General features: G+C 43.3%; 1 protein-coding gene across 4 annotated transcripts; it reads left to right on the top strand.

The window, feature by feature from the left end:
• Positions 1-48,646: 48,646 nt before the first annotated feature.
• Positions 48,647-117,534, top strand: BAHD1 (bromo adjacent homology domain containing 1). 4 transcript variants are annotated; one of them, XR_012159465.1, is made up of 8 exons: positions 48,647-49,043; positions 96,623-98,266; positions 103,485-103,846; positions 106,177-106,336; positions 107,366-107,442; positions 110,085-110,176; positions 113,199-113,331; positions 113,692-113,776. XR_012159465.1 is itself a non-coding variant. In XM_073348777.1 (7 exons), the coding sequence occupies exons 2-7, from the start codon at positions 96,640-96,642 to the stop codon at positions 113,879-113,881; spliced, it is 2,508 nt and encodes an 835-aa protein (XP_073204878.1). In that variant the 5' UTR covers positions 48,647-49,043; positions 96,623-96,639; the 3' UTR covers positions 113,882-117,534. The 4 variants fall into 4 exon arrangements, 3 of the variants coding, with proteins under 3 accessions (XP_073204878.1, XP_073204881.1, XP_073204880.1); XM_073348777.1 differs by lacking the exon at positions 113,199-113,331 and having other exon boundaries at positions 113,692-117,534; XM_073348780.1 differs by having other exon boundaries at positions 113,199-113,783.
• Positions 117,535-144,179: the final 26,645 nt, after the last annotated feature.

Here is a 144,179-nt window from a genome sequence, read left to right as displayed (position 1 = left end):
ATAAGTAAACACATATTTCAAGGGACCATTCAAGTTGAAGTGACCCGTTAACACCCCTCTAGTCATAGGGAAGAAAGGAAGAGGGGGGAGAAGCTGGAGGGGATTGTTCGTGGGTTATAGATTGTTGTAATAAGCCATAAATCCAGTGTGTCTGTTCAGTCCATGATTTTTAGTGTCTAGAAAAGTTATGAATTTAAGCTCCCAGGCCTGTCTTTTGAAAGTGCTGTGCAAATTTCCTGTGAGGATGAAGACTGAGAGGTCAGATATGGAGTAGTCACTTTGTAAAAGGTGATCGGGTCTTTTATCATTTTCTTATGTGAGTTCTTTGGAGAGCACAGTGATTGTCTGGTTTCACCCACATCGTTGTTGCTGGTTAGCACCTATGTGTGGCATTCACCTGTGACAGATGGGGAAATAGAAATGGAAACACAGGGGCCTTGTCTACAATAGTCTATTTTTTTCTGAAAAATGTCCTGCCATTGCTAATACCTGCACAGCTCCCCCAGTGGCAGCTGTAGGTAGACAAAGTGCTAGTAGCCACCAACCATTGGGTCGACCTGCTCTGAGCAGGATGAGATGACATGGTGGTTATAACACGACGGCAGGGTCTATCCTAATGCTCTTACCATTGCGAGAGCTGCACTTGGTTCAGCACTGTTGAGGAGTCTTTCAGAAAAGAGGCTGGTAGAGACTCAGCCAGAGACATTAAGTATATGCTCAAGGCCACAAAATGAGTCAGTGGCGGAGGTGGGATTAGTTCTCCACAGGAGGAAGCACTTGGCTCTTATTCATGGGCTGATTTAGCCACAATACCTCTTGTGTGTGTGAGGAGCAGATGTCTCACAGAGGAAGGGGAGCATGCATGGGATGTCTCTTGGGGGGGTGATCAGATCTCACAGGAGAGTGTACACCATGTGGCTGTCTTGGGCAGAAGCACACCCAAGGGGACAGGTGCATCCCAAACATGTTGGGAGCAACACAAAGAAAAAGGAAAGTGGCTCTCCAGCCACCTCCACCAAAACCCAGCTGTCTCCAGAGTGGCAGAGGGAATCAAACCTACAAATCTAAGGTGCCACAAGTACTCCTGTTCTTTTTGCGGATACAGACTCACACGGCTGCTACTCTGAAACCTACAGCAGAGGCTCGTAGCACAATTCCCGCAGGTGTAGTTTGTTCCCCTCTGTGTACTCCACCCATAACAAGTAGGGCTAACCGTGTGTCTCCCCAACAGGCTGAGCCGGAGCCCATCTGCACAAGCAAACTGACCATAGCAGGAGCTCATGTTATGGTCAATTTTCCTTGTTAACAGGCCCTAAGGCTTAGCTGAGAGATGGGTCTGAGCCCTCAATTTCTAATCCAGATCTCCCCCAGATTCAGGGGGGTTTGGTTCAGGCCTATCTCTAGATCAGACTGAGGAGACATTTGGTCTGATTCTCAGTTCTGCCCAAATTCTTGTTGACTTGGGAAATGGGTGGGGAGGAAAAAAGCATATTCTGGGGCCACTGACTGGGCTGTTCTGTCTCGAACACAGCTCCTCCTAACCTCATGGGGTGCAGCTGCACTCTGGCCATGCCCTCTGGCTTTTGATCATACTCCCTATACCACAATTACACTATACAGGATATAAACCCTCTTGCTTCAGTGCCTAAATACTTGGGGTTTTCAAGAACCTTCCCCCAGAGGGCAGGTTATTCCATAATTATCCATTACAAGGCTTCTTGCACCTTCTTGAAGCATCTTGAAGCCGCTGTTGAAGAAAGGATGTTGGACTAACTGAGCCACCGGTCTGATGGGCTATGGGAACTTTCTTTGATCCAATGTTGAGGCTTCCTCTGGGCTTCCAACTTCATCCCATAGTCTCTATTTGTTTACTAGAAAGTAAAGTCTTTAGGGGAGGGGTTGTCTTCAATTAGTGCTTTATACAGCAACAACCTCATTTAGTGACTAACAAATGAATTACAGTTTACCTGGTCATGGGGCACTTGAAAGTTATACGCAGTTTTGTACTGTGAATTCTCACTCCAGCATAGATCTGCTGGCTGGCTGGTGAGACTCCCGCAGCCTGGAATTGTTGCACTGCAAAATGTAAATGACTGACTTTGAAAGTCCTTGCCGAGCTGATGAGGAAAAGGCCTGACACAATGCGCGGATAATTATTTTCTTTTAAAATAACAGAGAAGCACAGCTCCTGCTGCTCCTTTTGACACCCGCCAGCTCTCACTTTCCCTGTAGAGTAACAATCACATTTAGAATGTGTCTATTACAAGCAAAGTTTACATGTGTTTAAAACTAATGAATAGTACATTGAAAGGAAAATATTTAGTTTAGAAATTCCTCTTTAATCTCCTATAACCATTTTATTCCATACTAAGCACGTCCCGTGCCAGTGAAGTCCAGTGTATTGCGGTCTTCAAGTTGCTGAATGCAGTGAGGGAGAGAGGAGAGGGTTGCCTGGACACGTGCAACCAGATCACTTGAAAGTTTCTTCTAGCTACTGCTCCTCTCTATGTCCCTCCCTGCTCTTTCTTCACAGCTAAGGAACTAACTTAGGTTTTGATGTTATCAAATGAGAGTGAGGAACTGAGGCCTGGTCTACACTACAGCATTAGAGTGACATATGCTGCGTTAGGTCGAATTTATAATGTGTGTGTCTACACTACTGAGCCCTTTCTGATGACCTAAAGGGCTTGTAAAATTGACGCCTGTACTCCACCTCTGTGAGAGGCGTAGCACTAGAGTCGACCTTCCCGGGTCGAATTAGGCGTAGTGTAGACACAACGCTGTGTAATTTGATGGGATTGGCCTCCAGGAGGTGTCCCAGAGTACTCCGATGTGACTGCTATGGACAGCACTTTCAACTCCACTGCACTTCAGTTCAGGCATGCAGTCACTCTGGTTCTGAGCCCACAGACATGCCGCTTCTATGAGCAGCTGCATGAGATTCTAGGCGGGGGCCCCACCAATACCCCAACACTCTCCATGGATACCTCCCAGGGGCCCCAGGCAGCCTCGGGGAACAACGAGGAGGACATTGTTGATGAGGAAGAGGAGGAGGAGGAGAATGTGCAGCAGGCAAATGGAGGATCCATTCTCCCCGACAGCCAGGACCTTTTCCTAATGCAGGAGCCAGTCCCCTCCCAGAACCTACAGTTGCGGGACTGTGATGGTGGGGAACGCACCTCTGGTGAGTGCACACTTGTAATCACACTATAGGGGTTAAATGCATTCGTGGTTAATGTTTAATCTGAGGTAAACAATTGGGATACAGTGGCAGCCAGTCCAGCTACGCAAAGGGTGCTCCCTGGAAAAGCCTGTTTATGTGCCAAGAGTTCCCTACCAAAAAATGTCCCTAGGTGTGCCCTGACACCTCCTTCCCTTTCTTGTGTGCTTACCATGACTGCCTGCAAACCGAAATCTGCTGCTCCATGCTCTGCCATGTGTTGTACCTTACTGGTAGGCTCTTCTTTTAAAAGACAAAATATGGCCGTGTACCTCAGGGAATGTATTTACTGCTGTGAAGTGTTTCATTCGTTGCAAGAGTTAACCTTCTGTTTTCAACAATGTATGTTCTGTAAGGCTACCCTTGTGGGGTTTTTTCCCTTACAGCTGCAACCTTGTCTGTGGGTGCTTCCTCCACACCAGCACAAAGGCTGTCCCAGATTAGAAGGCGAAAAAAGTGGACAAGGGAAGACATGTTCTGTGATTTGATGCATTCCTCCGAGACTGACAGGGCCCAGCTGAATGCATGGAAGCGTACACTGTTGGAGAGCATACGCACAAGAGCATATGCGGGGAACAGGAAGAGGGCAGGAAAGCATGAGGGGAACAAGAGCATAACACACAAAAGGAGATATTGCGGCTTATGGGGGAACAAACAGATATGTTGTGGTGTCTGGTTGAGATGCAGGAAAGGCAGCTAGACCTTAGAGTCCCACTGCACCCAATGATGAACCAGCTGCCCTCCTCACCAAGTTCCATATCCTCCTCTTCCAGACATTTTAGAATCCAGGGTGTGGGGGGCAAGGGGGAAGCTCCGTTATCCCTTGAACTCAACTCAAGGGGATGGTTCATGTAGCAGAAGGCTCTCATTTCCACAGCTTTGATTGCTAGACAGTGCAGTTGTAATAAGCTACATGTCCTTGCCCCTCCTTCCCTGTGTTATCAGGACCTTAGACCTGGGTTATATTTGCTATTCATTGCTGTCTTTGTTCAGTGTTTGTTAGCATAATAAAAATGTGTGGATTGAGGACAAGAGGCTCTTTATTCATTGTGCACACTGTGATTGGTGGGGGTTTAGTTTACAGGGAAGTACATGCGAAAAAGGGGGCAGCTTGGTAAGGAATAACACACAGAACTGTCACATCAGTGTTGAGTCATTCATGAAACTGGTTTTCAAAGCCTCTCAGAGATGCAGTGCGCCTCGATGTGCTCTTCTTATTGCCCTGGTATCTGGCTGCTCATAATTGGCAGCTAGGCAATCTGCCTCAACCCCCAACCCCACCAGAAACTTTCTCCCCTTACTTTCACAGATATTATGGAGCACACAGCAAGCAGCAACAATGGGAATATTGCTTTTGCTGAGGTCTAACCTAGTGAGTAAACTGCGCCAACACCCCTTTAAATGTCCAAAGGCACATTTTACCACCATTCTGCACTTGCTCAGCCTATCGTTGAAATGCTCCTTACTGCTGTCCAGGCTGCTTTTATACAGCTACCTGAACCATGGGAGCAAGGGGTAGGCTGGGTCTCCAAGGATAACTATTGGCATTTCAACGTCACCAATGGTAATTTTCCGGTCTGGGAAGAAAGTTCCTTCTTGCAACTTTCTAAAGAGACCGGAGTTCCTAAGGATGCACACGTCATGTATCTTTCCCGACTATCCTATGTGGATGTCAGTGAAACAGCCCTTGTGATCCACCAGTGCTTGCAACACCATTGAGAAGTAGCCCTTGTGGTTTATATACTGGTTGGCAAGGTGGTCTGGTGCAAAGATAGGGATGTGCATTCCGTCTATTGCCCCATCGCAGTTAGGGAACCCCATTGCAGGAAAGCCATCCACTATGTCCTGCACATTTCCCAGAGTCACTACCCTTCTTAGCAGAAGTGAATTGATTGCCCTGGCTACTTGGGTCACAGCAGCCCCCATGGTAGATTTACACGCTCCAAACTGATTCCCGACTGACCGGTAGCAGTTTGGCGTTGCAAGCTTCCATGGAGCTATCCTCACTCGCTTCTCAACTGTCAGAGCTGGTCTCATTTGGGTATTTCTGTGCTTCAGGGCTGGGGAAAGCAATTTGCAAAGTTCCATGAAAGTTGCCGTATATATTTGAAAGTTCTGCAGCCACTGCCCCTCATCCCAGACCTGCATCACGACGTGATCCCACCAGTCTGTACTTGTTTCTTGGGCCCAGAAGTGGCATTCCACCTTGTCAACAAACCCAGCTGCCACTGCCAGCATGTGTGAATTGCTCCATTCCGTGGCTTCCAGCATGGCTATTTGCGTGGCATCACATTCTTCCAATGCGCAGTGTTGGCAACGCTCACAACAACAGTGCACAGCTGAGCAGGGTCCATGCTTGCTGTGCTATTGCATCTGCACAAGTAACCCAGGCTTAGGCGCGAAAATGATTGTTTGCCATTGCTTTTAGGGAAGGAGGAGGCAAGTGCATCCTGGGAGGCGGACGACGTGTACCCAAAACAACCTGTGAAAATGTTTTTGTCCCATCAGGCATTGGGAGCCTAACCCAGAATTCCAATCGGCAGCAGGAACTGTGGGATAGCTGCCCATAGTGCATCGCTCCGTGAGTCGATGCTAGTCATGGTAGTGAGGAAGTGCTCCGCCAACGGAATGTGCACACTGGGGATATGCAGCATCAACTTTGTAAAATCGGAGACTAAATGTCAAATTAATTAAATTCAACCTAATTTCGTAGTGTAGACATACCCTGAGACTCTGCTTTGGTTTCTGCCACCTAAAAGATTGCAATGAGAGAGTAAATTCCTTCCCCTTTAATGAAAAGGCAATCTATTTTTATCCTCTCAGTCTCAGGGTATGTCTACACTATGAAATTAGGTTGAATTTAATTAATTTGACATTTAGTCTCTGATTTTACAAAGTCACTGACCACCCCTATAAAGGTAGCCAGTGTGGGGGGTGGGGGTCAATGGAGTCTGATGCCTGCTGTATGACAGGGGTATAGGCCAAGATTTTCAAAGGCGTCTAAGTGAGTTAGGCACCCAAATCCTGTTGGAATTCAATGGGAATTGGGCATCCTGTGAAAATCACAGCCAGTAACCTTGCGTTACCCTGACTGATGTTAAGTTACAGGGGCCCAGAGAATAAAGACCAGTCGCTTAGCTGAGTGTCACATCTTTATTACACCCTCACCCTCTTCTGCATGTGTGCAGAGCCCTGATACAGCAGGATTATTCTGGTTCTAGAGTTCCAGGGTGGGATAACATGCCAGGAGTCCACACGGAGAGGCCTTGAAGATTAGTTCCACGTGGCTTCCAGGCATATCGTGCATGCTGGCATGAGGCACCGTGACTGACATCCTGTGCAGTTGGGCCAAGGATATTTTTAACTAGGTGCAAAGCTCTGTTATAAGGGCTTTGTTACATTTCCCAGGACTTGACCCTTAATTTCCTTCTTTAAAAACAAAACAGAAGACAAGGAAAGGGAGGAAAAGAGATTTAGACGTGAATGGTTAATCTCTGTTAATTTTCAGCATACTTCCACAGATGGCTGCAGATCTAAAACTCTGCAATGAAACAGCAGCACAAACACGCATTCATATAAATATCAAACAATGCTGGTACGCACTTAAAAACCAGCTTTGTTCTGCTGCTATTCACTAGGTGGTATTTGTTGTTCACAACTCCCAAAATTTTAAAAATGTTTAGCACAAATAATTTTGTCTGAATATTTGTACTGGTAGCACATCATGTGCATTATTTGAAGGTCATTATTCTCCTGTTTTAAAAAGTTTCACTCCTCCAATCAGGAAGCAGAAACAAAATCATGTGCCCCCTCCTCCCGCCCTGAGACCAATCACACATCAAAAATAGTGTGTTTTCAAAGTGAACAGTTGATAAACACCACTTTGGCTGAAAATTGTTTGTCTAAACTATTCTGGAAATATTTAATAATGAAAAAAACATTTGGAGAAATTGGGATTGATTTGTTTTTACTGTGCTCCACAGTCAGATAAGCTACACTATAATAATTCTACAGGAGTAATTCTACAATTCTGAGGAGGAATTTCATAGTGCAAAACTAGTTCTTCTTCGAGTGCTTGTTCATGTCCATTCCAATCAGATGTGTGCCCGCTCATGTGCACAGTAGCTGGAAGATTTTTCCCATAACAGCCTCTGTCGGGTTGGTCTGGCGCCCCCTGGAGTCGCGCCTTCATGGCGCTCAATATAGAGCCCTGCCGACCCACTACCCCTCAGTTCCTTCTTACCGTCAGTGACAGTTAGCTGAAACGTCCCATAGCCCTTGTTTAGCAAGTGCCTTTATCTCCGTTTTTTATATATATAGTTCTCTCTAGTTAGCGTATAGTAGTTAGTTAGTTAGTTAGTTAGTTGGGGGTTCTTCCCCCCCTTTCAACTCCCCGGAACTGGGATATGCCGCGGTCCCCGGGTTTCAAAACCTGTGAGGTCTGCGCTAAGCACATGCCAAAGACTGACTTGTCTAAGGTGCCTAGGTGAAGGTCACCAAAAGGACCAGTGTAGGATCTGCTGTGCGTTCCGTCCCAGAACTATTAAAGAAAGAGAACAGCGGCTTAAGGTTCTCCTCATGGAGGCAGCTCTTTGCCCCCACTCAGACCCTTGGTCGGGGGACCCCACATCCAGCACGTCCTTGTCAGTGTGGAGTGCCCCGGCACTGTCATCCTGGGAATCGGTGCTGAAAAAGGACTCCTCCCGAGATGGTTGGCACCTGCATGGCTCCTCCATTGTGGATACGTTCCTCCTCCCATGGGGAGGCCATCTCCAATATACATTTCCGCCCATCCCTCTAATTCACAAGCTGCTCCTCAAGGTATGGAGGGAACAAGCTTCGGTGACAGTGATAGCTCCATTCTGGCCCCACCAGCACTGGTTCACATCACTCCGGGAAATGTCAGTGGAAGCTCCAGTCACCTTGCCACTCTTCCCCGGATTTACTAACTCAGGATCATGGCCATCTCCAACACCCGAACCTTGAGTTGCTACACCTCACGGCATGGAAGCTCCATGGCTGAACCCGATGGAGCTTTCTTGCTCAGATCAGGTTAGACAAGTTCTCCTTGGCAGTAGGAAACCCTCCACAAGAGCCACCTACCTTGCCAAGTGGAAGAGATTTTCAATCTGGTTGGCGCAGCACTGTTCGTCCCCAATGCTCACCTCAGTCTAATATAAATGGAACAATCTTCTCCATCTCAAGCAGCAGGGGCCATTCACGTCATCAATAAGCATTCACTTGGCCACGATCTCTGCCTTCCACCTAGGCACAGAGGGCTGCTCAGTCTTTTCTAACCCTATGGTCAGCCGCTTCCCTAAAGGTCTCAACAGGCTATACCCACATGTCCAATAGTCTGTCCCAGCTTCAGACCTCAATCTGGTCCTTGCCAGACTTTGAACCTTTGACAACATGCTCCCTGCTCTCTCTCTCATACAAGTTGGAGTTTCTGGTAGCAATAACCTCAGCCAGGAAAGTGTCTGAGCTCAAGGCCTTGACATCAGAGGCCCCTTACACGGTGTTCTATGAGGACAAGGTTCAGCTCACACCCCACCTGGCTTTCCTCCCAAAGGTTGTCTCCCAGTTTCACATCAACCAGGACATCTTCCTCCCAGTGTTTTTTCCTAAGCCACACTCCAGCGGCAAGGAGCAGAGGCTTCACTCATTGGATGTCCGCAGAGCGCTAGCCTTCGACATCGAGAGAACGAAGCCGTTCTGAAAGTCTGTCCAGTTATTTGTGGCAGTGGTGGACAGAATGAAAGGTCTTCCTGTCTCCTCTCAACGTATCTCGTCATGGATCACGTCCTGCATCCGTGAGTGCTACAACCTGGCGAAGGTGCCCGCATCTCCAATCACTGCGCACTTCACCAGGGCCCAGGCCTCTTCAACAGCATTCCTGGCGCAGGTTCCCACCCAGGAAATCTGCAGAGCAGCGACGTGGTTCTCCATACACCCTTTCACCACCCACTATGCGATTACCCAGCAGGTCAGAGACGATGAGGCCTTTGGAAAGGCAGTGCTCCAATCAGTGGACGATTCCGATCCCACCTCCTGAACTTGGGCTTGTGAATCACCTGATTGGAATGGACAAGAACAAGCATGTGAAGAAGAAAAATCGGTTACTCACCTTCTTGTAACTGTTGTTCTTCGAGATGTGTTGCTCATGTCCATTCCAATACCCACCCTCCTACCCCTCTGTTGCAGTAGCCGGCAAGAAGGAACTAAGGTGGTGGCTGGTTGGCGGGGCTCTATATTAAGTGCCACGAAAGCGCGACTCCACGGGGCACCCAGGCCGACCCGATGGAGGCTGCTTGGGGAAAAAACTTCCAGCTACCGTGCACGTGTGCGCACGCACACCTGATTGGAATGGACATGAACAACACATCTCAAAGAACAACAGTTACGAGAAGGTGAGTAACCGTTTTTTTTCTCAGTCTCTCATAACTTCACTTATTGCCATCAGTTTTATTCCCCAAATTTAAACGGGCTTATTCCAGGGTGAGGATTAGCTATATAATAAATTTCAACTTTTAAAATTCAGCCTGCTATGAATTCTCATGTACAAAAATGTGTCTTAAGTTGTTAATTTTTTTAAGTATTTCCACAAATTCAAAAAGATCAAGGTTGCTCTGCCTACAAAATCTGGGTTAGCAGAACATAACTGCCAGAATATGGAGCAAGTGGTTGGTCAGTTTTGTTGGTTCCTTCATCTGATTGGCAGCTCCTCCGCTAGTAATCAAATCCCCTAGTTTTCTGCGAAGTTGTAGCTCCAGACTCAGTCATTAATAATAATGTGAATTACAGATTTGGAAACAAAAACTGGGTTTTCAATGTTCCGATCATTAGCCAGTGTTTGTTGGTTTATAACGTAATAGATTCAACTCTGAAGCATGAGTGTTTAATCTCACTTGTCAGTCTGACCAAACTGCATCATCATTTATTTTAAAAGGGTTTCTACACGGACGACAATTATCCAATAGATCCGAATGAAACATAAATTCCATCCTGTTGCCTGTGTGATTCGTAACTTCCCTGGCTAATTGTCAAAGAGCATTGTGATCAAACAAGGGCTCTCTCCCCACTCTAAGCCATCTTCTCCTACCTGCTCTTACAGTGGAACTGTAATGCTTAATCTGTGATATTACAATCATTCCCATAGCAACAGACTGTGATGTTGCAAAGTGACAATTATGACTTCACTACAGGTTCTGGCACAAGCAGAACCTGGGTTATATATATCCCAGCTCAAACAGCCAGGGTAACACTGAAGGGAATAATGAATAGTACTAGTAACGATGGCAGGAATAGTGAATAGTACTAGTAATGGTGATGGGAATAATGAATAGTACTAGCAGAATAAATGGCTTTGGATAAATGTCTCTGGCCAAACAGCGTTAATAACCACCTTGTTTAGACCTGGCAGATACTAACATGGTTTCTAGGACATGTGTGAACAAAGTGTTGTTGTTGTTTTAAAGCATTGTGCTAGCCAAACTGTGCTCCCTCTGAGGTTAGTCTATGACATGATTTAGCTAGCACTGTTTTTAGAAAACAATCCCTTGCCATAATGGTCAAGAAAACTGTGCCAACAGCAATTGTATTTAGACCATGGTGTGAGGCCAGGGCCAAAATTTTTGCATGCATGTTTCCATCAGTGTAGGAAACGCTTTTTCAATACTGTATAACTAATGTTATTCGGTAACAAGTGAGGGCCCCATCAAAGAGGTAACCCCACTTCTGGAGGACAGGACCTCCTAGGGGACACATGCAAAATAATATGGGGGTGAGGGACTGGGAATAGAAAAGAGAGCCTTTCATCTCTAGGTTGTCCATTCAAATCTCCTCCAAATTGGTAGAGACTGAAAGCTATGGTATGATGACCATGTGAAATAAGTCGGTGGTTCAGTCTAGTTTTTGCTGGACAGATAACAAAACCCAGAATTGCATCTGGAACTAACTGGCACCTTTGTTGGCACTCAGAAGAGATCCAAAGAGCTGAACCAGCACAGAGAAACTGAACGATTCTTTCATCAAGAGTGATGGTTCCTCCTGTTCAGGCCCAGAGATGGGGTGGGATCTAAGCCTGCATGTGCTGTCCCAGTTCCTATAGAGAGGACTAATTCATAGAGCTTAAGACCACAATTCCACTGCTTTCTACATTCGATTCTGAAAAACAGTATTCATTTGGCATCAGAGTTAGGGTGCTTGTGTTATGATGAAATGTGCATTACTTTAAACTTGATAAGAATAATTTGTTTAGGTGGGCAGTGATGTCCTCAACTATTCATTTCTTGGCTTTTAAATCCTTGGGTTTTGCCAGTGATGTAATAGGTATGTATGTTATTGTCAGTCAGCAACTTTACATGTCTTGTTAAATGCAGTTTTCTGTTTTTAAAATATCTATACTACAATCCCTTCACCCCTCCATAGAATGCAGCCACCTCTAGAGAGGAACAGTGTTGTTTTACCGCACATAGCACACCAAATAGAAATTTAGGAAAGATGAATAGATTCATAATTTTTTTTTAAGGCCCAAAAGGACCATTATGATCTAGTCTGACCTGCTGCATCACACAGGCCATGTAATTCCTGCATCAAGCCCATAACTTGTGGCTGAACGAGAGCATATTTTTTAGAAAGACATCCAATCTTGATATAAAGACTTCAAGTAATGAGAAATCCACTGCATAATTTGGTAAATTGTTCCAATACTTAATTACCCTAACTGTTGAAAATGTGTACCTTTTCTCTACCCTACATTTAATCTAGCTTCAGCTTCCAGCCATTGGATCTCATTTTACCTTTGTCTGATAAGATTAAACAATTTTCTGCTCATATATGAAAAACCGGATCATTGTATCCAGCTGAAATTGCAGAAGTATTTTAGGCTGGCAGAATATATTTATCTGGGACACTAGGGTTAACGCCTCTACTTTTGCAAGAAGAACCATAGCCAAAACACTGATTTCAAGACTCTCCTGAAAGACAGTCACTCTATCAACAGTGTCCTTTAACCCCACTCCGGGGAACTGGCTCAGAATACATTCAAAAGGAAGAGTGCCACGTACTGCATCACCACTCCCTGGAGTATCCTGCGTTTTCTTAGGGCTAGTCTACATTACGAGTGACACAGCTGTGCTACCGTAGCACGTCTGGTGAAAACATTCTGTGACGAATGGAGAGAGTTCTCTCGTCAGCATAATAAAACCACCTCCGTGAGCGGCAGTAGCTACATTGGTGAGAGAAGCATGGGTTGGTGTGGTTCAGGATCCTGAACTGGGTTGGTCAAGACATTCTGGATGCTGAAAGACTGATGTTAGTAATACTAATTGGGAAGAATTATGGCTCTTCCTTTGCCTGAAACAGCTTCTCTACAGCAGGAGTTCTCACACTGTTTTAGAGTATAGATCACAGGTGAGTAGAGGGATTATCTCATGGATCACCTGCCCTTGTCGCTGTGATTGCCTGGGTCTCTCCCCCTCCCATTGGTAGTCCTATACCACCTCTCTGACATGTCTCTCTCACCAATAGAAGTTGGTCCAATAATAGATAATACCTTACCCACTTTGTATCTCTAGCAATTGCTTACTGGGAAAATTTAATGCATTTTTAATCCAATTTATTATGTGAAAATTAGAAGGATGGCTAGCACCATGCAGCTGTCATGCTCCCTGCAGACCCACCCATGGTCCACAGACCACAGCCTGAGAACTGCTGCTCTTTCCGAAGAACTTAAAGGAGCTGACAAACAAATCCCTTATCTCCCTTGAAATTTCTTTTGCACATCTGTGCCGTGTTAGGGTCTCACGAACCCCTCATGAGAGTTAATCTAACATTTATTCCACTCACTGTTACAGTTCCTCAGATTATTTTAAATCAGGAGCTGAGTGTCACCTGTGGTTATGTCCAAGCTTATCATATTTTTGATTAAAAGAAGGGCCTGCTGAACAAGCTGCTTCCCGGCATCTGCTGTTTACCAAGTTACTGAGTGACGTTTGTTGTGAAGTACTATTAGAGTACAAACTCACAAAAAGAAAAAGGGAACTGAGGAGCACAGTTGAATCATAAAGACGACAGGAAGCTGTTCATTCAGGTATTGGTATGACTTACTGCAGTGCCAGGGTACTATCTGGGCACCAGAAGAGAGCATAGAGAGCTGAGGAACACAGATGACTTAAAGCAAAAATTCATGCACCAGGCAGGCCTCCCTATCTAAGGATTGTGCTAACTTCACAGAAGCTAAAAGATTAGCTCTGCTTGTCAACATACGTTAGTTCCAAAACAGAAAAGATTGTTTTTTTATTTCTTTTCCCAAGGGTTTTGACTGATCAAAAATTATACTTACACTGACATAAATTTCAAACAATATTTGAATTGTGGCTTTTTGTTTTAACAAAAGTGTAATGTAGAAAGTAAAAGGAAAAGAAACTTTTTAAAAAGTTCCTATCTAAATGACAAGTGTTCAAACTGAAAGCTGAATTCCTGGTGAGATACAGAGGCAGATTAGTTGTGTACACATACCGAAACTTACACTGGCTCGTTTAAACTGGCAGAATCAAATGAAATGGAAATGTAAGGCTGAAATCTAGCCCCTTGTAAACTCCTCTTATTCGGCTTTGGTCACTGATGATGAGTCTTTCTGGTCATGAGGGTCAAAAATGGAATGTTTATAGTGTCAGATACGAAATTTTGTGGCTTTCTGATGATATTTTCTTCCCTTCAATGTCCCCATGTTCGGCCCCATTTTTTCCCCTTCTCTTCTGAATCCTTCTCTCTTTATTTCCTTCCTCTCTGTTCTGTCCCCTTCACTCTAGGGCCCCTTTCTCTCTTTCCACTCTCCTTCCCCATGTTCTGCTCCCCTTTCCCTTTCAATCCCTTTTCTACTTTGTCTTTCTCTTTCAGCCACTTCTCTTTGCTGCATCAATTGCTGATTATAGGTGTCAATGTCAATGCTGGCGGGCCCCACCCTTCCCCATTTGACCCCAACTGGTATGTATTGCATCATACACTTGGGCGTGTCAGTTGCCCTAGCTACTGCACTGCCTTCCTTGAGATCTGGGACACATACTAATGGAACTAGTGCCGGCACCGACTTACCTAACGGGGCCCCGTCATTGCCAAGTCTCCAAGCAATGGCTGATTTACATTTCATATGAGTTACAGTACGTGGGCCTGACCTTGTTTACGGGTGGAGTTTCAATCCTAACTGATTTTCCTGGCATTTGATGCTTTAAGTCAGATCCTTAAAGGTTCATTGTCTGTACAAAATGCAAGGATTTAGTCACACAGTTGATGTTAATGCTAATAGGATTTTCACAGCAAACATTCAAACATCACAGTACAGCTTACTGCCCTATTATCAGGTTTCAGAGGAACAGCCGTGTTAGTCTGTATTCGCAAAAAGAAAAGGAGTACTTGTGGCACCTTAGAGACTAACCAATTTATTTGAGCATGAGCTTTCGTGAGCTACAGCTCACTTCATCAGATGTTTACCGTGGAAACTGCAGCAGACTTTATATACACACAGAAATCATGAAACAATACCTCCTCCCACCCCACTGTCCTGCTGGTAATAGCTTATCTAAAGTGATCAACAGGTGGGCCATTTCCAGCACAAATCCAGGTTTTCTCACCCTCCACCCCCCCACACAAATTCACTCTCCTGCTGGTGCTAGCCCATCCAAAGTGACAACTCTTAACATAATCAAGTCGGGCTATTTCCTGCATAGATCAAGGTTTTCTCACATCCCCCCCGCCCCCATACACACACAAACTCACTCTCCTGCTGGTAATAGCTCATCTAAACTGACCATTCTCCAGGTTTAAATCCAAGTTAAACCAGAGCATCGGGGGGGGGGGTAGGAAAAAACAAGAGGAAACAGGCTACCTTGCATAATGACTTAGCCACTCCCAGTCTCTATTTAAGCCTAAATTAATAGTATCCAATTTGCAAATGAATTCCAATTCAGCAGTTTCTCGCTGGAGTCTGGATTTGAAGTTTTTTTGTTTTAAGATAGCGACCTTCATGTCTGTGATTGCGTGACCAGAGAGATTGAAGTGTTCTCCGACTGGTTTATGAATGTTATAATTCTTGACATCTGATTTGTGTCCATTTATTCTTTTACGTAGAGACTGTCCAGTTTGACCAATGTACATGGCAGAGGGGCATTGCTGGCACATGATGGCATAGATCACATTGGTGGATGTGCAGGTGAACGAGCCTCTGATAGTGTGGCTGATGTTATTAGGTCCTGTGATGGTGTCCCCTGAATAGATATGTGGGCACAATTGGCAACGGGCTTTGTTGCAAGGATAAGTTCCTGGGTTAGTGGTTCTGTTGTGTATGTGGTTGTTGGTGAGTATTTGCTTCAGGTTGCGGGGCTGTCTGTAGGCAAGGACTGGCCTGTCTCCCAAGACTTGTGAGAGTGTTGGGCATTCTTTTTGCCCTATTATCTTAACTCTTTTGCTGATCTGCAGGTATTCAACATACAGCCATCAAAATGGCATGTGCACGGCCCAATTGTTCATATCCTCTCAGAGATCATATGACCTTCAAAGTTGTTTAGTGTGCTTCACACGAATTCACAGCCCATGAGTGACAATCAGCAGCATGCATGGGATTAAATATGTAATATTATGTATATTGTATGTGTATATATATCTCCTTCAGTCTCTTAACACTGCAATCCTGAGCAGTCTCAGACCTTCTCACTCAAAAGTCACATCACTTTTGTCTATCATCCCTTAATCCATGGTAAGTGTAATTTCTGGCCTGATTTTGTACCAGTGATATCAATGAGAGCAAGCCCAGGCCCTTAGACTGTCAGCATCTCAGGGCAAGGACCTGGATTGTCTGTAAAATGCCATGCAGCTCTGGAGCACCGTTTGGATGATACACAAACATGATAGGTGTGCGTGACTCTGTATTTCATGTTTTTATGTTAGTTACTAAAGGAAAGAAAAATACAATGGTTAAAGATTGTAATGATTACATAACCTAGCCTTTTGGATTTGGAGATCTACATTCAAATTTATTTTAGATCACAGGCGAAATGAGTTTGACGGTCTCAGACTAGTCTCCAGTGGACATCTGTCTACATCACACAACCTAGCAGCCAGTCTGGCGTAATTTGATATCACTAATGTTCTTTGCTGTGAGAGGACCTGGCTTGGAATAGCTGTAATGCAGTAGGCCACTATGGAGGTGCACTAGGAAAGCATTATGGGAATTAACAATTGGAACTGCATGGCATTTCAGGTATTTTGTCATAGTTTTGTAATGATCCAGAAGCTGCTTCAGGTCAGGACTGAGAAAAACTGGCAGAGCCATGTGGAAGAAATTTTCCCAATGTCTGCTTGCAAAATATCTGTTACAAAAGGTCTTTCTCCACACATGCAGTCTAATGGAATTGGAAAGTGATGGCTCAGTGAAACACTTTGTAAAACTCTTATTATTTGTCCAGTGGAGAGCAATTTCCTTTGGAACTTAGATGTCTCATAAGGGAAACATGAATTTATGCAATTTATGAATAAATAAATGTGAATTTTGATCTGATGGGGGTGAAAAGCACACTAGACCCTTTGACGCCATTGCACGGACTTTTGACAGGAACACCTTATGACTATTCCTAACAAATTGTTAGATTGGCATTATTACACATAAGCATATTACAATGTTATAAGTTACTGGGCACGGACAATGAAAATACCAACGACTTTGCTTGTTACTTTCAAAGACAAACAAACACGTCTCAGCTGCATAATGGAAAAGTTCACTTTAAAAGCACTGCCAGGTTTCCGATACACACAAACATGTTCCAAACCTACTACATTTCAATTCTTTAAAGCTGTATAAACTAAAAGCAGACAGATTTTTAGCAATTTGTTTTTTAAAAAATTAAAAAGCACTGTCAGTCTGTACTGCCACACAGTTTCACCAGCAGCATATTCTAATTAATTTACGGTCCAATTTATAAATGCTTAAAAACCGGGCCAACATTTTCAAACTCAGGTTCCAGATGTCAAAATGAGCCGCTGGTGTTCTGGACCTCTGAAAATCAAATCAGTTCTATTTAAATGCCTAAATATGGATCAAGGTGCCCAAATTTGAAAATTTTGGCCAGGAGACAAATGGATGGTCATATCTCCTGCTGTCAATGGATGATGGCCAGACTTCCATTCTCATCCTCCTTGACCTCTCTGCAACATTTGACACTGTCAACCATGGGCTACAGCTGTCCTGCCTAAAACAGGTGGCAGCGGTACAGGGAACTGCACTAAAATGTTTTAAGTCCTTCCTGGAGGGACACATCCAATGAATAGTGATGGGAAACTGCACCTCCACCACTCAAGTTGTGGAGTTCCACAAGGACCAATTCTCTCTCAACATGCAGGCACTAGGTGAACCAGTCAGCTGATATGGACTTATGTAGCAGCAATATGCAGATGACATAATGCTCTACCTATCCTTCACCACTTTCCACCATACCATTACCACCAAGATGGGACAGTGCCTGGGCAAGATCAGCTCGTGGAAGAAGAATAGCTGGCTGACACTCAATCCAAGCAAGACAGAGGTGATGCTGGTGGGCAGAGACAAGTGCTTTGCAGAGTTTGCAGTCCTGGTGCAGTCTCCTTTGGTTGAAGGCACATCTCTACAATTGGTCAATTCAGTCTGTAGTTTAGGATTGTTCCTGGATTCCTCACTGATGCTAAACTCTCACGCAGCAGCACCTTTAGTATTGCTTTCCCCATTGCTGGTAGGCTAGGAGACTCCATTCCCCATCATGGTGGAGGATGACCTGGCCTCAGTTATTCACACCTTCATCGCCTCTCAGATGGACTACAGCCATACGATATACCCCTTCAGTACTTAGGAAGCTCCAACTAGTACAAAATGCCGTGTCTCCTCAGCCATACAGGCTACAGCGAGCACAATAAATCTGTCCTCCATTCTCTACACTGGCTTCCTACAGAAAGTCAAGTCAAGTTCAAGGTTTCAATCCTTAAGGTGTTTAACGGCCCAGGACCCAGCATATCTAAAAGGTCCCTAAAGCTCTAGAAAGAAGACCATGGTTAACAACACTGCTTCTCAGGCTCAATGGAACTTTCTGTCATAATGGAAAAGTTCATCAGTGCAGGGGACAAAGCTTTCTCAGGGGCTAGTCCGAGACGGGGAAACAAATGCTCACAGGAACTAAGGATCATTACAAACCTCGCCACTTTCTGCTGCAAGTGCAAACTACATTGCTTTGACCTGCCTTCTCTAACAAAAACAGAGCAGCATATACACTTAAAAAGCCCCCAGTCATACCCAAAATAAAACCCCAGTGAAACAAAAGACTATTGTATGCACAATTCTCCCCCTGCAAAGAGGACAAGAGACAGAACCACATGTAAAAGATGTTAGTCTGGGAGATGCCTGATGTGAAGGTACTAAGATACTACTGAGATGAGGGCGGTATAAGATCCTATACAGAATAGAATGGGAATTTAAAATAAAATTTCTGACCAGACCTTTTAACTATTGCAGCAGAGCGAGCCTCAGCATCTAAAACCAAAAAATTCTCCTCGGACAACTGGAAACCTTGCAGGAACTTAATGGGTGTGGAGGACACTCAGCACCTTGCTAGGTCAGGTCTTTGACAGCTATTCCTGTTTTCTTCCCAGGACCATTGTGCACTCTCTTGGGTCATAAGCTAAAGAGTGGCAGGCTCAAGGGGGAAACTTTTTGCGTTCAAGTGCCCAATTCATCAAAAATCTGATTGGGTCTGGATGGCTCCAAGTGCCAGTCTCACACACTATCTCCTTACCTCTGTCCCCCTCCCTACGATGGTGCCAATTAAGTGGGTTGGAGGGTGTGTGCGAATGCTTCCCCCAAGTTTTTTGCACTTGCTCAAAGTTCCATAGGCTGCTGAGCCAGGGTGGGGAGCAGGGCCGGGCCCCCTTTAAGCTGTGCTCCTGTACTAAATCAGTATGGAGGCTGCTGGAGCGGGCCAGAGCATGGCCACCCGGCACTTGGGCAATCTGTTGCTGTATCGCACAGCACTGGGCACTAGCCAACATTCTGACTCCTGGGGCACCAGCTCATACACTGTGTGTGGGTAAGAGAGAGGTGCCTGAGGGAGACCCAAGGTCCTTGCCAGGGGAAGGGGAAGAGACAAGTGGGGTGGGGGGCTGGAACTGGGTCCTGCTAGGGGCAAAGAGCAGGGACTGGAATTGGCTCCCCAGGGCCTAGGACCAGGGCCAGTGCAATGACAAGTGGGGGTGCAGCCACACAGCCGGGCTAGGCAGGGCAGGGGCAGCCCAGCTAGGGTTAAAACCTGACCCTCTCCCAGCCCCGGCCCCTTGCAACCCCAAACCTCCCCGCCGCCTCCAGCCGCAGGGGGCGCCCTGGCTCTGACATTATACCCCGCCCCCACATCTGCCCTCTGCTCGTTCCCCAACCCCCCCCCCAGTTTCCGCCGCTTCCCCTCTCCATCCCCTTCCCCTCTCTGGCGTGGCCAGCCAAGCCCCGCCCGGGGCGCAGGGATCTGAGCTGCGCTCCGCGCCAGGGACCCCGCCCCCAGCCTCAGCGGGCCACGAGCCCGGAGCAGCTGGTTTGGGGGCACGAGGCAGCGCCGCCCGCAGGCGTAGTGAGCGCGGAGGGGCTCGGCGGCTGGCCGCGCTCGCAGCAGGGAACGGGCTGTAAGGCTGCCTCGTTGTGCAGAGCGCTTCCCCGCTGCCGGCTGCAGCCCACGCGGTCCCGCGGCAGATGTGCGAGGCGGCCGCTGGTGCTAACGGGGCAGCCGCCGCAGCCCTCTCTCTGGGCGGCTAATGCACTGGCGGAGCAGAGCACTTTGGCTAATGAGCCTCCTGCTGCTTCCCGTGCTCGGTTTCCGGCTTGTTAGTGAACTGGCAGCTCCCGCTCGCTTCCCCCAGCCCCTTAGGAGAGGATTGAGGTGGATTCAGAGAGAAATCCTCCTGGAGGAGGCACGAGATCAGAGATCGTTTACAAAAAAACCCAAAACAACTTCCCCCCCCCCCAAGCATTTGGCCTCGGGTTTTAGTTTGCCGGCAGAGCGACCTTTCGCTTATGCTCAAATAAATTTGTTAGTCTCTAAGGTGCCACAAGTCCTCCTTTACTCTTTCCCACAAGGAAGCTCTCGCAGCTTTACATAGGCTATGTTCCATGTCCACCAGAAAAATCACTAGCAAGATGTGTATCAGCAGATGGGCTTTGCTTCTCAAAGCATAGTGCAGCTTTTTCCTTTCCTGGGTATGTGAGTGTAGCTCCCTCTCCTATACCTGTGTCAAGTGTGTGTGTGTGTGTGAGAGATGCAGTAGAAAAAAACGGTATCTGGACTTTGGAGCTTTACATTAGGCTACTGTAAGCTCCTCCTCACTCCCCCCTGCCCTTTGTTTTGCAAATATGCCTCCGCTTTGATCTACATTTGCACTGCAGGCTCTCTCCCTGTTGATGGAACTGAAATGAGCTGGAGTCAAGGAAGGTGTTAAAATGAGACAACTGATAGGAGAGTGCAGAAAAGGTGTCCATGAAAAACAGGACTGGGAACTTGATTTTAGAGAAATAGATGGTGTAGCGGGTGAGCAGTGAGCAAGGATGTCTATAAGTGTGTTTCCAAGAGCAAAAGGGGCAATATTTTCCATTACCATAGTCCTGGCTCCTATAGTTCATGAGACATAAAACAATGAAATCTGAAATCTATTAGGCCATTTGTTTGCTGCCACTGCTACCTTTACTTCCATGGCTACCTTTACTTCCATGGCTAACCTCTAAAATGTCTTTTCTACAAATTGGAGTGTCACCCGTTGCTGACAAAAGTGATTAGAAAGAAACCATTTCTCCCTGATGATCACCCATTAACATGTGCTTGAAATTGTTTGTTTGCTAGATCGAACAAAACTAATTTCATTACAGAAAGTTTGATTAAGACCTTATGGAACATTGTTATTCCATCTAAACTAGCTAAGCCATTTCCAAAACTAAATGAGGGAGAGGAGGAACCGGGGGAGGACTCACTTCTGACAGCTACTATCATTTTCTTAATTGTTCACTGTTCTGTACTCCCTTTTCTGCTCTGTGTGTGTGTAAGGTCCACTCTGGTGAATATAGGACATCGCTGAGGCTGGTTGGGTCCAGTGGCATCAATCAAGGTATCGGAATCTATATTTTATATAGATGTGTGTGTGCGAGCTCTGTGCATTAAAGCTGGACTCCAATTCTAATTTCCTTTTTCAGCTGCTCATAACTGTCCTCAGTCAAATTATTTTGGGGTTGAAATGTTTCTACTTTGCTTTCAGCCAGCGGTGATTTAAAGATTGACCAAAGTCAATTCAAATTGTTTTGAGTAATTTAAGTATGAAAACTAATATTTTCCCCATATGTTATGATCAGAAATGTTACAATGGAGAACTCCAGAAACATTTGCAATTAGATGCTCAAAACTAGGCCCCAGTTCTCTCTATTGTTATAAGGGTGAAGCTCCAGATTATATAAATGAAAACTGCACAACATACGTAACTGACGGCAGAATTGGGCCTTTATGTTGTTTTTGTAGCTTTTATTAAGTCTAAAAATGCCAGGTTAAAAAAAGTTTAAGGATGCTGTAAGGGTCTGTGGTTGTTCCCCCCACCCCATCTTTCTCAGTGGGGAGCCATGCCCCCTCCCTACAGATGCCTTACTAAAGCTAACTACGCCTGTAAACTCTGCAGGGCAAATAGTGACATATCAGGGAACTTACAAGAGCAGTTAATGATGGCTTCGCGAGAGCTGCAGGGTTGTGGAGTTTGTAATGCCTTTAGAAGTTGACAGAAGTTATAAATTCTGTAAGCAAATAGTTCCTTATTTTTTCCCTTTAAAGAAACAGGGATGGTAAATTTTAATAACCTTGTTGTGTTACTGCAATGTTAAGAATGAAAAATAAAGAACATAGAAATCTAGATCCTTCAAAAGATAAGATATTGTTCTGCTCTGAAAAGTGACTTGGTTAGAATACAGTTGTATGGTTCCATCTTTATGGTCTCTCAGTGATTCCCTGATCAAACCTGATCAGTTTACAAGTAAAAATCTGTTGTTTTTTTTCTAAATGCCAGCCCTGCAAAGTCAACCCAGAATCTGAAAGTCAAACTGGGTTCGCATACCATCAACTATAAGGGTACTGCAACTAGAACTTAGCGAATATTGTGTTGATGGTGCACGAGCCAGAACAGAATCCAACTCTTTCTGCCATAAGTGTGTTGATTTGTTGTGCTAACAGGAGTAAAAAATAGTAAAAATGTATTTTAGGCACTAAAGTCAGCAGATATGCCTCTGAATATATACAGAGAGCAGATCTATTGAGTAAGAGGGTGCAGTTCTTAAGGTCACTTTTCAGAGTAGAATATCACTTCAAAATTGTTCCCACAGTGCTAAACAACACATACATATTGTACAGCACTTGCCAGTATCGGGTCCTGGTCAATGATTGGCCTCCTAGGTGCTACGGTAATGCAAATAATAATAATATTACATCCATGTAGTATTTGTTATTCCTACCTTCCTTGTTAAATGTCAGCTTTAAAGGGGATCTGAAAAGGGGGAAAGAATGGGTTTGTGCCATTTTGCGGGTCTCCTTTACTGTACTACTGCGTGTTATTAACAACAAGGAGTCAGGTGGCACCTTAAAGACTAACAGATTTATTTGAGCATAAGCTTTCATGGGTAAAATCCCCACTTCTTCAGATGCATGGAGTGAAAATTACAGATGCAGGCATAAATATACTGGGACATGAAGAGAAGGGAGTTACCTCACAAGTGGAGAACCAGTGTTGACAGGGCCAATTCGATCTGGGTGGATGTAGTCCACTCCCAATAATAGATGAGGAGGTGTCAATTCCAGGAGAGGCAAAGCTGCTTTTGTAATGAGCCAGCCACTCCCAGTCCGTATTCAAACCCAAATTAATGGTGTTAAATTTGCAAATGAAATTTTAGTTCTGCTGTTTCTCTTTGAAGTCTGTTTCTGAAGTTTTTTTGTTCAAGTATAGCTACTTTCAAATCTGTCATAGAATGTCCAGGATGATTGAAGTGTTCTCCTACTGGCTTTTGTGTGTTACCATTCCTGATGTGCGATGTTATTAATGTGTACTGTAAATGATACAAGGTGCGCAGTGTGGCAGAGTTAGCATCATGGGAGTTTCCCTAACTTAAGTGAGCATGATGGCTCAGCCTTAATATTGCATTAACGTTAGTTTTTAAAGAAAAAATAAAAGAAACAAATGGGGGATAAAAGAAGTGAAGGTGACCTGAAGCTCTCATAGGGTATGTCTACACTACGGAATAAGGTCGAATTTATAGAAGTCGGTTTTTTAGAAATCGGTTTTATATATTCGAGTGTGTGTGTCCCCACAGAAAATGCTCTAAGTGCATTAAGTGCATTAACTTGGCGGAGCGCTTCCACAGTACCGAGGCTAGAGTCGACTTCCGGAGCGTTGCACTGTGGGTAGCTATCTCACAGTTCCCGCAGTCTCCGCTGCCCATTGGAATTCTGGGTTGAGATCCCAATGCCTGATGGGGCTAAAACATTGTCGCGGGTGGTTCTGGGTACATATCGTCAGGCCCCCGTTCCCTCCCTCCCTCCATGAAAGCAAGGGCAGACAATCATTTCGCGCCTTTTTTCCTGAGTTACCTGTGCAGACGCCATACCACGGCAAGCATGGAGCCCGCTCAGGTAACCGTCACCCTATGTCTCCTGGGAGCTGGCAGACGCGGTACGGCATTGCTACACAGTAGCAGCAACCCCTTGCCTTGTGGTAGCAGACGGTACAGTACGACTGGTAGCCGTCATCGTCATGTCCGAGGTGCTCCTGGCCACGTCGGCTGGGAGCGCCTGGGCAGACATGGGCGCAGGGACTAAATTTGGAGTGACTTGAGCAGGTCATTCTCTTTAGTCCTGCAGTCAGTCCTATTGAACCATCTTATGGTGAGCGGGCAGGCGATACGGACTGCTAGCAGTCGTACTGTACCATCTTCTGCCGAGCAGCCATGAGATGTGGATGGCATGCAGTCCTTCTGCACCGTCTGCTGCCAGCCAAAGATGTAAAAGATAGATGGAGTGGATCAAAACAAGAAATAGACCAGATTTGTTTTGTACTCATTTGCTTCCCCCCCTCCCCTGTCTAGGGGACTCATTCCTCTAGGTCACACTGCAGTCACTCACAGAGAAGGTGCAGCGAGGTAAATCTAGCCATGTATCAATCAGAGGCCAGGCTAACCTTCTAGTTCCAATAAGAACGATAACTTAGGTGCACCATTTCTTATTGGAACCCTCCGTGAAGTCCTGCCTGAAATACTCCTTGATGTAAAGACACCCCCTTTGTTGATTTTAGCTCCCTGAAGCCAACCCTGTAAGCCGTGTCCTCAGTCGCCCCTCCCGGCGTCAGAGCAACGGCAAACAATCGGGCATCTGAGAGTGCTGTCCAGAGCAGTCACAATGGAGCACTCTGATGGGGCTAAAACATTGTCGCGGGTGGTTCTGGGTATGTATCGTCAGGCCCCCGTTCCCTCCCTCCCTCCCTCCGTGAAAGCAAGGGCAGACAATCATTTCGTGCCTTTTTTCCTGAGTTACCTGTGCAGACGCCATACCACGGCAAGCATGGAGCCCGCTCAGGTAACCGTCACCCTATGTCTCCTGGGTGCTGGCAGACGCGGTACGGCTTTGCTACACAGTGCAGCAACCCGTTGCCTTCTGTCAGCAGACGGTGCAATACGACTGGTAGTCGTCCTCATCATGTCCGAGGTGCTCCTGGCCACGTCGGCTGGGAGCACCTGGGCAGACATGGGCGCAGGGACTAAATTTGGAGTGACTTGAGCAGGTCATTCTCTTTAGTCCTGCAGTCAGTCCTATTGAACCATCTTATGGTGAGCGGGCAGGCGATATGGACTGCTAGCAGTCGTACTGTACCATCTTCTGCCAGGCAGGCAAGAGATGAGGATGGCTAGCAGTCGTACTGTGCCATCTTCTGCCGAGCAGCCATGAGATGTGGATGGCATGCAGTCCTTCTGCACCGTCTGCTGCCAGCCAAAGATGTAAAAGATAGATGGAGTGGATCAAAACAAGAAATAGACCAGATTTGTTTTGTACTCATTTGCTTCCCCCCCTCCCCTGTCTAGGGGACTCATTCCTCTAGGTCACACTGCAGTCACTCACAGAGAAGGTGCAGCGAGGTAAATCTAGCCATGTATCAATCAGAGGCCAGGCTAACCTCCTTGTTCTAATAAGAACGATAACTTAGGTGCACCATTTCTTATTGGAACCCTCCGTGAAGTCCTGCCTGAAATACTCCTTGATGTAAAGACACCCCCTTTGTTGATTTTAGCTCCCTGAAGCCAACCCTGTAAGCCGTGTCGTCAGTCGCCCCTCCCTCCGTCAGAGCAACGGCAGACAATCGTTCCGCGCCTTTTTTCTGTGCGGACGCCATACCAAGGCAAGCATGGAGGCCGCTCAGCTCACTTTGGCAATTAGGAGCACATTAAACACCACACGCATTATCCAGCAGTATATGCAGCACCAGAACCTGGCAAAGCGATACCGGGCGAGGAGGCCACGTCAGCGCGGTCACGTGAGTGATCAGGACATGGACACAGATTTCTCTGAAAGCATGGGCCCTGCCAATGCATGCATCATGGTGCTAATGGGGCAGGTTCATGCTGTGGAACGCCGATTCTGGGCTCGGGAAACAAGCACAGAGTGGTGGGACCGCATAGTGTTGCAGGTCTGGGACGATTCCCAGTGGCTGCGAAACTTTCGCATGCGTAAGGGCACTTTCATGGAACTTTGTGACTTGCTTTCCCCTGCCCTGAGGCGCATGAATACCAAGATGAGAGCAGCCCTCACAGTTGAGAAGCGAGTGGCAATAGCCCTGTGGAAGCTTGCAACGCCAGACAGCTACCGGTCAGTTGGGAATCAATTTGGAGTGGGCAAATCTACTGTGGGGGCTGCTGTGATGCAAGTAGCCCACGCAATCAAAGATCTGCTGATATCAAGGGTAGTGACCCTGGGAAATGTGCAGGTCATAGTGGATGGCTTTGCTGCAATGGGATTCCCTAACTGTGGTGGGGCTATAGACGGAACCCATATCCCTATCTTGGCACCGGAGCACCAAGCCGCCGAGTACATAAACCGCAAGGGGTACTTTTCGATAGTGCTGCAAGCTCTGGTGGATCACAAGGGACGTTTCACCAACATCAGCGTGGGATGGCCGGGAAAGGTGCATGACGCTCGCATCTTCAGGAACTCTGGTCTGTTTCAAAAGCTGCAGGAAGGGAATTTATTCCCAGACCAGAAAATAACTGTTGGGGATGTTGAAATGCCTATATGTATCCTTGGGGACCCAGCCTACCCCTTAATGCCAAGGCTCATGAAGCCGTACACAGGCAGCCTGGACAGTAGTCAGGAGCTGTTCAACTACAGGCTGAGCAAGTGCAGAATGGTGGTAGAATGTGCATTTGGACGTTTAAAGGCGCGCTGGCGCAGTTTACTGACTCGCTTAGCCCTCAGCGAAACCAATATTCCCACTGTTATTACTGCTTGCTGTGTGCTCCACAATATCTGTGAGAGTAAGGGGGAGACGTTTATGGCGGGGTGGGAGGTTGAGGCAAATCGCCTGGCTGCTGGTTACGCGCAGCCAGACACCAGGGCGGTTAGAAGAGCACAGGAGGGCGCGGTACGCATCAGAGAAGCTTTGAAAACCAGTTTCATGACTGGCCAGGCTACGGTGTGAAAGTTCTGTTTGTTTCTCCTTGATGAAACCCCCCGCCCCTTGGTTCACTCTACTTCCCTGTAAGCTAACCACCCGCCCCTCCTCCCTTCAATCACCGCTTGCAGAGGCAATAAAGTCATTGTTGCTTCACATTCATGCATTCTTTATTCATTCATCACACAAATAGGGGGATGACTACCAAGGTAGCCCAGGATGGGTGGGGGAGGAGGGAAGGAAAATGCCACACAGCACTTTAAGCACAGCACTTTAAAAGTTTACAACTTTAAAATTTATTGAATGACAGCCTTCTTTTTTTTGGGCAATCCTCTGTGGTGGAGTGGCTGGTTGGCCGGAGGCCCCCCCACCGCGTTCTTGGGCATCTGGGTGTGGAGGCTATGGAACTTGGGGAGGAGGGCGGTTGGTTACAGAGGGGCTGCAGTGGCAGTCTGTGCTCCAGCTGCCTTTGCTGCAGCTCAACCATACACTGGAGCATACTGGTTTGGTCCTCCAGCAGCCTCAGCATTGAATCCTGCCTCCTCTCATCACACTGCCGCCACATTTGAGCTTCAGCCCTGTCTTCAGCCCGCCACCTCTCCTCCCGGTCATTTTGTGCTTTCCTGCACTCTGACATTATTTGCCTCCACGCATTCGTCTGTGCTCTGTCAGTGTGGGAGGACAGCATGAGCTCGGAGAACATTTCATCGCGAGTGCGTTTTTTTTTCTTTCTAAGCTTCACTAGCCTCTGGGAAGGAGAAGATCCTGTGATCATTGAAACACATGCAGCTGGTGGAGAGAAAAAAAGGGACAGCAGTATTTAAAAAGACACATTTTATAAAACAGTGGCTACACTCTTTCAGGGTAAACCTTGCTGTTAACATTACATACATAGCACATGTGCTTTCGTTACAAGGTCACATTTTGCCTCCCCCCACCGCGTGACTACCCCCTCAACCTTCCCCCCTCCCTGTGGCTAACAGCGGGGAACATTTCTGTTTAGCCACAGGCAAACAGCCCAGCAGGAATGGGCTCCTCTGAGTGTCCCCTGAAGAAAAGCACTCTATTTCAACCAGGTGACCATGAATTATATCTCACTCTCCTGAGGATAACACAGAGAGATAAAGAACGGATGTTGTTTGAATGCCAGCAAACATACACTGCAATGCTTTGTTGTACAATGATTCCCGAGTACGTGTTACTGTCCTGGAGTGGTAAAGTGTCCTACCATGAAGGACGCAATAAGGCTGCCCTCCCCAGAAACCTTTTGCAAAGGCTTTAGGACTACATCTAGGAGAACCGCAAATGCCAGGGCAAAGTAATCCTTTCACATGCTTGCTTTTAAACCATGTATAGTATTTTAAAAGGTACACTCACCAGAGGTCCCTTCTCCGCCTGCTGGGTCCAGGAGGCAGCCTTGGGTGGGTTCGGGGGGTACTGGCTCCAGGTCTAGGGTGAGAAACAGTTCCTGGCTGTCGGGAAAACCGGTTTCTCCGCTTGCTTGCTGTGAGCTATCTACAACCTCCTCCTCATCATCATCTTCTTTGTCCCCAAAACCTGCTTCCGTATTGCCTCCATCTCCATTGAAGGAGTCAAACAACACGGCTGGGGTAGTGGTGGCTGAACCCCCTAAAATGGCATGCAGCTCATCATAGAAGCGGCATGTTTGGGGCTCTGACCCAGAGCGGCTGTTCACCTCTCTGGTTTTCTGGTAGGCTTGCCTCAGCTCCTTCAGTTTCACGCGGCACTGCTTCGGGTCCCTGTTATGGCCTCTGTCCTTCATGCCCTGGGAGATTTTGACAAAGGTTTTGGCATTTCGAAAACTGGAACGGAGTTCTGATAGCACGGATTCCTCTCCCCAAACAGCGATCAGATCCCATACCTCCCGTTCGGTCCATGCTGGAGCTCTTTTGCGATTCTGGGACTCCATCATGGTCACCTGTGCTGATGAGCTCTGCATGGTCACCTGCAGCTTGCCACGTTGGCCAAACAGGAAATGAGATTCAAAAGTTCGCGGTTTTTTTCCTGTCTACCTGGCCAGTGCATCTGAGTTGAGAGTGCTGTCCAGAGCGGTCATAATGGAGCACTCTGGGATAGCTCCCGGAGGCCAATACCATCGAATTGTGTCCACAGTACCCCAAATTCGAGCCGGCAACGTCGATTTAAGCGCTAATCCACTTGTCAGGGGTGGAGTAAGGAAATCGATTTTAAGAGCCCTTTAAGTTGAAATAAAGGGCTTCATTGTGTGGACCGGTGCAGGTTTACATCGATTTAACGCTGCTAAATTCGACCTAAAGTCCTAGTGTAGACCAGGGCTTAAGGTCCATCTGCACCATAGAAGTGTTCCATTTCAGGGGGAAATGATGTGGCTAACCATTGCCAGACCCATCTGTCCCTGCAATGGTTCATTGTGCCTACACTAACGGCCTTTTTTTGTTCATTTGTTTGTTTTGTTTTTTGTTTTTTTTTTCAAGTGGATGCAGTATGTTCACGTACAGCACTTGGCCCGGTTGTTATTATTGTACCTTGTACTTTGTGGTGCCTGCCCCACAGCTCCCTGGAGCAGGTGTGTGGCATAGTGGCAACTGCATACTTGTAGTATATTACTTGCATCTGTTAATTTTAAGTAGAGTTTGATTTCTAAAGTGAAGAATCAGATCTGTGTTTCACTTTCTGTTTCTGTGAGGATATATGTACAGTTCTTTAAATGTGTAGCAGGAAGCCAGGCCTGGGAAAAGTTCTAAGCAGAAGTTTTGTCATGAAGCAGAAAGACATGGAAGGCCAGATTTGTACAGTTACTTAGATCCTAAAGGTGCAGCTATGTGCCTAATGGTCTTTTCAAAAGCATCTAGCTGCATCTTTAGGAGGTACATGGGAATTAGGCACCTAGACACATTTTAAAACCCCCTGAGGCATGTCACTGTATCTTTAGGCACCTAAATACGTTTACAGCTCTGGTCTCGAGAAACAGAATATCTTCAGAGCTGATATTATTTTTCTTATTTTAATAAGACCCTTGTTCAGTGTTAGAAGAAAATGATGCTTTCTCTGACTCTTTACTCTTGGCACATTATTAGTTTCCACATACCCACACAAGTATATGGATGCCATGGTTAAATCTTGGCAGGGTGTTCCCTTGCCAATATTGCCTACCAAACATTGTGACAGGCAGCAGGCTTACAGAATATTATGATGAGCACCCCCACCTTCGGGTAATGATTCTCCATGGGTAGGGATTTGATTTGATTCTTTTAAAATTAGTTAAAATATAAAGTTTCATACTTTGTATGAATTTCCTTGTGAGCCCAATCCTGCAGCCTGCTTTCTGTTTGGAGGCCCTGTTTGTTGCTGAACTGAGTTTTGTTTTAGAACATGAGAACAGCCATAAATGGTCAGACCAAAGGTCCATCCAGCCCAGTATCCTGTCTTCCGACAGTGGCCAATGCCAGGCGCTGCAGAGGGAATGAACAGAACAGGTAATTACCAAGTGATCCATCCCATCACCCATTCCCAGCTTTTGGCAAACAGAGCTAGGGGACACCATCCCTGTCCATCCTAGCTAACAGCCATTGATGGACCTATCTTCCAGCGGGGCCAGCAGCTCAGGGGGTGGGGGCAGCAGCTTGGCCCAACGTGGCTGGGACTGGACTGATGTTCAGGGGCTGGGGGAGGGGCCGGCTTGGCTGGGGTGGGCAGGTTGCGGGGCTCCTCCAGTTGGGGGGGCCCTTAGGCTCCTCCTGTTACTTGAGGGGTTTGGGGCTCTGGTGTGGGGGGAGGGGCCCTCAGGCAGAAGGGGCACAGCCACCAGCTAGCCTCTCCAAAGCGGGGGTTCACCCGCCACCCATGGTCTTGGCCTTCACAACATCCTCTGGCAAAGAGTTCCACAGACTGACTGTGCATTGTGTGAAAAAATACTACCTTTTGTTTGTTTTAAACCTGCTGCCTATTAATTTCATTTGGTGACCCCTAGTTCTTGTGTTAGGAGAGGGAATAAATAACACTTCTTTATTTACTTTCTCCACACCAGTCATGATTTTATAGACCTCAATTATACCACCCGTTAATCATCTCTTTTCCAAGCTGAAAAGTCCCAGTCTTATTAATCTCTCCTCATATGGAAGCTGTTCCATACCCCTAATCATTTTTGTTGCCCTTTTCTGAACCTTTTCTAATTCCAATATATCTTTTCTGAGATAGGGCAGTGACATCTGCATGCAGTATTCAAGTGTGGGCATACCATGGATCTATATAGAGGCAATATGATATTTTCTGTCTTATTTTCTATCCCTTTCTTAATGACTCCAACATTCTGTTCGCTTTTTTGACCGCCACTGCACATTGAGTGGATGTTTTCAGAGAACTATCCACAATGACTCTAAGATCTTTCTTGAGTGGTAACAGCTAATTTAGACCCCATCATTTTATACGTATAATTGGGATTATGTTTTCCAGTGTGTATTACTTTGCATTTATCAACATTGAATTTCATCTGCCACTTTGTTGCCCAGTCACCCAGTTTTGAGAGGTCATTTTGTAGCACTGATACACTGTGGAAAGGTAAGTAGAGGGCTAGGATTTATTTGGAGGTTGGCAGTAGCCTTGCATAGTGACTGTGGATCTGTCATTTCAATGACTTTTCACTATGTCCCTTTTCTCCGGTTATTATTTTCAAATACCTGGCCCCTGGATTGTAAAACTGATGCAGCTCCCAAATTATAACTCAAATGCTGGCCACCATTAAATTAAGTTCATTTTTTATTGATGCTGTTCAGTTCTATAGTATTATTTAATGGATGTGCAGTGTGTGTTTGTGGTCTGTGCTCACAAACCTCTCCTCCTTTCACGTTTTACAGGAGTAAATGAAGTGAGAACTGCTTTGATTATTATTTTTATTGTTCGTTATGTGTAAATGTCACAGTTACAACTTTATATAAATAACAATGATTATGTGTGCTATTTGATATCTCTGGAGAGAACAGAGAAGAGACCGGCATCACCTGGGCTGCTCTTGAATCTTCCTGGAACAGAGAGCAGGAGAACAATCATTGGTAGGGGTGGCAGAGCACTGTAGATCCAAGCCAAAAGGACAAGCAACTTTGGTGTGGCTGCAAAGCCTGTGGTTTACATTTGCATTGGTGTTATGCTGCTGTGCAATGAACGGTTCAGGAAGTGGTATTGTTAACACTTGCTTCGAGAAAGTACACTCACAGTGGTACTGGTGAGGTCAGAAGCGCTTATCTGTGTGGACAGAACCTATTTCCAAGATTTGTGGATGCCAGAAACAACGGCTTTTCTCTTTAGTGTAGAGGTACCTTAAAGAGTCAGGTCCCTTTAAGCATGCCTTTAACTTTAAAGCTTTAGAGCCAACAGCACCAGTAAGTGCTTAAGAGCATCATTAGAGGTAAAATGCTTAAGGCAGCTCAGCAGTGAAGGCACTGAAGAGTCTGCTCTGAAAAAGGACTTTAAAAATGGTATCATGGGGTTTCATGTTTAGTATGTCTCAGTGACTTCAAATCAGATTTGCTCAGTTTACCTATAAAAGACACTTTTTTCCTAATTACCAGACTGAAACTGGGTTATGAATGTCATGCTGCGTTCTTTCTTTCCTGCCTATCCGTCATCACCAGTAATATAGATTGCAGGCCAAATCTTACCTGCAGTTAAACTTGTGCTACTCCATTGTTTAGAGAAGGGTTGTGCTGATTTCACTCAGAGCAAATTTGGCCATGCAAGTTCTGTTGACAATATATGAAAAGAAATAGAATTCAGTGGACTCCCTCTTAGCACAGCAGAGCCAGCACATCTAGCAGGAGTAACAAGTAGTACAAACTTATTTTACTCAGTGAAGTAAACAGATGTATTTCTGAATACACACAGCTGCTGATTCACTATTGTCCTTCACTTCATATAGTAACTTAGGGTGGGATCCGTGAAGCTACTTAAGTGCCTAAATCCCACATTTGGGTGCCTAAGTTCCAATTTTGGCTCCACTGTGATCCACAAAACTTCCACTGACTCCTGTAGGTGCCTAACTCACACGACGCCTAAGTTATTCAGGGTAAAAGTTCCCTAGGCACCTATGTTTCTGCCTCTGGGCATGTGCGCTCCTACCTCCCTCTAGGTGTACGGATGCATATCTCCCACCTAGGCCCTAGAATGATCCATGAGCTGGGGGAAGGCAGGTGTTTGGCCACCTAAATCATGTGCAGGGCCCAATCTGGTAGGCGGCCTCTGAGGATGCCTACTTGATCAAGTACCACTCAAAAATGAGGAGGAGAAGATGTCCTTACAACTTTTTGCCCAGTGGCCTGTGCATTTTCTTGGGATGTGGGAGAGCTATGTTCAATTCCCCGCTCTCTGCCAGAGTGGGAGAAAGATTGGAACAGGTGTCTCCCATCTCTCAGGAGAGTACCCTACCTACCTAACTATGGGATATTCTGTGGTGGGGGTATCCTTCAGTCTCTCCTGTTGAAGCTGCTGCACTCTGGATAAATAATGAAAGAGTGACTGGAGCAAGAGGAGTGGTCCTAGGGTGTCCCACCTACTAGCAGGCTGCCCTAACCACTTGATTACAGTCATTCCCAGTCCCTTGCTCTCTGGTCCAGTGACTGTTCCACTGTGGATAGACACCTAAATAATCGTTGGGTCAGAGAGGGAAAGGGAATGAGAATGACTCTGTAATCCAGTGGTTAGGGCACCCACCCTGAAGTGGGAGATCCGTGATTCTATCCCGCTTCTCCAGCCCTGCTTTTTGTTAGTTATCCAGAGTGTAACAGCTCCAACAGGAGAGAATGAGGGAACCCCAATTCAGTATATTCCATAGCTCCGTGAGTGCAGCTCTCTCCTGATAGGTGGGAAACCCCTGTTCAGATTCTTTCTCCCCTTCTGGCAGAGAGGGGGGAACTCAACCTGGGTCTCCTACATCCCAGGCAAGAGCGCTAACCATTGGGCTAAAAATGATATGATGGGCTGCTCCATTTTGTGTAGAGTGAGACAGGCATCTAATCCGTTCCAGCAACAAAATGCATCTAACCCTGATTCCAGGCAGCAGGTTCCTATTCAGGGATCTCTGAGCAGAGAAATGACTCCACAAGGTGAAAGGCCATGGCAAATCAGGCCTCCAGGATGAAGATCTGTTTAGTAAGAAAGTACAATTTTTACTGACAGTTTTCAGAGTAGAATTACATTGTAAGGCCTGAGCCAGCTTTAATGCTAAGGTCTGAAGAATTAGTAGTGGCTAAGTGTGATCTGATGATAAATGGATTCCATGCATGCCTAATGTTCTAAAGTTCTTTAAAGTAAGGGATCTATGGAAAAAACCTCACAAAACTTTCAGAACAATTCACTTTTGGGGTGAGACTAAGCACAGAAAATTTCAACACAAAGGGAATCTGTCTGAGATAGTTATCAGCAACTATTGGGAATAGAATGACAGCTATAAATCAGTCTTAGTTACAGTAGAATCTCATAATCCATTCTCCACTAAACTGTACACTTTATTATAATCTGCACAAATTAATGGCAGCCTCTCTCCATCTCTCTGCAAAGATTAAATGGAGTGAGGTCTTGTGTAAGATTTCATTATTTTCACAATATATACCACAGACACTATTATGAAGTGTTATCATAAATCAAACTAACTACAATTCATAGAATATCAGGGTTGGAAGGGACCTCAGAAGGTCATCAAGTCCAACCCCCTGCTCAAGGCAGGACCAATACCCAATTTTTGCCCCATATCCCTACATGGCCCCCTCAAGGATTGAACTCACAACCCTGTGTTTAGCAGGCCAAAGCTCAAACCACTGAGCTATCCTTCATCCCCAATTGACCAAGTAAAAGAACAAAGTTCATTTTGAGACACCATAGCCTGCTTTTTTTTTGTTCTGTTTTGTTCATTTAGTCACTAATTTAGAAAATTCGGTTGTTTGCAATGGGTCTCCCTGAAAATTAGTGAGGTTCTATACTATAGCATGTATTGGTGTACCTATACCAGTCTATCCGTGTACATCATAATAGCAAAAGGGTTTCCTGGAAGAAGCTGTAGGAATCCTGGACAGTTTGTCAGATTGTGTGTTACTTTCAGAGGAATAAATTTTGATCTCAGTAACACTGGTGTAAATTTGGAGAAACTCTAACAAAGTCAATGCAGTTAAGTCAGATTTACACTGGTGTAACTGAGAGCAGAATTAGGGACTGAGACTGTGTGATTTGCCACACTGGGTCAGGCTACTGATCTGTCAAATCAGGTGTCTTGCCTCAGCATTGGCCATCATCTGATGTTTCAATTGGGAAGGCAAAAATGTTTCCCAATGCACCTATATTCATGCAGTGGTGTACATGGAGTGCAAGGGAGCAGTTTCTCGGAGCGTACATTTCTGTGTCTTATCCTGAGAGAATCCTGGAATTCCTCCACACTCAGGATACCAAAGGGTAATGTAAACATAGGCTTCATCTATAGTAGGAACTTTATATTGGTATAACTAACTATGTCAATTAGGGATGTGGAAAATCCCATCCCTGAGCAGTGTAGTTACACCATTCTAACCCCTGGTGTAGACAGCACAACGTCGATGGGACGGCTTCTCCTGCCAACATGGCTACTGCCTCTCAGGGCGGTAGAGTACCACACTGATGGGAGAAGCTTTCCCATTGGTGTAGGTAGAGTCTTCACTAAGCGCTACAGCAGCACAGCTGCACCGGTGCTGCTGCAGCTCTGTAGTGTAGACAAGGCCACAGACATTACCAATAGAGGCTAAAGTATCTTTGGGGGATCCTGACTGAGCCACTTTCTTCCTCACATCCATGGACAGTTGAGTGGTAGTTACATTTGTGTCAGTGGATATATCTAGTAACTGTGAATGGGGTGGGTCTGGTATTTCATTTCAGCTTATGGCATGATTCTCATTTATACTAAGGCTAGGGTGACTAGATAGCAACTGTGAAAAAACGGGACGGGGGTGGGAGGTAATAGGCACCTATATAAGAAAAAGTCCCAAAAACCAGGACTGTCCCTATAAAAATGGGACATCTGGTCTCCCTAACTAAGGCCCCTTTACCTCCCTCTGTCTATCTATGGTAATATAATTACCATCGGCCTCACAGTCTTGAATGTAGTTATCCTCACAACATCGCGGAGAAAGAAGGAAGTGCGATTATCCCCATTTTACAGATGGGACACTGAGGCCCAAATCCTCAAAGGTAGTTAGGGCCCTAACTTCCATTGATTTCAGCATTCCAGTGATTTCAGTGGAAGCTGGAAGCCTAAATAGCTTTGTGGATATAGGCTAGAGGAACTAAGTGACTTACCCAAGGTCAAAAAGGAAGTCTCTGGTGGAGAATTGAATCCCAGGTCTTCTGAGTCTGAGGCTAGCACCTACCCACTGGACCATCCTTCCACTCTGGCAGCATAAAGGGACCTGGAAGTGGCTGTAAATGTAATTGAAATGTGCACATTCCGGACTGACACCCTTTGTACTCGGCAAATGAAGACAGGAAAGAGATGTAGCTTTCTTGGTGTTGCATCTGCTTCCTCTCTGCATACATGTGTTGCACTGAGCCCTGGCACCCATGCACCTTTTACGTAATTTCAGAGGATACATGTACACTGCAGTGTAAGCCTAGGGTTAGTGGAAATTGAGTCAGCAGGCCTGGGTTAGAGAACCTAGGGCTTGAGTATCTACACTGATTGTCAACCCTATGTTAGGAATTTTCTAACCTGTGCCTGAACCTGGGGCTCAGCACACTGACCTCAGTCCACCAACCATCTCAGACTTTCTAGAGCTCCGCTGAAATGTGGCCACTCTAGCCATTTATTCATGGTGTAGTGTGGGAAAACCTGACTGTTCACTAAACTTGACTGTCCAGAGAGGACAATGAAAGTCAGCCCAAAGGATTCTGGAATACTTTTGGTGGACTCCCAGAGCATGAGTCCAGTGGGGCTGTGTCTACACTGCAAAGCAATAGGGCTTGAATCCTGGGCCCCACTTGACTCAGGCTTGGACCTTACATCCCATGGGGGTCTGGGACCCTGAGTCAGACCCCTGGATTAATGCAATATGTGTGTAGATGGAAGGGGGGTTAGGTGTGGGCCTGAGTTCAAACTCTCGGCTTATATTGCAGTGTAGACATACCCTTTGTGTCTTTGAATCTACTAACTTATCTGAGCCAATTGTATCCAGTGTGTCACCGGCACTCATCAACAAGTGACAGGGGTCTGGCTTTTACTGAGTGTAACTTTATAATACAGAGCCCTCACCTATGCTCTGGGAACAACTGCATCAGCATTCCAAGCCCACTACAAATCTATCTTTTCAGATTCCATTTTGCAGATCATTTAAATGCTGTTTGTTTTATGTACTATATTGTCTGCTTGGGACATGTGTTTCATGTTCATATTACTACAGCCTTACTACAGTTTTTTGTGAATCACACTTCATAAAATAATTGTTATCTAGGGATGGTTAATCATCTGATAGTGCATATGAATTTTCACTAATGGTAGCAACATCCAGTTCAAAGCTTAAGTCCATCGCTATTCAGGATAGCACTTAGGTATGTGTTTAACTTTTAAGCATGTACTTAAGCGTGTTTTCCAAATCCATGTCCTTATTCCCAGCTGTTCTGTTTACTCACTGTGAAATTTCACTTCTCTGTGCCTCAGTTTCCCCCCCTGTAAAACATAACTAATGAAGCTTACATACACCTTTGTGAAGTGCTTTGAGACCTTTGGGTGAAAAGCACAATAACTGTACTAAAAATCTTCTTATTTTATATAAAGTCTGGAGTTCCAATTATCTAGTAATCACACATTTGCCATTTTTCCAGGTAAATAAAATATCTCAGATTTATATGGCACCTTCATGCTGGCTGACAGATCTCCTACACTGATCCTGTTTCTAATATATCCTCATCAGGGCAGAGACTACATTACGTTTCATGGGAAAGGAGAAAAAAATCACTATGAAAAGAATATAGAAAAGTTGATGTTTAAGTAGAGGTCTCAAAGGAAACACTATCTGTAACTAAAGGTGTTATATTGTGTAGCTAAACACTGATGTCCAAATTCACCTTCAGTGTAATGTCATTCCAAGTAAGTGAATAGAGTTCTATCAGAAATTAGTTTGGCCTGCAGTATTTACTCGCTGTTCCTCCATGAAAAAGGAATGGAAACTGTCTCTTTAAGCAGTAGACTGTGCAGTGTGAGCACCTTTTATGCTGAGGCTGCTCTGCATCAGGTAGGGCAGGGCTGACTCAGCTGATTTGGATATGTGTATGCTCACTGGTTTAGAGTCTGGTCATTTAAAGATATCCCTGCAAGGGGTGAGGAGGGAGAACTTTACAAGGGAGGGGTCCTGGGTAAATTGAACCTGGTACAAAAGCCTGACCGAGCAACTGTGTCTCATTTTAATCCCAGGAAGCGCAGAGGAGCTTCTAATAGAAAATAAAGGTGCCTACAGCATGTGTATAACGGTGATGTTCCCTCACAGGATATGGAAAACTCTAATTTAAAAGCACCTCAGTCCAGGCTGGGAAAGCTAGTAATTTCTTTGTATTTGGCTGGGATGAGGGAGTGGGGTTGGTTGTTACTTTCAGTAAATGAAACTGAAAGTTTTCTATCAAATTAATCTGTGTGTAGTATGTTTAAATACCTATCAGTGTATAAAATTGCTCTGCTAAGGGGCTGATAGTTACTTACATCTCAGTCCCTAAGGAATAGGACTCTATATCCCTCCATGCATGTGGGACTATGCTACTGTGTTTTTCTATAGGTTTCAAACAGAAGTTTCTTGGGAGTGTAGTTTTTATATTTTATTGTATGGGTCCTAATTCTACTGAATGCTGCCTCCTTTCAGTTCCATTCCCCCTGCCCTAACCTGTACATGGAGTTTCTGGTTTGTTTTTTTGATGTTTGCTGAAGGATCTGGTTCTCTCTGACATGCAGTGTTGTTTGAACCCCCAGTCTTTTGGAGAGATGAGTGATGTGCTGCCAGATTCTTCTGGCTTAGAGCGAACAGGTCGACTTTTAAAAACTGCAAGTCTATGCAGAAATCCAGGCTAAATGAGGATGTTGGATTTTGCGAACATCTAACACAGCAGTAGATTGCAATAGAAATCTTTGTGACTTTTCTGAGGGGGATTACTGAAGCTGTAAAATAAGAAGAATCCCTTTAATACAGCAAATTGATGCACTGAAATTTAAGTCTGGCAACGATATAATTTCAGATATTATTATCAGAAGGGATTGACTTAACTCAAGTTTTTTGTGATCCCAGCAACTGCTTGGTGTGTAGTGGTTTGAGGAAGAAATCTTGTCAGGATCCTACCTGCTCCCCAAAAGCACCATATTATGACTTCCAGCCAAGGAAGGCTGGATAAGGCTTTCCCTGAAACCCATTAAAGCTGATCTAGGAAAGGATTAAAGTAGGGGTTCTCAAGAATACTGTATGCAGCTGCTTCTAGTATATTGCTATCAACAGTTTTAAGCTTGTTGTCCTACTTCATATAGATCTTTATTTATTGCAAGCAGCAAGTGTAATGGGAATTCTCCATTAGTGGTCCTGGTCAGGATTCAGGTGAGATCTCCTGCTCTTGGAGGAAGAGACACTTCTTCCTGCCTCTCACACACCGTGTGGTCAGGGTGATGTTCCTGAGTGCTATAGGTCTGTCCAAGAGGTCAGTTTGCAGTGGTTGGCTAGTTCTGAGGCTAATAGCATAAAGAGGGATGTTGTCATACACTGCTTTAGGGCCACAGAAGCAACTGCTGCATATGGAAGCCCACAGTTTTGGCCAAGTGAAGCCAGTTGTCTGAAATGTGGTAACTTTGTAATGCCTTATCTGATCAATTCCAAAATTTCAGGGAATGTTCTAGGCAGCAGAGGGCACAAGCCTAGTGGTTTTGGTGCAAATTTGAACACTGATTCACAGGAAACCCATGCCCCCAGATAGCCTGGTGTTGCAGGCAGAGGATTCTGATGCCTACACATCAGAGATGGCAGCTTAATTTTTTGGGGAGCACATTGTTGTCTGCACTCTAACAGAAATAAGACAGTCTTACAGGGAGACTGGTATGGAAGGAAGAGTGGTTATGGAGGGAATAGGGACCCAGAGGGAGAGGAGGAAATAGCCATGGTAGGAGGAAGTAGCAGGGACCAGACAGATGGGCTGTTGGTGATTTTTTTCGGGGGGGGGGGGCGGGACCAGGGACCTGGAGAGGGTGTGGGCCAGTGGTGATGGAGAAGCAGAGACTAAGAGAGAACTGGGGGCTGGTGGGGGAGGGGAAGGAGGCGGAGTGGGTGTGAGGACAAAGCAGAGACCTACAAGGGAATGGCGGGAGGGGAGTGGTGGTGGTGGTAAGGGAAGCAGGGACTCGGGGTGGAAGACCGAATAGATGAGCATAGAAGCAGGGACCTGGAGTGAAGACAGGGAGGGAAAAGCAGGGCGGGGAAGAAACAGTGTCGTGGAGATGGGATAAGGAAATAGGGAGCTGGAGCGCACACGTGGGAGCCCCTGCCATGAGGGGAATGGAGAAAGGGGTAAAATAGTATCGGGGGGAGAGGCCGTGGCAGATACACCAAGCCCCTGGCATGAGGGAGGGATATGGGATTGCAGGGACTGGGAGTCCCTGAAATAGAGGGGAAGGAGAAGGTAGCACACAAGAAGACAAGCTCCCTCTCTGCTGTAGTGTTTGGAGCATAGTGTTTGAAGGACTCTCCGGCCACACTTAGTTGATCCATTTGTTATATTCTCAATGTCTGTTTCTTTTTATCCAGTTAAAGTCATTAACTGAATGATTGTTTGGGTAATTAGGAATAAAGAAACATAACTCCCTTCTCTTTCTCCCTCTTTTCCAAAGCCATTCTCTTCCTTTATGTCATTCCGTTTTCTTTCCTTTTTCAGTGTTGTCTTTTTCCCCACTGCCTTTCTTTCCTTTTGCTGCCCCATCCCAGTCTCCATCCCTTCTCATTGATACCTGTCCCTTTTGTACAGGCGTAAATGACTGCGTAAGCTGCACAGCTGTGGTGAATCAAACCTTCAGTTTCTCTCACTTCCTGGGTCATGCTGTAACTTCCTTGGAGCCATCCTGCTACTGGGAGGCCACAGGAAACTATGACCAGGCCTTCACTGTCTATGGAGGTGAATGTGACAGCAGGTTAGTAAACACTGCTACTGCCTATACCAGCACATTTCAAATGGTGAGTCAACAAACAGGGATATTTATTCTCCTCTGCTGCTATTCAGACAACAAGCAGAATGTTTTGGATGTTGTTCCCTTTACATGAATCAGAATGTTCTGTGACAGTTGGGCATTGGCACCTCATTCTTCATGGTTAATGAGAAAAACCACTCTCATGGGGTTCCTGTGATAGCCAGTTATCTTGTATTGTAACCAAAGATTACATTATTTCCTCTACTCCTGCCCCCCCCCCTTCTTTGGGAGTGTAATTGATGGCTGTGGAAGGGACAAGAAAAGAAGTTTAAATAGTTTAATGTCCCAAAGGAAAAAGTGGCTATATAAAGCGTGTCAGAGAGAGAACTCTGGTGATGCAGGGGCTAAGTCTGCTTTCTATGTCAATTCCAGTTCTTGTACTTCTCCATCGGATACAAGTGTATGTGTGTGTTGGCCTGGTCTCCAGATGTTCTGATATCCTGCATCCTTGAAAGAGGTAAGTTACCTGTCCTGCACCTTGAATGAGGAGGTGACAATTGTAAATGGGATAGCATGGTCGTTGACAAGTTTCTCTTCGGCAACAATTAGACTGAAAAATTTGAACTCTAAATGCTGGAAAGTGCATGTATTGCTGTTTGAGTGAGAAACAAGTGTCTAACAATGTGCTTATTTGTTATAGAGGTAGTTTGGTTTAATAGTGTAACTGGAAAAACTTCTGATTAACAATTACTGCTCAGTTATTAAGAGAGAGAGAGATAATTTAGCTAATTTAATTCCAGATTTGCCTAGATGTAGATTATAAAGCAACTGTTAGGAAATCTAACGTCTTCATTTGTGTCCTTTGGCCTCCCTCATTCCAAAACGTACTATGTCACTGTGTGGGAGGTGAGATTAATTTACATATGCACCTCTAGCCCACAGAAACTATTGCCCAAGAGGGTGTCTTAAAATGATAGCAGCAGGACACTGTTAGTGAGAGAGGGATCCTACCATGCTTCATGTATTCTAAATCCAGAGATCTTTCATCGTTGAAAGGCAGTCACACCTGGGATAGAATGGATGGCAGCTACTGGGTACAGGGGTGTGTGTGTGTGCGCACACGCTACAATGTATCAAAAAGGGTGTGTGTGATATGTGTTGGTGGGGAGAAGGGTTATATGTGTTAGGAACAGAAGAATAACTTCTCCAGCTGAAACTGAAGGGGGAATTTAAGAAGTTGCAGTATAATTACCCGAGTTAGACTTTGATCAAGGTACCCTTGTTCACATCCATTCTTTGTGTCTTGATCTTCACTGAGCAAAAGCAGTCAGGAACTCAGTTTTCTGTCTCATTTGAAAGATGGAATGTCCAGCAGCACAGTGACCCCTAACATCATGTTGGGGTATTGGTTCAGTACTGACTCAAAGGGAAGAGTGCCATCTACTGAATCATAAGCACCAATTCCTGCTAACACCTGTTTCTTTGGAAGTTTCTGTCATGGTTACAGGGTTAGCTGCACCTCTGTCCCCTGTCTGGTCTCTCAGAGAGCACCCTCACAGTTGACATGCCTCATGTCTTTACCTCTCCTGGGGTGTCATTCTACAATTTGCACACTTTGACTGGGCCCTGGGCTACAGCACTCTGTATTAACCGTGCTTACCCAGCAGATTGGACTGAGTTCTGGCACCTGTGGCTCTTCCCATCAGGAGCTCTGTGGCCAGTGGTGAATATAGTTGCTAAACAGCCTTCCTAAAACCAAAGCATTGTTTGTTTTAACAGTAGGAACAAAGCTTTAGAGAAAAGGGATTTTAAAGCCGTCTTTCTGCATGTCTCTTTTACCGAAAGGTTGTCCTCGCCTGGTGGTAAGCTAGACAGGGCTAATTTGTTCATACCCCCTACTGGGTGCCTGTGTCTCATCCTGATTCCTCTGAACATCTCCCCCATCACTTAAGAGAGTCTCTCTAAACTGCTGTGGTCCTTTTAAGCTGTGGAGTGTGCACACCTTTCCTTGTATGGCACTGTCTCTTAACCCTCAAGCATTTGTGGAGAAATGGCCTATCTTGAGTCATTCTTTTTCCTTTCTGCTTTCTCCCCCCTTACAGTCCCTTATTAAACTAAACCATACAGTATACATCCCAAAAATGAGGTCAACGTACAGTATTCATAATCATAAATTATTTCAGAGCATCTCCAAATCAGTCAGTTTCCAATCCAATTATTGACCAGATGTGACCCTCCTTAGTTGATGAAATCACAGTCCACAGTGGTATGGCTGCAGAGTCATTAAAACACTTCTGGAGAGTAAAGTGAGAACTCTCTGTTAGATTCTGTGCTCTGCATTTGGCCAGTACTTTAGTTAACCTATTGCTGCTGCTCACTGGAGAGAGAGCCTGTTTTAAAAATGTATAGGACAGCTTGGTAGTCCAGCGGTAAAATATACTGCTGACTCTCAAAGGTTGACTCCATCACTCTTCAGGTTGGGAGCACTGTGTAGGCAGCACTCAGCCCCTGGGGACAGGGAGTACCCTTTACCCTTGGGTGACTCCCTTTAGCTGACGCTCACCAGTATTGATGGGTTTTGGGAGGGTAACTGCATGTTCTGAGGATACGTTGCTGCACTATGGGACTCTTGAGGGAAGTGGTGAAATAAGGTATAATGGGAATGTTTTGATAGTACCTCCTTTTCCCCCTATCTTTCTTTAAATGCCAAACTGCAATAAAGTTGCTAAAGCATAAGGGAAGCAGCTCCGAGAGCAGTCATGATTCTGAAAAGTCTGATCCGATTGAGGAGCTGTTGCATGCTGTCACGTTAGAAATCAACTCTTTAGTAAGTTTACGGATCTACATGAGACTGAGTGTTCCTTTACAACCATTACGGTCTTTGGAGTACATAGTATGTATATACTTTAAGTACTCCTAAGATAGACTGCACTATCCTCTCCATATGCTTCTGTGAATTGATTATTTTCTGTTTTAATGCTACCTTAAAGGAGGAGAAAACTTAGTGTTAGCACTGTGCGCTTCTACAGAGCCTGTTTTCTGAGCATCTCAAAACACAAGGATCTTACAAAGGTGGCTATGTTATTGGATGAAGGCCAATTGCTACTGTACATCCCCTGTGGCTCTCAGCAGTGTAGCTGATCAATCTTGGGGCGGGGGCATTGTTCTTTATCAAAGATGAAGGCAAATTTTTCAGGCAGCCTCACTTCTAGCTTCTGTACCATTGTCACAGGTAGTGTACATGTCTTTGCTGGAGAGGCCAGGTTTCAAATGAAACTTCCGTCAGGTCTCATATAATCAGTTATCATAGCTCAGTCCAAAAGCATGTTGGTTAGTTTTCAGGGTAATTTGCCAGTGTGCTAGGTTCAAGTGTCTGTGTCAGTGTTCACCATAATGACATCTAGTAGTGGCTGACTACTTGCTCTGGGGATGGCTAGCCTGGAAAAATATACCATCAATGAACCCTACTCTGTTCCCTTGCATGGGGTACTGTGTGTGAAATCATTACTATAAACTGCGTGGTAGACTCAGAAATTACTTCTCCATAGTGTGGAGACTTTATCAGCAACTTCGAACTCCTCTCAGCAACCAGGATTTGTAACAGAAGGCTGCAGAGCGGTGTCTTAAAAGAAATTTTACATCTACACAAACTGCCTAAGGAAATTGTGTGGTTTAGAAAGCAGATCAGTATCTCCAATTGGTTGAAATGCTCCCTTTTACCTCTTAGCCCAATTCACTCAGGCCCAGCAAGGATTTCAAAACACAGTATGCATGATCAGCCATTGTGGGTTACAGTATCCAGGCCCAATGGGAAGAGAGTATTTCAGACTCTTAACTTTCCTTGGGTTTTGCTGAATTCCAACCAGACCTGTAAATGTTATTTTAACCTAGTTTTTTAAGGCCTAGTTGACACTGTGTGTTCATTGGTGTACGCTTACTATTTAGACATACTCTCGCACTGTGATTGGGCTATCCTGTGTGGCATGTGCTTGCTTCCCAAAGTCCTCCTGAACTGTAGTGGTAGTAAAATGAATGGCAAACATGTTAAAGCTGACGGATAAGTTTCAGTATGTGGCTAGCATGGGTGTGAGTTGGTGGAAATCAGGGAGCATGTATCTCCTGTCTTAATCTCAGTGAAAGTAACGCACCTTTTTATCTTTGAGAAAATTGACATTGCTTTTTATAACTTCCAGTTTGTAAATCACGTTACGTGGCTCTCACTGCAGCTCCTCAGGAGAGAGCTCACCATCACGGCTGTCTCCTTGTTTGGAAATACCACCCACTCTGCTTAGATGGCCAGGAATGGGAAAAGACACACAGAAGATTAATCAGTAGAAACTTGACTATCAATGGTAGTGCCCTGGTACTGGCTCCAGTCACTATTCCAGGCTGATATCTGTTTGGGGGCATCGTTTCCTCCTTGCAGCCTGCCTAGGCTGGATAGTGCAGATAAGAACCACTGCTTTTGAAGAAGCATTCTGCTTGCAATGGCTAGTCCCAGGGCTGGCCTGCACAGCTGGTTCTAGACAGCCCTTTGTCCCTGGTGCCCCGTTGTTGGGTGAGTGCTGAGTCTGGTGATAACAAAGTACGTTTTAAAAAAAATAGATTTTTCTCCTTCAAAACAGAAAGGGGTTTGTGTAGTAGGATCCTCCTATTATGGAATGGCAGTAGGTGATTACAAAAGCAAGCCCTTAGTGATAGCAGCACTTCCACTAAAATATGTAAGACACAGACTCTTAACTGATGTGTTTACTGTAATGATTGTCCCAAAGGCTGCAAGAGCAGAAGAAACAGCTCCATATGTCATGATACACATATGGAGTGACCCCCTTCCCCTCTGTTGCTATTAACGTGCCCCTTCAGTGGGAGAAGGTATGGAATACTGGAGTGGGAGGTTCTGTGACAGCTGGTCCCTCCTGGCTAATGAGTAAAATTGGCCTCCCCCTGAAGGAACGGGAAAGTTGCTGATACTGGCTTACAAAACTCTTTACAAAAGGAGTTTGTGCCAATGAACCAATAAGGGGGAATCTTTCTTTGTGACCTCTCACAGAAATGGAAGCACAATCACCTGCTATCTAATCTCTCAAAGAGGGAGTTGATGCCTTTTTATTTGTGCTATAATGACAGTGTTAAATACTGGTAATTGAGGTGCTAGAAAATGGGTTCCTACTGATGGTGATAGGGCAGCAGGGGATGATTTTCTAGAACACTTCCTATCTTCATATTTCTCCACAGCATCCAGGAGTCCATCCCTGCCATCAGATGTTCATGCTTGCATGACCCAGTTTACAAATATCTGTGGAGGCAGCAGCGTAGTCTTCATTTGTTCTGCCATGCTGTGTACCAGGAGAAAAGTAATCTGATCTACACCTTGAATGGAAAGGGAAAACAATGTAAATAGGGAAAGCATTGGAGAACCATGGTTATATTGAAGACACTGCAATGTAAATACTGGTAAAGGTGTGGTTTTTTTTTCTATTTGATAGGTTTCTAGTAGTGATCATTTATTGGTAAGCCTGAGTTCCAGTTTCTATGCTACTGCTGCTTTTTCCAGTTGCTTATAACTTTCCTGAACTACCTTTTTTCTTTTCTCTTTCTGGCTCAAAATTTTTCAAATATTGGTCTCAGCTGAAAAATGAATGTTTGTTTTGGGAAAATTTAAACAAAAATGTTTCCGACTTTCAGTTAAAGGAAAGTGTATTTTTCCCTCTTTGCATGTGATTAACTTACACATTTGAATAGTTAGTGATTTGGGGAGGATGCATTTGTAAGGATGCCACAATTTAGGGGAGGCAGTCAATTAAGGATATCTTTAATAAAAGAATCCATTTGTTACAGCCACCTCACCTTAAGGTGTCAGGTAAAAGTGCACTATGAGTTTTTTCAGCACTTGAGAAAATCAACTACAAAAATTAGCATTGATGTGGTGTTAGTCATGAAATCAAGAACTCCCCTTAGGAAATCTCAAAAGTTAAGTTTTTACCACAGTGTTAACTCCATCACATTATTCAGATGTAGTACTTTTTTATTGTAATTTACCTTCTGAATTGCAAACCTTATCATATTACCATGTAACCTATAATGTTTTTTACAGGATATACAAAGTTATTACAGTGGTAGGAATCTTAACGTTGGCTATTTCCTTTACATGTGAATGCTTGATTTGTCAGCATTAACAGTAATTCTTGCATTTAATAGTATGCCTGTTTATGATTTGCAGTAATCCTTGGAGGGAGGTTAGTTTAATAGAATAACTAGACAAATGTGTGGTTAACAGGTATTGATTTAACCAAAGGGTTCCCATTTTTTCATGGTATGGGACATACTTAATACAAAGACTGTCATGTGGACTGCTTCTCCTCCCATTCAGGATCACAGAACATCTCTGTGGCAACTACAGTTGCTTAAATAGAAAGGTGTTTAATGTAATTAATGCTATTAATTTTAAAATGCTATTTAGCAGGTGGAAAAGAGAAGCCGGCATGCGACCAGACCACCTTTTGGGAATCTGATTTAAGGTACAAGTGTTGATGTGATCTCCTTCTCTATTTCAAGTCTGCCTGACTGTAGGTTAATACAGCAATTGTTAGTAAGTTTTAAACTCGGCTGGCTTCTGTAATATCCAGGTGGGGAAGGTAGGATTAGTTTAAAATGTAGACCATATTCCCAGATCACCAACTGCCAAGCAAAGGTCTTTGCAGAGTGCACAGGGGGGTCGTCTGGCTGGGGAGGAAGTAGTGGAGGTTGACTAACAAGTTGAGTCAATGACCTGGATATGGCAGTTGTGCAGGGGGAGTAGACTCAACTGAAGGCTCCATGGAATGGCAGTGACCTGGTTATACACACTCTGGGATGGGAAAGGAATGAGGGAGCAGCAGAGAGCTCCTCCAAGGCAAGGGAAGTGCTGGACGGTGGGAGACTGGCTCTGGAAGCTCAGTGAGGGGCTGGAGACCGTGGTGTAGAGTCACAAGGGAGGAGAGTGGGTGGCAGGCTGGCGCAGTGACTAGGCTAGGGATGGTTTTCAGTGGGTCAGGCATGAGAGTCTGGTTTCTGTGGGATGGGGAGGGGCAAACGACTGGGGGAGACGGTTTGGACTGGAAAGAGGGCGCAGCAGCGCGCGAGTGGGGGTGGGACACGATGTAGGGCGCTTGTAGGCAGGTTGGGATGGGAACGGGGGTGTGGTAGGGGGATGCTGAGGGGCAGGGGACGAGGCTCTAGGGGAATACAGGGAGGAATGGGGTACAGGGGGGATACAGGAGGGGTGTGGGATGAGGAAGGGATCCTAGAGGGGTGGCAGGCAGCCGGGCTGGGTCAGGGGCTCGCCCAACGATGCTCCGCGGGGGATGCCGAGGCTCGTGTGGAGCTGGCCCCTCCCCCGCCCTGGGGCGGTGGTGGCCATGCCGTGGCTGCTGGGAGCCTCCTGCGCTGGGACCCGGTTGTGGTGGGGGGGCGCTTGGCCCGGCTCGGGCGGGTGGCTGGAGCGGGGATTGGCTAGCAGCGGCCCGTGTGATTGGCGGCCGCGGAGAAGCGGCCTGGTGGGGAGGGCGCTGATTGGCTGCGGACGAGGAAGCAGGAAGGAGGACGGAGGGGCTTGCTGCTTTCGGGGAGTTCGAGCCGAGCGGCAGCGGCGGAGGAGCCTCTTGTCCCAGTCGTAGCGGCCGCCTGCTCCCGGCCTGTGTGCGCTGGGCGGCCGCGGCGGGCGTGAGGAGCCCGATCGCGGCGCCCCGGGGGGCCGCCCCCATCCCCATCCCGCAGCCGGGAGGCTCCGGAGGAGGGGGAGGCGGCGGCGGAGGCGCTGACGCAGCAGCGTGGAGCCCGGGACTCGGGCGCCCCAGGGGGGGGTCCAGCTGCTGGATTCCATCCCGGCCGGGGCCTCCGGCTGCCCTGGGCCCCGACGGGCCGGGCCGGGCCGGCCACGGAGCAGCGCGGGAGAGCGCGGCGGTGAGTCCCACGCGATGGTGCTCGGGGCTCCGCCCGCCCCGGGATCCCGCACGGCGGAGGCTGTGGCGCTCGGCTGGCTCCGTCTCCCCGGGTAACTTCCATTGCGGAGTGGGGTGATGGGAACAGGTGCCGCCGAAGGGTGGGGATGCAGCTCCCGCCGCCCCCGAGGCGGTTCCTGCGGGACGCCCCTGCCTAGGGCGCCGGGTCGGGTCGGGAAGGCGAGGAACTTTCCGCCCGGATCTGGCTGGGAAGGAGGGGGCTGGTTTACTCCGGCGGGTATCCGAGCCCCCTCTCCCGGGGGAGTCCTCTGCCCGATGTGGGCGGGCGGCCCGTGCTCGGCGGCATGAGCTGACAGATAATGTGGGGCTGGGGCGGCGGAGCCTCTTCTCCCCACCCCCCAGATCTCCGCATGGGCCCCCGCTCCCCTTCGCGTGTGCTTGGGGTGGGAGACCCGGCTGCGTCGGCCTCCCAGAGCTCAGCCAGCCACTGTAAGGAGCTGCCCATTAGGACACTCGCTCTCCCCTGAGCTCGCGAAGCGGGGGCGGGCGGGTCTGTAACCCTTAGGCTGGGAGATGGGGTGCGATCTGACCGCAAAGGGCATCCTGCTCCAGGCTGGCACTTAGGCGAGCTGAAGGACATAGTGGGTTGTTTCCATTTTACCCCGCCCATCACCCTGTTGTCTGAGCGGCTTCCCTTTCCACAGAAAGTAGAGGAAATGGCCTTTGTGGCAGGTGGGTTGAGCTCGGGTTGAGAGTCCCCGGTATCTATCATCAGTGCCATATCATATCTGTGACCAGGCCGTTTTGCTCTGGGATTAGTTTTAGGTTTAAAGTTATGTAATAAAACAATTAACTTACAAACTCCAAGTGATGTGGAGAAGGGCATGTGATGAGCTCAGGGGGAAGCACACAAATGGGGTTTGTGATCGTTGGCCAGCTATCTTTTTCCCTTTCCTCTGTCTCTCTAAAGTCATAAGAATATTTTACAATTTGCTAATTCCGAGAGTGTTACAAAATCTACACAGACTTCTTTTTTGGGGGGAAAAAATCTGAGACGGATGTCCTTATTAAAATGGCTCTAAAGGACAAAGACAAACAGAATGCTTGATTCCTAGATGTTGGGCAACTTGACAGGCAATTTAAAACAGGGGAAAAAAACTGGAGAAGTGACTAAGCATTACATACAGCCTTAAAGGGAAAAATGTTTGAAAATGAATCTTGATGGATTTTCTCTGGAAATGGCAAGAAACAGAATCACTTGATATTGATTCAAGTGGAGTGTGTTAGCAAGGGGGGAAAACATAAACTTATGTTTTTGTATCTCCTGTGGTGCATGTGTTTGAAGCAACACCATGTTAAGAAAAATGGAGAAGGAATTTTGTTAGGGTAGTGGACTTCACACAGAGAATGAAAACAAGGTGTCATCTATCTCCCCCTCCAGAGAAAGGTTATCTTAATATAATTCCAGGGCGAAATGCCAAGTTTGGATTTGTGAGTACATTAGATGTAACACCTAAATAGATAGAGAGCAGACTGTATATGCTCACTATATCATTTCTTATGCAAGTATAAAGGCTTTTAGTGTTTCATTATAGTGTTTATTTTCAAGTATTTTTAAAGTAAGATATAGGGCACGAAATCTGTTTTATAGTTGAACAGAAGTTTGAAAGGCGTATATATAACGGTAGGTATTTAGCTTGTGTGGCTATTGTGAGCAGATTGCTCTTATGGGTATGCCAGAAATTTAGAATAACTGTACTAAGAATAAATGTTCATTAAGCAGATAAGTTCTCAAACTTTCTCATGGTGTAGATCATGTGTTAATAGAGTGACTGGACTGTTCCTTTGTTTTGAATTAATTATGTCTGGCAACTAAAGCAATAGTTTACCTACAGTAGTAGTAATAGAGTATTTATTGCAATTAACTGGCTTTACTGTAATAAGGGTTTGTTCTGTTTGGGGTATATGTGGATTAAATCCACCATTTCCATTGCTCTTCACTTTAAACATTCCTCCTCTTCCCCTACACATGCTGCCTATTTGCATGGTTCCCATCCTCCTGGATATTCTCTCTCCTGTTGGTGGCTCTCATTGCTGAGAGAAGCTTGTTTCTTTTGTGTAGCAGTGCCTTCTAATAGAGGCAGCTTCACTGGCTCCTTCTTTCCAGCTGCTTCTGCAAGACACAGGAGCCAGCGCCATGTGACTGGCCAGATCTCTGTAGACTAGCAAGTGCTCTCTGGACTATGATTTGAGAACCAGTGAGCTGGATAAACGAAGATGCTAAAATCCCAGCATATTCCTGTTACAACCTGTGACTTTCTACTGTGCATCATGGCTACCCAATCTCTCTTATAAAATATTGCTTGGGTTTTTTTTGTTTTTTTTTTTAAAGACAACTTTGAAAATGTTAAATTTAGAACTTATTTTGCCTTTATGGTACGTCTTTCTAAAGAGACAGTAGCCTGCAAACAGGATTTTTTTTTTAAGAATACAGCTTATTCTTCTTTCACATAGGAAGTTATATTCATCAGGAGCAGATGAACTTTTAAGAAAACATTTCTGGGCAGTTGGTACTACAGTTAACTGACCTATCCATCAGTCTGTCACAATTAGAATATGATAATTCCAGACTGCTACTACTAAGCAGAGCTCAGTGCATTCTGTGATTCTGTGGGTGCAAAACTGCTCCAGAATCTGAGCTTTCATTTTTAAAAACGTAAGTTTCTCACCCTTATGATTGTGAAGCAAACCTTCCGAATGTGATGCACTGTATGTACTATGCATTTCCTTTGAAATCTAATTATAACTAAAATGCCAGCATTAACTAGTTCACTGCTGATCATTTTAGCAGAAATATCCAGCTGCTAATGTGACTATACCACAATCTGAAATCATTCCCCACACTTTCTCAAGTGCCAAAAACCCCAACTGTCCCCTGCTGAGCTGCCAAAAACTTCAGATTCCTTGACAACTTCTAAGAGGGAGTTTTGCAACTTCAATACAAAACTATGTTAAACTAATTTTAATTTTTAATTTAGTCAGATTAAACACCTGGAATGTTGCATTAATTGTTTGTATTCATTTTCATATTTAATTGAGTAAATCCCTCCATTTTTAAATGGAGCTGAAGCAGCCTCCATTTCCAGGCTGCTGTATTATGAGTGCTGCAGAATCTGGGGTCCTTGATGCAGAATTTAGGTTGACCTCACTGATAAGGTATACATTATAGATATACAATTTAGTTTAAAGACCCAGAACTACTGTTGAGGGAAGAATAATTTACTGTGGAACTTCATGTGTGGGATCTGGATGATCCAGTTTATCTACTGAAACAGTTATGCTGAACAATACAGTGCCGTTGCCTTAGTAAAATACTTTTGTGCCATGATGGATTTTGTCATTTTGAGAAATCGACAATTATAAGCAGTGACTAAAATCGTCCCACACTTACTTTAGCATTTGGCTTGGTTGAATCTGTAGTTGATGTTGAAATCTGACACATTTGAATATTGGGCTCAAATCTTGGAAAAAAATATGACTTAGCCCTCTTCAGATTTTTGGCATTAATGTAGATATGCATTTTTTATATAGCAGCATTGTGGGCTGATAATACTGGATTTCTAGCTGGAATTTGGTTACTTTCAAAGCCTCTGAGGTTGTGCATCACTGCATTTAAAATGGCTTACAGTAACGTTTTAAAAAAATGTAATTTTTGTCACCTTCGGGTCTCCTCCTTTGATATCTTTATACTACCTTTATTCATTTTCATCATTGGTTGAAACTACTGGATTCATTTAGTGTTATGTCTTAGCAATAATTGTCATTGTGCAGTGAGTGTGTATTGTGAGCAGCTGCTATTGTGCTTGTGCAGTACATGGTTATTTTACTGAGATAGTGATGAATAATTATTTGGGAAATGTATACTCCTCCTTCAAACATTGACCTGATATACTTCATTATTGAAACCAAGCTCTTAACAGCAGACCTATCCAAAATAAACAATTCTAAAAAATCATTAGAAATCCTAGGCAAACATAGGCATGCAGTTACACTCTGTCATTAAACTCAGGCCACCAGAAAACTAGTATATTTATTGCTGATTATCAGACTTAATACATCAGAACTTTGAGATTCATCAAAAATGTCCAAATATATTACACACCCACACAAAGTTCCAGACAAATTTTTGCCCCATCTAATATTCACCAAGCCACCACAAAACACACATGGGGGGGGGGGGGGAGAACGGGGGAATATACACACACAAATCACCATGGAGAGAGAACTCACTTCCCAATTAATTGATCAAACTAATTAAAAGTCTCAAGTATCTATCTTCCCTGTGAATAATCAAATGAAAACAGAAGTTCAGAAAAATGGTAAAGTTAACTTGGAAGCATACTACAGAAAAATTAATGCACCTCAACAAACATTGAAACAAGAAAAAAAACCCAAATGCTTTAAAATACACATTCTACATTTTATACCACAGAATATGCCATGGTCAGGGATAATATTGTATATGACTATTAGGGAAATGTTGGTAAAACTCTTTTTTTGGAATTTCCCTCTACATTCCATGGGATTTCTGAAGGGCTTTTTCTTCTTTGCCATACTCCTTAAATGTCATTCGGCATCAAGGCAATTTATTGCTCACAGCAAGTAAATTGGCTATGATTCACTAATGCCAGTCTAGTACGTATCTTTGGATATTTCCCCAAACTGTTAAGTGTGTGGAACATATTAAAACCTTGGTTTTAGGTGGCATCTGTGGTAGCATGCTGTGTAAGCAGTTCTTTATAAAGAATGTAAATAGCAAAACATGATTTAGATTGTAAACGCTCTTGAGGCAGGGAATTTCTTAGAATGTGCATGGTGCCTAACACCATGAGTTGCCTTTCTTAACTGGGGCAAAAACATGCTATTTACAGATGTATAAATACACAAACAATAGCACCCGATCTGTACCTAGTCTGTACGTGCTAATATAAAAGTTAAATCATAGTGGTCTTCGCTACTTAAGTTCATGTTGTGGATCCTGAATATTGAATACATACTGTTGAATAAATATAAATTTTGAAATTGGGGGCGGGGGGGCTTGAAAACAAATTTCCTTATAAATATTACTCATGCCACCTTTGTTTGTTAAGATTTAAATAAAGATTTTTTTTTTTTTTTTTTTTTTAGTGTTGTGTTTTGGACAAAATAGTTAATTTCACTTTTCGGTCTTCCTGCACTAGCACAAGAATGCAATGTTTGGGTCACAAACACTTCAGCGGAATGTCTCGGTTACTGTTTTTTCTTTAAATAACTCTTCCATTGGCATAGTAACAAAATACTCTTATTTTAAGAAAGATTTTAAATGAAACCAAAATTGAGTCTTTATTGATTTGACAGTGTCCAAACAGAAAAGTGTCAAATTAAATCTAGTTAGTTTCAAAATGATTTTGGGTTTTACACCTGCCTTCTGTTCCTTTGCCAATTATTGTAATTTTTACAATCCCATTTTCCTATTGCTGTGTGGGTAACCCGCCAGCAGGGGAAACAGTATAAAGGGAAAAGAGTGAAACTGAGTCAAACTACCAAACAAACTTCCACTCAATCTCAGTTGTAGCCACACTGTAAGTTTTAAAAGTCCATGTAGACTTATACTTTAAATTGATGTCCCTTTAAAGGTTTTGTAATGAAACTCCATGAACAAGGGTAGGTGTTCTGCGTCACACAAATTTACTTAAATTGGGGCTCTTGAAATGAAGAAAAGCTTTGATGGGTAAAACTAATTCTACTGCTTGTGTGTCCAGCTAATCACTTATTTACATTTAATATTCTGTGAAACTTTGATAAAAGACTACACTGTTTTAGCTAAAACTCTTGAGCTTAAGCAGCACATGCAGATCTCTCTTCAAATTTTCTGTGAGCCCTTTTCTAAGAGCCCTAAGACAAGTTACACCACCTTACTTGTATAATTTGCCTTTGTAGCTGCTGGAAGGGTGAATGTTTTTCTGGCAGCAAATAGGTATGGAATGTCAGGACACATAATGTGCCATAGGTCCAACTGCCCTAAACAAGTGCGCTTGTCTGTAGCTAGTATGTCATTAGCAGTGAAGTGCAGCTAATAAACGCCTATTAAGATGAAAAGGTAGAAACATATTTTTATACTCTGTGTCAGGATGCAGATACATCATGGCAGCAGTGCTTCCAGAGGCTTACATTTTAAGGTTGTTGTGATTGACAGGGCTAGAAACTTCACTTTCGTAATACACTTTTCGCAGCTATGAGTTAACAGCTTAACACTGGGGGGAAAATAATTGTGCTATTTTTACCTCTAGATTTCATTAAGCTGGTCAGTTTCACTCTTGCTGTTAACTGGTTCTATTCATTTTCATTTTCTGGTTCTTCTACACTAATGCTAATGCAAGGCTGTTTGGTTCCAAAACACTTCAGGGAAGTTTTTTTAACCATGTGTGCTTCAGTGCCATTTACTGATAAGTACACTGTTAAATGTTCAGTTATAATCGTAGGCAGACACACAATTAAGTTCGAACAGGTAAATGTTGTGAAAATGGCAGTTAAACAGATTATTGGCATGGTTTTTAGTATTGCCTGGTACCATGCATATGTTTGATACACCAACTCTCTCAGCATATTACAGTGTTGTAATATTCTTATACATGACTGGTGTTGGGAAGGACTGGTACATAAATTAGATGTCTTGGGGCTTGTATATGTTGTCTCTCTATACACTAGTAGGAAAGACTAAAATGCAGTGAAGCATTTTTCTTTACACTCAGGTGTATATGCAAGTATTTGGTGTAGCATTGTTTAATGTGTGATAGATGCACATGTTAATAGAAATTGCTCTCTATACAAGTAAGCACCTGGATGGCTAAAGTGGAATAATTTTTTTTATTGGAATAAATGGGATTTATTACAGCATCTTATTTCTGAATGTGGTCCATTATCACTTTAGTTCAGGGCTGTCAGTTCTAACGTTAACTTGGGCTGTGACTTTGTTCCTTGTTTAGCCACAACTTAATTATGTGGTTTTCCTCTGTGAGCCAATTATGGTGATGTTTCCTTCTATCCATTGTTAGAGTATTTATTCAAAATATTGCCTAAAATGTGCAGGGGTGGAAGTATGCATGTCCTGAACAAAGTAGGCTGGATTTTTATCAAGTAATACCTCAAAGGTTTTTGTGAATTCTTATGTATGTGTGACTTAGTATATTTTAATTTATCTAAAGTTTTCTTTGAAACTAAAATTGTAGACATTAAGTTATATAAAAGTTTTTCTTGTTCTTTAAACAAGAATTTAGAGCTGTAGAGACAAAGGTAGACCCTAAGCGTGCTGGCTTTCTATTATTGCAGAATGTGGCCCTGAATGCCTTACTGAAAAGTGTTCCTTAAATTGTCCCCTTGTACAGCACAGGTATATAGTGTCTCTTATACAGACTGTATCTTCAAGTGATTATAGAATATTTGTAAATAAAACAATTTAACTGTAAAGGAGAAGAAACTAAGTGTTCTAGGCAAGGGAGAAAGATTAGTCTCAGTTCAACTGAGTTTGATATGAAGTGGGGTTATACAGAAAGAGCTCTGCAGAAGTCCTTCCACCAGCAGCTGCAAAATTATGTGACTGGACTGAACGGGCAGGCTAGTGCTAGAAGTAGAGAAGGGAACAGAATGAAAGATAAGTTTTGTGAGATGAATCAAGTCTGTGGAGAGCCTTAAAAACAAAGGGCAACTTGAAGTAGATCCTGAAATGAATGGGGAGTCAGTGAAGCTCTCTGAGATTGGCCGTGATATGGTCACCCTTTATTGTAGGTGCCCAAAGTCTGACAAACTGGGATTTGGGGAGACTGTAAAGAGGGGAGGGAGTTTAAATATTTGAGGTGAGAGGAACTGAATATCTCAACAGAGGTAAAGCTGAAGCATTGGGGTAGGCGGGCAATGCTGCAAAAGTGTCAGTGAGCAGATAAACACGTGTAAGGAGAAAGTTCATACTCAAGGATGGAGCCAAGCTTATGGACAATGGAAGCAAATCACCAGCTAAGGAGAGAGGAGGGGGTTTCTTTGATGTTTCTCCTGTTGCCCAGGTGAACTACAAAGCATTTTAAGAAAAGGTTGGCAGTATGAAGGTAAGTATGGTCAGGAATAAAGATTGTTTAATAGAATGGTGGGCAGCAGCAGACTCTTAAAGTTGAGGAAGGTATCTGAGGAAAAGAAGTTGAGGACTGTAGTAATGTAGGGAGCAACAGAAGAATGATGAAATCAAACACAAAGGAGTTAGCGGAGAAGGGAGGTTTCTTAAGGGACTGGTTATTCTAGGGGACAAGAGAGGTGAGAAAATAGTTATGAATTAGGGCAGACAAGGATTACCAGCATCAGAAATAACTTCAGAGCATAATAGCCTGTGCCACAGCTGCCCATGCTGCTGTGGCTACACTACTGTTCTTAATGTGCTAGCTCAGATTATGCATATGCAAGCTGGGAATCACACCCCCGTCTCATAGTGTAGAAGCAGCCATATATGCATGGTGCTGTGGAGAGCTTTTCTGAGGTTGTGAGATATAAATACTGTACCAGTGCTACCAAGGGTATTGAAAATAACTTTAGAGCATAACCGCAGTTATTTCTAATGACTGTTGAACAAGTCTCACAGCATGCAGTGTAATGTACCAATGCTGACCCACAATCCACAACTGCAATGTTGTCCTGTCTCTGTAGCCATTAGGAGACCTTAGAAGTAGCTTTCTTTACAAGAATGCCCTCAGGACTGCAGTCTAATTTCCACGCATTTCCAGAGATGCTGGTAATCTTTTGTTCCCGCTTCAGAATGATCTCCTCCCCTCCCAGCCTTTTCCCCCAGCCAGCCAGAAGCGAGGAATCGGATTCCTTCTTTCAATTTAAGATTGCCCAGGTTTGACATTGTCTGCCCTAATTCATAACTGTTTTCTCATCACCCTTGTCCCCTGGAATAACCAGTCCTTGGGTGTGTCCTTGGGGTGGACAGGGGCAGTAGCAGCACAGGCTGCCCATGCCACTGCAGCTACAGTACTGTGTTTTTAGTGCACTCGTTCAGATAAGAGCTATTGTGAGTATGTGAATGAGAGCTGGGAATCATCCCCCCAGCTCACTGTATAGATGTAGCCTTAATTTACACAAGCTCTCCTGCCTGAAGTTACTAACCAAGATTAAGAACTGTCCTGTCCTTACCTTAAAATCACCCACACAACCATAAAACCTTAGTGGGAATTTTGAAGGTGCCTGTGGTCTTGCTATCTGTATAAAAAGTTAGCAGGGATTTTGGGGTTTATGATGATAAGCTCACATAGCCACTGTGGTATAATAGATCTCTTGCCCTACTTGCTGGGGTAGGGGGGGCCATGGGCATGGCTGCTTGCTTTTTTTTTTTTTTTTTTTCTTTTAATAGATAATGTGAACTTCTCCCAAGTCTTACTGTTTTCTGAATTCCATGCACTGGCCTATTCAAAACTCCATCCGTCCACCACTAAGTGGACGTGAATCCAGTTTAACCTGCATATGTTTCCAAGGTAACCATCAGAGGCAATTGCAGAAATGGACCATAGAGAGGAAGGAAAGTGAATACACACGAGCATTATTAAAATCTAGTTAACAGCAGTAACCCTAATAAAACAGTATAGTAGGTGACAGTGAGATGGTCTTTCTTTGATGGGCCTGCATTCTGCTTAGATGAAATCTATTCAATTAAAAAAAGAATTTAAAATAGCTTCAAGTACTGCCCCTGCCTCTAAGGCCATTTGCCTATTTTTATGGTCTTACAATCACATTTTTGTATTTAAGACTTTTTCCACTTTGGCTCTATGGAAGATCCACACAAACTTGGGAAAACAGTGAAACTGATTAAATATATGAAGTAACCAATGTAGGAGGTTTTTTCTTTTTTTGGTACTTGTAATAGTCATTGAAAGATTTCTTTAGGTTGGCAGCATCCTTTTAAACCATTGAGCCGAAAGATAGTAGCTTGCTGCTACTGCACATTATCGTGTGTATATGTGCTGCTTTGGAAAGTTACTGAGGTAACTTCTGTGGTACAGAATCAGGTATCCCATAACCCAGGGGTTCTCAATCTTTTTCTTTCTGAGGCCCCCCCAACATGCTATTTAAAAACTCCACGGCCCACCTGTGGCACAACAATTGGCTTTCTGCATATAAAAGCCAGGGCCTGCGTTAGGGGGTAGCAAGCAGGGCAATTGCTTGGGGGGGCCCCCATGAAGCTAAACTGTTAGGGCTTTGGCTTCAGCCCTGCATGGTGAGGCGCAAGGCCTTGAGCTTCCGCCCTGAATGGTGGGGCTTCAGCTTTCTGACCTGGGCCCCCAGCGAGTCTAATGTTGGACCTGCTTGGCAGACCCCCTGAAATCTGCTCGCGGCCCCCCAGGGGGCCCCCGGACTCCTGAGAACCGCTGCCATAACCAATAGAAGATGCATCAAGGGCAGTATTTTATACACAGACTTGAGGATTTCCTGCTGCATACTGGCTGAAAGACTAAACTTACTTCATTGATACAGAAGGTAGGGAAGAGCTGCTAATGAGGTCCACAGGCTGCTCCCTGGTGAAAAGCCCAGCCTTTTGCCATTCCCAATTGTTATGAAAAGGGCAGAGGCTGGGATTCATGCCAGTGTACTGGCACACCCACAGGAGTACGCGTCTGACAGACCCCCGAAGACACCATCTCGGAGATCCTGCAGGACACGGCCCAAATCGACTCCTCCCTGCTCTCCCCCTGGCAAAAGATCAATGCCTTCAATACCTTCCTGATCCCCCGCATCTCCTTCGTCCTGAGGGGTTGGCCATGGCCAAGGTGCCCCTGAACAAGGCCAACGGCACCATCATGCAGTTGGTGAGGAAATGGTTCTACCTTCCCCAGAGGGCTAGCACTGACATCTACATTTTCCCACAGACAGGACAGCGCCAACATACCTTGGAGGGGCGACTTGTGCGACGTGGCGGTGATCACCCACGACTTCCGCCTCCTGACGTGCCCGGACCCGACGGTAAGGAGCATCGCAGATGAAGCTGTGTGGGACGTGGTCAGGAAACACATTGCCAGGGCCCCCTCCAAGCAGGATGTTGCCATTTACCTCCGCAGCTGCCTGGAGGCTGAGTTCGGGAGAGACCTGTCCTCTCTCTGGTCCTGTGCCCACAACACCTCGAGATGCCTAGAAAAGAGGATCGGCTGCCACTGGAAGTGGTGCAAGAAGCAATGGGAGCTGGGAATACTGGTGCTGCACACAAAGACCTCGCACCACGCCATTGTCATCCCGACTGTCAGAACGATGCTGGAAAGGACCTGAAAGATGCCATCCGCTGCCACTACGCCGAGAACCTCAAGTGGAAGCCAGACCAGGGCAAGGTGTTCAAGGTATCCAGCAAGTGGGATGCCAGCAACCACTTCCTCCCTGGATGTAGCTTCACCAGGTTCGCAAACTGGCAGTTCATCCACTGGGCCTGACTCAACTGCATTCCCCTCAACGGAGGTGTCCGCCATGGCAACCAGGACAAGCGCTGCAGGAAGTGCAGCTACTCCAACGACACGCTGCCCCGTGTCCTGTGTGGATGCAAGCACCACTCTGGAGCCTGGCAGCACCGCCACAACACCATCCAGAACTTGCTGGTGAAAGCCATCCCACCGTACATGGGGAAGATCACCGTCGACTCTGCCATCCCTGGAACGGACAGCCGACTGACCCAACATTGTTGTGACCGACACAGAAAAGAAGAAGGTCCTCATGGTGGACATTGTTTGAAAACAGATCACCGGCCTTCCATGAAGCCCAAGCTTGTAAGGTGTCAAAATACACCCCACTGGCCGACACCCTTAGAGCCCAGGGTTGTGAGGTCCAGAGTCATGCCCTGACCGTGGGAGCCCAGTGTGCGTTGGACCCACGCAACTAGCCAGTACTGAGAATGTGCGGAGTCAGTCGGCGCTACGCCCAGCTCATGAGACAGCTCATGGTGTCCAACACCATCAGGTGGTCCAGAGACATCTTCACTGGACACCGTCAGTACTAGGTCGAGTAATTGAGAAAGCTGGACAGGGAGATAACACCCTTCCTTCCTTCCCTGACTAACCAAAGGATGCACCCCACCCATGTACTTATTCACTACACTAATATTGACTTGGGCTCTAAATACAGTCTTGGGTGACGTTCTCGAAGCCACTTATCCACTGACGTTTTAAAAACTCCCGCACCGCAATCTGGGTCTGTGCTGCTTATGTACTATGTATGTATCCTGTGAACCTTGTAACTGATACTTGTAATCCATCATAAGCCTTACCCCAGATGTACAGTACCTTCCCTCTTAACTTGTGAAAATTTGATTTTAAACATTAGCTTTAATAAAAATTTTATCTCCCTACTTGGGGGCTTCAACTTTAATAGAAGCCTCTGACTTAATAGGTATCTTACATAATTGAAACATCCTCCTTCCCCTTCATGACCCAACCCTTCCCTCCAAAAAGAAAATTTGCTAGAAAGATGAAGGAACTTTGTCTAGTCTCCTCATCCAGACCCTCCTGGCTACTGCAAAGAGGGGCGGTGTAGGTAAAGAGCTGGTCTTCATTATTATTCCACATTCCTCAATTTTGATTGTTTTGCTTTTACTCCTCAAATACCATTGCTTTCCTGTGTTACTCATATCTTTTCACAGCAGCAGTAGGAAATTGATAGGATTCTTGTCAGTTTCTGGGCTGCCTGTAGGTTCCTGGCTAGAACTAGAACCACGAGTCAGCATAGGGAGATTCCACAACTACTAAAATTTGCATCCACTCTTTCTTCATATTTCCTACATATTTTCCTTAGCAAAGCATGCCACCACATTCTCGGGTCCCCCAGCTGTCCGTACCTCAGCTCCTAGAAACTCTCAGCTAGTCTTTCTGTGGCCAGACGGAGTTTCTAGTGTTTCCTGAAGCCACTCTGGCTTTGCTCCACCTGGCAGCTCTCTCTGCTTCAGGTATCCTTCGCTGATCTTCTCTCCAGTTGGTTTTAACAAATTCTCAAAGAATGAGAGAGACAGTACAAACTACAGTCTGGGCTCCTTTTAAGCTAGCAGATTTGAGCTGTTTTTATTTTTGCCCCCAAGGGTCTGTCTTGGTGATCTTGCACTGATGCCCTTAATGCTTTTGAGGAAACTTTCTTGCCACATCATGTACTGCAGACTTTCCACCTCAACATCTTAGTGCATTTTGTTAGTTCTGCATCTTAGTGCATTTTGGTCATGACACCCTCTATTGCTCAATCAGCGCTCTCAAGGTTTAGCTGGACCCTCAGATCTGACACTGGATTTGTCCTTTCCTGCAGTTGATGTGCCTAAGTTTTTTTTTTTTTTTCTTTTGGGTGGTTCTTTTTCAGGGTGTCTTCCTCTTCCTTGATGTCTGAGAGAGAAGAAACCCAGTGAATTCTTGAAGAGTTGATGTGGCCATAAAATGTCCTTCACAGATGAATACAATTGCTGTATTTTGTTCTTGGGGCTCTGATAATGTGCACACATGTCAGATCCGCTTGGCAGTGTTGTCCAGAGCTGTCTGGCTTCAAGGGGCATACCTGAAGGTTCTCTTAAGGCTCCCTCAAGATGTTTCCATAAATCCTGCCTGTATGATTCTGAAAGATTTTGTGAAGAAGCCTGAGTCATGTCCCTTTGTAAGGCATCTGAATTTGACATTAGCACCACTCGCCAATGAGCGCAAATCCAGTTATCTACAAGAATCACCAGATATGCTTCACCAGTTGTTTCATGGTGAGTTGTGTTGATGTCAAAGCTGCAGTCTTCCCTTGATGGAGGCATCGCCTCTGCAGAAGTTCTGAAGGTATGAGGAGCCAAGAGTCTTCAAATAATCCTGTATGTATAGTTGCAGCATTATTTGGGGAACCTTGATTTATTTATTTATTTTTAATGATGGTCTATGTTGACTGCCTACAGTTTTTCAGTTTCATGTCTCAGTTTGCTTTGAGATTGATGACATTTTGACATGATGCAACTGTCCCAGTGCCAATGCAGGTTGCAGCTCTTGCATCTTTAAGAGCTCTCTGCACCAAGGAAGATGCCTGTGCCTTTTAGGTCAGAAACTGGCATGAGTGGAGCTATGACATTCACCAGCAGTCATTCTGTAGCTGGTCATAATGCCTACAACAATGACTCTTCTACTATACTTGCACCGTGCCATTCTGACTTTCATAGGAACAAGTAAATGAATGTGGAGTACTAATTTCACTGATGAGGACTTACTCATCAGAGGCCAAATACATACCCACAGGAGCAGAGGAGCAACTTGGTCATAGAGGACCTTGCCTTTTCTGGCTTCTTATGGAAGCCAGCTATGATAGCAGTCCCTGTCATGGAATCCTTAAGGTCTAAGATCACTAAATTATTAGACCGTGATCTCCCCCATGAATAACATAGCTGTGTTCTGACATCCTTTTGCTGACTATCAGATAATGTGGAAGACACCTTTCTCATAATTCCAGATGGAATAATGCCACAATTTTAAACTAATTCTGGTGTAGGACCTTTTTATCACACCCATGCATATGTTCCCAGGCATATCACATGTGGAGGTGATGGCTGTGATTAAAATTTGTCACATGACTACAGTTTATCATGCACTTGTAGCTGCTTCACGAATCCATCTCCCTTGGGATTTATTCTAACATTCCAAACCCCTGAGCTGCTTCAAATAGACACCATCTTCTCAATTATCAACCTGCAAGGGAAGTTCCCTTTGGTCCTTACTGATGTAGAATTCCCTCCAAATATCCCCTGCTTGAGCCTCAGGCCAGCACTATTCAGCACTGAGTCAGATTGTTTTCTAGATATAAACATCACAATTTAAAGTCAGATGTTTCATGCCCTTGTTAAAGAATCTAGAAACAGGAATTTTATACCATTGGAAAGTAGAGGTCCTGCACTTCCCACTGAGGCCTCTCACTGAAGGGCCAGAGATATTGGACATTAAAACATGAAACTTATGTACAGAAAAGTGATTGCATCGGACTTTTAGAAGTTTTATGGTTCCTTCTGAGTTAAGTGCAATTCCAAAGACCACATACCAGTGAATACATCTTAAAAACAAAAAAAAAATCTAAGCTAAGCTTACATAAATTTTGACACCAACTTTAAGTCCCCAGTTATGACCTGTGGTGCCTAGGCAGCCCTCACTGGTAATGCCAACATCAGGGCAGGCTGCAAAAGGTAGAGTAGATACTCCCAAGACTAGTGGGCAACACTGAAGCTAAACTCCCCAGCCAGTCACTGACTGTGCTTCTGATCCCGACACTGGGGTTATCAAGAAGCAAAAAGAAATCACACAGCCCTTCATTGCATTCCAGTTCGCTGGCTCTCCATCAGCACCAAGGTCCAGCACGGTGAGAACTTAAGTTATTGTTGTTCTGACCCCAAAGGATCAGCCACGTTACCAGATCAGTATCAGTTTGGATCTTGCCCAAAATACTACTCTATCAGCCAATCCTTTAGTGCCTAAAACTAAAGGTTTATTATAAAGAAACAAAGAACAAGAAGAGATTGTTAAATGGTAAAACAGTCACATACATACAAAGACTACAAAGTCCATCAGGTTCCCAGCAGTATTAGTGAGTCTGCTGGCTTGAAAGTCCCTCGAACACATCCACAGCTTGGATGGGTCATTCAGTCCTTTGTTCAGAACTTCATTTGTAGGAAGGTTACTCCAGAGGTTAGAAGCAGAACTGAAGACAAAAAGCAGAAGATGGAGCTGCCTTCTATAGACTTTTGCCATGCAGCTTGATTTCCTTTGTTCCAAAAACAAGCTGCCCAGCACATGTCCTGGAAGCCTTAGAGTTCTGTCCATAGGTATGCCCATTCATGCCTTGCTGAGTCATAAGGTGTATCCCTTTCCTTCTCTCAATGGGTCAGTTGTATAGCTGGTGTCCCTTGATGGGCTGTCAAGCAGGCTAGACGGTGCTAATGCCAGTCTGTCTGGGGGTGTCACCCAGATGTCCCTTCCAAAGCATAAGTTTGGAACTACAGACATACCATACATCTAAAACTTAAAATACAAAGTTGATACAAACACATAAATGAGATTATCATACTTGGCAAATTATAAAATGTTTGCAGATACCTTACATGGCATATATGGCATAACCCATTGCAATTTTACAATATTGGTATTCATGATATCCTAAAGTGTCCCTCAAATTCCATACAGCATCACACCCAGTCATGCGTGTGCACGTACACCATTGAACAGAAATCCTCAGTGAGCAACTCCCCCAAAAAACCTTAAAACCCTTTAAGAGAACTCACAATTAGCCTAAAGGAACAAAAACATTGATCCCTTAGCTTTCACTCAAAACTATACATGAATATTTATACCTTATTTTATTCAGAGATTTATTTTTTTTTTAGAAATCTGGCCTATTTTCCAACCATAAAGAACCAACAAAATCAAGAAATACTTTGATAGTCTGAATTGTTGTATTGAAAATGTCTTAACTTCAGAAAAAATCAACTCTAATTTTTTAAATTTAAATTAAATACTTTTTTAAAAAAAGCCTCAATTTCAAATTTAGAGACCTATATTGCGGCCTAAACTTACTATAACTTACTAAAATCATTTAAATAAAAAAAAATTCAAGCAATGTGTTTGACTTTTCTTTAAAAAAAAAAAAAAAAAAATCAAACCACTGAACTGCTAGAAGTACTAGCTAAGCACTTTGATCTGGAGTCTGAACTGCTAAACTAGCTTTGGACAGCAGTAGCCTCTTCCAATCTCTGGATAAAAACTAAGCGAGGATGAAATCTACTGCTTCTAAAAACAAACTTGAAGGACATGGTGACCAGATACAATCAGTTAGGACGCGCTATCTGTACTTAGTGAATTTATCTATTAATAATAAATCCATTATATTTAAATGTAAAATGTATTTTGCTGAACTTTTCTTATGAATTAGCCCCTTTAAGATAGCACTTTTAAATTTTGTTTGTTAAATAAAATTTTGTGCATTTTTAATTTAGCTCAGTTTGCATTAAAATGCAGCTTGACACACAAACGAGTTTTAAAAATTTGTCACTTCCTAAATAGAAAATTGTGAATGATGCATTTCTTAACCATAAACAATTGTGTAAAAAAAAAAAAAAAAAAAAAGTGTTTTAATAAATGTAAACTAGCTATATAATTGCTTAAATGTGTGTAGATGTGTATTTTCCTGGTTTGTAAAAAGTACAGTATCAAATTCAGTTTAAACGTTTATATTTAGTTGCAAACCGGTTTGTTTTAATGGTTGCCAATTAATGAGAATTTTTTCTGTAGGAAATAACTAGAGTACAAATGCAAAATTTGATCAAATTGATTTAAATCAAGGTTTCTTGTTTGCTGATTTAAAATCCATGATTTAAACCACTTTGATTTAAAGCAATCCACCCCGTGGGCACCCATCACCGTTATAAATAAGTACATCCAAATTGCAGTCTTTTCTTAATGATTAAATTCCATGCAACAGTAACTATTTGGACATAGATGAAATATAATCCCAAACCACATCACCAAACACTGTCCGTTATATTAAAACAGGTAGGGGGGTGAGTGGGTGTGTGTGTTGCAATGAATGATCCAGAACTAATTAATATATGTATAGTCAAATAACTTTTAGCTATACAGTTAAATATGTAAGAGTCAGATCAGTCTCCATGGGAGCTAGATTGGTGCCTCAAAGGGTACCACAGGAGCAGGAACAGAATTAAGGTTGTTGGGTGCTGGTATTGAGACTTCCTGTTTGTTGTTGTCTGAATTGCTTTACTTTCATAATTGTTAATGTTTTAACAAGAGTTGCATAGTTTGCCTACTATTGAATTAAACTTTTCTGTTTTGGAATTTTCTCCTCTCTTTTGTAAATCTGATATTATACGGTGCCAGTCATTTCATCTGGAAAAAAGGGACTTTCCACCCTGCTCTCTGGGTTTGGGGCAGGCTGTGGTGCCATGGCCCAAAAGGAGACTTGGCTTCCCAGCCTGCCTACATCTCGAGCACCAAACATTTGGGAGAGATGGTGCCCTGGCTCCAACCACCAGCCAGCCTCCCTCTGCCAATCCACTCTCCTCTTATGCTAAGGTCTTCAGGAAGGGAAATTCCACTCCACTGGACCATATGTTGTTCTCCAGAGCAGGACTCCTCTTAATCAGGCTTTAGCAGGTCTGCCAGCTGCCAAAGGTGCCTGCATGGCAAAACGTGGAGCGTCCTATTTTCCCTGTAGACCCCTGCTCATGCTCTGTTCCTCCCAACCCCACTAGCTTTACTCCCTAACTGCTAGTATTTCTGGAATGCTAAATGCTTAGCACTTAAATGTTTAAGTGCTAGTTGCTTAGTAATGAAAAAATTAATCACCAGGCAATTAACTGTAATCACTCAAGCTGGTGGAGATCCTCTAATCTGATGAAGACAGTTACATTTTGTTTCAAAACGAAAATTCTAGTGACCAGTCTATGCACAAGTGGCTGAATTTTAGAGTTCATAGCATGTTCTATTGTCAAATTGGAAGTGGTCATAAAAATCAAAACAATGTTGTGCTTGCTGGCTAACCAGACTATGTATCTTTGCCCACCAAGGGAGATGGTGGGTAATCTGTTTAATAAGTTACCATTTCTTTTCATAACTCTAACTATGCTATATTAGAGCATACAGACCAAACAGTACTGATGCCAATTTAGGAATTAAAAAGTATATACGCGATTAAGAAAAACAGAATGAGAAGTAGTGAGATACTGCACTAGCTTTTGTGCTAATTTTTGACTGACTAGTGTGTGAAAACAGCTAGAGTTGTGAAATTCTCTGAGGAACTTCTTCTCGCCTACATTACACACACACTTTAAACAAATTGTGTATATTCATCAAAAAAGTAGGGGTGTTTGTTAAAACAAGGCTTGCAGTGGAATTAGCAAAGCAGTTTTGCCTACAGTGACAATTGAGCTGCTGCAAAAATCTGTGTATATATTATGAATACGTACACATGCGTAGATAACATAGAAATTGAACATCCTTTGGTATTTTAGTCTTAAAACATGATATTTAGCCATTTTTATTCATCTTTATCTAACTTGAATGGGGAGCGTTAGCCTCTTGCAGAAATGTAACCTTTGGCTGGAAGGTTCTAGGACCTGAGGTGGTGGTAGCTGGTGTCAAGAGCTGTGTTGCAGTGTGGTATACAAGACTACTGTAACTACTTAACAGGCCCCCAAAACCATGACCTAGGGATGTTCTACCGGTTTCATTTGAGACCCAGTATGAGAAGCCTGTGCTATAATACCTCAGAAGAAATAATCTTCCATTATTTTTTGCATTTCTCGTGGCATGTGGATTGAAAATCAATTGTCAATTTGTTTTGTTTCAGGTCACTTTTACTTTCAGGTTTCAGAGTAACAGCCGTGTTAGTCTGTATTCGCAAAAAGAAAAGGAGTACTTGTGGCACCTTAGAGACTAACCAATTTATTTGAGCATGAGCTTTCGTGAGCTACAGCTCACTTCATCGGATGCTTTCAGAAGTTCAGAGCTGCTGCTCGAGTTGCAAACGTAGAAGGTAGAATGTATGTTTGGTTAAACTGCTTCCAGTGGAATTTTAAAAAAAATAAATAAAGCCCTTCTATTTTTTTTAAAGTTCTATAAAAGCTTTTTTTGAATAATGTAAATTCTGGGCTGGAATTGAGATGATGGGCTCTTAAAAGTGCAGAGTTATTCAAGAGACAGATGAAAAGGTGTGCTGATTTTCTTTAATTTTTGGGCAGTGGTGTGGAGTAAGCATGTTGTTTCACGGTGATTTGGATGATGGAGAGAAAAGAATAGAAAAAAGTAGTAATATTGACTGTCTCCTTGAGCAATAGCTGTTACTTTGCTTGTGAAAGAGAACAGTTACCTGGACTTGTGAATAATGTATTTTGAAATCCCACAGATGTCGTCATTCTGTTTCCTCATAGACCAGTCGCTATTTCAAATACAGATAAGGGTTTTTGGCTGAAAATATTGTTCCATGAATTAGGAAAGTGACAGTGGGAATCCTGTTTTCCATCCACAGGGTGATTATGCCTACTGAGTACAGCTGGGTGAAATTTTTCGGATGAATAGTTGATTTGTCAAAAAATGTAGTTTGTGGGTTAACTGAAACTGTTTGCAAATTTGACACACATTGACCAGTCACAGCCAAAGTTTTTTTCGACTAAATTCCCATGAGAACTTAAGTGCTATTCACAAAACCACTGGAGGGAGGCAGTAATAGTGCTGCCCTCCTTATACTTGTGGCTAGGTTACTTGGCTAGGATGTGGGAGATCCCGGTTCAAGTCCGTGTTCTGCCTAATTCAGAGCAGGGATTTGAAGTTGGCACTCTAACAATGTGGGTGAGTGCTCTGGGCTGTTCTGGAGAGGGTCTCTCTCCATTTCTCCTTCTGAAACTGTTCCACTTTGTATACATATTAATTGCAGCAGTGATTGGAACCCAGGTGTGTCCCACCAGGTGAGTGTCCTAACCACGAGACTACAGAGTCATTCCACCCAAAACAATATTTTCCTCTGTTTTATATTATTAGGAACTGAAAAACTTCTTGGATCAATCAAAATGGTCATTTTTATTTTTTCCATTTCAGTCAGAAAACTGAAAAATTGATTATTTGTACAGCTCTGTTACTGAGGCTTTTAACTCAGAATATTTTACTAATCTTAAGTATCTAGGCAAATGTTAAGGGAGGTGAACAGTTTTACTAACAAAAAAATAAAAAGGGTAGAGCTGTGCTAATTTATATCTGAGAACCAGACCCAAATGATTCTCACCCTTTAAAAAAGTTAGATGAGCATCCTATCCTCTCCTATTCATCCTGATTTCTTCCCTTCTTGGTCATAAAGGATCACTTTGTTTACAACCTATAATTAAAACTAATTCCTTGCTTAAAACATTTCAGATAATTAAACTTTGAAATCTGGTTGTCACTATGCTGTTTACCTGTGCTTTTTTTCATGTACAATGTACATGAGAATTAATGATGTTTCACTACTTAGTGCTGCGGTACTCAGGATTCAAACATTGAGGTAGAATGTTCAAAATAAATTTTTTCAAAACTTGTGGAATTCATCTGATTTTATTTTTTAATAAAAGCTTATTTTTGCAAAATTTAAACTTCTTTGAGTGGCGCTCCTATGAGCGTTCCCCTTCAGGTGCGCATATGCCTCTCGAGCCCTTGATGAGAGGTTTCTAGCTAACCGTTCCCATTCAGCCTGTGATGTCTTATGCTGCTTTGTGGCAGACACTGAGACTATGTAGGGGTGCACAGGCGAACCGCCTTCAGTTCCTTCTCTGCTTTCTTGGTCCAAGATGGAACACTAGCGTATCTGCCTAGTGCAATGGTTCTTAACGTTTACTGCAGCCTGCACCCCTTTGGTTCTCAAAATATGTTCTCGCACCCCTTATCAAAAATTGTTGAAGTAGGTCAATTCTTTAAACCTAGATAGATTTTTTTTTTTGTTTGTATATTACAGTAATCGTTAAATGTATGTTAATAAATACATAGGTTTGATGAAACAAAGTAGTTGTACTTACATGCCTGTGCTTAATTTGTGGTTTTTGATTTACCTTCAAAAAAAAATCTGGCATGTCTCACACCCTCAGAAAGGGTGTCTCGCACCCCAGGTTAAGAACCACTGACCTAGTGTGTACTTGGCCTTTTCGCTTTACCTTTTTTTCTATCAAAGGTAGTTAACTTAGAGTTGATGTTAGTGTGTGTGTGTGTGTGTGTGTGTGTGTGTGTGTATATATATATATATATATATATATATATATATATATATATATATATATATTTTTTAGGAAAAAACTGTTTTTCAATCTTTTTTTTTTCCCTTGAGCATCTTGTCGTCCTCCTGGCTGGGTATAACAAGTTCACCAGGCTTCAAACAGTGCCTCTTGCTGGGGGCTATCCTAGTCTGCAACGGACACTCCCAAGTGTGTGTTTGTCTGCCTGGGGCAATCCCACACATTCCAGAAGTGCTCCTTTTGTTTATCCCTTTGGGAATCTGCCCTTGTGCAGGGAGGACTTTGCAGCTCATTGAGGATGATGGAACCAACCCTGTGTGGGGTGCCCTGCCCCCGCACCCGCCGCAATGGCGATATTGGGACCCTCAGTGGTTTGAACATTGGCCTGCTAAACCCAGGGTTGCAAGTTCAATCCTTGAGGAGGTCATTTAGGGATCTCAGGCAAAAATTGGGGATTGGCCCTGCTTTGAGCAGGGGGTTGGACTAGATGACCTCCTGAGGTCCCTTCCAACCCTGATATTCTATGATTTTGTTCACCTATGGTCCGCCCATGGACAGGTCAAGAGACCACTAGTACTGTCTGTTAGGGAAATCGGGGTTTGACATCCTTCTAATCTTCCACAACAGGAGGAGATGTTTGAGGACCTGGAGGCGAGGGCAGATGAGTCTCCCCTGCGACTCCCATTTCACAGTTGTCTCCCAATGAGGCAGTTATGCCTCTCCCTCCTTCTGTTGCTGATGACTTCAGATAGTTCCAGGACCTCATTAGAAGGGTAGATTACACTCTCTGCAGATCCCTCTGGAGGAGGTCAAAGATCAAGCTGCTAGATATTTTGCAGTTGGCAACATGCTCCAGAGTTGTGCTACTTTTAATGAGGCTCTCCTGGTTCCAGCTAAGATGGTATGGCAGACGCCAGCCACTATTCCACCAATGTACAAAAAAGGCAGACAAGAAGTACTACAGGCCCCCTAAGGATTCCAACTCTTTATGTTCCTATCACCCACCTAACTCTGTCATGGCAGATGCTGGGAATGAATGGGGGAGGCAGCATTTTTCAAACTACCCCTTATGACAAGGATCCCCATCCCTCTTCAGGGACCACCTCACAAGCTTTTACTAAGACAAGAGATGGACTTCGTTCTGGGGTAGGAGCAATAGACCCGGTCCTTTCCCCTTACAGAGGCGGGGGCTCTACTCAAAATACTTCCTAGAACCAATAAAGGACTGAGGTCAATCTTAGATGTAAGGCAATTTAAATAAGTTCATGAAGCCTCAAAAGTTCAGGATGATGACTCTAGCAACTAGAACCTCTTTTCTAGAGGAAAGGAACTGGTTTTTGTCCCTCAACCTGTAGGATGCCTACTTCCATATAACTATAAACCTATCACACAAGAAATAACCACACTTTGCCGCAGACCGAGGTCATTTCCAGTATTGAGTGCTTCCCTTCTGCCTATCTTTGACCCCAAGGGTGTTTTTTTGAAGGTTCCAACGGTACTGGTGGCTTACCTTTTGGCAGGAAGTGATTCTCGTCTTCCTGTATCTTAACATTTGGCTTCTCGAAGGCCACTCTTTTGAGGCAGTGTTCTCATCCACTCAGAAGGCCCTTGCTGTGTTATGAGAGTTGGGCTTACTGATGAATGCAAAGAAATCCATGTTAGTACCGCTGCAAAGGATCCAGTTTATATAGGAGCATACTTAGACTCTGTGACAGCCAGATTTGTGACTCTGTCAACGCTGATAGGGATGATTTCAAGGAAGTCCTTGGACATCAATAAGGATCTGTCTTCAACTCTTTGGCCATATGGCAGCATTCAGCAGTCGTGCAAGGCTATGCTCCTATGCTTTCCAGGCTAGTTGAGAACTGCCTGTTTTCTGACCAGGGCAGCTGGCAGTCCCTTAGCAGTTTAGGAGATAGTCTGGGCTCTTCATATCCTTTGCAAATAGATTTAAAGGGTGGGCTCCCATTTCTGCTCCGATTTTCAAAATTGATTTTGGGTTGTATCTGTTCCTGTTATGAGTCTGCAGGTGCTCAGCCCCCCTCCCTTGAAGATGGAAGTGTTACTCACCCCGTGCGGTAACTGTCATTCTTCAAGATGTGCATCCCTATGGGTGCTCCACTATCTGCCCTCTTTCCCCTCTCCTTTGGTTGTTGCCTAGGGGATGACTGAGTAGAGAAGCAGCTGAGGGCAATTTGCCCATGCATGCCTATATAGCCTCTGTGTCTGCACAAGGGCTGCATAGACCAAACTAGCTAGCAGAGCCTGAGGCCTCTGATTGAGGGTTTGAGAGGTGCATGCACTGCTGAAGCGTAGCGCCCATAAGGACACACATGTCGAATTAGAGTTACAGCACAGGAGAAATAACACTTGCTTTTGGGCCAGACTTCAAGATGAATAACTGAGCAGCGTGGATTTACGTAAATCAAAAGTGTTTAAATCACCAATTTTTTTTCATTTAAATCAGCAAGCAGGAAACCTTGATTTTAAAAAATAGATATTAATCACGTTTTGCATTTTTGGTTTCTTTTTAGTAATGACTAGTAGTAAAGTATTTTACTCGTAGTAAAAGTTTTTGTTTAGTTATTTTCCAAAAGAAAAGTTGTTTTATTAGTTGGTAATCCATTAAGACATGTTGATTCCTAAATAAATATAGCATTTACGCTAAATTTGCTGCTTTTTGCTAACCAGGAGGATACACTATATCTATAAATGTTTATTTAATTTACATTTATTCTGAATCTTAATTTTTACGTTCTTTTTATTGTTAGAAAATGTTGAAGGATTCATTTCGTATTTACCAGATTAATTTTGTATTTGATGTGTGTCAAACTGGCTGGAATTTCATAAATTTAAATGCACAAAAACACTTTTATTAAGCGCAACTGCCTTAAGTCCTGGATACATAAGAGAAAAGCTTTTTAAATGTAAAAAATGTTTTGATACTGACTTAATAAACAAAGAATGTGGGTGTAGTTAATTAATTAACTGAACTAATTGCTTGTGGTTACCATGTTCTCCAAGATTGTAGAACTGGTAGATCTCCCCCTCCTACACCTAGTTTTTACTCATAGATTGGAAAAAGAAGAAAAGCTTTCCTGCTTTTTCATCACTGAGTGAACTAGTCATTGAACTGAACTAATTTAAATAAACTGAAATGAAGAAAACATTCTGTCTGCATCTGTAGAAAAGGCTACTGGTGTCAAAAACTGGTTTAGCACTTCAATAAACCCTGGTTTCAGATGCTTCCACCAGTTCATTGATATGACTTTCTTTAAAACTTGGCAATAAACATACATTAATGGACTAAGGCCAGAGGGATCAGCATGATCATCTAGTCTGATCTCCTGCACATCACAGGCCACAGAACCTCAGCCACCCACTCTAGCAATAGACCCATAACCTCTGCCTGAGTTACTGAAGTCCTCAAATCACAATTTAAAGACTTCAGGTTACAGAGAATCCACCATTTACCCCATACCATTTCTAGGAATTATTTAGTTTCTAATATTCTTTAGAAGTGCCTTCTTATTGTCCTTAGCCTGGCTAGCCATGGATTTTTCTGTCTTTAGCTTCCTTTAACCATTTTCTAGTCTTCATAACTTCTGATTACACTATACATTGATTGCTGCATGAGACCTCCAGCATATGTCTCCTAAATTGAATTCCTCAATAACAGCACCATTTCTGTCAATACATTAAGCACCTGTCTGTAAGGAATAACTCACTCTGTTCTCTGGTTTGATTCGGTGGCCTGTAAAACACCCCCACTAGATCACATGCTGGGCTTTGTTAGTTACCAAATTGATCCATATGTAATCAAGATCCTGTGATTCTGAATTATCAATAACTATAAAACAGGTAATGGTGTCTTAATGTAGAGTGGCCTGCCATGCACACATTTTTTACCTATTCTGTTCTTCCTGAATAGGTGATAACCCGTCATGTGAATTGTCCCACCAGGTTTCAGTATTGCCAATTGTATATATTTTTTCCTCATCAATAAGAATTTCTAATTCCTCTTAAAAGTCCGGTTAACAACTAGCATTGGCATATAAACAGTGGAAACATGTCTTTTCTTCACGTATTTTGTCACATCAATTCAATTTGTTCATGACATCTTGAGTGTGAGTTTTGTACTGCATTTGCCTCCTTAGCACCTCTTCTTGCTCCAGCTAGTCTCCTACAGAGAAGGTTAGCCCCCAATCTGTGAGATGCCGGCCATCCTGTTTTTATTGCTCCCTTTTTCACTGAAATATGGGCCAATGTTCCACAAAACCTCTTCCTGTAGCTTCTCACCAACTGTGCAGCCAAAATTCACCTCCTGTATTTTCTGCCTTCTCTTGCTCATTGGATTGGTAGACTTTCCAATGAAATCACTTGGACTCTCCTTTTCTTTTGCTACCTTCCAAGGTGCCTGAGGTCCTCTCTAATTTGAACAGTTCCATGCGATTCTGTGTCATCGGCTCCATTGTGTATCCTCATGAGTGGAGACTTGCCAGACAACTTCATAATCTTGTCTAATCCAGTGGCTATCTCTCATAGTTTCACTCGGGAGAGATAGCATATGTATGGCTTAATGTTCTTTTTATAAAATTTTAAATTATTGTATAGCCAAGGGTAAGTTTAGGCCTTAACATACATTGCCATAATTTGAAATTTTATTTTTAAATAGGTTCATTTAAAAAAAAAAACCAAAAAAAAACCTGTAATTTAAATAAAAGCTGATTTTTTTTTTCAAACCTATTTTTATGCACCCTGAGACTCAATAGTGGGAATAAAAATTAAAAAATTGGAACCCCTGCAGGATCAGGCTAAGAGTGCAAGGTGGCATTATCCACACCCCTAAACTGGGAAGGATAGGAAGGGATTTACCTCCCCCATCCCACTCCCCAAGGATTAGTAAGTGCAGTACTGCAGTGGTTGGGTTGTGAACATTGCAGAGGGATATTATGACCAGGGCTTTGAAAAATGTCAGACACCTGCTAGCCGGTCGACTAAGGCCAAAATGTTAAAAGTGGATGCTGGCCTCATTTTACGGGTGCCAAACTTGAGAGACTTTGAGCCTGATTTTCAGAGGTGCCGAATGTCTGCAGCTGCAACTCCCATTGACTTCAGTTGGAGTCGTCGGTGTTCAGTACCGCTGAAAATCCGGCCCAAGGTGAGTCAGATTGGGTACCAAAAGTCAATGAACGCATTTGAAACCTAACTCTTCAGCTTACTGCCTGGAGAAGAGAGAATTGTGAACAAGGGACTGTATCTTGTAAGAAGCACACCCCTTACCATCTCCAGTCATTGGGGGAATTTGTGTTCTGGGATTTCTGCAGGGTGGATAAAAATCAATGATTTAAAAATAAAATAAATCCAATTTTTTTATTTAAATCAGATTTTTTTGATAAAATGGTTTTTTTGAGGAAAAAAACATCTAAAGATAGATACATTATAGCTCAAAGATATTTTGTCATGGAATAGGGATTATTAATTCTTTAGTATGAGACATTGTAGTCATGTAATGTTTAAGAAAAGTTTTGTGAATGAGTTCCAATAGTTCATTGATTAGGGACCCAATCTGGGGTTCCAGGGGCTTCTATATAGATTATTTAGGTGAATCTTTCTACCTACCCAGTGGGACTCAGTGCTCAGTCTAGAACAGGGGTGGCCAACCTGAGCCTGAGAAGGAGCCAGAATTTACCAATGTACATTGCCAAAGAGCCACAGTAATACATGAGCAGTCCCCCATGAGCTCTCCCCCCAGCCAGCAGCCCTGCCGATCAGCGCCTCCCCGTGCCTCCCGATCAGCTGTTTTGTGACATGCAGGGGGTGAGGAGGGGGGTGTGTGTGTGCAAGGGCATGGCAGGCTCAGGGGAGGGGGTGGGAAGGGGTAGAGTGGGGGCAGGGTATGTGGCAGAGCCAGAGGTTGAGCAGTGAGCACCCCCCAGCACATTGGAAAGTTGGCACCTGTAGCTCCAGCCCCAGAGTCGGTGCCTATACAAGGAACCACATATTAACTTCTGAAGAGCCGCAGGTTGGCCACCCCTGGTCTGGAAGATTACTATCAGAGATGCTTAGTTTTTCAGTTCTCAAACTGTGGATTTGTGTCTCCAGAGATAACATGCTTGTTAGCAGCAAAAATGTTTTTAAATAAATAAATTAATATATAGAGGTGAGAAATAACAGAAGTCAACCCTATTGTCCCTCTGCAAATTTGTGTACACAGAGTCAATCCCTTACCTCTCTCTAAAAGTGCAAAGTTTCAAAAAGTTCAATGAATAGAAGATTGTTGGGGACAGAATAGATCTGGACAAGGAGAAGAAGTCTGGAGATAAATGTGAGAAGGGAGGGACAGGCAGTAGAAACAAAAGTGAAACTGATTGAGCAGCATATTCCAGAAGTCTTGAGGTCTTTCTGAGTATAGCCTTCATTGATTTGAGATCTACCATACCATTCTCTCACTAGAGGGGAAAACCTATAATGGCAGCAGGCCATAAGAGAGACCCAGTTAGGGAATAAGAACCATTCAAGAAATACACGTTTGCTGATGATGTTTTAAAGAAAGTCACACCAGTGAAGTGGTGGAAGTCACTTAAGCACTTGGATTCAGAGACTGTTGAAGTGATAATCTCACTTTTAACAGCAGTAGCTTCTGCTGCTGCTGTAGAAAGAATATTTTCTTCCTTTGGACTAATTCATTCCAAATTGAGAAATAGTTTGGGACCTGAAAAAGGAGGAAAGCTTGTTTTTCTTTCCCAGACTGTGAACAAACAGGAAAATGAGGGTGAAGACGACTGAGTTAGCTGTAGAAGCCAATATTTTAAGTTTCTCATGTTGACCTGGCTGACACAGTCGATTTAATTTTTTTTAATATTTCATTTAACTATTTTAGTTAACAATTTTAACCCAAACAAATCTGATTTTAAAAAACTTGAATGTTTAACTACATTCAAAAATTCATGTGCTTGTTTTGTTAAAATATTGTTTGCTGCTGAAGAAAAAAATCCAGAATACATAACGTTGTTTAGTTAAATAAGACAATTTAAATGTCTGTCTGGTTATGTTCTCCTCCTAATATAGCATGTCAAGAAAATCCTCCAAATATTAATGATTAACCTGTTGAACTGGAGATAGTTCACCCCCCAATGACTTCATAAATATCTGCTTCATTTACCTTTTGGTAAATGAAATAACCAATCATTCATTTTCTGATATAGCTGTAAAACTAATCTGAAAATTTTTTTCAAAATAAATCACCTTAAAAGTGTATAGTGTATACCGTCTAAAAATGAAGCCTACATCTATCTCTGAGTTGTGAAGAATATGTATTAAGGTTATAACAACCAACAAGAATACGCTTTTATGTAGAAATCCATGATTAAATCGAGTCTTCCTGACGAGTGATTTAAATCAAATCCACCCTGGATTTCTGCCAAGGTGTTGTCCCTGGACCCTGCTTTGGATCTCCATATCCTGTATTGGCCTCTGACTAGATGTCTAATTTGAAGCTCCATAATCTCTCGCCGCCAGCACCCCTACCTTCCTTTCAAAGCCTGCTGGAAGAGAGAAGACGCTTGTTGCTGTGACAGAGAGAGAGAGAGAGAGAGAGAGAGAGAGAGAAATGCCCCTGTACTCTCCCGTTGCACCAGAATCTCCTAGCTGTTTCAAGGGGGATGGAGAGGGAAGAGTTCTACTGTCATCCCTTGCCCCATTTGGTTTTGGGGCCTCCTCTTCCCCTGTGAATAACTCAGTGCTTGCCTCTGTTCATAGCTTTGCCTGGTAATGGTAGCAGTATGAAACTGATGTGATTTTTGACAGTTTCACTGCTGCCCATAGTTCTGAATAGCATCAGTACAACTGGCCAGCATTTCACTATGTTGCTTGGCAAAACTATGAGCAATAGATGTTTCAGAGTGGTAGCCGTGTTAATCTGTATCAGCAGAAAGAACGAGGAGTGCTTGTGGCACCTTAGAGACTAACAAATTTATTTGAGTATAAGCTTTTGTGGGCTAAAGCCCACTTCATCAGATGTATTCAGTGGAAAATACAGTAGGAAGATATACACACGCGTGTGCACACACACAGAACATGGAAAAAATGGGGGTTGCCATACCAACTCTTAACCAGACCAGTCGATTAAGGTGGGCTATTATCAGCAGGAGAAGGACTTCAGCATCTGCATATGCTCCTCCATTACTTTAAACATCTGCTTAGTTGCATCCTTAACAAACTCCTGATTCTTTTTTCTGTCCTGCCATTCGGCTTCCCAGAACTCTTTGCGTTCCCTTTTCTCTGCATTGGAGCAGTGTGATACCTCCTGGAACATGTCGTCTTTGCTGCGTCTTGGGCACTTTCTTATCTGGCGGAGACACTCTGCCGGGCCTGTGGAGTGTTCCTGAAGACCACATCAGACGTTTCCTCTCCTGCTTCTTGCTCGTCAGAGAGCAACTGCTGAGATTGGCTAGACACTTCTGGAGTGGAGAACAGTTCCTGGCTGCCTGCCACACTGGGCGACCCCACCGGGAGCTGCATGTGCATGTGCTTATGCCTTTAAAAATTACACTGGTGTTAAATGGAGGCTTAGGGGATAATGAGGCTTGGTTTTTATTTGACCAAACTTGTGTAATCAAACTTTGCCTCTACAGTTTTTCTATTTTTGGTAATTTGGCTGTTTTGGCTGCCTAATTCTCATATTTCTACTGTTGCCAATAGTTCCTCAATACAGTATGGTAGGATATTGAATTTAGTTGGTGGTCACTCAAACTAGAATAGGGCATAGTTTTGCCATTGGGACTGAAGCAAAAAAAACCCACATTTTTTCAAAAAAGTACATTAGACAGATGCTACTAAAATCACCCAAGCCAGCAAAAACATATTTTCCTTTTAATGGGAAATTTTGAGAAGCTTCCCTTAGAATCTCAGCACCAAATTTTATCTTATTTCTTGTAAATGGTGCCCATCGCTGTAGTATCTGATCCGCATCCATAAGTGTTTAAAAGAAGAATAGCATCTCTTTGTTCAAAGTAGATTAGAGTAAATTGCTTGATTCTTTGACAGTTTTTACGAAAGACCTTGAGAGTACCAGGGTAGAAATTAGATTGTGATATCTTTTCCCACAAAAATGTGTCCTTGTGAAGGGAATGGGTGTATTCTTATGGAGATTGAGGACAACAAATTCTTAAATTCTGAATCTAAATCTCAAGAAGACAATGTTAGAGCAACAATTGATTTGGGTTATGAATTTCAATTAAACCTTATTGTATTTGAAATACATATATTAAAAAAACAAACAAACATGCATGGAGGTTCCTCAAGTAATGACAATGTCCAGGCTTGCCTGGTTGGTGTGTGATAAGATCAGGCTGTGGTAGTAGGGTTACAAAGTAATGATTTGTTTAAAATAACTGTTGTTCATTGTGGCCTTGGAGAGTGAGACACAGAAGAAGTCAAACTTTGGGCTCCTGCAACGCAATTCAGAGCTCTGCCACTAAGTAGGTTATCAAAACAGATGATCAAGTATAGGATAGACCCTCTAAAGCAATCAAATAGTTATTAAAATAACAATAGTTTTCACAGAGAATTAGCAAGTATAGAATGCTCAGTTGGTCAGCCATGGAAATATGGACTGCACTCAAACATGCTTAACTATTAATCAGAGATTATATCCAAACTGATGTAGCCATTGTACATCAGTGGCTGGCTGTAATTGCAATGTATTTTAAATCCTGTAGTTTATTACATTTTGTAGTTTTATGTGCTGTGAGTGTTTGTAGCATTAGCTTTCAAAATAAGTTAGAGAAAGCTACCCTTTGTCAGGCAAGGGTGTGAACAGTGCTGACCCTGAATAAAAATTCCAAATTCCCTCCGTTGGCTCTGTGATAGCTACAGGGGCCTCCAGGTCCAGTTGATACATCTTTCTGAAGTTAAACTGTGTACTGCGCATTCCTCAGTGCAGTATTTGCAAATTTCCAGAAATTTGCTTGAAAATCATTCGGAATCAATTCATAGAAAGTGTGCTGGTATAAAACCAAGCCATTCTTGAGTTATAGCACCCCCCCCCCCCCGCAAAAAAAAAAAAGGCACTGTAAAAACATTTTCTGTGTTCAGCTTACTCAGATGGCTGAAGAGCTTTTTGTGAAGCTTTGGGGTGGGGGGATGGACTTTGGGTTGAAACCAAGAAAGTTCAATTTCAGCCTGAAAAATTATTCTATTTTTAAAAGTGTTCTCAGGTACTGAAAGGCAATGATATGCTGGGGAAGAGGTAACAGGGCTTTTGTAAAGGAAAGTCATGCCTCACCCATCTATTAGAATTCTTTGATGTCAACAAACATGGACAAGGGTGAGCCACTGGATTTAGTGTACTTCGTTTTTCAGAAGGTCCCTCACTAAAGGCTCTTAAGCAAAGTAAGCTGTCATGGGATAAGAGGGAAGATCCTCTTATGGATCATTAACTGGTTAAAAGATAAGAAATAAAGGATAGGTATGAATGGTCAGTTTTCACAATGGGAATAAATAAATAGTGGGGTCCCCTAAGTATCTGAACTGGGACCTGTGCTGATCAACATATTCATAAAATGAACTGGAAAAGGATGTGAGGGGTGAGGTGGCAAAATTTGTGGATCATATAAAATTACTCATGCTAGCTAAGTTCAAAGCTGACTGCAGAGAGTTACAAAGGAATCTCATAAAACCAAGTTACTGGGCAACAAACGATGTGTCTACTCTGCAATTAAACACCTTGTGGCTGCCCTGTGTCCGCTGAGGTGGGCTTGGACTATGAAACTGCAGTGTGAAGACTGGGGCTCAGGTAGGAACCTGAGCTCTGGGACCCTCCCCTCTCTCAAGGCTCCAGAACTTGGGTTCCAGCCCAAGCCCCAGTGTCCATACCACAGTTTTACAGCCTTGCAGCTTGAGCGCCATGAGCTTGAGTCAGCTGACATGGGCCAGGCGCAGGTGTTTAGTTGTACTGTAGACAAACCCAAAAATGGCAGGTGCGATTCAGTGTTGATAAGTGCAAAGTATTGCATGTTGGAGAAAAAAATCCCAACTGTACATACAAAATTATGGGGTCTAAATTAGCTTTTACCACTCAGAGATCTTGGAATAGTTGTGGATAGTTCTCTGAAAATATCTTCTCAATGTGCAACAGCAATCGAAAAAAGCTAGCAAGGTAGGAACCATTACGAAAAGGATAGTTTGTTTTATTATCTATCATAATGTGAGGGGTGTGGCTTAACTAGGCCACAACTGTATTTACTCATCTGGGAATCCTCTGTGAGTAACGCATGGTGCAGGTCTTCATTTCTTCCTTACTTGTTTTTACGTATTTGAGGGTTACCATCAACTTCCCATCCCTCCAAAGCTGTTCCCAACCTGCTGGGACCCCACCACTCTACCCTGGTTGGAAGGTTAAAGGGCTGGGGAAAGGATGTTGTCCAACTCTAATTTGTGAAGAAACCACACTCCCTATAAAACTATTACCTTCATTTGGACATCTGCCACCAGCAGGCACCAGCAATGAGCTTGGCTGTCTCCCCTGCACCCCGACGGGCATCCCAGATAGTTAAGTTACCTCCTTACCACTGACCAAAAATATACCTGCTTCCTAATCAGAGAGGTATATCCTGTCTTCCCTGAATAACACAGGTGCCCAGTATGATATTTTCTGAAGGATAATTACCAATCCTCCCCCTTTGTGTACAGATTTAGCCACCTGTAGATTCACATATCTTGTGGCCTTGTCAACCAGTGGAAGCTTGGCAGCTCCCCGCTGTATCCTCTGCTGCAGCATTTCAGACCAATTTATAGCTGACCCCAGTAAAAAGTCCTGTATCTGTCATAAAGCTCTTTGCCTTAGCGAATGAGTTATAAAATCACAACTCATTTTCACCCAGGTGTACAATAATCATGTTCAGTGGCTGTTAAAGAGCATAAGATGGGAATCAGCTAGTCCCAGAGCATAGCTGTCCTTCCATCTCTATTCAGTTGCCTTGCCATCAGGGTCCAGCTGGGACCCTCCAGGTGATCCCGCAACCCATCTGTGGGTCCAATGCACAATACTGTGTCCGCAGATCCAAACAGCAGTTCACATGACTCGCTCCCTTGCTCCTGAAAACTGAAATCATAGTAATATTAGCCATTCACACTGTTGGACTCTGATTCTCATTTACTGGAATGCCAGTGCCTGGCTGCCTCTCTTGAGTCCCTGTTCCCAGTTGGGCTGCACTTATCATTGCCACAAGCTTCAATGAATAGGACCTGAATTCACAGCAGGAATGCTGCTGCTGTAAGCCCCTCTTTAAAGAATGCCTCAAACTGGTACCATGAAGAGAGGCCCATCCTCAGTCCGTCTCAGTGCAATATAAGTCCTTAATGGGCTAATCCCTGCGTTGCCTCCTCTTGCAGCGCGATGGAGTCCCCTTGCCCTCCTTGGTTTGTCTTTGACATCTCAGAGTTAAGGTGACTAATTGTTTACCTTTTTAAAAGTCCCTAACTCCACAGCCTTACCAGAGGTATCCCTTGCTGACCCCAGGCATCAGATCACTGACTGTAAATGCTCAAAAAAAAAAAAAAAAAAATTCCACCAAGAACTAGAATGCCTCCTGGCTTCATTGGCATGTCTGGTGAAGAACTCACTCCAGATCCCAAAATATCTGAATAGTGACAAAGTTGTCACATCTTCCCTAGGGCCTTTGGATTGAGACCACTCCTCTAGCAATCTCTTAACTAGCAACCTGCTACAAGAACCTGGGTAACCTTTTATCCCCGATGAGGGCCAAGAGATGGTGGTTGAGGCCAGCCTATGATGTTATCAATGGCACCATATACTGAAGAACCTGATCTTCAGGAATAGGTCAAAATAGGCATCCAGCTGAAACTGATTAACTCCTCTCATAAACCCTAAATGTTTGCAGTGCTACTGATCTCTGTGAAATCCAATAGCAGTCATGTGCCAAGGTTACACAGTGTTAGCAACATCTGTTCGGGTTCCTTGTTGGTTCCCAATAACAAGTCTCAAAATCCCTCCACCTGTAATCAAGACAAAGCATCGCCTACACCATTATTAATACTGGGCACATGTTTAGCAGTAAAACAGATGTTAAGTTAAACACTGCAGGATGAATGCCCTCACCACCTTCATCACACTGAGTGATCTAAAGGACTGGCAATTGATAACATGTACCACCATCAGGTTGTCACTCTAAAATCTCACTCTCTTGTGAGCTCCTTTCCCCTAAATTGTCACTGGAACTAAAATGGGAAAGAATCCCAGGAATGTTATGTCCTTTACAATCCCCTTTTGGAGCCAGTGGGTGAGCCATTTCTGAGAACACCACTTGCCCTGATGTGTGTTTACAAACACTAAAAACCCAAGCCCAATGCATCCTACTGCATCAGAGTGAATATTTAGGTCTGCCTCTAGCATCTGTTCTTTTTTCTAAAAGGAAACTCCATTACAGTGATTCAGGAACTGTTCCCAGACCCATAAATCCCCCTTTGTTTCTTTATTCACTCTTTTTTGTAAATTGGTTGGGCCTTGTTATTCCAGAGGTGGTAGTTGAGAGGTGAGCACAAGATGATTGTCCTGGGGCCAGTCCTTGGCAAGCTGTAGCTCACGAAAGCTCATGCTCAAATAAATTGGTTAGTGCTGATGAAGTGAGCTGTAGCTCACGAAAGCTCATGCTCAAATAAATTGGTTAGTCTCTAAGGTGCCACAAGTACTCCTTTTCTTTTTGCGAATACAGACTAACACGGCTGTTCCTCTGAAACCAATAATAGCCTGCAGTTCATGCAGTGTAACTGCTTTGGATGCCCTGGCCCCCTGGGGCAATCCCAAAAGTTCTGCTAGCTTATTTGCTAGGGGCCTAGAGATACCAGCCTGTGTATCTAACTCAGTTCCTAAGTGGGTCAGCTTAATAGAGGGTCCTATGTCTTTTCTCCTTGTATTGGTACTGCCAGTGTACTATCAGGGGCCTAGAATGAGGCCAGCAGGCTGGCACACTCCGAAATCTACTCTGGCCACAAACAGGAAGTCACACAGATAGCGAACTACCTGTTTTAAACCAGCCTCCTGTACCATTGTCTATTCCAGTGTCCTGCAGAGCAATTCAAATTCTGAGCATGATATTGTTCAGGGTGTGAGAGAAGGCTCTGTCTGGATGAACAGGGCATATACACCTTGCCTTAGTGCACAGGGAGCCAATGGCCTCTCTGATTTCCTCTGGCCAGCTCCCAGCTAGGTGATGCCTCCCCAACATGAAGGAAGAGGGAACCCTTAAAGGAGCCATATCTCTTTTCTTCCTGCTGACCAGACAAGGCTCTCCCCCTCACCACCCCAAGGTATGTGATAGTTTCATTTTGTGAGTACCAACGGTATGTTCTCACTATAAAGAACAAAAAAGAGAGAAGAACCCTGCACACAAGATACTTTACAGATGAAGGGTTTGTGTGATCACAGAAATTTCACCAATTTAAATTAGTGCAATTTCTTATGCTGACCAGACCTAAAAGTAGACAAAGCAATGCTGTGCATAAAATCATGGAAGAATCGTGGTGCCACATAATCTTTTTTGGTTCTAGGTGTCAAATGTTTAACTCAACCATGCTCTTGGATCAATTGCTTAAAAACCTCAGAAATTAAACCTTCTCTCTCCTGGTGTAAGTCCCTTGGAGCGAATATATCTTTTTGGTAAAGCTTTGGAAAGGAAATAGACAAAATAAGAGGGTGCTTGAATGGATGGTCCCAAGCTTGTTTGTCTCCTGATTTCACTTGCAATCAAGGGATGCAGAGTACGAGACAGATGTTGCAGCTGCATGATTACAGAAAATGCAGCTGTTAACACATTTGGTTATTCTCCTGCTAATGAGGCATCAATTCTCTTGTGATTTTACTCTTTGGCAAGTGGTGGTTCTATAGTTTACCGTTTAGTGAATTCTAGAGTAACTGGGGTGGTAAGGACAAGCTGCGAACTAGTGATTAAATACTTTCTTTTTTTAAATGAGTAGTGTATCTAAAAAGAAAAGGAGTACTTGTGGCACCTTAGAGACTAACCAATTTATTTGAGCATGAGCTTCCAATGAAGTGAGCTGTAGCTCACGAAAGCTCATGCTCAAATAAATTGGTTAGTCTCTAAGGTGCCACAAGTACTCCTTTTCTTTTTGCGAATACAGACTAACAAGGCTGTTACTCTGAAACCTGTCATTATGCAAGGTAGTGTATCTAAATATCTTTTTGTCTTCTGTTCCCTTAGGTACAGAGTAGTGCTGTTGTGGCCTTAGATAACTTAATTTTTAGTTCTCTTAAACTTAGATCTGGACTGTTACACTTGGATTATCAAGGTTTCCACGGGGGCTCAACAAGTATAAGTCATTTGTGTGAATTCTTTGGTTCATTATCATGGATCCATTAGTTAGCAGGGACTGCAGTGGGATGAAGAACCTGACGATGTCATTTCCCTACTGAAATGTATTTCATACCAAGGGTCAGAAGCTTGTGTATTTTTGTAAACTTGTGTGGTTTTGATACTAAGCCATGAAATAATACTCAACTGTCATTGTTCTAGGTTTAAATAAGGCTCTGGAAGTTGTGTGTTGATGTGGCAAGGGATGGAGAATACTAGGCACCAAATATTGAGTCAGGTTGTCCAGGTAGCTATTACAAACTACTGTATGTAGCACAAATTTGGAGCCAAAGGAAACTTGATTTTAGAAAATCCACATAGTATTAAGAACTGTCTTTTAACAACATAGACTAAGTACATTATAGTACTACTTTTTCTGGTATTTTTGTTTAATAATAAATCTTGCTAGATTACTTGAGTTCTGTTGAGTACTAACTTTTGGGTGTTCTTTTCAGAATGTGGGATGATGTTTGCATTGCTAAAATAGTCCAGTTTTTTCTTCATGCTGAGAATTGGCAATGTTGTCAGTTTAATGATCCAGTCATACATTGCACTTGTATCCTGATATATCTCTTCTAATGATATCAACCTTATTATATCCACAATCACACAGAACTCTAGGTGAAAACCTTGAAGTCTCTCTTGCTGTGTCTTTTTTTATGTGACAAATTGTAGGAAATTCAAAAAAATGCAGCAAAAATTATTGGTGTGAGGGATTGACCTAGGTGGAAAGACTAAAAAATATTTTTTCTGAAAGATGATGGGGCAGGAGGAGAAAAATCCAAATATTTGAATGGATTTAAGTTAGTGATGATACTTTAGATGTGCAAGTCACTGATTCTAAACTCTTCGTTTTGTATTCTTCATGATGACGTCGGCACCCCAGATGCAGTATGTCTCCAGAAATGTTTTGGATTACGTGTTTATCATTTGTAACAAGCCCTAGTAGATCTGGCATCCATAGGTATGGTAATAGGATTCTTCTTAGCACTAAAAGCAAAAAGCACTTTTGAGAATAGTGTTTTGCTTCCAAGAACGTCTGTATATTGTAGCAGGTCCTCTTTAAGGTGGTGATGTTCTCAGAAAAATGACTATGTAGTAGTGGTATCCTCTTACTTAACTACATATAGCGAGCAGATTTAAATCAGTGATTAAAAGTGAGATTACTTGCAAATGAGCTGGATTCTATTCTGCTTTGTCCATCTTCAGCAAAATTAATCAAAGCTTTGACTGCAGTCTAGGATACTGGTGATAACCTGTGAGCCAGAAAGACAACGTCTTGACTTTTTGGTTCCTAAATTGAGTACTCGCAGTTGGCTGGCAGGGGAATCATTCTTTGGTTTCTAAACGGAGTAGATTTAATGTAGAAATCTTTTAAATAGAAAATATGGAATTCCTCAGTAACACTTCTTACTGTGCCTTTCTGACTTGTGCTTCCATATCATCTCTCTTGTACTTGGTGGTAAAAACCTAGTTTTCAAAGTGTTTTATTACCTGTGTGTTAAACTACCACTTTGTTCACCAAAAGTTTAAAGGAGAGGTTCAGCTATAATGCCAAAAATGCACTTATTCTTTATTCATTTTGCATCTCTAAATCTGAATATCTGGTCTTTTATATCAATTAGCCTTTTGTGATGTTTAAGGGAAATTGACTTGTAAAGATGGGGAGAAATTTTTAAGGAGTTGATGTTTCCCCATAACACCAGTTAACAAGAATTGGAATTATATGCATGCATGACCCCTTTAAAAAGCAGAAGCTTGTGATTGTTGTGTAAGTACTGTGTATAATCACTCATCATATCAAAGGTCTAATTCAATTGAAACCTTTGAAACAGATTCAGGATAGGTAAAAATTGAGATGATTTTTTAGACAAAGATTATTTTAAAATAAATACAAGTTAATTTTTGAAAAATAAACTTATTAAACATTACATTTGAAATTGACAACCTATATTAAGTCCTAAGCTACTTATAGTATGTTAAAATCATTTCAATTAAATAAAAAAAAATTAAGGAGTACATGTTTATTGCCAAGTTTTAAAGAAAATTAAACCACTGAACTGGTGGAAGTCACTGGCTAAGCCTCTGCAACTGGATTTTGTTGAAGTGCTAAACTAGCTTTTGACAGCAGTAGTCTCTTGTGCAGGTACTGTTCAGAGAGAATATCTTCTTCATGTTAGTTTATTTCAATCAGTTCAGCTCAGTGATTAGTTCATTCAAAGTAGAGACAGTGTTTGGAAGTTGAAAGAGCAGAAAAGCTTTCTTCTTCTTCCAATCTATGAATAAAAACTCAAAGTGAGAGGGTGAGATTTACTAGTTTTAAAATCTTGAAGGACATGGTAACAGGAAACAATCAGTTCAATTCATTAAGTACAAATAATACTTTCTTTGTTTAATAAACCAATTAGTTTTAATGCGAAACGTTTCTGATAAACTTTTTTCTCATGTATCCAGCATACTTAAGGTAGCTCTGTTTAATTTTAAAAGTGCTTTTTTAAAATTATTATTATTTATCTGAACCTTCATCCGTGTCGGGCTTGACACAAATCACTAGTAAAAATATTAATCTAATAAGTAAGAAATGCCTCATTCACCATTTTTCACATAGTAAAAATTAAGAATCTGACTGAATAAATGTAAGTTAAGCTATATAATTGCTTAAATAATTGTGTATAGATATAGTATATCCTCCTGGTTAGCAAAAAGAAGTACAAAATTTAGTATAAAGTCTATATTTAGTTGCAAATCAACATGTTCTAATGGTTACCAACCAGTGAGAATCAACTTTTCATTAGGAAAAGAACTAAAAAGTACAAATGCAAAACGTAACTAAAATCAATTAAAATCAACGTTTCCTTCTTGCTGCTTGAAATCATAATTAAAATCCATGATTTAAATTGCTTTGATTTAAATCAGTCTGCCTTAAACATATTGCATGGAATCTGGATACATATTAATTCTTGATACTTTTACCTTTTAATGTGTTATTTTCTAGTATGGAGATACCTATTGCAATCTCTTCACATGATAAACTAATGTAAATGCTTCTCTTGATGTGTAGAGAGAGAAGGTGGGTAAGGTCATATGTTTTATTGGAACAATTCCTGTTGGTGAGAGAGACCAGTTTTCAAGCTCTTCTTCAGATCTGGGAAACTTACTCAGAGTGTCACAGCTAAATGCAAGGTGGAACAGATTGTTTAGCATAAGTAAACACATACTTCAAGGGACCATTCAAGGTGAGGTGGCCTAACACCCTTCTAGTCATAGGGAAGAAAGGAAGAGGGGAGGGGAGAAGCTGGAGGGGGTTGTTAGTGGGTTATAAATTGTTGTAATAAGCCATAAATTCAGTGTGTCTTGATCTGTGGGATTTGAGTCCATCAATGCTGAATGATTTTTTTAAACTACTAGCTATAAATAAACCACAACTTGCCATGTTCTGCCTAGGTATTGCGCAGTAGAACATATATTTCAAAGTCAAGGTTGGGAGAGTGTATGAATTTTCTTCTGAATTCTAAGTGATACTTACTATTGAAAGGTATCTTACTAAATGTAGTTTTCAGGGGTGGTGGCATATGATTTTAAGCATTCATATTTATAGTTTTTGAAAAGAATTGTAAGCAGTTAGTCTCTTGGTAGCACTGGCTATGCCACCAAACCTGCAAGGGACGTATCCTGGGCTGTGAACTGCTCCTTATTTTACTCTTGGGGGAATTCTGTGCCACTGTGTGCGCACAAAATTCATGTCCACTGCAGATTTCTTTGCTTCCTTGCAGAAAAATGACTTTCTGATGGGGAAGCAAAGGGAAGCCGCAAGAGCGGCCACTCACCCCTCCCCAGCAGTGCAGGTGTGTTGTTTCGGGTGCCTGGAGGAGCCAATGGAGAGGTAAGTCACTGCGGGGTGGGGTGGGATGGGGCTGGGGATGCCTCGGCCAGTGCCGGGTCAGACCCAACCCACAATTGCCCAACCCCGGGCATCCATACCCAGACCCCCCTCAAACCCAGTCCTCCCCGGCACCCAGATCCCCTTTCCCCGCTGAGCTCTGCCCCCCTGCACCTGACACCCTGGCCAGCGGCTCCTACCTTACATCGGGCTCAATTATTAGTCCTGGCTGGGCTGGGAGTGGGGGAGAAGCACCCTTCCCCTGCATGGAGCGGTCAGGGCCTGGTCCGACCCACCCCTAGAAATCTCCCCCAGCTCTGCACCGACCACCCCTGCTTCCTGTCCCCCATTGCTCCTCAGCCATGGGTGAATGACTCACTGTACAGGGAGCTGCTCCCCCATCTGCCCAACCCCTGTGCATCGGGACACGCCCCAGACACACCCCCAGCCAAGATTTATCTCCCTGCACACTGAACCCCCACCTGGCGAGCCCTCCCCCCCGCACCCAGCCCTCTCTGCCAAGCCCCACTCCCTTACATCCAGACCCCTGCCGAGCACCTCCCCCCTGCACGCAGATCACCCTCTGCCGAGCCGCACCCCCCTGCCCCTGGATCCCCCACCCCTGTACACAGACCACCCCCTGCTCTTGAACCCCAACCTGATGAACCCCATCCCCTGTGTGCCTAGATCACTCCAATGAGCCTCCTACACTTCGACCCCCACCCCACTGAGCTCCAGCAAGCTGCACCCGAATCCCCACCCCACCAAGCCCCACTCCTGCGGCAACCTGACCCCTTCAGTGAGCCCCTCACACCCAGACGCTCCATGCTGAGCCCCAACCTCCTTCATCTGGACGCCACTGCACCCGGAACCCACCTCCAACGAGCCCCTGTGCATCCAGATCCCCCCCAAACCCGGACTACCCACTCTAAGCCACCTGCACCCAGATTGCTCCACACAGAGCCCTCTCCCCCCCATACCTAGATCCCCCCACACTAAGCACCTCCACACTTGGATCCTGTTGGGCTGAGCCTGCCTGCCCACACCTGGTGTGGAGGGGCAGGTCCCTGGGGTGCTTCTGGGGCAGGCCTGGCTCTTGCACTTTGTCAGGGTCAGGTAGAGTGATTACACAGCAAGTGTGAAAAATCGGGACAGGGTTGGGGTTAGTAGTCACCTATATAAGACAAAGCCCCAAGTATTAGGACTGTCCCTATAAAATCGGGACATCTGGTCACCCTAGGGTCAGGTGCAGCCTCACCGCCGAGTCTGTGTCCCATGGAGGGGAGGGGTCTGCAGGGTGATCTCCCACTTCCATGCAGCCGGTGGCCTGTACTGCCCTCTGCCATGCTGGAGCCTCCACATTTATTTATTGGCAAATAAACTTTGCAGAATTTTAAAATATTGTGCACAGAATTTTTAATTTGTTGGCACAGAATTCCCTCAGGAGTAATATTTACTGTCAGAAAAATCCACTTCCTTATGAGTCTGCATCACTGTTTTTCGTTTCAGGGGAAATTTGTTGTAACTGGCCACTAGAAAAGGTAAAGAGGAGGGGGATATTAATAAAATTGAACATCTATTTAAGTCCGGCATTTTGGACTTGGATGTAATTAAAATACGACTGTTTTATTAATTTTATTTATAAAATATTGGGAAAAAATACCTGTTCAAGGGGGATTAGACTTAAGTCCTGCAAAGGAATGGTGGGAGCTAGCAGAGGAAGGGGATAGCTGATGTCCAGAGTTCAAGTGACTCTCTCTGGACAACCTAGAGATAATTCTCTGTAGAGCACTTATGCCAGAGACTTACCCTTTTGATGGGAACAAGAAGAAATAGGATCACAGAAATAGCCATACTAAACAAATCAATTGTCCATGCAATCTGGTAGAAGGGCTTCCTCCAGGGCAGGTTTGTGTAGGGTGGTTGCATTACCACTACTGGACCTGTTTGGTGGATAAGTCAAAGACTCTTCTTTAATATGACAAAATTATTTTCTTTTAAATAGAGGAACAGAAGATCTTGTTGCCTATTTCTGATTATTCTTGATGTTTTTGAAGTTAAATTTGCCCACTGATGTATGAGAAAATAAGGGGAATTGGTCAGCCTGTAGGTTGACAAGCTGGTATTCACCATCTGAGGCCCTCAAAAGTTCTAAAACCTACATCTCTTACTGAAAGAAGTGATCAGTACATAAATCAACTTTCCCTCAAAAGTCAGCAGTGTTCCTCTTTCAGCACCAAGTATGGAAGGACTATGAGACAGTTCTGTGGACCATCAGTATAGGAGGGGTCTGAGGCTGAGTTACTTCTTATTTACCCTGGGACTTGTTAGATCTGGAACTTTGATGTCTGAAAGAAACATCTGAACGACACAGGTTTCTAATTTATATATTTTATTAACTAAACAAAAGAATCAAATAAAATACATATAAATAAGTAAATTAAAAGTGAGATAATATAAAAAAATACATCAGGTTGATTTAAACCAGATTAAATCAACAGCTTTATCTAATAATTTGGGCAGGCATAACTGAGAGCCCCCAAAATGAGAGAGGACATTATCAATCTCAATGTCAGTCAGTATATTTATGTTTCAGCCAAATAGCTGATACAGGAAGGATCTAATCCCTCCCAGCTTCAAGTTAATGTTGAGCTTTGATGCCAGTTAAGGGAGCTCTCCCAAAATTAATGGTGGTTAGGTAATAGCCAATCTTGCACACCACCCATCCTCAGTCATAGGGTTATATGAAATGTTCCAATACAATTCAAGATGATAGCTTGTTATTTTTAAAATTTGAATGACAAATTTAGGGGAAACTAACATGATTTCTCAGGAATAAGCATACAACTTCTAACCCATGAAATACTGTGTGATCTTTCATTCAGCAAAGTTGGTTAATCTGTGGCTGTTTCAGGTACTGGCAGAATTGTTCTATTGGCGCAATTCTCAGATCCTGTGGGTTTTATCCATACACATGCCTGCTCACTACTAGCCATTGAGGTCAATGGTAAATGGGCCAAAATACAACATGGCTTTACGAAAGGTAGATTGTGTCAAACCAACCTGATCTCCTTCTTTGAGAAGGTAGCAGATTTTTTAGACAAAGGGAACGCAGTAGATCTAATTTAACTCAATTTCAGTAAGGCATTTGTTACGGTTCCCCATGGAGAATTATTAGCTAAATTGGAAAAGATGGGGGTCAATATGAAAATTGAAAGGTGGATAAGGAACTAGTTAAAGGGGAGACTACAGCAGGTCACATTGAAAGGTCAGACTGGAAAGAGGTTACTAGTGGAGTTCCTCAGGGATCAGTTTTGGGACCAGTCTTATTTAATCTTTTTATTACTGACCTTGGCACAAAAAGCGGGAATGTGCTAATAAAGTTTGCAGATGACACAAAGCTGGGAGGTATTGCCAATACAGAGAAGGATCGGGATATCATACAGGAAGATCTGGATGACCTTGTAAACTGGAGTAATAGTAATAGGATGAAATTTTAATAGTGAAAAGTGCAAGGTCATACATTTAGGGATTAATAACAAGAATTTCTGTATGAACTGGGGATGCATCACTTGGAAGTAACAGAGGAGGAGAAGGACCTTGGAGTATTGGTTGATCACAGGATGAATATGAGCCGCCAATGTGATATGGCCATGAAAAAAGCTAATGCTGTCTTGGGATGCATCAGGCTAGGTATTTCCAGTAGAGATGAGGAGGTGTTAGTACCATCATACAAGGCACTGGCGAGACCTCATCTGGAATATTGTGCGCAGTTCTGGTCTCCCATGTTTAAGAAGGATGAATGCAAACTAGAACAGATACAGAGAAGGGCTACTAAGATGATCCAAGGAATGGAAAACCTGTCTTATGAAAGGAGACTCAATGAGCTTGGCTTGTTTAGCCTAACTAAAAGAAGGCTGAGAGGAGATATGATTGCTCTCTATAAATATATCAGAGGGATGAATACCATGGAGGGAGAAGAATTATTTAAGCTCAATACCAATGTGGACACAAGAACAAATGGATATAAACTGGCCATCAGGAAGTTTAGTCTTGAAATTAGATGAACGTTTCTAACCATCAGAGGAGTGAAGTTCTGGAACAGCCTTCCAAAGGGAGGAGTGGGTCAAAAGATCTATCTGGCTTCAAGTCAAAGCTTGATAAGTTTATGGAGGAGATGATTTGATGGGATAGCCTAATTTTGGCAATTAATTGATCTTCGACTACTAGCGGCAGGTATGCCCAGTGGCCTGTGATGAGATGTTAGATGGGGGTAGGATCTGAGATACTACAGAGAATTCTTTCCTGGGTGTCTGGCTGATGAGTCTTGTCCCCATGCTCAGGGATTAGCTGATCACCATATTTGGGGTCGGGAAGGAATTTTCCTCCAGGGCAGGTTGGCAGAGGCCTTGGGGGTTTTTCGCCTTTCTCTGCAGCGTGGGGCATGGGTCACTTGCTGGAGGATTCTCTGTACCTTGAAGTCTTTAAACCACAATTTGAGGACTTCGGTAGCTTAGACATAAGTTAGGGGTTTGTTACAGGCGTTGGTGGGTGAGACTTGGGGGGAGGGATAGCCCAGTGGTTTAAGCATTGGCCTGCTAAACCCAGGGTTATGAGTTCAATCCTTGAGGGGCCCATTTAGGGATCTGGGGCAAAAATTGGGGAATGGTCCTACTTTGAGCAGGGGGTTGGACTAGATGACCTCCTGAGGTCCCTTCTAACCCTGATATTCTATGATTCCGTGGCCTGTGTTGTGCAGGAGGTCAGACTAGATGATCATAATAGTCCCTTCTGACCTTAAAGTCTATGATTCTATGATCAGCTGGAGTTAAAAGTGGAAGAACATTAAGAAAGAGTTAGAAAACAAAACAAAACCAAAAAGGCTGATACATATGCAGGATGGGTGTCAACACTTGTGGATAGCCTAAGAAAGCTGGCATGTGGTTGAAAAGTTAGTAGGTGCTCTTGTTGGCTCAGGTTTTAACAGTGGTGGACTTGCTGATTGGGTAGAAGTTACTTGCTTGTAGATGTCGAGTCTTAGATGTTGCATGTTGCTGGACTCCTACCCCTTGGTGGCCACCTGGGTGGGTGGAGGAGGCACAGGCCATGTGGTCAGACATGGTGGCATCTCATGGCCAGAGGCCAGCAGCCAAGGTCTGTAGCATCCACTGCAACAGCCATTGCAAGCAAGCCATGGTGGCCAACAAAACTAAAGTAAAAAGTATTAGCTTCTTCCTGTCCTCCAGTTTTTGAGGATGGTGCTGGTTCCTCCCACTGGGAATCCCTCCTCAGGAGTCCCGTGGCAGATCATAATTGCATCTCCTTCTAAAGTCACTGGCGTCACCCTTATGCAAATTAAGAACCTTCCTCATTTCAGTAATTACGGACTCAAAGACCATGGATCCAAAAATATATCCAGTCAGTGGGTAAGTCCATAGATATTTTGAGACATCTGAGGTAATGAGTCAGTCTACAGGCGTTGTCTCAACCATCCTAAAAAATCCCAACTCAGAAATAATTTTTAAAATGCAAAGCTAGCAAAAAGTTAGAACTTAAATCCTAGGAAAACACCAATCATACATTCACTCAACCATTCAGGTAGAAGAACCTGTTCCTGTTCTGCAGACAGATGCTTATAACTTCCCCTTTTATATTTTTGTTACGCGTTAGCTCAGTTTTTGATGTTTAGCATTTTTGACACTCAAAATCTGAATGAAAGGTTAGACCTTAACTCAGTGGAATAAAAGTTTTTTTCTTTCCAAAATCATATTCTTGGGATTCAGTTATTATGCAGGCCTATCTACAGATCAGATGGCTTACTTAAAGGTTGTGGCTGGTCTTTAAAACAATTAAAATGTCAAACTAATTGTTAAGCATAGCACTTAGTCACGTTCTTACCTGCACAAAGATTTGTTACTAAGTTTGTGTGTTATAGTTGGTTTGTCTCTGTCCATTTGACTTTCTTTAAAGTTCAGCTTTCACATGGCTTGGTAAGGTGAACTTGTTATCTTTTGTCTAATTGTCCTGGACAATAGCCCTGTTTGTAACAACACACGAGTAATCAAAAATATACCTAGAATGTATTTATACCATACACCTTGGGCATGGGTTTATATTAACTTTAATTAGTTTGATTAATATCTGTGACTTATTAAAAATCATGTCCATTTAACTGGGGACTGGACTTTCATGTAACATACTTGTAATAGTACTTAGGCATAATAGGGCAGGATGGAGTTTTGGCTTTAATCCTGATTTTTCCTGGCTTCTTGGGTTTTCAGTATCAGTCACATATTTAATTACTGTCATATTTTGTGGTTTAATGTTAAACCACATCTCATTACATCCTGTTTTCTGATTGGTTTAAACTGGCCATGACCCAGAAATACTATATTTTGTATAGTAACCAGCATCCTCAAATATTTCCTATTTGGTATATTGTGAGGAGATGGGTCCCTTTCAATGATATTAATAGACTTTTTTTTTCTGTTTGTTTACAGGAGTGAAACTGGGTCCTATGACTCATGCCCGGAAGAAACAACTTTTCCTTCTAAAACATCCATCTGGTTCTGCTGGCCAAGATTTGTCACCAGTAGACGGTGAAAGAATGGATAGGACTGAGGCAGAGTGCAGTGAGCAAGGAGAGACCACTGATATTCAAAACTGCCAGAGTGGATTTATGGGTGTAAACAAAAGCAGGAATTTGCAGGAGATCAGAAAGACGTACCCATTAAGGAAACGTCTGATCACTTCTGTGGACAAAAAAACGTGCAAAGTGCTTCTCACCAGACTAGAGGACGTGGCTGGATCGTTGTCAAAAGAGACCCAGAGTAGCACAAAAAGAGACCTCTCCAGTTGGATGGATGACTTCAGACCTCCCTGTTTCCCAGAACAAGTTCAGACTCTGGGAGCAGGGAAAAGTGATCCATCTGGGGAAAAGTGCACAATAACTTGTCCTGGAACAGAACAGGAACCCAGTGCTGCTCCTTTGGAGCCCAGGAAACGAAGACTAGCCTCTCTGAATGCAGAGGCAGTGAATAACCTGCTGTTTGAACGGGATGATGGCTTATTATCTGGCAGGCGTTTTCGGAAAGACTCTGTCAAAGCCAGTGGAGATTGTAGCACTAAGGGCTTGCACTGCAAAGCTAGTGGCAACTGGCCCTCATTGGGAAAACCAGCTGTAAAAACAGTTAAGGAAAAGAGTCAGAATGGATCCAGTCAGAAATGTAATAGCTCTGACCATTCATTGGATGATGTCTTTGAAGATGGAACAAAGAGGGAGGATAGTGGAATTCCCTATCATCCCACCCCAAAGAGATTGGCCAGTCTCAATGCTGTAGCATTTTTGAAACTGACCCATGAAAAAGACCAACCTCTGAAGCCGAGGAGTAAATCAGATGGAGAGGGCAAGTCTGAGAACCACTGTTCAAAGTCGAGGCTCAAGTGGGCCAAAGCCAATAGGAAGAATTGTGTCAAATCCAAAAAGGAAATGTCCAATGTAAAAATGGAGGGTCCACATGGCTGGCAAGGATTTCCTGCAAGTGCTTTTAGGAAAGCAGACCATCAGGACTCCCCTAGTCCCCATGGAAAAATGGAATCTCTCAATTATGAACCATTATCTAGTTCCTACGATAGCACAGATGGTTTCTATCACAGACTGCCTTTGCTTATGGGTGGGCAAGCTTCCATGAAGCCTGAGTATGGGAGACCTGGGGAGAAATCGCCTACTCCCAAACAGGAGTTTCATCAGCCTTCCTTCCCCGTGCAGCAGTTCCATCCCTTGCCTGTGCCAGGAAATCACACGGATTGTGGATGTCTCTGTGAATCTTCAGATTTGACTCCATTGAACGGGTTTTATGTTTATTATGGCCAAAGTGGATACAGTGGCTACTCTCACTGCTCGGTTTACCCTAAGGATGAGCTTTCGCAGTCTACCTGTGAGGGGCTTTTGGTATCTCCAACTTCCTTACCATCAGGTACTCCTTTCCAGCCACTTCACTGGTGTAACTCTCCATACTGTTGTGGAGAAGGAACAGCTGTTAACAGTTACAGCCTTTGTGGAGTTATGCACGTGCCAGAGAGCAGGATTAGCAGTGTGCATACAGGACGGAACAGCTACCCCTACAAAATGCCTTTTGCAGCAGGTAAGACAAAACAACAAATAGAGGTCTTAGCATGCCTAAGTGAAGAAGGTTAGATTAGTGCACTGATAAGCAGAGGGGGGCATCTTGTTGCCTGTGTATGACCACGTAAGAGGCATGCTCCCTATGTATTCGGTTCATCTAAATCTGGGACATGTATTCTCTGTTGTTGAGGAAGATGCAGCATTCAGCTACACTTCCAGATGTTATGACATTCCTTCTTTTTCCACTGAAGGCTGTTTCCAGTAAAATGTTTTATGTGGATGGAAAAATTGAATCAGAAGGCTGGTAAGGTTTGGGACAGAAAGAAGGTGGTCCCTGGTTTGAATTCTGCCCAGGTTAGCGGTAACCACAGTACAATATCTGTCTAATCTATGGAAAATGAGGGGGTGGTCTGTTTAGTTCCTAGCGGAGAGTGGTCCAGTTTGCCAACTGGCCATCAGTGTGTATAGCTCTAGTTCAGAGTTCCAGTTGAATCCGAAGGCTGATCTAGACCATGGAGATCGAATAACCCTTTTGTCCCTAGAGGGGATCACTTTAGTGAAGGGTTGAGGCATGCTGGTAGAGCAGTGTGTGGAAGCTGGCACTGCCTTCTGCACTGTACCTGATCTGCGAACAGTGAAATTCCCAAAATACATTTTATTGGGATCTCACAAAATCTCTTATTTGGGTTTTTTCTTTCCTTTGAACGCACCAAAGTTACTGAGTATTTCAGCAGGTGCTACCTGTGACAGGGCACCGTCCTGCTCCTGTCTCTTCTGTAGCCACAAACTGCTCGGAGACCTTCTAGTCAAACACCTTGTGCAATGTATTACAGTATTCTCCCAACTAACTTTCCAGAGTTGTGCAGCTCTGTATTTACAATAGCATATGATCCTTTGCTCTCTCAGCCAAGGAGGGGGGGAGACAGAAAGTATCTTCCTTCTGAAAGAGCTTTCCTGTTTCTGCCTCTGACCCTGAAAAGCCTGCCTGCCCACCATTCTCAGTCTCTCTCTCTCTTCCCCACAGAGCACATCCTTTCTGTGTGTTTTCTACTTTCTGGGCTGATGGATTCATTAGCCTTGTAGCTCTCTCCTGCCCATCCCCAATCTATCAATTAGGCACAGCTTTGCTCCCCAGGTTTCCTTCGGGGTGATTTAACTGGTGATCCAGTGATCGGAGTGCTGTACAGCTGCTGTTGCCCAGCACTCTGTCACACAACGCAGTTTGGAAAAACACCAAAAGATGTTAGCTGTGAGACTTGTAACACAACTGCACCCTGTACATTGAGATAATTAACTCACTGAATGTCAGTGGATTCTTGAGATCCTATAAGGTCCTTTCCCCTGATTGTGTGTGTAGCCTATTAAACACTGAAACCCAGAAGCGTAATATGTTTAATAAATGGTTCAGGTATTTGTGTAGCTTTATTTCCCTAGCTGTGGTATCCATAGTCTTTGTACTACGGTTTTTATCCAGGAGCTTTGCCTTCACTATGTAGAGAAATGTCTGTTCAAAATATTTAAAACTGGCTACCGGAATTGTTGTGACAGGACAATCGTTTACCAGTACATTTTCAGTATAAAAGCCACCAAGCTATAAAGGTGGTGTGTGTTGCTATTCCCAAAATACAGTGTAATCTCTAAACTGGGATTGCTTCATCTATCTCTGAGATGGAATTGTCTCTGAAGATGCAGCTACATGCAGCAATGCTGTAGGGCTTAGGATTCAAAGGGAAGGTTAACTTATGCAATTCAAACTGCTGATGGATTTTAGGTAGGTGGATGAATCTTCTAAGTCAAGAGTACAGGATGAGATGGGCTTTATGGCCTCCTTCTGTTCTGAGAAGGTGCTATAACTCAGAAGCACTTGAGCGAAGTGTAGGTTTCCTGTTTTTCCAAAATATATCTCTGCTGTCCTGGTGTGACCCCCGACCCCCTACGCTGGGCGGCTAGACAGTACATTAAAGTCTCAGTAATAGCTCTAAGGGTTTTAATAACTGAATACTACTTGTGAGAAGACTAGTTCAGAAATAAGAATACTGATCTTTGACATACTGCCTTGAGTCATGCCAATCTATACTGTACTAAAAGGAATTGGTTCAAGCACCTTAGTGATGCTAGCTTAACATTCAGATGAAAGGGGTGTGAGGATGTTTTGGTGGTGCTCTGAGTGATTTCCTATGTAGAGAGAGAAAAGTTGATGTCTTATGCAGAGGGAGAAGATTGATGTCAACCCTTCTTGGAAATCTGATAGATTAGCTAAGGTGCCATGAGTAGTGCCAGTCTGTCCCACAGGTAGGATTTCTCCAACTCTGGTGTATTCCTCCACACTTTCCCTGCTATAGATTTTTCTTTTTAAAGGCAAGTGGCAAGGTAGCACACTTCTTAAATATGGTGCATTTGGGTGGTGTGTGTTCAAAGGTGTGGACAGGCCCTCTTGTCTTCCTTGCTGAGTAACTTCGATTTAGAATTCTGCAAAATTGGAATACCCTAGATTTTCTGCTTTTGCTGAGTGCAGTGTGGAGGGAGGTCTCGTCTAGCATAAATAAAGTTTAATGTTCTAGGTCTGGTTTGTTGATACTTGTGAAAAAGATCTGAGTCTTTCCTGGAAACGTCAGCTTCAGTGAGTTAAAGGATTACTTTAACCTGAATAATGTCATATGCAGAGAAGAGGAGATAAGGTTGATCCCCCAGTGCTGCCAGCTTGACATATCAAGTACCTTGCATCTATATTCTTGTTGATTACAGTCTGTTGTTAGAGAGGTTAGCTGGGTACCCAATGGGGCCAAACTGCCCTTGAAAAGGTAACTAATTTTGAACGCTGTCATCCTGATAGTGATGGGATTAGTTAAGTATTGCTCATAGATACTAGCCTTCTCTTTACAGGTGTTAATTTTGTCCTCAGAGTAGCACAGTGCGTTGTTAGAATGAGGTGCCAGTCTCCTTTACTGGGGAGGACGTGTTCACTTGTAGGTGAATGATGGGGGTCTGCTGTATACAGGTGAAGGGATTAGGCTGGTGCCGTGAGCAGTGCTTGTGTGCCATATCCAGCAGAGAGAGAGAGAGAGGGATTACTCTTGTGTTCCAGTGACAGCAGCCTGCTATGTAAAACTGCACACAAGGTAACGGGGTTAAGACTGAGCAGACTGGATGAGGAGTTGGCCACAATGATTATCTATTTTTAAACATGGGAAATGCTTTATTGGTAGCACTTGAAACCAATGAATTAATGGGTGGTAGAGGGATGCTAGAGAGGTTAAACCCGGGCAGATCATTTTCGGTGGTGGGAATATATGCATGGCAGATGGGAATGTAGGACATGATGGGGTTCGTGTGGCCCTATTGAGCACCTGTTGAATGAAGTCTTGCCTTTCTTAAGGCGGGTAGCTATTAGTGTGAAGCTGTTTGTCATGCTTCAGTTTGGAACTGAAAAGAGCTTGTGATCTCAATGTCCATGAGGCTGCTACATTACTATCCAGGTCATCTGTGAAATTAGCCTGGGAGCCTAGGCCATAGGGCACCAGAGTTCAGTTCCTAATCTTCACACCATTAAATACAGCTACTCACGATGGCTGCCCAAGTGGTCCCAAATCTGATTCAAGACATATCAGCTTGTCCATTTAAGAGTTCCCGAGACTTTCCCACGTCATCATTCTGGGCTGTTTCTCCTTTATCAGTACAACTGCTCCATTCTCCTTGTGTGCCCCTCTGCACCTTCCAATATTCTTCCTCCCGCTTCACCATCCTTTAAACACCCATCACAATCACCCACTAACCCCATCAGCTAAAGAGTCAGAGGGAAGCTGCTGAGTGACAGAAAACACTCCTCCTCCCAGGGGAACAATGCTCTACATCTGTAGCACTACAGACTACAAACGGAGCAAGCAGAGAGATCAAGAATCTTTCCGACCAGCTCTATGACTATACTTGTTTTTATTGCTGTTGCTGCTAATCTGTGAATGCATCTTTCTTTTGTTACTGCTCCTATCTCCAAGGATGGTGATTGTTTCATAACCTTTTACAGCTCACTGAGTGGGAGGCAGAGGGCAGCAGTTTCCCACTGTCTGGAGCAGCCTCAGCCATGCTTCACTGTAAATTGAATCAGTTATTCCGCTGATTCTCTTAAACTGCTTTTATTTTTAAGGCGGTGCGCACTTGGGGTCCTGCAGATGTATCAAAGCAGCCGTCTTTGTGAACCTTAGTGCTGTCTGAGATTGCCTGAAGCTGCCCTGTTGGCATTTCCAGGATGCATGCTTTCAGATTTATGAAGCATGGGGATTTTCTTATGTATTGGGCTGTTTGTTAAGCTGGGGGCTCCCTCCTTGCCGGAATTGATAATGCTGTGTCACTAGACTTCTTCAGATCTAAGCTTCTTTCTTTTTTACTCGGGCTTATTTCATGGATTGAACGCTTTGGGCACTGGAAATTTTGGATGTGAATTATCATTGTAAAATGCTTTGGGATGTCTTTGGAAGGCTTTGTCAGCTGACTTGCTAGCCTGTGGTAGTAAATATGTCTGCTTCTGGGATATAGGGCTGTCCTAAAGGTAACAGCATATGCTTTGTTTCAAGTTCGGCCCCATGTTTTATCATTGGTCTGGATCTCATCAGAGAAAGCTCTTCACTTTCACTGACTAAACTTAGTGCCTGTGCTGGCACCTTGAAGGAAATTGGGCTTTTGGGTTAGTATGGGGGGATAGATATGTAAGGCTAAAAGGGACCCCAAGAGGTCATCTAGTCCACCACCCCGTGCTGAGGCACGGTTGAGTATGTGTAGACCATCCCTGACAGATGGTTAATGTATAGTTTAGTCCTTTGCGAGTTCTCACTTCTCTCACACAGGAAGCCCTTTTGCTACTCACCTTTCCGTGTATGTTGACAGGCTGGAATCACTGTATCTAGTCTAGTATCACTTAGGGCGCTAACCCAGCCCTTTGTACATGAGAGGCTGGCACTAGCGAGGGGCATATCAAATGGGTTTGTCATAGTGAGGTTGTACTTCAGTGCATTTTCAAAGCCGCATACTCAAGTGTCATTGCTTTTAGAATCGAGCAGTAGTACAAAATGTTTCCTAGTACAGGAGGTCCATACGTAAATAGAAGTATTGCCCACTACTAGTAGTGCAATAAAGAGAATTCCTTAGGAAAGTATTGCTTAGCTTGGGATCATCCTGCTAATTTAGTCGTTATCAAGAAACTGCAGTACAAATATATCACTCTCCCTCTCTCCCCCTCTTGTTAGAAAGTTGCAAATCTCTGGACCAGCTGAGCCTCACGATCCCTGTGGCAGGGCACCCTGCATCACCTGCCCACCCACTCTCAGGATGTCCTGTGCCCAGTGTGCCACCAGCTGCAGAACCAGTTCCTCACTTGCAGACCCCCAACTCGGAACCCCAGACCATGGCCCGAGAGTGTCCACAGAGCTCCAAGCCCCCCAGTGGCTCCAAATCTGGTCTTCGAAATACTGCTGGCTGTTTACATGCCTGTGATAGCAAAGCAGCAGGAGGTCACTCTCATCCAAAGCAGCAGCGCATCAGCAGGAGGAGAGCAACCAATGGCTGGATACCCGTGGGTGCAGCCTGCGAAAAGGCCGTGTATGTTGTGGTAAGTGCTGGAAAAATTCTGCTTTCCTATGTATGCCTCCAAGCATGCTGCACAGTAAACTGAGATCCTGTAGGGACAAGGACGGGAGGTTGCAGGATTTCAGGTTAGGTAGACTTGCCTGCAGGTACAAGAGCATTCTCCAGAGTGACACTTCTGCTGTTACCTCTGTAACAGCACGATCTCACTGGATGTCATCCAGCATTTCTTTAACAAGGGAACAATTGGATTGGTGTAAAACATTTTTGCTGGGCTTTGGGGCTGAGCCACTTGACTGTTGGCTTCTCGTTCTTTCTCCGGTACTGCAGCAGCACATGCCCTGGTCTGCCCTGGCATCTGGCATGACAGGCAAGCAGAGAAAAAGCCTAAAAGGAAAATATATATATATATATGTTGCTATTACCAAAATACAGTGTAATCTATAAACTGGGGTTGCTTCATCTACCTCTGAGATGGAATTGTCTCTGAAGATGCAGCTACATGCAGCAATGCTGTAGAGTTTAGGATTCAAAGGGAATGCTTCTCCTGCTCCTCTTCCCAGATAATTGAGAACGAGTGGCGCTGGGTTTGTAGTCAGAGAGGGACAGCTGCCTCCTGTAAGCCAGGACACAGGTGCTGGATCATGCAAGCGGTGAACCCCAGCAGGGAAGTGGCAAGTGGTACCTGCTAGCCCCACTACAGGGAGTAGAGGAAGCAGCAATCTAAGGGCAATTCTAAGGCAAAAATAGCAACTGCCAAGCTGCTTGAGCTTGTCTCATCAGGCATTGGTGGTGCCCGTAGCTCCAGCAATAATTCCCCTCTGTTGCCTTGGGAAGGACACAAAGTCAGTCCAATGGGGGCCCCACCAGCCCACATCTTTTATGCCCTATTTATAGGGCCTAGTCAGCTGTTCTTCTCCATGGGGGTTCTTCTCCCAACTAGGCTTCCCCCTTCAACAGATCTCTGGCCTTCTGAGCCTGTAGGAGTAGAGATTTGTCCCAGTGAGGCAACTCTGCTGCATCAGAGGTTACCCTGCTCTGCGGTTTCATTTTATCCATAATATCAAAGTGTACACACAAATTTGGAAGAAAGAAAAAATCTGAAGGAAACTATCCCATTTCTTGGGGCAGAATAGGTGGCTCTTAACTCAGAGGGTATATCTACACTGCAAAAAAACAACCCTGTGGCAGAGTCTCAGCGCCTAGGTCTCCACACTCTGGCATGCACTGCAGAGCTAAAAATAGCTGTGTAGACATTCCCACTAGGGCTGGAGCTTGGGGCTCTGAGACCAACCACCTTGCTGAGTTTCAGAGCCCAAGCTCCAGACTGAGTGGGAATGTCGGCTTTGGGTTTTGTTTTGTTCTGTAGATGTATCCATAGAGGCAGAGCCTGTTACTCTTGTTCCTCGTGCCCAAGAGGTCAGATGAGAACAGAGCAAAAAAGCAACCTTCACCTTTTAGGCTTTTTCTTTGCTCATTTGTCATGCTGGGGACAAGGGCATGTGCTGCTGTAGTGCTGGAAGAAGAACGAGAAGCCAAGAAACAAATAACTCAGCCCAAATGTTTTTGCACCAGCCCAATTTGTGTTGTCACAACCCCTTGACCTCACTTCATTAGTAAAGTGGATTTCACTTTGCCTGTATTTTCAAGAGGACATATTACATGTTGTTGCATTCTTACAAATAGTTTTTAACAGTCTCTTAGGAAGCATAACTATTATATTTCAAAACAAACAACAGATTTAGTCTCCAATTGCATCAGTAGCATAAGCAGCTGGAAACCTACAATATCTAGGTTGGTAATATTAAAAATTTGTGGTCAGAAGAACACTTACCTGAAAGCAGGTTTGTGTGCGCACAGGTATAGGAATGCTCACTTTTGATTAATTTAAAATACAATGGGGGAGACGGTTTCGAAGTACTACTTTTTCCTTTTAGACTAAGACTGATCCTTAAACTGGCGTGGTGAAGATTCTGCAATTTACTGTACCGAAGCAGTAGCATTACGTTTTCTCCATAGCCCTTCTGAACATCAGACTGGTGGCCATACCTGATCTGAAGACACTTGATTCCTGAACCCAGGAGAATGTTCTGTGGCTTTTTTTTCTAGGTTCATTAGCAAATAGTTCACACCCACTTTTCAAATTTGCCCTCTGGATATAGAGATGCTATGGGTGGATTTGTGCTATGTGACTTCTCTCTGGGAGCTCTTGCAGCCAAGGTGCACCACTTCGGAGAAGGTTTTTAGTGAACTGTTTTAATCAAGACCAGGACGATTAAAGGCAGCTTGGATTAGTTGTTCTAAAGTATTTCCTAGCCTAACTTTTTGCCTCTCTTTCCCCTGCCAACACTATAGAATGAGCCAGAGCCAGCTGTTCGTAAGAGCTACCAGGCTGTGGAGAGAGATGGGGAAATTATCCGGGTACGAGATACAGTCCTTTTGAAATCAGGACCGCGAAAGAAATCTATGCCTTATGTGGCAAAGATATCGGCGCTGTGGGAAGACCCAAAAACAGGTACTGGGCAGAAAGCCAGAATACATTATGTTCACCCTCTGTCCGTCAAATCCCAAAGAACTGAGTGGAAATGGGTTAATGGCAGAATTGAGTAGCGGACGCTAATTTGCCAGAATAACTCACCACTACCGGTTTGGTTGATAAAGGGAAGGAGCTAGGTAATCAGAGCCCTATAGCTGTGCATGGTGAACTCTGCTACAGGAACTGAAAATTCATCTTTTTAGTCATTAACTCAGAATCAGTAATTGTCCTGAAAGCATCTGTACAGATCTACCAACTAAAGATCTTTGCAACAGTTTCTCCCACGTGATTTAGTAGGAGCAGGTATCTCATGAACCACTAATTGTGCAAATATTCTAAACAGTTTGTAATCTGGAAGATGAAGCATTGATTTGTAGCTGCAGAAGTTCTTGATATTAGCACTGAAAATCATGTAATAGGTACAAGCTGAATGGTAATTGGAATAGTGTGATTTTGATTGTAAGATTCCATATCTGACAGGTCTCCAGGGCTAGAGCCTAATTCTTTGTCTAAGTTGGAAGCTTAGTATGCCAAATGGTACAGAGCAAGTCATACCCCTGACAGCTTGTGAAATAGCAAAACTTAAGATGGTAAGGCCTCTGCTGGTACCATGGTAGTGCTCTTTTTGCATTTGTCCAGGACTAAATATTGCAAGTCCTAAACCTTGGACCCGTGTACTTGACAAATCCCAGTTCAGCTGCTATTTTATATTTGAATAAAACAGTTTGGCTTTGTTGACTAGTGACCTCTTCATCTGGGACTGTGAATAGTTATTAGGTGGTGAGGGTACAATGGAATAGTGACACCACTTGTTTTACCTAGTCAATTGCTATAACAAAAGGAAACTTAGCTCAACATCAAATATTTATCACTGTATAGCTGCAGTTAGGTGAGAGCTATGGAAATACAAGGGCTGATGGATGAAACAGGAGAGCTGAAACTGGATGGTGACACTCCTTAATGCGTGTTTTCATCACTGACTTCAAAATGTCTCTTGTCTCCTTTCAGGGGAGCTAATGATGAGTCTCCTGTGGTATTACAGACCGGAGCACACTCAGGGAGGTCGCAATCCCAGCATGCATCAGGTGAGCAATCCCAAATACCTAGTTGGGATGGTTAGGGGATATTTGGCAAGGATCCACTCTATTCCAGGGAGATGGGAGTGGAATGAACATCCCTGCTCAGCATTCATGCTTAGCCCTTCTTAACACATAGAGACAGGATCCTTGTCACACTGGTCTCCTGGCTGCTCCACAGATGCTGCCATATTTTTGTGTTGAATGGGTAAAACCAGTGTGTTTCACGTAGGACACAAGCAATCTAATGCTGTGAGTTACAAGGATGGGTGGTAACAGAAGTATCTGTACCTTTCACAGGACCTTCTTTGCTTTAAAATTTACTATTTTCTCTGGTCTGAAAACAGTCCTATGCCACTTTATAAAAGAGGCTATTTGACTTTAGCTAGGGGAAGGTGCACTGTGTTGGGAATCAGAAAATGCTGTGTTTTGTATTAAATCAAGACTGAATGTCTTTCAAAAAGATAGGCTTTGGTTCAACCAGAAGTTATGAGCTCGATGCAGGAATTACTGGGTGAGCATCTCTGGCCTGTGTTATGTGGGACATCCGACTTAGGTGATCTGAATGGGTCCCTTCTTTCCTTAAATCTATTAATTGAATTGACTTTCTATTAAAAACTCCTCTTTTAGGGAATCAATCCAGTCCCTCTGGCCTGAAATTAGACATACTAGACCAAAATCTCCTGTTCCCTTTTTGTATAATGTGAAAGTAAATCTGTATAGGGCAGAAAAGGGTGGATTTATTAGGAGGGTTAAAAACAGACTTAAGAAGGATACTGTGCTCCTTCTGCACAAAGGGTTCACTTTTAAAAGTAAAACTTGTGACCCAGTATGTCTTCAAACCCAGGCCTGTTGCTTTGCTTGGTTTTGCATGGAGGGGGAAAGGTACATTTTTAAACCAAAAGAGCACAGAGATTAGAGAGGAATGAGTTACTGCCGTTTTTCCATCCAACAAAAAGTCCACAATGTGCTGTTTTTAAATTCCATTCAGTAGTTGTGCATGCCACATGTAGAATCCCCAATTTTCTTTTGGAAACCAGTTTGGTACCTTGTGACATTTTAGTCCACAAATGAAATCTGAGGTTATCTAACTGCATTTTAGTGCGTAGAGAGCAAGAAGTTGGGTTAGGGAGGAACTACCTCATTTTCCTCCTCCCACACCTGTCTTGCTATACAAAAACTGCTTTAAAAGGAGAAGCTGCCACTGGGCTGAGTAGGTAGAATAGGCCTGCCAAGGATGACTCAGGTAAACTTGATGCAAGGAGGAAACCAAAACATTCACACACCTCTAGGGGTTGGGGTTTGTTTGTTGGTTAGTTTTTTGTTGCTTGTCTAGTTGTTGATCACGTTCCCAGACTCTGACCCTGCTCCTGAGGCTGTAGTGAAGCCTGTCCTCCACCTACCCTGCTTCCCTAGGACTCCAGGCGAAACTAACTCTGAAGCACATTCCTGGCTGCTGCTTCCAGGCACTTACACAACAGCACCCTTATTACCCCAGATCCTCTTTGCTTCTGATTGCCACACCTAATACTCACTAAATTAGCTCCAGCTGGGTTGGCCTATGCCCAGTGGCAGCACTTGTCCACCCCTCCCTAGCTGCTTCAGATGCACCCTTTCGAGACTCAAACTGGGGAGAAGAGGCTACTGCCATTTCTTCATCACTTAGAATAGCTCTTTCAGTTGCTGGGGGAGAGTTGGAGAAAAAAAGGGGACAATTTATTTAGTCTGAGACTGATCACTACAGTAATTGAGAGGCTAGTGGGAGAGGTTGGCTAAATACCATTCATACTCCATTCATATAATTTATTTGTGAAAATGAATCAGAAAGATTTCCAGCGCAGAGAAGAGAAAACTGAGACTGTCCCCCAGGGTATTGGAAATGGGGGAGGAAGAGAGCTCCTGCCTTCTGCCTAAGTTGCTAAACAAAGGGGGGGATTGTAAGAAGGTTCCTTCTTTGCCATGCAATTTCTCCAGTCTTCCCACATGCAGTTCTAGAGGTCTGACACTGGGATTGGATGGGGTGAAAAATTCTGTCTTTACTTTGGATTTCTTTGCATCTTGGGCCTTGTGTGGTAGTATCTTCCCTGACAGACGTTAGAGGACATTTTCCCCTCTGAGCTGTCTTCTTGCTGAGTCTGGTATTGGAAGAGCATTTTTTGAAAAAGCTGCCTTCATATTGCTCAATGCAGCATTCTGAAAGGTCACCTGGTGAGAAACACTTATCACAATATAAGTCACAGCCTCTCAATTGCATTTGAAATGAGAGATTTGGTTATAAGCAGTATCTCTGAGCTGCCTGATGGTGGCAGCTGTCTTACTGAACAGTGATATTTGCAATACATGTGGAGACCTGACAATATAAAGTAGAATGGTGGTGAGTTTATGTGATGGGAAAGCTATAACATTTTGGTCAAATGTTAAATGTTCTTTTGGTCACTAAAACAATTAGGCTATAAAATTGTAACTGTAAATTGTTTGGGTTAATTGCAACATCTGACTTGTAGGGGGTTGTGCTTTCTCTTTAAGAAGCGTGTTGTTGCATGTGTGCATAGCCTTTCTCCTCTTTAAGGAGAGTATACCTAGGACTGCGTTGTCTCTCTAAGCGCTCCTGCCCAGTTGAGTGACTGTCCCCATTGTATGTCCGTTTGCAGAACGAGATCTTTGCATCCCGACATCAGGATGAAAACAGTATTGCCTGCATTGAGGAAAAGTGCTATGTTCTGACCTTTGCAGAGTACTGCAGGTAGGTGGTGCTCTTAAGTTGCAAAAGCAACAGCAAGTTATCTCTGTATCACCAGTTCTTTTCAACATTTCTATTACCTGACCTCATTCAGCAGAACTGCGTGTGCTTTGCAGCCTACCTCTCCTAGGTAAACTTGCAGTACGTTTAGTGAATGAGAGGGCTGTGCTAATCTAGGAGTGTTTGTCATGCTCTAGCTCTTTGGGTATCTCTTTGCTTTGTGGTTTATAAACACTTTAAGCGGTTTATAAGTGTTTACACATGCATGACCTTTCTACTACGGAACATGCTCATCAGTAGACACAGTAAAACACGGTAACATTTCAGTTACAACACTGGAGTGTAACAGAGAAACCCATACAATATTGTACAGTTCCTCCACGTGCACATGTGCGCTCCAAGTTCAACTAAAATGCATATGCCTAATGTGTTCGCTGTCCTTATCACTCTTTGTAGACGTGCCTATAGTATCAGGTGTTTTGGTAATTAGGTCACCCAATATAGTGACTAGAGAAGTATTTAACTGACCTTACGGTTTAATTTTTGCTATTTTTAATCAGTCTGAGTGACCAAGGACTTCAGAGTATCTGTATTTTCTAACAGATTGCACCATTTAAAGTAACAGTGGCAAAATAGAAATTAGCTCTAAAGTCCAGACCATAGGTTATTAAAATGGAAAATAACCCTTTAAAAATGTATCCTATTTTATGTGCTTTTACTGTGTGCTGTTGGTTGCATTGTATGCTTTGCTCATCTTGGGCAGTAAAACTAGCTTAGCCAGTTTCACACTGTTCCTTATGCTGTGTTCCAATGCTTCACTGGGTTTCTAAGAATGAAGGTCATTTCCTACAATAGTTATTTTTAATTAAACTTATACTGATTTTTACAAAAGTTCTTTTGCACACCATGTACATCCTGGTTCTGAACTACATGCTGCTTTTTTAATAACTCACTCCCCAAAAAAGCAGACATGAGTGACTGGGAATAATATACCATTGGGCTTCTGCACTGGTTTGAAACTTCTGGACAGGAGTCCCATTTCCCTGTGGCATGGCTTGACAGAGGCAGGCAGATGTTACATTAAAGCAACTAGAGCAGCGCTGAACTATTTAGAATTGCCTTTATGGAACTTCAATAAAAGTGGAATAAATCCACTCTGAGTAATTGGGGAATTAAAATCATTTGGAAAGACCACTTTCTGTCATTTTCCTTTTGGTATAACTTACCTTTCAGAAGGACTTGCTAAAGTGAGCCATAGAATGAAAGTGTAGTAAAGAAAAGCTTGTTTACACAGTGAGTCCCTGGAAAAAAAAAAAGACAGGATGTTCTTACAAATGTGCTTGGTATGTCCAGAGGACAGGTTTGTTCCTACTCTAATTGCTTTGAACCTGTGAAGTTGCATCAGCTCTGACATGAAGCTGCTGTGATTGGAATACAGCCTTTCCTCATAAATTACAGTATGCTGAGGGGTTGCCCATTTCAGAATCCACAGCAGCTATTCCTGACTCACTGGCCACATGCTGAGATATTTTTACTGCACAGTGGAGCCAACTTGACAAATTTTGTACTAACTGGACCTGTTGGCGGTGTTCCTTGGAAATGTGCCTCTCTGCACACTGTACAAGCGGTCCATTGCTGACCTGTGCTAAACTGGTTTGAATGCTCAGGGAGTCCAAAGACACCAGCAAAGGCAGTGGGAAGGTGTTTTCACAAACTGGTCAGCAAAGCTGAATTCACTGACTCAGAAGAACCTCCTATATGGATTCTTGTTCAGATAACCACTGTTGCACAATGTGTCTTTGAAACCACTTGAAGAACTGATAAGTAGCATGATCTGTGGTATCCATTTCATTGAGATCTTGCAGATATCCTCCCCCATTCCTAAGTGCCTCTATTCAGGTGAGAGTTCAACCAGCTGGGTTAGTAAGCAGATGCCCAAAATTACATAAGCTTTGTTTATGGTGATTCCATCTCAGTGATACCACAGTCGTTGCAAAGTAAGTGTTTGAACTCAAGCTAGATAGGAAGGAGATCTTACCTGTGGATGGAGGATTTTGCTGCTTCAATGGCAGCTCTGTCTCTGGGGTATGTACCAAGCACAATGAGAAGAGTTTTCACCATGAGAATCGTGTTCAATCACAATCTGCTCCCCGAAGCCCATATTTCATCAGCGGTCAATAGTTGTTTGTTTGGTTTTAATCTTCAAAATATTTCAAATGTAGGCACTTTCTTCCTGATGTCGACCTTAGCATGGATATGCCAGCCTTTGATCTTTAGGCGGGATTACTGGTATGTGCACACTTGTGCCCTTAAACCGCTCCAGCTCTGCAGCTATTGCAGAACAAGCTTGGCTACTGTGCAGGAGTCTTCGCCTACAAGTTTTACACCCACATTCCATAGGTTTCTCACTTGCAGAACAGGCAGCTAGTGTATCATTATTTTATGGCTATACTCAGATAGCCTCATATAAGAGAGCTCTTCTACGTCAGGTATTGTCTGCTTATGTCCTGCTGCTACAGCTGAGCTCAGTGAGGTTCTTACAGCAGCTTCGCTATAAATAAACACGAGAAAGTACAGAAGGCAGGACCTTCTCTGCAGGGCCAGGAATGCTGTCCTTTTCAACACGCCCCACTGAATGTTTGTGTCATCACACTGGGCAAGGCTCAAGGTTTTTTATTTTACTTGGTGTTTGGGTGGCATGCTTTGTTCTGCTCCTGATCTCAGCTCTGTTTGTGCACGTTCTCTCCATTCGAGCTAAAATGTTTATATTTTTAAGGTGCCCAGGAGCCTTCTGCCATGAGTGCTTATAAATTAAAACACTGTGGTATAATTATCAGGTTGACTGGCTGGTGAATCATTTTATACACACACATTTTTTTCTGCAAATGTCCAGTCATTGTTTTAAAGTACTATAATGCACTAGGGCATATTCCTCCTCCTGCACCAGGCTCACAAACGGCAGGTCTTGTTCCAGAGTATCCAACTCCAGTATGCATTAATTTAAGTTTGTTTTGTCATCCTGCAGGACCAGTAGAAGGCCTTGTTGACTCAGAGAATGGAGTGACCTGGCTTCTGTGACCTGGCTTCTGTTCTTGCTTAATCACCTTTATTTGAGCAATAATTTTTTTCCAGTGCTGATCAACAGAAATAAAGCAAAGGTGGTTAAACGATGCAGATTGGCTGTTGTAATCCTCCATACTGTAAAACTGTACAGAATCTACCAGCCAGGAAATTTAAACTATTGTGCTATTTGGTAAAGCTCAGAGTAGTTATAACTTGTAAACCAACCTCTAGATCTTTTTGGAGAAAGGATAGTTCTATTCCAGAATCCATAACTTTATCCTCCCCACTCCTGCAGTAGCCTGGCAGGAATATACTATAATGGGTGTAACCCTAAGGAGCAGAAAGAGATTATAGTCTCTTCCAGCAGGAGACCTTAGCAGGAAAAGTGAAAGCTTGAGCAGTGAAGGCAGTAAATGAAGGTTCCCTGTGACATTTTGTATTTAATCACATTGCAGATTTTGTGCCTTGGCGAAGCGTCGTGTCGAGGGGATCCCAGGCAGGAAAACAATGATGGTTCCTCCGTCAGAAGAATATTCCACCCCTCCACATCGCAAGGTGCCAGAGGACACTGATCCTGATCTGGTTTTCCTCTGCCGCCATGTCTATGATTTTCGACATGGGCGCATCTTGAAGAATCCGCAGTAGCAAAACTCTTCAGTCCAGCTATGGTGATGATAAGTGGCGCCAGAGAGCCAGTGGCAGGTTGACTGTCTGGGACATCCATGCATGCTCAGCAACTTTTCTAGTACTGCTTGCAGGCCAGAAGGAATGTCCAAGCACTCTGTCCTCAAAGACTGAAAAGATTTCCGCATTCAGGAACAGATCCCTGTCAAGGAAGGCCAGCAGTTCAAAGCACAGCACTTCATTAAAGAGGATAAATTAAAATATATACCTATAAATAAATATATGTATATAGATATAGGTACTTGCATATGTAAATCTATATCTATATATGTATATAGAGATGCATATATTGAGAGGGGTTTTGCAGGGGAGAAAAGCCAGTATACTAAATCCAAAGCCATCATTGGTGGGGGTGGTCAGAATATGTAGGAGGGATGCTGTGGTGCAGGTATGAGTCAAGCTGTGATAGGTCCATGGTTTTCATGTCCTGATGTGAAGAGAGAGGGCGAAGCCTGGTTCATTTGCATGGTACAGGATAGCCATGCTTGCCCAGCAGAAAAGGCAGGGTGTGGGGATTCTTGATGTCACTGCTACTTCAAAATCCAGTAATTCCTCGTGAAGTTGTGCCAGGTGCAGTGTGGCTGTCTGCCATATTGAATAGTTTTTGCTTTGTAAAGGGAGAGGGACTCCTTTTCCCTATACAGTTTTTCTGCAGTCTATGATTTACTACCCAGATTAGGGCCTTTAGGCAGGCCGTGAACTCTGTTTCAGCTCCAAGGCAGAAAACGGGGCGAGGGATAGTAAGCCTTACCTCACGCCTTTATGGAAAGCTTCATGTCTGTCAGAGGTCCTTGGCCAATAGGGCACACTTCCAGCAGACACGTACTGTTGTAAGATATGGAACACACGAGGTTTGCTCTGTAGGTGAAAGCCATGCTTTTCTTCTCTTCAGGATACTTGTCTCCTTGCCCTCCTTGACATCAGAGGCTATCCCTAGCAGTATAAATGGTTTATTCTCTCCCTTCCAAGTTCAGTTTTCTTTGCTGTAGTTTAGTCCATATAGAATCTAGATGCGCACATTCCACCATAGGTGGGTAAGCTAGAGGCAGGGGAAGAAATGAAAAATATTTCCTTTGGCTATTTCATCCTAAAAATGACACCTGACATGATTGTTTTGGTCTTGGGCATGGTCATACTGCTGAGAAAATTAGCAGTGCTCTCTTTTGGTACTGCCTTCCATCCTCCTCCCCTACCACTTATACTGACATCTGAACATGCTCACCAGGGTGGCTTGGTTGCTTCTGAAAGGAACTGACCAATGAGAGGTGTGCGTTGTTGAAAAATGCTACCTGATTCCTACAGATACTTTTGCCTCTTGCCTTATGTGTATAGATCCTAGAGATACTTTAGTTTATCTTAACACAAACTATTGAAGTTAATTCTAAAGAAAACCAAAGGACAGCATAACAGAGTCCATTGAATCAGTCACACAAAGCTGGGAATCCATTTGTAGATTGCACTAATTTAAAGAATGAGAATCAACACTGTATCAATCCATGTACCTGCTGACTGCTGGAGTCACTCATTTAAACTAGGGACCTGTGTTTTCAGTTTTGGGGGTGCCTGAACTAGTGTTAAACAATAGAAGTGTTCATACTGCTTTAACGTTGTTGTCCTTTACGTGGAAGTAGCACTACCTGTACTCACCATGGACACTGACGGAGCTGGAATCAAGGGGATTTCCCTCTTGCTCTGATCACTGAGGCTACGCCTACCTGGCCTGGAGAAAATATCCCTACCACATTCAATTCCGTTAAGTGAAAACAGTGCAGCCTGTGTTTCTGTTAGTACAGGTGATATCCATAGATTTGCTCTACATACCAAAGAGGGGAATGTTTGTGGAAGGACAAGAGGATCTCGAAAGAAGATGGGAAGGTCTGAGGCCCATGAGGTCCATGCCTGGAAGTGTGGCACATGTTCACCTGGTCTCAGTGGACAATTCCTGCTCAATATTCCAGAGGATGATGAAAAATTCCAAAGTCCCTGCCAGTGCACCCCAGAGAAAAACTCCCAAGCCTTCATTTTCAAGAGGTTTAACAGTAGGCACCTGAGCACAGATCCATAATTTAAGCATCTAATCCCACTTATACCTCAAGGTACTGTTGGTGTCAAGTAATTGTCTGTGTTTTCCTTAACAGTTACTTGGAATAAGGAGGTCAGGCCATTGGCACTACAGAGCGCATTTCACTACAGCAACAGGGCAGGTCAGGAGGAACCTCAGGGCTCTCACTTGGCCAAGTGAGAAGCATCATAGAGGGGATGCTCACTGGTTCTAGATGGGAGGACGGTACAGCTCCTGCTCCCTCATAGTATACAGTGGTGTGTTTGTGGAGCAATATTGTAGTTTCTGTAGCTGCTGCCTGCCCTTCTGGTCCCATGGTGAGAGGTAGTTTTTGTGGCTACATGGTGAAAAGGGGTGCACAGGGAAAATGGAGCAGTGGGACTAATACAGGGGAAACAGCCCAGATTGATGATAGGAACCCTTATATGGACGAGCTGATATGTCCTGAGTCAGATTTGGGACCCCTTGGAGAGCCATCCTGAGTAGGATCAATGGGGTCAGGGACAGACCATGCTAAGATGTCTGGGATCCTCTTTTGCAAAAGGAGTAGCTTTATTTACTGATGTCGTGACAGGTTTTCTCAAGCCCTCCTACTAAAATCTGCACACTACTGCAAAGTCAGTAAAGCGTTTACTATCCAGCCTCAGAAACCACAGTCACTTGCTGAAAATCTTACTTCTCCTGGTTCCTCCCTTCCCACCCCCTCACCTGTCCTATCTCCTTTCCAGGGACGGGAAAAGAAATCCAACTTGCCCAAAGGGGAGAGGAAAAATTGTATTTACCCAGGTTCTGGGATGTGCTGTCACGCCTGTCCGGAGAGGAGAAATCCTCTCTCTTCTGATGTTATGTCAGAATCTGCTTCAGGCCAAGAACATTGTTCAAGACTCACATGGTTGCTTATGCTGTTGTGCAAACAGCATGTAAATGAATCAAAATGTCTTATCCATAATGAGAATATTTCATGCTTTTTTAATCTATTAGATATGGAAATATTTTTTGAAACTGAAAATGCAGTCGGTAGAATTTAAATTGAAATGTAATACATGTAAAATATATTTTAGTTGAGAATTTTGTAAAATGCACTTTTTTGTGTCTCTTCCCTGGTTTCCCAGATCTGTATTTCAGTGTTTACAGATGGAATGAGAGCATTCCCTATACCCTCCTTCTGTGAGAAAGATATATTAGAAGTAATTCTTAAAAAATAAATTTGAAAAATTGTATTGATTTAGAAAACAAATGTCAAGTGTTGTGCAGTTTTTATTTTCCGCAGTCACGTAGAATTCCATATGGCTTCCAGCACTGGCCAGTTTTCAGGCCGGGGGGCTCTTTGAACAATTTAAGAGGAGAATTGAGTAGATGCCAGTAATCCAGGAACCAGAAGCGAGCAAGATTGAGTCGGTTAGGAGCAGATGTTAATGTGCGACCTTGGTATGTGTGATTGATGGGAAACTTGCAGTTGGGAGCGAGGGGTGTGGATATCTGTAGGGTTGTAGAATGAGCCCACAGAGGGATAGGGAAAGTAGTTTGGTATCTTTGTTTGTGTCAAGAGAGCTACCCAAGGAAGAAGATGCTGAGTGAGCACTAGATGGGGGCATTGTTTTTTTTAATCTGGTTTCCCGTGGCCTCCATCCCAGGAGTATCTGAGAGAGGATGTCTTCCTCTCAAATGAATTAAAAATAAAAAAGAAGTTGACTTCTTAGTGGTAAAAGCCAAAACCCCTCAGCCTCCAAGTCCTGTGCCTTCAGACCACCAGACAGAAACACCCATTGGAACAGACGCATTCAGCAAAGCATTCTGAGGGATGACAGATTATCACCTTGTGAGCGGGGGGGAGGAAGGGAGAGTCCCTTCGACATCACCAGGAGGTCAGTGGATGTCTGTAATTTGTATTACAATACCGCCTAGAGGCCCCAACTGTGACAGATAGACCCTGTTGTGCTGGGCACTGTACATGCACATAGTGAGAGACTGTCCCTGTCCCAAAGAGCTTAGAGTCGAAATAGACAGGACGAAGAAAGGGTGGAGAGGAAACAGAGGCAGAAGGGGTGAAGTGACTTGCCTATGCTCACCCAGCAGGTCAGTGGCAGGGCTGGGAATAGAAGCCAGGTCCTCTGACTCCTAGGCTGGTGCTCCATCCACTGGACTCACTTTCTTTGTCTATTGCTCTGTGTGCAAATCTAAATGTATCTAAATAGGGCTGGTTTATTTAATGCAAATTAAATATTGTGTCTTCTTTGAGTCTGTTGGCAGGTTCGCTGTGGGAATTGGATCCACTGGAGAGGAACTTCGTCCGTTTCAGCAGGTTGGAGAAAGCTTGGAGATTGAGGTGGCTGCGGAAATGGGTTTTTAAGGCCGCTAGTTGGGTGGGAAAACTTGGCATTGCAGGTTATGTGGCTGTGCACCATCCGTTGACTAGGCCACCGCTATCTATTGGCAAAGCCACCAGCAGTCAGTGAAGGCACAAGGAGGGGGAGATGCATGCAGGGAGTTAGCTAGTGATCATCCTGAGCCACGAAGCTCTATACTTATTTTAATTTCTGTATTTTGAAAATACTACAGTGTTGGACATTTCTGGACTTGCCGGTTTGTGCATGGTCCATTTCCTAAGTGTGTCATACTGTTTGTCAGGAGCTGCGTTCACAAACTCTTCACTACTTCTGAATTGTTCAAATGTCTCTCCTTTTATTTTCCTTCTCATGCACAGATTTGGAGAGGCATTGGGCATCACAACCATCAAAGAGCATTTATTGATGGTATCCTCGCTCATCAACTAGTAATGGACCTAATTTCTGATTTTCTGACTTTCCCCATGTTAGTAATACCCTTTCTGATACACACACCCTCACCCACACAAACACCCTTACCCTCTTTGGCTGCTCTAATTCTGCATTTTTCCTGCCTTTATCTTTTCTCTGCAGTATTAACTGATTATATTCTCTTTTGCTTCTGTCTCACTTCCAAGGAAGGCTTCTATTATACCCCAGATCTCTGATCAGTCCTTGATGAAGCCATATTGGCCATGCCTTGCTGTGTTCTTTTACAGTGGAATAGTAGCCTGTGTGTTCGTTCGTTCTCTGGTGTGTGCGCTCTCTCTTGAGTGTCTTCATTTCTTGCTCCTGCAGACAGTAGCACCAGGCTCAGGCAAGGAAGCATTCTACATGGGCAGCCATCTGCACCAGGAAACTGGTGAGTGATCCCATGGCCTTTTCCTCAGTGGCTACCTCCATGTGTAAAAACGCATCTGCAGCGGGGTGTGATGCTGTCATCTGCCAGCATCACAGTCCAGGAGGTCTCTACAGCAATCTTATAAAACCAGGTTTACGCTCTAAAAGAAGAAAATGCCTCCAATGAAGAGGGCCCCAAAGGGCAGAGGCGAGTATAGTTTTGTATATCTTGAGACGGTTTGAAGTTTGGGATTTTGGGGAGGAGACGGGAAGTAGGACCTTTGATGGGTGCGTGGCTATTGGGTAGGTCTGCCATCTGGTGGCAGACTCATGACTGGGAGGCATAGCCAGAATGTTATGTGTGGTAGTGAGGGTAGGAACTGATCTAGCTATCATCAACATTACTTTAAAAGGAGCCAAATCCTGGAGTCCTTACTCAAGTTACCAAAAAAAAAACCAACCCCAAACCCTCTTCCCCCTCCCTCCCCACGAAACTTTTGTTTTGAGAAGGACTGAGAACTGCGGGCTTGGCCCATAGCACCTATAGCTGTATGACACCCACCAAGCATAGCTCCCTGGGGAAACACTGCTGCTGGATGGCCAGGCTGGCACAGCAGGGAGCGGAGATCATTGGGATGGGGGTCAGTGCCTTGAGCTGCTTACCTTGAGGTCTGATTAAAAGAACCAGAAAGCTCTCCAAAACTCAGCAGAGCCTTGAGTGCTGCTCCATGAGGCTCAGCCAAGCCCCTCAATCTGGGCAGACACAGAGCAGTTTGGATTATGGGGTGATTTCCTCTCTGAAGGCCCTTGGAAGTGGAAAGGGCAATTTATAGACGTGATGGACTGTTTTTCATTAATGGGAGCTGGACCCCTTACACAAGGGAAGGGAGAGAATGAGTCCTGGGAGCAAGACAAGGGAGGAGGGGAAAAAAAGAATCTATGTCTGTTACAGACACTGAATTAGCACCTCAGTATACAGCGGGGGGCAGGGGGGGAAATTGGTGTGGTTTGTGGGAGAGATGGTGGGGTAGCACACAGTAACCACATACAGTATGTGCAAAATGCCTCAAACCCCAGCCCAGCAGGTCATAAATACAGTGGGTGGTGTAACCAGCTTCTGGTGAGGGCAGTCCTCTCCTCTTTCACTCCCAGAGCTCCAGTGATGCATCCTCTCTTTAACCCCATCAGTGCCACGGGAGGCTATTCTGTAGCCCATACACTCACTAATACCCACTCCTCACATATTAACTGTCCTTGCCAATTTCAGGTCCATGGGGGTGCTATGTAGGCAGATAGTGAGGATATAGAGAAACAACTTGCAGGTCTGTGAAAGCTCAGCACAGACCTCTGTGGACTGAACAATGACTTTTCTTGTGGATTTTTAGAGCTGCATTTTGAGTGTGGTGGATCCCAGTTCTGGGCTGTCTCTTTTTTGTGCTGTCGTAAAGAATGCTCGTTTTGTTTGTTTTTTCTTCACCTATGGATACAATTAAATTATAAGTTTATCTAGGTTGTTGGGCAAAGGTAATGTTATGGAGTTGTAGGAGATAATCCATAGAGACAATTCCAAATTATAGAACACTTCCTGATATTGATGGAATCCAAGTGAAATTCAGTAAACATTATCATGGTAACCTGAGCTTGCAAGTATGCACAAGCACAGTGTACTGTTGCGAAGACTGGTTTGAAGCATGGTAAGTGAAGACATGCAGTGCTGAGACACAGTTTTGCTTGCTGGAGTAATGCTGTGTGGACAACCAGCCATGTTTGTGTAACCAGGTTCAGACATGCTCTGGTGCAGTGTGGATAGGCCCTCCCTGGCTTTTTAGAAAGATGCGGCTGCAGCTCCTGAGCTGCTTTTAAAGGGAATCTTCTCATCCAAAATGGGAAGCGACTTCCTCAGAAGGAGGACTGCGGAAAGGTTATTATTGAGGTTACAGGGACAAACCATCCCGATGTGTAAAAAGAATAGTAAATATGGCAGGCGACCAGCTTGGCTTAACAGTGAAATCCTTGCTGATCTTAAACACAAAAAAGAAGCTTACAAGAAGTGGAAGATTGGACAAATGACCAGGGAAAAGTATAAAAATATTGCTCGGGCATGCAGGAGTGAAATCAGGAAGGCCAAATCACACCTGGAGACGCAGCTAGCAAGAGATGTTCAGAGTAACAAGAAGGGTTTCTTCAGGTATGTTAGCAACAAGAAGAAAGTCAAGGAAAGTGTGGGCCCCTTACTGAATGAGGGAGGCAACCTAGTGACCGAGGATGTGGAAAAAGCTAATGTACTCAACACTTTTTTTGCCTCCGTCTTCACGAACAAGGTCAGCTCCCAGACTACTGCACTGGGCAGCACAGCATGGGGAGGGGGTGACCAGCCCTCTGTGAAGAAAGAAGTGGTTCGGGACTATTTAGAAAAGCTGGATGAGCACAAGTCCATGGGGCCGGATGCGCTGCACCCGAGGGTGCTAAAGGAGTTGGCGGATGTGATTGCAGAGCCATTGGCCATTATCTGAAAACTCATGGTGATCGGGGGACGTCCCGGACGACTGGAAAAAGGCTAATGTAGTGCCCATCTTTAAAAAAGGGAAGAAGGAGGATCCTGGGTACTACAGGCCAGTCAGCCTCACCTCAGTCCCTGGAAAAATCATGGAGCAGGTCCTCAAGGAATCCATTATGAAGCATTTGGAGGAGAGGAAGGTGATCAGGAACAGTCAGCATGGATTCACCAAGGGCAAGTCATGCCTGACTAATCTAATTGCCTTCTATGATGAGATAACTGGCTCTGTGGATGAGGGGAAAGCAGTGGACGTGTTGTTCCTTGACTTTAGCAAAGCTTTTGGCACGGTCTCCCACAATATTCTTGTCAGCAAGTTAAAGAAGTATGGGCTGGATGAATGGACGATAAGGCGGACAGAAAGCTGGCTAGATTGTCGGGCTCAACGGGTAGTGATCAATGGCTCCATGTCTAGTTGGCGGGCAGTATCAAGTGGAGTGCCCCAAGGGTCGGTCCTCGGGCCGGTTTTGTTCAATATCTTCATTAATGATCTGAAGGATGGTGTGGATTGCACCCTCAGCAAGTTTGCAGATGAGACTAAACTGGGAGGAGAGGTAGATACATTGGAATGTAGGGATAGGATACAGAAGGCCCTGGACAAATCAGAGGATTGGGCCAAAAGAAATCTGATGAGGGTCAACAAGGACAAGTACAGAGTCCTGCACTTAGGACGGAAGAACCCAATGCACCGCTACAGACTAGGGGCCGAATGGCTCGGCAGCAGTTCTGCAGAAAAGGACCTAGGGGTTACAGTGGACAAGAAGCTGGATATGAGTCAACAGTGTACCGTTGTTGCCAAGAAGGCCAATGGCATTTTGGGATGTATAAGTAGGAGCATTGCCATCCGATCAAGGGACATGATCATTCCCCTCTATTCGACATTGGTGAGGCCTCATCTGGAGTACTGTGTCCACTTTTGGGCCCCACACTACAAGAAGGATGTGGGAAAAATTGGAAAACGTCCAGCGGAGAGCAACAAAAATGATTAGGGGACTGGAACACATGACTTATGAGGAGAGGCTGAGGGAACTGGGATTGTTTAGTCTGCGGAAGAAAAGAATGAGAGGGGATTTGATAGCTGCTTTCAACTACCTGAAAGGGGGTTCCAAAGAGGATGGATCTAGACTGTTCTCAGTGGTAGGAAATGACAGAACAAGGAGTAATGGTCTCAAGTTGCAGTGGGGGTGGTTTAGGTTGCATATTAGGAAAAATTTTTTCACTAGGAGGGTGGTGAAACACTGGAATGCGTTACCTAGGGAGGTGGTGGAATCTCCTTCCTTAGAAGTTTTTAAGGTCAGGCTTGACAAAGCCCTGGCTGGGATAATTTAGTTAGGGATTGGTCCTGCTTTGAGCAGGGGGTTGGACTAGATGACCTCCTGAGGTCCCTTCCAATCCTGATATTCTATGATTCTAAGGGATCTGGGGGTCATAGTGGATCACAAGCTAAATATGAGTGAACAGGGTATGTTGCACACACACAAAAAAGCAAACATCTTTGTGGGATGTATTAGCAGGAGTGTTGTAAGCAAGACACGAGAAGTAATTCTTCCACTCTGCTCTGTGCTGACTAGGTCTCAGCTGGAGTATTGTGTCCAGTTCTGGGCACCACATTTCGGGAAAGATGTGGACAAACTTGAGAGAGTCCAGAGAAGAACAACAAAAATGATTAAAGGTCTAGAAAACATGACTATGAGGAAAGATTTGAAAAAAATGGGTTTGTTTAGCCTGCAAAAGAGAAGACTAACGGGGGACATGATAATAGTTTTCAAGTACATAAAAGATTGTTACAAGAAGGAGGGAGAAAAATTGTTCTACTTAACCTCTGAGGCTAGGACAAGAAGCAATGGGCTTAAATTACAGCAAGGGCAGTTTAGGTTGGACATTAGGAAAAACTTCCTACCTGTCAGGGTGGTTAAGCACTGGAATAAATTGCCTAGGGAGGCTGTGGAATCTCCATCATTGGAGATTTTTAAGAGCAGGTTAGAAAACACCTGTCAGGGACTTAGTCCTGCCCTGAGTGCAGGGGACTGGACTAGATGACCTCTCAAGATCCCTTTCAGTCCTACGATTCTGTAATTCTATACTGCCCCTACCAGCCTTCTGGTATGTTTCATTAAAGCTCCAGGGCTTGCTTCTTTGTAGGATTATGCTTTTTGCCAGAGCATACAGTGCCCTCAATTTCTTTACTAAGAATCCTTGTTACCAGTGCTGTTCCTTACAGAAAACTCTGTGCAAGTTTTACCTGTAAACCAGAAAAATTGATAGAAATGAGAGATAATGTAGGGTGAGATCAGGAAAAAAAGACTTCTTGACAATAAAATTGATTAAGCAATAAATAATTATTTATTGATAATAAATATATCAAATATTTAAGTATAATAAATATTTTATTAATTAAAATATTTAATATTATATTATTAAATATAATAAATAATTATTTATTGATTAAGCAATAAATAAATAAAATTGTGAATAGTCTCCCAAAGGAAGGAGGTAACTTCTGCATGTAACATTTAAACTGGACTGCACAGAACAGTAAGTTCAGGAGGCAGAGCCCTGCGTATTCCTGCTTCCATGACTGGAGGCTTTTGTTCCAGAATCATTGCTCTTACATTTTTTTATTTGTTTATTTCAATCCTTTTGGTTGCAAAGAGATCTTTGCAAAAGTGAATCTACTTTTACTCAGTACCTTGCTTGTTTATCTACCCGGGTCTGGAGACAGACTGAAGCAATAGCTCTAAGAGAAGTGTGTGACTAGCACTTGTTAATACTGAAAACCAACAATGACAAGATTGTCAGCATTAACTATTTAACTGTGCATTGTTTTAGCTGAAACAGCCAGGTAATGTTTCTATCCCACAATCCCAACCACCTTCCATGCCTTCCCAAATACTAAAAGCCCCACCAGGTCCTTAATCAAAGGCCAAATCCCCCAGCTTCCCCTTGTTAGCTTCCCTAGGCATTGCAACACAAATCCATGGCACATCGAAAACATGGGGACAATGTAAAAGAGAAGTGGATTTCGTATCAAAGCAAGCAACATGAGGAATACTGGACCTAGTCTCAATTGTTTTCATATTTATATTAAATGAACTCTTTCTGTGAACCTGATATTGGTATGGAATTTATGGGCTGACATACCAGAGAGGTTAGGCTTGCTACAGAGGTCTTTGGGGCTGCAAGCTCTGGTTGTCCCTAAGCCTCCGAGTGCCAGAAGCTGGAACTGGATTACAGGGGATGGATCACTCAATAATTGCCCTGTTCTGTTCATTCCCTCTGAAGCATCTGGCATTGGCACTGTCAGAGACAGAATACTGGGCTAGATGGGCTAGTCTGACCCAATATAGCCATTCTTATGATCACTAGGTGTGACAATTGTGCATTGCTAGAGAGATGGACTGTATGAACTAATAGGCCAGGCAACATGTAATCTGTCAAGCTGGACCTATGTTCTCCAGCAGGACCTGTGGTTTCTCCAGCGCTGTGGTGTGGCAGGCTCAGGAGTTCATGGTGGGTTCATTTAAATAACAAATGTAATGCTTTAATGAACTAAATGACAATGATTAGCACAACCAGTGCAGTAGCTCCATGTGCTGCTTGTTTAGATATTAAATGCATGCTGCTCCATATTTTCAGTGGGCCACATCTATAGTGAAAATGTGTAAGTACCTTGTAGAAGTTGCTGGGGGAAGCTGGAGGTTTGGGCATACTGGGCATTTGGCACCTGGGAAAGCACTGGAGGTGATTTAGGGTTATGGCACATAAGATGAATGTTGACATTTAAATTGTCATCTTAGGTTTCAGAATGAAGTCCACTGAGATAATGAGCCGGTTCAGACCTCAGAGCTATTGTTTCATACTGTCTGCAGTCTCACAAAGACAACACTCTGTTTACATTTGCTTCATGGTTTTACGCTTTTCTTATTTTGGATATAAAATATTTTTTTAAAATGAAATTTAGTGCTCCATGATTTAGTTGGGGATTGGTCCTGCTTTGAGCAGGGGGTTGGACTAAATGACCTCCTGAGGTCCCTTCCAACCGATATTCTATGATTCTATGAAATTCTGTGGCAAGTGATGGATTCTAGGGCATGTTCTCCACCTGTAGAATGGAGAAATACAGAGGGCTTACCAATGCATCTCTGGCAGCATAAGACTCCAGGCATTTCTACAGAGCAAAAACTGTACATCAGCTAGCCTATCTGAGCTAGCTTTATTCCAGTTAGCATGCGTAATGGTAGCAGTGAAGGTAACACAACGCAGGCTAGCAAGCCAAGTACAGAGCCAGGGTTTGGGCCAGGCTTGTATGATCTGTGCTGAAGCCCACACTGCACTGTCTGCACTGCTCGGTGACCCAAGCTAGCTCAGACAGGCAAGACCATGCACAGCTTTTCCGCCGTAGACATAAACTCTGTGACTTGTGGTACTTATTTTACAGGGGGTAAGGCCAGAAGGGACCACCACCTCATTTCGATAGTGGACAATTCCTGGATGCCATCGTGTTATCAAGTCAGAGAACAAAAGCCATAAGTTGTTGGTTACATTTAACTGCCACGACAACATGTGTAATTGTAACTGACAGTAATTGTGTCACAGCAAAGTGACAGGAGCAATTCTGACTGTCAGATTAAAGTGACAGAATACTCCTAACAATTTTCCCACAGCTTTTTCCCATTCAAGTGACTACTGAAAAATGAGCCACAGACAAAGTAGCATGTGTAGCTGAGTGTTTTGACTGATTAAAGATGGCAGGATCAGGCGCAGAGGGAGGGAAAATCTTCCAGAAAAAAGTGTGAGCATTAGCATAGGCCCATGTTAACTAATCTAGGACAACCAAGAAAGAGAAATCATGGCTTGAATAGAGGCAGATGTGCTCCTCCAGTGGCTGCCATTGGTATGTAGCCTTTTTCTCTCTCCCTTTCAGCCAACACCATTTTCCCAGATCAATAATTGTTTAGAAACTTGAAGGTCTTATTCACAAACCCAGCACTTGTCTTCAAGAGAAGCACAACTGCATTTCCTTATCATGCCTCCTTTGTTCTTTTCTGAGGTAACAGCAGCACCATCAACAGAGCTTCCTCAGAACTAATGGATGAGCACACTCAACAACCAACATCCCGCTAAGATAGAAAGCACATCCCACCAAGGCTTGAATAGCAAAACTTTAAAAATGATCTGCAAAGAATTTATTACAAATGAGCTTTAGCCTGTTTGTTTATGATGGAGAAAGAATGTCTGAAAGATTTTTCTTTTCCGTGTTTAAAAAAATAAGATCTGTTTTTGTTTTAACCCTAAGAAATATCAGGAATGCCAAATTTTCTCTTTTCTGGTTTTATAGGAGTATTTCTTACAAGTCTCAGGGATGTTTATCATGAGCTCTAACACATTAAGGGAACAAAGAGAACCATGGGAATTAGGTACCAGTCAGTCTACTTCAATACCTGGAAAGATACTGGAACAAATTATTTATTCATTTGTAAGCACCTAGAGGATAAGAAATTAATATGGAATAGCCAACATGGATTTGTCAAGAACAAATCATGCCAAACAATCTAATTTCTTTCTTTGACAGGTAACTGGCCTAGTGGCTAAGGGGGAAGCAGTAGACGTGATATATCTTGATTTTTGTAAGGTTTTTGACACAGTCCCATGCGACATACTCATAAGCAAAATGTGGGGAAATGTGATATACATGAAACTACTATAAAATGATGGCATATCTGGTTGAAAAACCATACTGAGTCACTATCAATGGTTCACAGTCAAACTATTCAATTTTTTCATTCATTATTTGGATTATGAAGTGGAGAGTATGCTTATAAAATTTGCAGATGACACCAAGCTGGGAGGGGTTGCAAGCACTTTGGAGGGCAGGATTAGAAGTCAAAACAACCTTGACAAATTGGAGAATTGGCCTGAAATCAACAAGATGAAATTTAGTAAAGATAAGTACGAAATACTACACTTAGGAAGGAAAAATCAAACACAGCTCCAAAATGGGGAATAACTGTCGAAGTTGGTAGTACTGCTGAAAAGGATCTGGTAGTTATAGAGGATCACAAATGAATGAGTCAACAATGTGATGCAGTGGCAAAAAAGGCTAGTATTGTGGGGTGTATTAACAGGAGTGTCAGATGCAGGACAGGGGAGGTAGTTGTTCTGCTTTGCTTGGCACTGATAAGGGGTCAGCTGGAGTACTGAGTCCAGCTCTGGGTGCCACACTTCGAGAGTTGTGGACAAATTGGAGAGTCCAAAGGAGAGCAACAAAAATGTTACAAGGTTTAGAAAACCTGACCTGTGAGGAAAGGTTATAAAACCTTGGCATGTTTAGTCTTGAGAAAAGAAGACTAAGGGGACCTGATAAGTTTTAAAATATCTTAAGGACTGTTATAAAGAAGACTGTGATCAGTTGTTCTCCATGTCCACTGAACGTAGGACAAGAGGTAATGGGCTTAATCTGCTGCAGGGAGAGATTTAGGTTAGATGTTAGAAAAAACTTTCTAACCATAAGGATAGTTAACAAACCCATACTTTATCCAAAATGTTAATTAGTTACTGAAGTTCAATGTGTTCAGTAAAAACAAAGAAAAACCGAAAGAGTTCTAAATTATCTGGCAAAAAATCCCCTCCCCTCTCAATCGCTTAATTTTCAGTTTTTTGACTCTTACAATGTCAACATTTCACTGATTCTCCCATCACCATAGAGTCTTCCAGGCTAGAGAGGATTTGAAATTTTCATGTTAAAAAGAAAAGTGAAAAAAACCAAACAAACATTTTTCAAGTCTTTGGCATCCAGACTGAGAAATAAAGGGCACAACTCCTCAATTTTTCCCTTTGCAGGCCACATTTAACAAGGAGAAAAATCCTTTTTAGTCCTTCTACTGTGTGTATTGCACTACTGTGTATTGTATGTAGAGGAACTATTCATCTCTATTCAAGCCCCACTAAGCACCATCTAACTGTCCCTCTAGCAAGCTGCATATACCCCTCACAACCAGCACAGGTTAGAGCAGTGGTTCTCAAGCTTTAGCAAACCAAGGACCCCCATTTTGATTAAAAAATTTTCACGGATCCCAAAACCCCCTGCTCAGCCCCAGGCCCTGCCCCCACCCCACCTCTTCCCACCCCCACTCCACTCCTGCTCCTCCTCTTCCCCGCCTCTTTCTGCCCCCACCCCTGAGTATGCCCCGTCCCCACTCCACCCACTCCCTCCTGCACGCCACTGAACAGCTGTTTTGCGACATGCAGGAGGCACTGGGAGGGAGGGGGAGGAGTTGGTCAGCAGGGCCAGCAGCCCCGGACATGACTTGCAGACCCCCTAGAGTACCCTCACAGTCCCCCAGGGGTTCATGGACCTCAGTTGGAGAAACCCTGGGTTAGAGGATTAGAGGTGACTCTGAGCTGCAAAGTTTGGGTTTGTTCTGAACTTCTGTAGAGTTCAGGGGTGTTCAACCATTTAAAAAAAGAAGCCAGCCACAAAGTCAAAAATGTAGTTCTGAACTCCTGCAAAGTTTAGGCATGATTGGATCCAGAGTTTTGGTTTGGATCATCTATCGATCATATACTTAAAAGTGGCCAAAATGATAGGTTCCTTAATACACTGTACTGACTGAATGTACATAATACATATATATTGATAATACAACATTTCTGTATGTATTTATAAAATTATATTAATCTCCCTTCTCAAAATTCATTCTTTCTTGGAGGTTTATAAACTAGTCATACATATTAATAGAAAAATAAATACCAAGTGAAAACAGGAGTCCTGAAGCTTGCAGCCAGGTGACCCTCTGGTTTTATTGCCTACTCCCTAGTCATCCTCTCCAGTGCTTGTCATCTCTTCCTCCAAATGTATGGCCCAATCCCACTCCCTTTGAAGTAAATGAAAAATCTAAAATTGACTTCAGTGGGAGTTAGTTAATCCCTGAGTTTGTAAATTCTTTGGGGGCAGGGACACTGTATTTCTTCAGTGGGAGTTAGTTAATCCCTGAGTTTGTAAATTCTTTGGGGGCAGGGACACTGTATTTCTTCTGGAAAACACCATTCGTATCTATGATTTTCTGTAAGTAATAAAATATACCCACACCAGCACCTGTACGGTTTTGATAATGAAAGCAAATGTTAAGCACTTCGGTCAGTGTACCCAGGCTTCTTTCCTATTTCTGCCGGTATTCTAGAGATTTGGGTAGGAGGCATTTTAAAGGCAAATATAAAGAATTTTGAAAAGCCTGATACAAGTTTCTTCTGCTGCTGGTGCCAGGAAAACTGATGCTTAAGATTCTTCTCTTGGATACTGAATGGCCTCTTTGTCTCCTTTCCATCAGGCAGGGCCCGGATTAAGCACAGTTTCCACTAGAGTGTCTCTGTGACTGCAGAACCAGGGAGGTGATGAATGGCTAGGACTGCATGTTCCTTGGACAGAAGATGAACAGCATTTGGAGCCTAAGGTACAGGCACAGGCAGCACAGAGATCATCTGTCATTTGTAAATGAGGCGTCAATTTACAAAGGTGAAGGACCATGAAATGGCTTAGCTGTGGTGGGTATTTGAGGGGGTGAGATGGGAGGTAAGTACAGGAGACCATCCCTGATTATAGCATTAATTTTCATTTTTATTGTACCCCTCTCACCTCTCCTGCCCCCAAATACAAAAAGGGGATTTCACCCTTGTTTGGGGGTGGGAACAGATCATATGACTTGCTTTCTGGAGAAGTGCCATATGCTACATGTATTGTGAACTGTAGCAAAACACTATTTTGTAGATACCGTTCCTTTTTAAAGAGCTCTGCAAACACTAACGGGTTCTCTCATGCTGGTATTAGCTCAACTGAAGCAATGGGGAAGCTGACAAAGGTAAGTAACTGGAGACCTCACAGCAAGTCAGTTTCTCACAATAAATGGGATCATTACCACTCCTAATTACTCTAAATCAGTGATCCTCAGACTGAGGCTCCCAACTCGCAAGTGGCTCTTTAATGTGTCTCCTGCAGCTCTTTGCAGCACACGATAGTAAAACGCCGTGTGGTTTAATTACTAGCCAATCTGATGCTTTTACTACGTTATTAACCAACTGTAGTTGATAAAATAATAATACTGGCCCCTCATTATGTCTGAGAATAAACTAAACTAAATATTTCCTCTGTCATACTATTTACATATGAATATATAATACTATAGTAAATGAAACAATGAATTCACACTACTGTGGCACGTTTGGATAATGTTGATCGCTAATTTGGCTCCTGAGCCACTGGGGTCTGAGTATCACTAATCTAAATTATCTAAAGAGCAAGTAAATAAAATGTAATTCCTGCAGCCAGTTGTGGAGCTTCACATGGACACACAAGAGCCGGGAATGGGCCTTTTGCCATGTCCAAAATGGCCTTTTAAGCCATCTGACTGAAGAGAATGCACGGAAAGCCAGAGAGAAGCTGAAAATGGCCGGGATCACAGCTATCCAAATGGTTAAAGAACAGCTGGTCTTCAAGAGGGGGGCAGGGCTAGCTCAGTACTTTGAGCATTGGCCTGCTAAACCCAGGGTTGTGAGCTCAATCCTTGAGGGGGCCATTTGGGATCTGGGGCAAAGTTTGGGGATTGGTCCTGCTTTGAGCAGGGGTTGGACTAGATGACCTCCTGAGGTCCCTTCCAACCCTGATATTCTATGATGCTGAATAATTCCAATCTCTGGGCAGATTTTGACATCCTCACAAAGAGAGAAGTGCTGTGCTTAGAGAACACATATGGCGGGAAAGACCCATCAAAATCAGACTTCATCCAGGCTGCCCGTGTTAGCCAACACCTCTGATTCTGGTGAAACTCCAGAGCCAGCCCTTTTACTTGACAGGATGGGGCAAGAGTTGGACAAGTATGGCTTTGAATGCTGTGTAGCAGAGTCCCTTGATTTTAACTAGGATTTCCTGGTTTTGTTACAGATGACATTCAAAGGGGGAAATGAGTCTCTGTCCACTTTTTGCTAAGCAGAAGAGGGCAGCACAGGCTAGTCAGTGAGGTGACCTGTGCATTGTTCATTCTGAGTCAGGAGCAGAGGAAGATTTTGGGCAGGTCACAGTTTTTCCATTTGTAACATAGGGAGAGAGTAATTATCTACCTTTGTAAAGTGCTTTGAGCTCCTCTGATGAGGAGTGCTCTGTTTTATCATGGAGCTGCTCAGTAACTTTGTGCTTAAATTTTGGCAGGAGTGAAAAAAAAAAGTGGAAAGCTGAAAATGAATTGAGCAGTTTGATTAAGTAGGTCCTTAAAATGACTTATTTTTGATGGAAGTGTCTAATGTTTTTGGGTTCTCCTTTGATCTGAAATGGCTTGATTTTAACAGGCCAAACTTTCCAGGGAGTTACAGGATTTTTTTAAATGAATGGAATGCTTAGACTAATTTTGACAAAAATTGGTTTCCATTAAAGCTAGTGACACTACACACCATTACTGTTGAGGTTATAAACTCCATGTGTCTCATTTTATCATGTGTTTACAGTGCCTACCACAACAGGGTCATGATCTCTGAATGCGGACTCTGGGCGCTATCACAATAAAAGTAATAATTTAAATCACTGTAGATGAAGCCAGCCACCTTTGAAAGCTTTGCCTGTTTAAAGGTTTCAACGCCAGCGCCTCACACTGAACATTTTAAATGCTGGCAAGCAAATCTTGCAATGCCAGCTGCTTTGTATTGAAACGATAGTGTATAAAGATTGAAATTATCCCCTCGGCCTCGTCCCTAACCCCAGTGCCAAATGCCTGCTAGGAGCTCCTTCATTTGAGAATGACCACAAGGGCTGGCCACCTACAATGAAAATTTAAAGTGACGCCATATAAAGTTTTCAATGTGAACAGCTGCTGTTCATAATGAGAACTTTCAACAAGTGTATAAAAAAAATCCAACAAGAGGAAAATGAATGAAGCCCCGGGGCTTGCTCATGCATCCATTCTTCTATTTTGCCATCTCCTTCTCTTACACATAGAGCATTCATCTCCTAAATAATAACCTACAAACAATACGTAATTGAAACATGAGTTCCTGTCTTGCCATATATGGGCCTAGCACAGCAGATCAATTGGTGAAAGCTTGCAGTTGTGCAAAAAACCTTTGTCAATGGCAAGAGTGGAAGCAGGGATACTGGAGTCTGTGAAATGGAGTTTACAGGTCGGGGCTGGCATAAAACAAACCACCCCAAAAACCCTACTTTTCTCCCACACCAAGAACTTGTATGTCAACTATTAAACTCAATCACATTAGTGGCTAAGCAAAGATACTTCACAAAGGAAACACGAACAGGACTTGAAATCGTAGTGGTGCTTCTGGGCATTGGTACAATGGAAATAATAATGGAAAGTGTTTGGGAGCAGTGGATTTAAAATGGGACAATGTAATGAATTCTACTTAGCAAAGGTAACCACTGCAGAAGTGAGTGTTACATTCATAAAACTTGTTGCTATAGCGATGAGATGGTTTTTCCTTCAGTGCCTCTAGTGACAGTGGCTAATCCATTTTTAAGAGGAAAGGATATTTAATAAAGGAAACAATTTATATTGGATTAACAAGATATACTGAATACAAGCCCCACTTATTCTGTGACTTCCTATTTAATTTTAATATTATGCCTTACCAGTCTGTTTTAGCCCATAAGAAGAGCAGCACACACACCGGGGTCTATTATGTAAAAACAGTCTCTCAAGTTCTCTATCCACACCACCATAAGAGCAATCTCCAAAAACCCAAATCTGTTCAAATGATCAAATAATTCTTAGAAGTAAATCAATTTAATAATGTAAAAGCTCCAGATCTGGATTGATATTTTTTGCTTTCCCTATTGTAAAGACAGCTGAAATGCTTCTAAATAAAAAAACAACTAATCACAAGTTTGTTTGTTTTTTTAAAACCCGAACATTCCCTTGCTTTGAGAGAATGTTGAAGTCTTCTGCAAGTGCATGAGGACCTGAATGCTAAAGTTTGCTGAAACTGACTAGAAACAGCAAAACTGATCAATCTAGCTTCATTGTCCAAACTGAGCTAAAAATAAAAAGCAAAATAGCTACCTGTTAGTAGTCAAGTGCATCTCGAGCTTCTACTGTTAATACTAAAAGCACTACGAAAGAAAGTTTCTCTAAAGACCACCCACTTCAACTAAGTAACTTCCAGTCTTGAGTGGCTACTGTAAAATATTCTTATATTATTGTATACAGTCCTCTGCTGCCATGTGTTCAGATCATTTGAGTAAAGAATGATGAATTGGTCCCACCTTGCTAAATACAATCTTGAGAGGCAGGGCCTGCCCTGATGATCTGACAGTTTGGATCATTCACTTCCTTAATAAGCCACCTGTAGCATCCTTCCAAACCAGACTGAAGACTTGACATTTTTTCTGTGTTTTTTACAAATTTTCTATTTAATTATATTTTTAGATGCTAAGAGACCTTTAGGAAGGACAACCTTGAAAAGTATAACGTGCATTTTCTGTGGAACTTAATGACTTGGTGTTGTATAGATTAAAGATCCATACATACAAGTAAAATAAAAGCAAATATAGTGCCCATCTATACAAAGTGAAATAAGGACAACATGGGGAATTACAGACCAATCAGCTTAACTTCTGTACCCGGAAGGATAATGGAGCAAATAATTAAGAAATCAATTTGCAAACACCTAGAAGATAATGAGGTGATAAGTAACAGTCAGTATGGATTTGTCAAGAACAAATCCTGATAGCTTTCTTTGACAGGGTAACAAGCCTTGTGGATAGGGGGGAAGCGGTAGATGTGGTATATCTTGACTTTAGCAAGTCTTTTGATACTGTCTCGCATCACCTCATAAACAAACTAGGGAAATACAACCTAGATGGAGCTACTGTAAGGTGGGTGCATAACTGATTGGAAAATCGTTACCAGAGAGTAGTTATCAGTGGTTCACAGTCATGCTGGAAGGGCATAACGAGTGGGGTACCGCAGGGATTGGTTCTGGATCCAGTTCTGTTCAATATCTTCATCAATGATTTAGATAATGGCATAGAGAGTACACTTATAAAGTTTGCAGACTATACCAAGCTGGGAGGGGTTGCAAGTGCTTTGGAGGATAGGATTAAAATTCAAAATGATCCGGACAAACTGGAGAAATGGTCTGAAGTAAATAGTATGAAATTCAATAGGGACAAATGCAAAGTCCACCACTTAGAAGGAACAATCAGTTGCACACATACAAAATGGGAAATGACTGCCTAGGAAAGAGTACTGCGGAAATGGATCTGGGGTCATAGTGGACCACAAGCTAAATATGAGTCAACCGTGTAACACTGTTGCAAAAAAAGCAAACCTCATTCTAGGATGTATTAGCAGGAGTATTGTAAGCAAAACACGAGAAGTAATTCTTCCTTTCTATCTACTCCGCGCTGATTAGGCCTCAGCTGGAGTATTGTGTCCAGTTCTGGGCACCACATTTCAGGAAATATGTGGACAAATTGGAGAAAATCAGAGAAGAGCAACAAAAATGATTAAAGGTCTAGAAAACATGACCTACAAGGGAAGATTGAAAAAATCTGGTTTGTTCAGTCTGGAGAAGAGACGACTGAGAGAGGACATAACAGTTTTTTCAAGTACATAAAAGGTTGTTACAAGGAGGAGGCAGAAAAATTGTTGTTCTTAACCTCTGAGGATAGGACAAGAAACAAAGGTCTAAAATTGCAGCAAAGGTGGTTTAGGTTGGACATTAGGAAAAATTTCCTAACTGTCAGAGTGGTTAAGCACTGGAATAAATTGCCTAGCGAGGATGTGGAATCTCCATCATTGGGGATTTTTAAGAACAGGTTGGACAAACACTTGTCAGAGATGGTCTAGATAATACTTAGTCCTGCCTTGAGTGCAGGGGACTGGACTAGATGACCTCTCGAGGTCCCTTCCAGTTCTATGATTCTGTCAGTGATCCAGGGATTGAGTTCAGAAGTCTATCTAGGTACTTATGTGGCCTAATCACCATAGTATCTGAGCACCTCAAAATCTGTAATGTACTTATCCTCTCAACACCCCAGTGAGATAAGGAAGTGCTTTTATCCCCCTTTTACAGATGGGTAACTGAGGCACAATGTGACTACCAGCCAGACTTTTAAAGGTATTTAGGTGCTTAAAGCTGCAGGTAGGTGCCTAGTGGATTTTTTTTTTGATTGATTGATTGATTTCAATTCGAGTTGGGTGCCTCGGGGTTTTGTCAACTGCTGGAAATGGCCCACCTTGGTTATCACTACAAAAAGCTTTCCCCCACCCCCCGCTCTCCTGCTGGTAATAGCTCACCTTAAGGGATCACTCTGGTTACAGTGTGTATGGTAACACCCATTGATTCATGTTCTCTATGTATATAAATCTCCCCACTGTATTTTCCTCTGAATGCATCTGATGAAGTGAGCTGTAGCTCACGAAAGCTTATGCTCAAATAAATTTGTTAGTCTCTAAGGTGCCACAAGTACTCCTTTTCTTTTTATTTAAATACTGTTATTCATAATGAAGATACCTTATTGATCACATCAGTTCTTTGCTGGGAAATGCAAAGGCAGCTTTGTGAAGGAGAAAATTAGAAAAATTTATATTTCATTGGGAGATAATTAGCATGGATTTGGGGTTGGGAATACCCACATTTTTAGACTTAATGAAAGACACTACTGTGAGTGTGATGGTTACAAATGGCATGGGAATATAATGAATGTTCCTTTAGTGATGATGTTTGAGAAATCTCTGAGACCAAAGCTGTTTTATTAACTAAAAGGTACAGCAAGTCAGAAAAGCAATAATTGGACTGTGGACAAGTTGTGCAGCTTTCTTTCTTTTTTTAAAGTTTAAATATACTGTTTGTTTAGATTCCAACGACTCTTCCATATCCTCCATCCCAGGTATAAGAGCATGTTCTCCCTGTGAGTATGCATGTACTATTTTTCTAAATTCATACTAGGAATCCAGATAAGATAGGACTGGGAAAGGTTCTAGACAGATGTTCTACAGTTAAGCAGGAAGAGGACAAAGAATAGCTTTCAGAATAATGATGTTTTTGTTTTCCTAATAAAGTTCCTTCCTTATTCAGTGTTAGAAGAAAGTGACTTTCTGTGATTCTGTGCCATGTTGCAAGATGCTCCCCATTTAACTTCAGAGGAGAGGTACTCTTGCTTGCCCTTTTCACAGTAAGGCTTGGGTTCTTTTCCAAACTCTCCATCCCTGGCATCACAGCATGGGCTTCCTCTGTTCTTGGCATCAAGATTTGATAAACTGAAATTCAATAAAGACAAGTGCAAAGTACTACACTTAGGAAGGAAAAATCAAATGCACAACTACAAAATGGAGAATAACTGGCTAGGTGGTGCTACTGCCGAAAAGGATCTGGGGGTTATAGTTGATAAACTGAATACGAGTCAACAGGCCTGTCAAGGTTCCTCCCCCACTCTGAACTCTAGGGTACAGATGTGGGGACCTGCACGAAAAACCTCCTAAGCTTATCTTTACCAGCTTAGGTCAAAACTTCCCCAAGGTACAAAATATTCCACCCTTTGTCCTTGGATTGGCCGCTATCACCACCAAACTAATACTGGTTACTGGGGAAGAGTGGTTTGGACACGTCTTTCCCCCCAAAATACTTCCCAAAACCTTGCACCCCACTTCCTGGACAAGGTTTGGTAAAAAGCCTCACCAATTTGCTTAGGTGACTACAGACCCAGACCCTTGGATCTTAAGAACAATGAACAATCCTCCCAACACTTGCACCCCCGCTTTCCTGGGAGATGTTGGATAAAAAGCCTCACCAATTTGCATAGGTGACCACAGACCCAAACCCTTGGATCTGAGAACAATGAAAAAGCATTCAGTTTTCTTACAAGAAGACTTTTAATAAAAATAGAAGTAAATAGAAATAAAGAAATCCCCCCTGTAAAATCAGGATGGTAGAGACCTTACAGGGTAATTAGATTCAAAACAGAGAGAACCCCTCTAGGCAAAACCTTAAGTTACAAAAAAGATACACAGACAGAAATAGTTATTCTATTCAGCACAGTTCTTTTCTCAGCCATTTAAAGAAATCATAATCTAACACGTACCTAGCTAGATTACTTACTAAAAGTTCTAAGACTCCATTCCTGGTCTATCCCCGGCCAAGACAGAATATAGACAGACACACAGACCCTTTGTTTCTCTCCGTCCTCCCAGTTTTTGAAAGTATCTTGTCTCCTCATTGGTCATTTTGATCAGGTGCCAGCGAAGTTACCTTTAGCTTCTTAACCCTTTACAGGTGAGAGGAGCTTTCCCCTGGCCAGGAGGGATTTCAAAGGGGTTTACCCTTCCCTTCATATTTATGACAAGGCCGATAAGAGTTGTAAAAAAGGCTAATGTCATTCTGGGGTATTTTAACAGGAGTGTGGTAAATGTCCTGCTGTACTTCATACTGGTGAGGCCTCAGCTGGAGTACTGTGTCCAATTCTGGGCACCCCACTTCAAGACAGATGTGAACAAATTGGAAAGAGTCCAGAGGAAGTGAGAAAAAGTTTGAAAAACCTGCTGTATGAGAAAAGGTAAAATACTGGGTATGTTTAACCTTTAGAAAATAACCTGATAATAGTCTTCAAATATATTAAGGGCTGTTACAAAGTGGACTGTGATCAATTGCTCTCCATGTCCAGGGAAGGTAGGACAAGTAGTAATGGGCTTAATCTGCAGCAAGGGAAGTTTAAGTTAGATATTAGGAAAAACTTTCTAACTATAAGGATAGCTGAGTAGTGGAACAGGCTTCCAAGGGAGGTTGTGGAATCCCTATCATTGAAGGTTTTTAAGAGCAAGTTAAACAAACTAGATATAGTCTAGGTTCACTTTGTTCTGCCTCAGCATGGGGGCTGAACTAGCTGACCTCTCGAGGTTCCTTCCAGCCCTACATTTCTATGACTCTTAAGTTGACTTCATGAGCAACTGATAGCCAGCTCCTGGAAATGAGATGCCCCATCCCAATTGATCTGTGTGCTATAATGTCTTGTATAACAATTTCTCAATATTTCAGCTGGTGAAGACCTAGGGGATTAGGTTTGACAGCAATAACTAGATTCTAACTAAAATTCTTCTGGCTAACTGATGGGTTAATATCACAGATGAAAATTCATAGATTTTAAGGGCAGAAGAGACTATTATGATCAACAACTCTGCCTGCCTGCATAACACAGGCCATAAAACCTCATCAATAACTTCTGTATGAAGCCCATAATTCCTGTCTGAGTAATAACATATCTTTTAGAAAGACATCCAATACTGATTTAAAGATACCCAGTCTTGATTTAGGCAGCCTTCAAAATCTGTTAACAGCCAACAGCCGCAGAAGTTCACAGTGCGGGTGTCTGGAGTTCTGCGCTTGAAAATGTATCCCATGATCTGACATTGCAGAATTTTACACAACATCCTTCTCCCTTGTCAGGGGCATTCGGATACTCAGTGTCCACTAATCCATTTCAAACCTCAATCTTGAACAGCAGACGATCTCTTAAATGCCATTTTTAATAAGCCATGCCACTCAGCATGTTCTCTTTTATCTTAGCAGGACTTGTATCACCACCAGGGACCTGCAAATTAAAACACGACATGTATTTGCCTTTGTATATTTCATAATGTTATTATCCAGGCAAACATGGAAAATCCAGTGGGGATGAGGGAAAAGCAAGGAAATTAAAAGACCACACACATGTGGATGTTACTTCATGATCAGTACGTGATGTGCAGCCTCTTTATTCCCCCCAATGAAACATCTGCTTCCCCTCATGCCTAAGCAACAGGGTTACATCTAATTCCAACAGAGTAGGAGGATCAGCAGGGTTCTGCTACTAATAGGAACTAGAGCCTTAATTTCATAATAGGGGGAAATCACATTCAATACAAAGGTAATTGCTACAGGATGAGGGTGATTTAGCAATTAAACCTTTATATTTCATCATTGTGATGTCATGGGCCTTTCGTTTTTTTTCTTCAGGGAAGGGATTGAGGGGTGACAATTCCTCCTTAATGAAGTATGACCTTGTAAATTCCCTTTCCTCCTGTATCAGTGCTGAACTGAGGCTAATAAGTAGTGTTGTGTTAATGGCACACTGAATAATTACAGGCTATAAAAAGGGATTATATGGCACATTAGTGCCATAAATTATTTTTACCATATTAGCCATTTTCATGCACGCAACAAATGTGGAGGGGGTTTTGGTTTTTCCTTGTCTAAGAGGAGAAAGCTGAACCATCCTGTGGGAGAATCAGATTCACAAATGTATTGTTCTGCCTCAGTTTCTTTTGGGATGAAGTCTGCCTGAGATGGCTGAGCATCCTGTGTACCAATGTCTCAGCTGTGTAGGTCTGGCAGCAGGTGATCCTGCAATCAACAGGAACATCTGTTCATCCTGCTGAAAACCCCCTTAAAGACACTGTCCCTTAAAGACCACCCATAACACGAATCCACTGAGTGTGTGCCATTTTTGTGGTTGCATGGAGGCCTGAAATGGTTTATCTATTGGTTATTTAATGGGTTTCTGTCTCCTGCTTGTTTTTTACATTGGAAATTCTGATCTTGTCTGCTGTGGAAGATTCTATGGGTGACTGGAAAACAAATGAAATTCTGATACCCCAAGGTCCAAGAGAATGCAACATTAGCAATTTTTGCCCCAGTTAAATTGTTTACTCCTTCTGCATTTCTCTCCACCCAGAAAATACACATAGACTATTCAATCTCTTTGTCTTTTTAATTGTTTATTTCTAATCCATTTTACTTGCTAGCTCTCATACTTTACCAGGATACTGCAGTGTTTTGGGGCTGGAAACCGAGCAGGGAAATAAGCCTTTCAAAATTAACTCTGTCCACTCCAAGCTTTTATACTGATCTGTTCTAAAAAAATTGTTTGTGAAACCTAAATTTTGGACATAAATTATCCTGTGTCTATTTTAAATGCAGCTCATGTGTTTCTCCCTTCAGTGGAGAGGAAAGTGCAAGAAGGCCCCTTTGAGATATCCCCCAGGATTCCATTAAAGCCTTTCACAGCTCAGTTTTTGCTGAGGTCACATTGGACCAATGTTTCCATCAGGAACTGGGAGTCCCACTCCTGGCTTCTGCCCTTGGCTAGTGGCTCTGCCACTGATGGTTGTTTTTTGGTTTTTTGTTTGTTTTTTTTTGGTGACCTTAGGCAAGAAGCTTTCTGCCAGCCTATTCATCCTTAAAATAGGCTTAATATTCATAGCACTGAAGTGTTCTATTCTGTGGCTTATTTTTAGCAACAAACCTTAGTGCTTGTATGGCACTTTTTATCTTCCAAGTGCTTGGTAAACATCAGCTAATTAATTTGTAACACGTGAGATACAGAAGTAAATAGTCCATGTTTGTGAAGCACTCTGAGCTCTTCGGAAAGGTGCACTGTGAGAAGTATTATCGGATTGACATGTTTGTGACTGTCGCAGTTAGCAGCTACCAAACATTTCCAAGGTAACTATTTATAAATATTCACACACATTGTAAATCTGTATGTGTATAAATGTGTGTTAAAAAAATGTATTTAAAACAAGAAAATGCATCTCTAAAATTACAGCTGTCATTTTGGGGCTGGCCCCCCAAAGAGCTGAGGTCTGCATACTCCTCAGCACAAGTCAACAGGTTAAGGTACATACAACTTCAAAAGATCATACCCTCTGTCCCAAACAAATCCACTGTGCTTAAGTCTGAATCAAAAACCATGTCAGCTCCTCCATTGTTCTGAGTCCCTTTGCCAGCATAGTCCGCAGAGACACTGGGTGGGTTGAGTACAGATTGTCATCCTCTAAGACAGTGATTCTCAAACTTTAGCAACCCAAGGACCCCCATTTTCATTTAAAATTTTTCATGGACCCCTAAAGCCCCCGCTCAGCCCCAGGCCTTGCCCCCACTCCACCCCTGCCCCTCCTCTTCCCCACCTCTTTCTGCTTCCTCCCCCAAGCGCTCCCCATTCTCACTCCCCCCCCTCCTTCCCAGTGCCTCCTGCATGCCGCTGAACAGCTGTTCCACGGCGTGCAGCAGGCACTGGGAGGGAGAGGGAGGAGTTGATCAGCGGGGCTGATGGCCCCAGACATGACTCGCGGACCCCAGTTTGAAAAACCCTGCTGTAAGAAATGCTTAGGCTCAGATTTTTAGAAGTATTTGTGCAGAAATGTGCATATCCATTTCTAAAACTCTGGGGCCAAAGATTCTCCTTTTGTGGCGCTACATTATATGTTGCACATTATTTCCCCTTCTTGCATGCACTATTTTTGTGTGTATAAGAGAGAAACTTATTCTGATGCTGTGACTGACAAAGCCCTGGCAGCAAAGGAGGGGACTTTCCAAAAACCCTAAAGCAGATACAGACTCTGCTTTTGATTCAAGTTTCATCTTGCAGCTGCAAAGCAACACTGAACAGAGAGAAACGTCACTGATGTGCGATTGTTGAAGTTTTAATAAACATTGGTGCTTGAATAAAAATTTTACAGATCTCCTCTAAACTCCACTGAAATGCGGTAAATTAAGTAGGAGGATGTATGTACTGTTTGTTTAAATTTGTAGCAGGAAGCGAGGCACAAGGGGGCATTGAAGAAAGCTGTAGGCAGATGCTGCACAGTGAAGCCGAATAATTTTAAGGCCAGATCTGTTTTCCTTATTCTCAGGTTTCAGAGTAACAGCCGTGTTAGTCTGTATTCGCAAAAAGAAAAGGAGTACTTGTGGCACCTTAGAGACTAACCAATTTATTTGAGCATAAGCTTTCGTGAGGTACAGCTCACTTCATCGGATGCATACTGTGGAAACTGTCTTCTACAGTATGCATCCGATGAAGTGAGCTGTAGCTCACGAAAGCTTATGCTCAAATAAATTGGTTAGTCTCTAAGGTGCCACAAGTCCTCCTTTTCTTTTTCCTTATTCTAAGACCTTTCCTTGTTCAGTATTAGAAAGAAAGTGACTCTTTCTGCACTTCTTTACCACATAAGTATGTGCTTTCAAGTTTGCAAAGATGCTTCTTAGCCTCAGAGAATAATTCACACATAATGGACTTTACCACGTATATGTCAGTCTCCTTACTAATAGTAAGTTGATCTGTGAGGGAGAACCTCTGTTTGCGTTTCGCATTACAGCAGTGGTGCTCTGTTGCTCTTTAGTCTTGTGTTGTTTATACTTCTCTGACACAAGAGTATGCCCTGACAGATAGTGTGAAGATGGTGTAGAAAGATGATTGATAGTTTAATCAATACTTTTCTCAATTTGCTCCATCTTTGATATAAATTCCCTCAACTAGCGGTTGATCCTGCTGCCTTCAGATGTTGCTGCTCACTTGATCATGCACAGTTTTCAGTGATGTGTCGCCAATGTTTGAGCAAAGGGCTCCCAATAAAATGTTCCCACTTAACTTGTGATAAATACTATATATGTGGAGTGATCATGCTGGCAAGGAAGATAGGCAATGGCCTGGGGGCTGTATTTGTTTTCCCATCTAAACACATACTTTCTCATACCCAAAGACAGAGGGAACTCTACTTGACAAACAAACTCCTATGAAGTGCATTTGCTGGAATGTTTGTCCCTCTAAAATATACCGAGTCCATTAGGCACGGTGCTCTACTTGTGTCATTTGAAATACAGTAGGAAAGGAGGTTAAGACTCTCTTCTAGATAAGTCCAGGAGTATCTTTCTTTTGTAAACACTAGTCACTACATCAGGTATTGAGTCAGTAGCAACATGTTTGATAAAGCTTGCAACTATACCCAATTATACCACTTAGCGCTACAGCTCAACATACTAAGCAGGGTTCTGCCTGAGGAGCATTTAGATAAGACACCACTGAGAAAACCCCCAGCTCCTTCAAGAAGTGATGTGATGGTTCAGTAGGTGGCACTCTTAGCTCTGAATCAAAGTCCCGGTATGGCATTGGGAACATCATCCTGCAGAGGGTGCTTGTTGTCCTTTGTGTGAAGTGTAAAACTGAGCTCCTGACCACTTGCAGTCATTACAAATCCTATGGCACTTTTATCAAGGGGGCAGGCATAAACCCAGTAGCCTTAGCCAAATTCCAGTGTGGGTAGTGGTATTCTTCCTACTAACATACTTTCAATCGGAAATAGCATTCTTCTTTCTCTTGTCATCAATTCTGGTGAAATATTGCTGTGAGCTGTTAAACATCTGCCAGCTTTTATCCTAAGGCCAGCCGCATTTTTGTGCTAGGTGAGGTGATCTATTTGTAAACTCTGTTGAGAGCTTTGGGATGTTGGGATGAGAGGCCCCATCTAAACGTCAGTCATTATCACAAATGGTGAAGTATTAAAAAGCAGCCTGAGAAATTCTGAAAAGGCACCAAGTGACAACATAACCCTAAACAGACACCCCAGTTGTTGCCAATGAGATGAGAAATGGAGTTGCTCCACACCCTTGTCCGGTCCAGACTGACACACCCCAGACAATGTTTATGTACAGTTCTCTGTGTAGTTTATGGCA

This window comes from Lepidochelys kempii, chromosome 6 (assembly GCF_965140265.1).
Source record: "Lepidochelys kempii isolate rLepKem1 chromosome 6, rLepKem1.hap2, whole genome shotgun sequence".
Lineage (NCBI taxonomy): Eukaryota > Metazoa > Chordata > Testudines > Cheloniidae > Lepidochelys > Lepidochelys kempii.
The sequence above is the reverse complement of the archived record's forward strand: the minus strand, read 5'-3'. Positions and strand labels throughout refer to the sequence as shown.

What these genes read in the sequence shown, in the direction of transcription:
- BAHD1 (XM_073348777.1), top strand. Translation starts at nt 96,640, where the DNA reads ATGACTCATGCCCGGAAGAAACAACTTTTCCTTCTAAAACATCCATCT. An exon ending in AAAAGGCCGTGTATGTTGTG is followed by an intron (nt 103,847 to 106,176) that starts GTAAGTGCTGGA and finishes CCAACACTATAG; the next exon opens with AATGAGCCAGAGCCAGCTGT. An exon ending in ACCTTTGCAGAGTACTGCAG is followed by an intron (nt 110,177 to 113,691) that starts GTAGGTGGTGCT and finishes ATCACATTGCAG; the next exon opens with ATTTTGTGCCTTGGCGAAGC.